Here is a 127,914-nt window from a genome sequence, read left to right as displayed (position 1 = left end):
TTCTCCCCTAGCATGTCGGCGGCGCTGCAGGCCCCTGCCCCGGGCCGTCCCGCAGCCGGGCCGGGGGCGCCGGCACCCCGCCTCGCCCAGCTCCGCCGGGCCGGGCCTCCGGGGCTCTTGGACTAGTCCGAGTGAGGTTTGCAAGTGCCCCCGCGGAGTTCTCCGGCCGCCTCTTACATCCGCCTCCCGCAGTGGCAGTTTCAGCACCAGGCGGAAGTATTTCATGAGGCGGCAGGTACAGCTTTTCTGGGCGAGGAATGCGCTATTTTTTAAAAGGTTTATATAATAAAATACTACTTCCCTGAATTATTACCCCAAAGGGCCCGCCAGGTCTTTTCGCTCTGCTGGCAGGTAACACCTCCCGGACTGTCGGCGGCTTCGTGCCGCGCCGAGACAGCTTGAGTCAAACCGTGACAAACTAACTTCGTTCCTCGCCTCCAAACGAAAACGCGCCTTTCCCCGGCGTCGCCGTTTTTCGGTAACACTGTCCTTGCACCGGCCGGCCGCGAAATACGATCCCGCTGTCGCTCTTCAGTCTGTCCCCGAGTGAACAGCATACATTCGATTAAAAATGCCTCGTGGAAAGCAAAAAGTAACTAACTACTCAGCTCCGCTCACAACACAACGCGACATGCCCGCGATTTGCTAAACAAGCAAACAAAGCCTCCGCAGAAACCAAAACTAAAGCAAAGGCACATTACGGACAAACCGGGCTGGAAACCCCGCGGGACACGGGGTCACTGAAGTTACCGGCCATCACGCACTCCCCACTCCGATTCTGCCACCCCGCTGCCGCCGGGGATCCCCGCAGGACGCGGGGTGCGTGTGTCCGGGCGGGGAACGGACGACGCGCCCCGCGGGAGGCCGCCCCCCCACCGGCGGAGCCCCCCCCACCCTCCTCGCCCCGCGGGCTCTGCGCGGAGGGCGGCCCGGCCGTGCGGGGGTCCCGCGCTGCGGCAGGGCGGCAGGGCACGGCACGGGAGTTACACGCGTTTCAGCTGGAACCCGGCACATTGCACCCCCAAAAAAGGCAAAGTCCACGCTGGTTATTTTCTTCCCCTTCAAGTCGCGAATCCTGCCTGGATTGCAGCAGCCCGTGTGGCCGACGCTGCCTGAACTGCAGGCTCCAGGCCCCGACACACGCAGGAGCGGGTCACGTATCCCACGTTTGTGCTCCTTGAATCCAGCAGTACCTACCCGCCAGTGCACAACATTAAGCACAGGTCTCCTCCGCTGGAGTTATTCCCTGACAGCTCCGTCGAGAGCCAAGCAATACTTTTACATCAGATAAATTCATGTGCGGTGAGATACAGATTGTCAAAGGACTTCATTTGATTTAGGTACACACTTCACATTAAAGTGTGGTTATAATTAATAAGATGCAATTCTGAATCTTATTAATCCCTTAATGCTTATCTGAAAAACCAGTCAGGCATGGTAAGCTAAGAGCAGCTATAATAATCAGCAAGGGATACAAGATTAATTCAACTGCAAAATGTCAATGTTATGAAATTTGGATACATTAGGAAACATTATTGCTGCGTTGTTGTACTGTTCACACATTTTTGTCATGTAAAAGCCAAGATGTGCCAAAATCCTTTGATTTTTCTTGGATTTTTCCCCCTCTTTCTTGTTTACATGTACATGCATGCACACGGTCCTGTGCCAGAATCAAGTATTTGTAGACCCTGAACATCTAGCCTTTTTACCAAGTGTAATGCTGCCACGTTGACAAGTCGAGGGCTGACAGGGATATCTTCTGGCTGTAGCTGAAGTTGGTCATTACAGCTCCATTCTTCTCCTTTTGAGAGTTCGGCATTATGAGTTAGGCAGATCTGCATCAGAAAAAGCCACCTTAGAGAGTTAGAGATGTGTCTTAGAAAGCTAAGTCCCCAGCCCCACTTGCAGAGTGATGTTCACAGAGTTGTAAATACTTCTATTCCACAGGCATCAAAAAGTCATGTCTTCCTCAGGAGGGCATCCACTGCCCTTTGTTGGCAAATCAGGTTTTTTGACGGACGGTGTGCTTGTTACCTTGAAGCATGATGTGGTTTTCACACCTAGCATTTGCGTTAGCAGTCAGATGCATTACTTTTCCACGTGAAGGTAAAACACCAGGAGAAACAAGCCCCAGGAATAGTGATTTAATTTATTTTTATTTACTGGTGCTATTTTACTTCATGTTTGTCCCTGACTTTTGTGGGAAGCGTGGTGATGATGAAGGTGTGTGATAGAGATTGTGATTGCTTAGGTTAGAAACTCTTTCCCCATGCATACAGGTTGCACCCAGCAATAGTCTCTGTATCATTATACTGGAACGAGTTTGTAACCTAAGCAGTCACAATCTCTATCACACGCTTTCATCATCACCAAGGAAGGGCAAATTCCTGCCTAGCCCACAGGCGCTCTGCCAGAGCTTTCTCATTCCCCTTAGGGGTACCAAAGCTGAGTGGAGAGATGCTGGGCTGCAACTGCAGTAACTCCCAAGCTAAGCCATGAACTTGCCAATAAAGAGGCAAAGCAGTTCTCAATGCATACTCTCCTGCACAAGGACCACCCAGAGGAATAGTGAACCGCAGCAGGACCAGACATTGAACCTTCACCAGCACTTCTTTCGACCAATCCACAGCTCCCCAAACAAAGCTATCACGTAGCACGTACAATAGAATACTGTTGCAGAGGTCACAAATAAAGGCATGAAGGTGTGAAAGAAGGCAATTTGCAATGTCACCTGCACCTTTGGACATGCACAAAGTTTGTTTACTGTGCTGTGTATCACAGGCATGAAAGGCGTCACCACATTTTAATTAAAAATCCTACATCATTCAATTATATATGAGCTATCCCTCTGCCATGTAAAGCTCTGTTTATCCTTACGCTGTAGAAACTTTTATTTTCCCTTCTAAAATTAATTCTATATTGTCTTATTTCCCATTATAGAATCTCATTTTCAAGACTTTTGAGTCCTGCATATCTGTTGCTTACACCTGCCTCCATGGTACATATTAATAGAGTTCAGTAGACTAAAAGAGGAGATTATCATGCTGGCAGAATGATTTTAAGATTTGTTTTAGAGGATGAGAATAATTGGTAAGTGTCAGTAAAGCCCGGACAGCTTGTTACACACCAATGCATTTTTTTTGACAGCAGAGTTTACAGATGAACAGCTTCACACTTTTTTAGGGCAGAGAGTTTTAAACATTTTGGTTTTGGATTCTTCCTTTCGCAGAGGCAGTCCACGTCGGTGCCAAGAGCTGAATTGCAAAGGCCCCAGCAAGAGAAAGGGAAGAGGGGAAGAGTATTCTTTACATCAGTGAGAAACTGAAAAATAGTATTTTTAATACCTCGCAGTCTGATTTGTAGAGCTGATGTCTCACGATCTAGTAAAACAATAATTGAAGCCCTGTCTACAGAAGGAAGTTTTCTGACGACGTTGGTATGGTTATACAACCCCTTTCGCCAAGGGGCAGGCAGTATTTGTACAGGGATGACACCCAGTGCTAGCACACCTTGCCAGGACTGCTTGAGAGGTGGCTAACCCCACCTGCCCTTCCTACCCCTCTGCCGCAGGTTTCGACCTCTCCTCCACAGGGCTGACACAAGGGTACATCTGGTTTTGCCTCAGCCACTTCAAAAGTGCGACGTCCGGAGCCTTAAGGCCACCTTCGCTGGGGGCTTAGTTTTACACAGAAGCAGCTGAGGCGTCGGTCGGTACCTGTGCCGTTTCTCTGCCTGCTGTGCAGGTAGCAGCTCCTGGCAGAGCAGCCATGTTTTGGTGTGGTGTCTCCTCTGACTACAACAGTGAGACTTGCCGGAGCTCCTTTGTCAGCACCCTTAATATTATGTCATACTGAAAGCAGGTGTGAAGGAAAAGGTACATGTCACGGCTTGAGCCGATCTAGAAACTCGTTCAGCGCCTTTTCCCCCACACCCCTCTTTGCACTTGCTTTGGCACCCTTTGGACTCCTCCACGGCTGATCCCATTTGCTAAGGTGGCAGAAAAGCAATCCTGAGCAAAACAATAAAGAAAGAGTCATTGTCTGCCAGGTCGGGGAGTTGAATTATCTCGGGTCATGTCCTGTGAGATGGGAACCATCGGCACTGACCCCTTTGGGCAGGGGTGAACTCTTTGATAGCTCAGCCCTCACTGGCATCTTTCCTTCACTGCCACAGTCATGTGGCCTGCACTAGGGTTCAGAGTTAGTTAACGTGCGATAAAACTTCAGGATAGTCTTTGACTCAGCTTAACATCTGCTAAAGATTGCTTTGTTTGTAGTAGGCTGTGAACACGGGTAACTGATGCACCAGTAAGTATCTTCCAAATCCTAGTCTTGGGAAAAACCAATGCTATAAATGTCATTAGCACTAAAGGAGCTCAGCTAGCATCACCGTCAACTGAGTGTTTTCTCAAAGTTTTTCTAAAGCTTTCTAGGTGTAAAAATGGCCCTTTGGGAAGTAAGATTCCCAGCTTCCTGATGGGATTAAGTGCCTGTATCTTGTTTCAGCAGTCCCTGAGATATGCCAAACCTTAAACTTGCAGCTTTTAGTGGCCTGTCCTGCATGTCTTCTGGAGGACTGTTTGTGGCATGCTGTCAGCTGTTTGAAGAGCCATGGGTTGTTCAAAACTGTCCTGCTGGGCGTTAGCAAGGGAGCAGAATGCAAGTGGAGCAAAGTTGCATAGTAAATGCAATTAATGCACGGTCTGACAATATAGCACTTGTCACTTAATGTTATGGCTATCAACTATCATACTATCAAGAACTTGGAAGTAAGTATGGCTATGAGGAAAAAAAGGCAACCATTGAGACTTTCATTATGCAAACAGAGAAGTTCCATGTTGTAAGAAAGAAGCACAAACAACGGAAAGCAGTAAACTTTGCTAGTATAATTTTGTAAAACAAAGATTCAATGACTTTTAAAGGAATCTGACTGTACAGACATCCATATATGTATTTCCATGTTTTAAAGAGGTCTTACCTTTTTGATTTGGAGTGATAAGTTAAGAACTACGTCTAGGGCAAGTAGTTACATTTGAAATTAAATAGAAAATTACCATAGATAACATTATGATTACCTTAAAACTGATTTCCTCCCCAGAAACCATATCCTTTGCTACCTGGTGTATCTCAGTGCTACTGCGATTAAACAGTAAATCCTGATGACAGAGAAATAAGTCTGCCCCAAATGGTGCATTGTAATAAAATAGAGAATCTGTCCAGGAAAGCAATAATCCACCGATCAGAAGACTGGAGCCATAGCTGAGTTAGCTTCATTGCCAAGGATTTCAAGTCAAAGAGCGCTCAGAAACATAATTTTTGACAGACTAGAAATCAAAGTTCTCAACATTAAAGAGATTTCATTACTGAAAGGAACTGGCTTTGAAATCTTTCCTATGTCTTGTCTTTCTCAAAGACATTAACTGGTCATTTAACATCAATATAGGCGAAGAAGAAGAAAGCCAGAAATGTTTAAAGCGTTTAAAATATCTTCACTGCTCGTTTGCAGTTGTTGAGTTTTCACATTTCTAGTTCTTCCGCAGCTTCCAAGGAAAACAAGAAATAAGTATATGATGTAAACAAAAATCCTCTTTCTCAAAAAAAAAAAAAGTAAAAAAAAAAGAAAGAATCTTTGGGGATGCACAATTTTAGGGATTAGACTTTCCACTTTTCCATTTCTATTAGTCAATCAACGAGCAGTAGTTTCTTATCTGGATTTTATTACTAAAGCCTCCACTGTGCAATTGTCAGTACAGGCAAACTTCATTTCTGGGAAATCTCTAGCTGGCAATGAAAACTACAGTTGGCTTTCAGCAGTTACTGTTCTGATGAAATGCCAGTAAGATAGTCTGGGTTGGTTTGTTGTTGGTTTTTTTCTTTGTTGTTTTGGGTTTTTTTTACATTGCTGAAACAGAGAACAGTGAAAGACCTTATAAGGGAAGAAAATCAGAATTCTGGTTCTTCTTACATCTTTCTGATCGATATAGCTACAAAAACATTGTCTTCAGTATGGGTGAGTGGTGATACTGCTTTCTCTTATTTCATCTCCTTGCCATTTTATTTAGGAAGTCCCTATCTACTACTGGAAATTTTTTGAGCAGCTCAGTGTGTATACAGTTTAACTCTTATGCCTTATCTCTCAAGAATTATGGTCCTCTACTTTGTCTTTAGAATGCAGTATGATCCAAGTTAAACAAAAAAACAAACAGAAAACAAGATTTTTTTAAAACTGCCTAGGTGAGAGGTCAAAATATCTTCCTCTAGATTACTTAAGATAATTAAAGCAGTGTATTTCTGCCCTTTCTTTTCTATCCTACAAGTATTGGTGCATTTATATACCTGCAAAGGTGCTTTATACTAGTATATAAACTTTTTTTGGATCAGAAAGGGAATAAATCCTATAAAATATAAGGCACATTCATATTGCTGTGATTATATCCATACCAGTACTTGTACCAATACAATTATTCTGTCAAAAAAAAAAAATTAACAAATACTGATTATACATGTCATGTATAGCCAGGCCATGAATAATGTGGTACCTCTGCCTACCTAAATGCTTATCTGTATCATAAAGAATTTTTTGGTTATGTTAATGAAAATATGGTATATATTTTGCTGGTTTTTTTTTTTTATTTTATTAAGAATGGAGTTGATATTTTTTGCATAAAGATCACAATAAAATATTTTGGATTTGGGTTTCTGTGATACAAAATGAACACAAATGTAAGCTTTTTCTATGTTCTGAGTCTGATGATTAGGAACAGATGTTCATGGACTTGGACATCTTATTGTATATATAATTACTAGAGCTGTCCTCCTAATCATAGCGTGCAGAATTCATCACTTACCATATCTAGTTAAAGTAATTTTTCCTCCTAATGCAGAACCATGAAAGTACTGTTCTCTAAATTCTCTTCTGAATGGCTTGCTAATAAAACTTATACCGAAGATTTGTTTTCCTCTCTTAAATTAATGTTTCTAACAAAATTCATCTATTTTGTAGGATGTTTGCCAGATGTTATTCTGAGCAAATACTGCCTAAGTATTACTTTGGCTGCATAAAATGTAAAATACATGTTCATATCAAGTCATAAAATTAATAATTTACACACATAAATAGTTGTAGTGCCAGCCTTAAAACAAAACTGGAGTCAGTTTGTCCTGTACAGTTCCAAACACCCTCATGGCAGGACATATGCTTTGTTCGATTTAAAATATTACTTGGTTTTTTTTGTAATTAAAGTTTAATTAAGATCTTGACACTCATGCACTTCTGAGGATCTTGTTGGTGGCTACCGCTTGTCCACCCATTTGATTTACTGATAAGCAATTTTTTTCTTCTTTTAATTTTTTTCTGCCTCAAGAGCTGATAGCAAGCTATCCAGCCACATACTAGCAATAAATATCAATGTCATTAGGTGATTATTGTAAGTTAAAAGTTAACACCAGAATTCACAGTAGCTATCAATCACACTTGCACATCTTTCAGTTCATGTTGGGCAAATGCTACACTATTCCTCTTAAACCTCAAAGTCCTTGTCCTGGTGTTTGAATAGGGTGGACACAGCTTTACCATCTCCGACACAGGGCTCCCAATCTCTTTGCTGGCCAAATGACATCACTTTTCACAAACAACATGCAGCTCAGCAAAAAAACACTATTGTAATTAAAACCTACCTTTTCAAACATACTTTACTGTTTCCAACTAGCCAGTAGTATCTTTCCCCAGCGAACCTTTCAGAAGGCAATACAGAAAAGAAAATCCCAAACTCCATGTAGTGTGTAGAAAAAGCAGACGCTTAAAGTATTGTGGAAAAAAAGATACTGGTGATATCTTTTCACATAAGTGTTGAAATTATTTTTTTTTTTACAATGTCCTATGGGAAAACTGAAGAAGAATCTGTGTGTTGCAGGTACAATATGGTGACTTAACTGATAGATAAGGGGGTTTAATGGAGAAAGACCTTGTGGAACGACTGTCTTGCCTGATTAGTTATAAAAGCAAAAGGAGTGAAAAACATTATAACTAAAGGAGGTCACCATTTATTTAAAATGCTGATTTTTTTTTGTATGATTTAATTCATATACATTTAAAGCATTAATTCGGTAGACAAACCAATGTTCCTACAACTCATCTTGTGGCCAAAGCAAGGTTCCAGTTACTCCTAATTCATTGTCACAATGGATTAATTGACCTTAATTCATGTTTTTCATCATCTGTCCATAGAGGCTGATGTTAAATTCTTTCTTTCACTGTCTGTTTGACTATGAAATGTTAGCATGTCAGGATGCTGGTATGTCCAAATAAAACCCCTAGACTTGGTGACCATAATCTGCTTTTGAAGAGGGACACTTTTGTCCCACAACATAAATTTTTTTCCATAAGGGACCTTTTGAGCTGCCTTTCTTGCACAGAAATTGCAGTAATTAGGCTCAGTTCAAAATGTCATTCTTACTAAATAAACAGATCAATCTCACTTTGCAGTTCCTCCATTGCCTTTCTGGGGATTTACGAGTCAGAGGGTAAGTAGCTATGTACTGCCAAAAAGCCAGTGGAGGTTCAATGGCAACCTCAAGGGAGGTCAAGCCTGGAGATCACAGAGCAACACCACTTCTGGGAATGTGGGTGCCCAAACCAGAATGGAGCAGCTAATATCTTCAGTGAAGACTTACCTTGACTTAAGATAATTTGAGCAGGTACCAGGTAATTGCCATATCCAGAGATTGGAGCAGCTAGGCACATGTTCAAGGCTTTATGACTATGGTAAGTGAGCCTCTACATGATTAATTCTTTAGCAATTTTCAGAGAAAAATATCTATTTTTTTTTTCCTGGGTGTATGGAAGGAATAGAAAAACCCTCTGAGAACACCCATGACTAAGCTTGTCTCTCCATTGTGTGGTGGTGAATGGAAACTTCATCTGGGCTCTTATCTGCACTGCTGTGCTCTAAATGGTCTGACGTTGTGATATGAATAAGAAAAAAAACAGCCTTAAAATTGTTCCTTTTCTCTCTTCCCTGAGGAAGAAAAACTTGTTTATGTTTTGCAAACAAAGATTTTAGCAAATGACCGCACCCTCACTTAACTAGGAATTATTACATGATTATGCCTTCTGGCTTGAGGATGGGGAATCATCTGAAGAGATCTGTGCCACATTGAAAGGTTGATTACACTGGGGTTTTTAGGCTTGCTTTAGGTACGAGTCTATCCTGGGGGCCCAGGAGTCTATCCTTAAGGCCATGTTATATTCCAGGAGCTACTATGCCTTTTAAATGTAAGAACTGCCTGATGAAAAGCCCATTGAAATCTTGCATGTGACCTCAGTAAAGTCTCAGGAAAAACATGTATATTTCTTCTGGCAGTTATTGCTTTTCTAGAGGCCAGAATCTCAATAGATTATAATACATTGAACATAGAGTGGATTGATTCGTGTTGATTTTTTTTCTTGACATTTCTATTAAAAAATCCTATGCCTTTTCCATGAAATATAGAAAAGATAAATCGACATTTTAAAAATCATCTTATAAGTAAGGTGCTGTTTCAGCAACAAGCTGTCTGAGGGTATGTGTATTATTAAATATGTGAAGAGGAGTACCTACAGCATCAATGATGAGGATAGGCTGATTTTACAGAGAAAAGTGGATCATCCCATTAATCTGTCTCGTATCAACAACACACATTTTAGTGCAGATGAAAGTAAACTTATGCACTAAGAAGCAAAGAACATAGATAAGATCGGGGTCTCTGTGTGCATGTATATTTAGATGTATAATATCTAAACTACATATTATTTTGTGCTTTGGGATCCACAGTGATTTTCTAAAGGCCTTAAACATCAGGGAAAATAAGTTTGCTTTGCAGGGTCACTGCTGAGAAAGCGGTGCAATCACAACAGACTTGTTGATCTAAGCACAGGAATTACGCCCTGAGAATTTACTTTGCTCTAGTTGAGACGTGTGCCCTATGCCCATATCTACCTGGCACTGACACATCCAGCTGATAATTTGGTATCCTCCTTTCTAGTAGTGCAAATCCTTCCAAGTGGGCCACATCAAAGCAGTGGAAATGGTGAATTTCACTGATACAGCTATCTGAATGCAGGTCTCACATTCAACAGTCAAGTAAGTGTCTGGTAAACTTTTTCAATGCTGCTGTCCATAATTCTAAGTCCCAATGACATTAAAAGGCTTTTTATACTGTGAGCTGCTAGACTCCCACTTTTTTCCCTGTCAATGAACACGAACTATATGGTCAGTAAGGTGCAGAGAGGAAGCCATGGATTGTCTTGGATGGAGACGCAAAGAAGAAGTACAATGAATTGTCTGAAAGCCCAGCATTGGTTCAGGTCCAGCCCTAACACAGAGATGGAGCCCAAAATCTCACTCAGATGCCTGAACTTTTATTACTCCACAAGAAACAAAACTCAGCTAAACATTTGATACTCATACTAATATCTGTCAAATTCCTGAACAATAACCTTGAATTCAAAGTAATGCTTACTGTACTTAAATTTTGAGTGAGCATCTCTGGCCCCTACCTTCCCAGCTGATGAAAACAGCTATGAGTGAAAATGTGGGGATCCTGTCCTTCCTCCAGCTCATTCACATACTTCCAAATCATCTTCCATTTCCTCTCTGGCAAGCTTTTTTTCTGATTCTCCACTACCTAAAAAAACAAAACAAAACAAAACAAAAAAAACAAACAAACAACCAAAAAAAACCCCAAAAACCCAAACCAACCGAAACAGTTTCCTGAAAATGGATCATAAGGTTCCTCAAACTCACTAAAATCCTCTTTTAAAGCTGTTCAGTAATTTCCAGCGAGTGGCCTCCTCTAGCCTCACATAATCCCAAAAGGCACCTTTATTATTGCCAAAAGCATAGGATGAATGCAAGAGGAAAAGACAGTGCTTGGGGATGGCAGCATTTTCACGTCAGTGATATAGTACAAGGTAATTTGTTGATCTTTCTAAAGCATGGGATTCAATCCATTAATGAAACATATTTAAACCATATGAAGTGTATTATGCAGTATTTGTGTGACAAAACTAATTTACTGTAATGACATTATAAGAAAAGTAGAGAAGTAAATTATATGATAGGTACACAGAAAACACACTTATTGATTATGTTACATGAATGAATGTGTGGTATGAAATGTGATATACACATATAAGCAACTAAGGGAAAAGACACCTAAGATAGCTTACAGATATTAAATTACATTATTTCCCAGCTAATTTATGTGGTTTTCAACTAGAAGAGGATTTTTTTTTCTGCTACGAACTCAGTCACAGATCCATAAACTTGCCTTGTATATGTATCAGAAACTCACCTTTTTTGTTCAGACACAGACTTGAGCAGTGGATTGTGCCATGCAGATTTTGGGTTATGCTCTGCCTAGCTTGCCATGTGATAGAAGAAGACTTATAAAGGCAGTATTTATTTAGGGCATGGGAAGCAGCAGCAACATCTACACTGTAATGTTACGGTGCTCTGAGGAGCTTGCCATGGCCACTGAGGGTCTCGTCTGATCTCCCAGTGCAGACTCACGGTGATGAGCCACCACTGGAGAGGCAGAGGAGGGGAGGGAGCCAGACAGGTCACTTGGCAGAAGCCTATAAAAACTCACTGGAGGTAGCCACACTGAGTCCTGTGGCTTATAGCCATAGAAACCTGTTAGCATTCATGTATTTAAAAGCAGTATTTTACAGGATACTTAACACTTTGCCAGCACAGCACAGAGGAAGAAACTGAATGTGGCAAGAAAGGAAAACACTCCTCTTATTATTCCACCAGCCCTTCTCAGAAGGCTGTAAAAGATATTGGCTGCATATTTTCCCAGCTTGTCTCCTGCCACTTAGGGATTCCTCTTGAAAGATATTCCCTCAAGGATTCTGCCTGGAATGGTTTAACATCCTTCATTAAATACTTCCTCTGCTTACTATCCCTTTACTTCAGTATTCCCAGGAGAAGTTTTACAGGATGCTGATCTTGCACAGTAGGGAAAAAAATACTCAGCACCCAAGGCCTTAAATGGAGTGTTTGCTTCAAGACTCTAATTAAGGTTTAAATATATGTTTTTAAGTGGGGAAATAAAAGGACTAGGAACAATTAGCTCTTCTTTGTTTTTTCAGTTCACCTGTGACCTCAGGGAGTAAATTTCTGCAATATCTTTCTACACCCCTGCAAAATTTCTGGGGAATGTTTGAACCATAGGAAAAAAAAAGTGGTGAGTGTGTATTTTGCGAGCTTATGTCCAGAGGCCAACAATAAACGAACAGAAGCAGGAAATCCTATGGTGTTGGTGTTGACTGTGGCAAGTTAGGATGGTATACCCAGGAAAACATACCTCTAGAAGTGTCTTATTATTATGGACTTTCCTGAAGCATCTACTGCTGCCACAAGGAGGATGGTAAGTAACTGGACTTCTGCTCAAACCTAGTATGGCCATCCTTCTGGGAATGGCAAAGAAGTACTGAAAGACATGCAGCTGGGTGCAATCCAGACAATGAAACACAAGACAGAACTATTGGAAACAATAGTAGGGAATACGGTAGCAACCACAGGAAATATAACCCCAGAACTACAGAGGCATGCAAGCCATTGCCAGCGGCCCATATGTACATCACACTCCATCAAGTCGCCTCTTCCTCCTATGGAGCTCTCAATTGACTTCATCATCCCACAACAATACCTTGTTAATAAAGTTCAAGTGTTTTGTAAATCAATGTCCTTTTATTGTAAGTGATAGCCATAACAATAGACAGGAGATGAAAAATAGAGACAGTAGAGATAAGCACCAGGGTGCAGCCTTACAATCACCTGGACAAGGAAATACTGTATCACGACCACCTACTCTCAAAATAAGTTAGTACTGCATTCCCCACCCCTACCCAAAATGGCAGTACACCCACATGCTAGAAGTGAACTTCACAAATTTTGTGTACCAAAAACCAAATAGGAGAGGTAGTCTAGTGCATTTTTCTTGTTGAGCTTAAGCCATGTTATGAGACACCTCGACTTGCCTGTCAGCTTCCACAGACCTACTCCACACCCTCTGTGACTACCTGTCACTTGTTGCCTCCTTTAGCAGGAAGAAAGCACTGCATTTCATCAGCCTAGAAAAGACAAGACAGTCAGGTACAGCTAATATCTTGATTAGCATCATGAATATCAACTAGGTGATTGGGGAAGGGAGAATTCCTTACTAACAGCTTTGCCAAAAGTTTCCTGAATTGCCTAATGTTCTTCTCCAGCCCAAGCTGATGGCACTTAGGCGTTCCCAGTGACCTGCTACAACATGGGAGTTACTAACTCCCAGTTGTCTCCCTGGCAGGTGGGTGCAGATGACAAAAATAGCACCCACGATCAATTAAGAACTTGGAATGAGTGCATATGGGGACTATAGCCTCCCTGTACATTTTCTCACTGAAAATCCACAGCTCCAAGGGCATGACGTGCCCTGAGGTTTTAGTTTCATTGCTGGCCAATATAACAACCAGATTCACCAAATTGTACGTCTGCCCTGCAAACACAGCATTCACAAGCTTAATTCCTCTCACGCATGTTCTCGACCCTTGGGCACAGGGATTTCCAGCGTCCTTCCCATTGCAGCGGGGTATATCCTGACCTAACAATGGGAAAAGGCATAATTACTCAGTCCTCACCCAGGCAGGTGACGATAGGCTCAGGAATGAGACAGCCAAACAAATTAATAGATTAAACAAAGCAAAAGTCAGTGTTTGAACCTCAGCTCCCACTATTATGATGATAGCTGGTATGCTGCCAGGGCCCCGAGAGCATCCCTGCTCCTGGAGACCTGGCTGGGAGTTCAGGGGTCTCTTTGGTGGCTGCGGGAAGAGGCTGCCAGGCAGCACTGCTGGGGGCCTCAGCAAGGGCTGACCCCTCTTCCCGTGGGAGCTGCTTTGAGCCAAGGCTCTACCATTTGCCTCCCACCTGAACTTGACCATCCCAGGGCTGTCTAAGCCCGGTTCCCCTCACTAGGCCTGATGCTGGCCCCCACCCGCAGGCTGACATCTCAGCCTGGCCATATCCCTGTCCCAGTGCTCCCCAGCCTGCCCCGGTCCCGGGCTGGGGGCGGTGGGCTGGTCCTGTCTGGGGCGCCCTGCCCGGCCTACTCTGGGGGAACCCCGGCCGCTCGCAGCACCCTGATGCACGGCGTGGTCACACTGCTGACGTTTGTAATGAGGCACAGCTGCAGGGAGTAAGATGGAGGACATCGGTTATCCATGTGCGGTGTGCTTCCACACTGACACGCAGAGAGCTGGGACACGACAAGGGGGCTCAGAGTCAGCCAGCCCACCAACAACATTTTTGGGGTGAGCAAAACCTTGTGCCTCAGCAGTTGTATTTTAGCTAACTTCTGGGTAGATTGGGAAAGACAGAAGCGTTGGGTTGTGGCTCGTGCTAGTACAGGTATATTTGATGCTACCACACGCAACAGCAGACAGACCATGACTGGAATAGTACAGCCCAGTGTCCATATTTCAAAGGAATAAAACTGAAAGGTTCCTAAAGAGAATGATAGGAATGGCAGAAAACCTGCTTTACAGGGAGCCTGAGGAGACTGTGTTACTTCACAGGGAGAGAAGTCTTTAATTTGGTATACAAACATAAACAACAATACAATGGCTAGAAGCCAAAGCTTCAATTTCAGATTACCAATAAGGGGCACAGCAAAAGAAATAACTTACCAAATGCAGAAACAAATTTTCCACCATTGGAAGTACATAAATGAGCATTAGACAGTTTCCAATGTCCCCTGTCTTGACCCAAGCTAGGAACTAAACTACGAAGTGCCACTGTGAAAGTTCAATGGTTTCTGCTACACCTGTGGGCAGAGAAGATACTTCCAATGGGCTGCTCCAGATGTCAATCTACAGGTATTAAATCATTTTTTCCCCAGGAGTTTGACAATAAAATGTTATTTTATTTTTATATAAGAGTAAATATCTTTTACCAAATTTGGGTAAAGATGTCAGAAAGTACAATGCCCTTGATCCTAGTTTAAGGAAGAAAACAGAAGAGAAAGGCAATGGGAGGGGATCCTTCCCCTCTACTCAGCGCTGATGAGGCCACACCTGGAGTACTGCCTCCAGTTTTGGGGTTCCCAGTACAAGAGAGGCATGGACATACTGAAGACAGTCCAATGAAGGGCCATGAAGATGATGAAGGGACAGGAGCATCTCTCCTATGAGGAAAGGCTGAGAGAGCTGGGGCTGTTTAGCCTGAAGGAGATAAGGCTCAGGGGGGATCTCATCAATGTGCACAAATACCTGAAGGGAGGGTGCAGAGAGGACAGGGCCAGGCTGTTTTCAGCGGTGCCCAGTGACAGGACCAGAGGCAGTGGGCACAAACTGAAACACAGGAGGGTTCATCTGAACATCAGGAAACACTTTTTTACTGTGAGGGTGACTGAGCACTGGCACAGGTTGTCCATAGATGTTGTGGAGTCTCCATCCTTGGAGATATTCAAGACCCGTCTGGACACGGTCCTGGGCAACCAGCTCTAGGTGGCCCTGCTTGAGCAGGGGGTTGGACCAGATTACCTCCAGAGGTCCCTTCCAACCTCAACCATTCTGTGGTTCTGTGATTCTGAGAACAGACAAGACTGAGTGGGTCATGGAGCGGTGAAACAAACTTGTGGTAGCCACCAGGACTTCTTGCATATATTTTTGAAAATGATATTGCATGACTATTTTTTACTTGTATCACAGATTTTTTTTTTCCCTCAGGTCTGTGGAGCTAGACTTTGCTCTGAGTTTTATCAGTAGACTCTGAAGCCAGATAACTCCAAAGAACCTGTGATCTGGTGTCCTTCTGCTAATCAAAGATCCACCTTTTGATACAGCCTCATTTGGCCCTGGGGACAGAATGAAATGGAGCCTATGTGAAATGTCCAGCCAGTCTCTGCCAAACCTCTTTCCAGGGGAAAAGTACTAACGCCTTGAAATGGGTGAAAACATTTAGCATAAAACATCAGACCCTGTTGTAACACTAAAAGGGTTAAGCCTTCTATTCTGTTAAATTAACAAATGTGCTGTTACTATTTCCTCCTTGTTTGCCAGTGTGGTTTCCTCTGCAGTAACATCTGTGACACCACAGTATTTTTCAAGACCTAATTAGTGATGTTAGAAGAGAATGTTAGTTCACCAGGCAGTTTGGGGAATAATGCAATTTTTGTATATGTATGTTTGTTAAGCATCTTGAATCTTCCTCACATCCCCATGAATCTTGTGTGGTAGCATCCCTGGAATGCAAAAATCATCTAGGGAATTCCTCATCGCTAAGTTTAGCACTAAAGAGCTAATGGCTTCAGTATGTTGTATTGTATAGATGTGAGGTTAAATTCAGAGATCAGACGCGGTTTCTTTTCTGGAAAACCAGTCTAAATACAGTTAGGGTGTGCAAGTTCCACTTTTGACTACCCTGCATTGGACCCTGGTGGCAGGACGGTGGAAAGTGCAGAACAATCTGTTTAGCAGAGCAGTAGCTTTCTTAAAAGAAAAAGGCATTAACTCAGTTTTTAATTTCTAATTCTCCAATCACTAAAATAATATCTGTCACCAGAAGAAGGAGCAGTGTTAAAAAGTACCACTTGCTTTAAGGAAAAGTACATTCACTGAATTCTTCAGAAAAACAGAGCTTACATGTAAGTTTAATTCCCACATCTTCAAAGGAGCCAGTTTATGTAAACTGGCTTATATAAATCAAAAGGTGCAAAGGATCTAGATCATTGTAGTTCCCTAAAATCAAATATGTCCCACTTTAGTTTAGTTTTATAAATTGTTATATCTAGAATTTACTTTCCAACCCATGTTAATGGCTCTCTGCCTTTCTTCGAAACTTTTTAATCTCCTGTCCTATTTTCAATGGATAAGAAATTGCCTTTTGGTCATATTCCCACATCACTGAAGTGACTGATGAGTTTGGCCAGAATTCTGGCCTTTAGAATACAAGAGCTGAAATCTGCTGCTAATGGCTACAGCTATGCCTAGAAAGACTATGAAGTAAAGCCAGAGTTGTGCAATCTACTAGACTTAAAAAAGAATTAAGTACTGTCACTGGAAATAGCTGGCTACCACTGGGAAACAGAATGTAAAAATAATTATTTTAGCTGTATTTATGCAACCAGGGAAAAAGACAGTTAAATCAATAATAAAGAAAAAAGATTACTCAAATACAGTCTTCTATGACCTGTGCCAGATTCCAGTAATGAAAACAGTTCATCAACAAATATTGTAAAATCAGCAAAAGACACAAACCCATATCTCCATCTGCTTTCTTTTATCTAGCCTTGGTAAATTCACCAAAATAGTCTAATATGATGATGTGAAGATAATCTGGGAGTTATAGAAAGCGGTTCCCATAATAAACCAGCACCAATTACTCCACACGTTTGCCAGACCAGCTGATATTTTAGATGTCTTCTCTTGGGTAATCTGAGAAGGTTCACTAAACCTATAGTACAGAATACCGTTTTCTGATCTCTCTTGCAAGGCCTTGCGATGCCTTATATGTACTTAGCATAACCTTTGAATATGCTAATAAACACTGATGCGAGGGGGTAGCACTTTCAAAAATAGCATTGTGTCCTCTGAACCCCAGACAGATTGCTAACCATAACATCCTCCTCCCTCCTGCTGGCTGCTACCTGGCAATAGTCTCCTCTGTACAAAATACAGACAACAGTGTCAGCCAAACCACTTAAATATTGGAGCCACTGAGGCCAATGCAGATCTTGCCTTCTTGCTTTACCCCAGCTCCTTAGAGGAGGAGGGAGGGAGTTACTGCATCCTCTGGTTTGAGATAACTGTAGTGCAGTGCTCCAGCACACACAGCACCTGGCTTCCCACTGCTGCTCACAACTGGCAGCAATCTGTTCACAGGCCTTTCAAAGGTGCATGTCCTCAGTGTTTTGTAACATGAAAATTTAGGCAGACTTTGTGATTCCCATAGGTTATCTGTGATTTTGCTTTTGTGAGTCACCCAACATTGTTTTGGGCAATGGAAGGCATGCTCCTTATGCATCTGCTCCGTCACTATCCTCAGCTCCTGCCATAGCCCCTGCAGTCAAAGGCAGCCCCTGCAGGTCCCAGGGCTGGGATCCAGATTGACTCGCCATCCATCTGCACTGGGCAGTAAATGGACAAGGGATTTTTCTCCCATATCCGAAGTCCTGCACTGAGCACGCAGCTAGGGCTAAGAATTGGGCTAACAGATACCATTAACAGCTGCGGATTTTGAAAGAGTTGAAGCAAAACATCAATTGATTAAAAAATTCTTACATAACATTTCTCCGTGCTAAACAAAAGGGACTGTATGGTAGAGAGAATTTTCAAGACAATTCGATAGTAGATCATGAGCTTTCCACAAGCTATGTTTTTGAAGCTGGTGGTATGTTTGTAAAAGTTGTATAGCATGGATTTAATAATATACATAGAATGAAAAATCAGTATATATGAGAAAGACAAGTTTTCCTACCTATGCTATTTAATTTATGCTGAGAATGGTTACAGTTAAGTAAGGAAGATGAGAAGAAAATAATGTAGGTCTTCCAATGTAATACACCTGCCTTATCATTCCTTTCTCTAAGTAGATTTAGATAGACATAGTACAGAACGTGAACCCCTCTTGACAGATAAGCAGAAGTATAATATGTCAGTGAAACTGGGAACTTAAGCATTTCTAAAGAGATTACCTACTGTTTAATGCAGGATACTTTTAACAATCACAGAAAAATCTATGCAAATTCATTTTGCTAAAGATACTGTCATTTTCTACTAGCAAGACATACTGCATTTTGCTATTTTATGGCCACTGGTGCTATTCTATCGTTCTGTAGAAAAAAATAATCTACGGAATTGTCCATTTCTTTTTGTGGTAAGGACAAAATAAGCTTTCCACACTAAATTAAGCTAGATTAAGATTGTATATTTTAAAAAATCATTCCCTTCTGATGTTATCTGAAAACAGCAGCAGGCTGCACCAACCATTACCATTTTCTTTACATTTAAAATATCATATGTATAGCAAAGGTAGCTGACAATAGCAGTTTAAATCAGTTATGTTACATACTGAAATGGGAAGTCAGAAGTACATAAAGGAATAGAAAACCAAAAAAAAAAAAAAAAAATCCATAAACTGCATTCTAATGTGACAAGAAAAGATTAGGCTTTGTGATGACAAAGACCAAGCAGAATATGAATACTAACAAATTTTTTAGTAAATGTGCACTATGAATGCAGAGCTTTGGGCATAACACAAAAGTTGCTTTGTAATGACAAAATTTCTTTCACCCCAAGGTGAATTTGATGCTGAAATACATTTCTGTGAAGAATACTGTGGTTCTTGTAAAAACTGAGATAATCATACTGACTCTTTAATTATTAGCTGAGACTTACGACAAAACATGTCGGCACCCAATGTTGCTAATAGCACCCAGTTGATGTAGGTCTTTGTTCCTTCCACACAGCTCAAGTCACATGAGGATAACATTGACCTTATTTCAACGAAGAATTATTCATGTCACTTCTTTTAGTTATAGAGGTTGTTCACCCAGTCATGCCTGACTGAAAGGATGGATTTACAAATTCAGTGCCAGACACACCAAGTCGACAAAGTACTTTATTTAATCTGTAAAATTAGTTCCAGAGCTACAAATGGCAGAGGAGGAGACAGATCCAGCTCGCCTGCTGGAAGAACCCTAATATCATTTAGGACCTCAAGCAGTCACCTGTCAACTTCTATAGTCTCTTCTCCTCTGCAGACTTTTTCTTTCTATCCCTAATACAGTCCAAACACTTGTTGAGCCACACTGCTCCATTAGCAATTTTTTTTCTTTCCACTATCATCTCTGCACTACCATCTCTCATACAGCCTGGCCTTTCAGCTCTCTCAGGTCCTTATTTTAATAGTCCAACAGAACCTCTGAAAACCTGACATTCTTGAAGATGCCTTCATAGGATTGCTCTCTGAAAACTACACTTAATCCCTACCTCCCAGTCACCAATCCTTCTCTTCACTTTAAACTCCAAGGAAAAGAGACGGAAACTCTGATGTGTCAAGGTGACGAAGGAAAGCTATGTTTAAGCAGAGAATTAAATTCAGGATATCTACAGTCTTCAAAAGAGGACATCCTTCATGTTTTTCAAGTCTCCTTCCCCTCTTCCTTAAATCCATTTGTAACTGCTACTTGGAATTTAGCCAGGGCAAGTACTTGTAAAAAAAATGGTCCAAATTATAAGGAGTCCAAATCTTTTCAGTCCTAAGTGTTAAATGAAAGATATCCCTGTCTAGCAGGTAATGGTCCTTACACTTGGGACACAGGCCTTGGTGATAACTCGAGCTATACACTCCTAAATCCCTGCTTGAATCTAGCCCTAAGAGAAGAAATTATATTAACCTACTTTCATTCTGAGTAAGAGTATCCATGCAGGAGGATAAATAATGTTCAACCACTGCACTTTGGAGCATCATTCAGATTAGTCAAATATTCCTATATACAGGAGCTTTAATGGATTTTCCATGCAGGTACTAGTCCAGTCAAGCCCTCTTCAGCATTAGAGGTGTCCCTTATATCATAAGATACCTTATTTTGCAGATATATTTTCTGTGCTGTCCACTTTCGGTAAGGTATGCTATGGGACATAGCACTGGGTGCCGGTCGTCTTAATGTTTATTAAGTGACTCATAAAGGTTAGCAAATTACAAGAATTGCTTGTTATGTCATACACCATTACTTGTATGGACATTACAGTAGCCAGTGCTTCTGCTCACATTTTAGTCCAATGAGTGCAGTTTTCTGCAATGATACATAAGCAGTAATAGGTAATAACAACCTCATGACAAGCTTATTTTGTAGAGCCTGAGAAACCAAGCAATGAGGGAAATAGCAGTGCTGCTTTTATAGTACATGTTCATATTGGTATGGTAAGTAGCTAAACTGACAAAACAGCAGTATTTCACTTAAGTACCTTTCTATTTTTCCTCTTTTACGTAAGTGCATCCATTTCCATGTTTATTCCATTATCATTCACTAATACAGGAAATAATTGTGAGACTGAGATTTTCTTTCAAATAGAGCTCTGCATCATTGACTTTATTTTAGCTTTGCTGTAGTTATGCTAACAAAAACCAGTATGTGAGGTATGAATGGTCTTGTCACAGCCATTATCTTTCTCCTGATGGCTTTTTGAGTTCAGCACAGACTATTTACATGCAGCTTTTGGAATCACAGACATAAGGGCAGGAAAGGACCTCAGGAGGTCACCCATTGCCTCTCCCTGCCGCAGGGCAGAGACAAACAGCTAAACCACAGCTAAACAGACCTGAATTTTCCCTAGCTGTTAACATCTGACCTATGTTGACACGATAGCCACTGGTGACTGTCTACCTCAGCTTCAAGATCTGATCTATTTATAGATGCTGTGACTTTTAATAGATGATGTGATCCATACTGTGCATTGCATGTATAGCTCTTTTCATTCCATGCTCTTACTGTCTCATTTCACAATGCTTTATGTCCTCTGCAGGTCTGAAAATTTACATGTTGCAGTATAGAGAAGGACATTTCCACTGTCCCTCTACCAAATGCTATGATCTGCAAATAGTTTCCATCAGCCTCTGTGTTCTCTGATAAATCCTCTGCTTTCACAACCCTGAGCAGTTATAAATAGCAACACATGATATTGCATCTTGAAAAAGCCACAAAACTTCCCAAGAAACAGATTGCCCAACTGAAAATGCAGGAAAAAGGGCAAAACTAACCATAATGTACCAGGTAAGCAAAACATCTGAGACTTTGTTCCCTGCTTTCTTTCATTTGCAAAGCACTCAGACGCAAGTGTCATTTCTAAAATGATGAAGTTTGCTGAGGCTGCACAGAGCTTTCCATGAAAATCCTTTTGGAACTCCACTGGGAGAATGTGGCTTGGATAATGAAGTGGTCTCAAAGCTGGTGGTCCGTGTTCTAGCAATATATTACTTATCCACATGTTGGGTTTTTTTTTTTCCTGAGGCATTCATCATCTTCATATTGCCAGATATTGTTAAAATTGCTATGGAAAGGCATGTATGTAATTGTAGGAACTTGGGTGCAAATATACATAATTTATCCACAGCAAAACGTGCAGCACAGGTGCAAAATTCTACTCACTGAGCAGGAATTTTGCCAGCAAGTCTGGGATTTCATCCTCAAGACTGCTCTTCCCTTCAGAGTTACGGATGAGGTAAAAAAGTATTACTAGCTTCGCTTCAGAAGGGGAACATCAGACAATGAGCAAATTGCTCTATTGCTGTTGCTGAGTGAGTCTCAGTAATAACCCCAGCTCATTGCCCTAGAAACCTTGTCCTTGTCCCTTTTCTGATAGGATAGCATTAGCAAATTCTACACTTTAAAATCTTGTGTGGGTTTGGGGCTTTTTTTTCCCTCTGGGTGGGAGTTACCTGGTGCAATGTGCTTACACGATATAATCAACAGTGAACCCTAACTAGGGTAATCCCAGGGAGAAGAGCCTGATGGTGTAGAACAGATTTAGAACAACCAGAAAGGGCACAGATCTGAAGTGTAATGACATATTTCAAGTGCTCCAAATGCACAGGGTCTTTTAACCTATTAGAAATTATGAGCTTCAACCCACTGTGCAGTAAGAAAAATTAAACCATAGAATCATAGAATCATTTAGGTTGGAAAAGACCTTTAAGATCATCAAGTCCAACTGTAAACCTAACACTGTCAAGTCCACCACTAAACCATACTAACCCTACTGCCTGCTCATAAAGAAAAGCCTCATAGCCACCTTGACAGAACTTGCACCCAAGTGCCCTCAAACTTGTACAACCTTGCTCTGTATAGAACATGCCTCACAACAAATGTCAGGGGTTAAGAATGAGCAGTAGGATTTGATTTACACTATAGAAATAGAAACTTAGAAAGATTCAATGACCAAGATATTCATTTCTAAATGTAAGTCCCAACCAAAAATTCCATAACTAGAGTCCATTCCCACCTCAGGACGGTGCCCTATGACATGCTGTATTGTAATATTGCCCGGGGTAGGACAGCATAGTAGATTCACTGGAGAAAAACAGTTTCATTTCCATCTGGGTCTGAAAAACCTATGGCCTGATCTCAGGAACAGTCACTGAAATACCTGACTTGCACATGTATGAACGAAGTTGCTCCTATGAGCAAAGTTGCTCCATGTTTTTAGCACCAAGTCTAAAACTTGATGTGTCAAAGACAAATGCACTGGATGATATACTGGAAACAGTTGATTCTCAGCACCCCAACTCTAAACAGTTAAGTCATGCTAAAAATATTTCCAGGGATACTCACAGATGGCAGACACAAATCTAATTGCCTGTTACTGTAAGGACATGTAGAGGAGCATGTTTCCAGCTCTTCATCATCAGAAAGTGATTGAGACAATGTCCTAAATTCCAGTGATACAACTGCAAATGTAGGACCCAATGCATACGAATCATCCCACCAGCCAAATCCTGACTCTTCACTTGTTTTTTTCAGTTCCTTTTCAGGCAAAGTTTCCACTTATATTAATGTGACTACTTTCACAAGGGAAGGTCATAAGCACAAGAGTCATTGCACTGCTCCTAAAGATAGATCATGGCCCTTAAGTACACATTTATCAGAAAGCTGATAGGTAACAGATGATGTAACACAGCTGATTGAATAAGACATTTTTTTGCAAAAGAAATTAAATAGAGTGAATTAACTTCATGGATCAAAACCCAGTAAAACACAAGAGGCCTACTGAAGAATGGATGTTTTCATTATTGAATGCTTCTGCTAACAAGAATGTAACATACAACCTGCACAAGAATAAGCTAAATTCTCTGTTACTCAGAGAAGATCAATTAACTTCATTGGGATTGCTTCCAAGAATGGCAATTTTAGATTATTTAGAAAAGTTTAGCTGAAACCAAAAAACTCTCCTTAGATTTTAAGGACCCAGAAGAGTTATGTAGAGCAATCCTGAGGAGGAGTACCTAAAATAGCTAGGTAAACCATCTATAACAAATGCATACTGTCAAAGTAAAAGCAACCAGGAAATCTGGCCACATCATGGATATCCAAGTCTCAAGCTTGGGAAGATGGAGACACCAAGGAGCTATTTGCCTAGCTAAGCATATGTAGTGTGGCTTCCAGAAGAGGCTAACACCAAAAGGGAATGGAACTTGCTGGAATTATGTTTAACAAGAACTGTGATTTTAACTGCTGTCAGTGGAAGTCTTAATTGGTGCTGTTCTTCCTTGTTCTGCAGCTATTTACCTACGTGCAGATATGTATATACCTGTCACAGCAGTACTGCTTTTAGGAAGGGAGACTAAAGCAGTGGTTCCAGAGTTTCAGAGTCTGGTAAAAACTAAGATTTGTGCAGAAAGGGATTTGTGATTTTTCAGAAAGAAAGGAGGTGACAGCACAATATTTGCAGAGGATGCTCAGCTTTGGAATTATATGGGCAGAAGGGGCTATGAGTATGCAATTTGGCTGAGGGTATACAGTATGATGGACCAAGATTATACTTCTTTCCTTGGCTGTACCTGTCTTCCAGGTTGCAAACATCTCCAACACCAGGGCTTCTAACCTTGCTCTGAGCAGGTCTCATCAATAACGATTTGAAACTGCCTACGGCATCCAGTGACTCATTTTGTATAATGACTCGGTGTTGCAAGCTGATGGAGTTTAGCCAGACTTAGCAACAGTGGAAAGTTTTCAAGATTTTTTTTTTTTTTTTTTACAGACAAGATTTTTGAGACTACCATCTACCCCTCTGCTCACAGATCCCTGTTCAGAGCCCACTGACCAACCCTTTCACAGATCTCACTGCAGGCTGCTTAAGTTTTGAAAACTGCTGTTCCCACAGTGATTCTGTTCCTAGCATGTGAACGACATAGTTACAGCATTCTTCCTGGGGGACATCCCTCAGAGAATATAGTGTTTTAAAGCAAAGTTGGAGACCTGAGAACCACAATCAAATGATCAGGTGTGAACTTACAAGATTGTCCTTAGGGGGAAGTATGATGCAGGAAAGCAAGTTGCTGATTTTAGAAGCCTAACATTTATTATATTTGCGTTGCAAGGCAAAACTCTGCATAACCAGACATTGGGTAATGTAGGTTCAGTAGAAGCTGTGCTATCCATGTCTAACTATTTACCTCTGTATTACACTGCAACAATCGTGTCACCCAGGGACAGGCCTCCTGGAAGTACAGGCAGGCTTTGTGTGATAGATTGCTAATATTCGTGCAGAAAAGCAAGACCACCAAACCTTTGCACTTGTCAATATTTGTACTCCAGCAGTTGGTGACTAATGGCTTAACACGCTGCTTCTTGTTGCCACCCTCCCCCTGTCTTCCAGGAAAAATAAGATTCAGTTTCCCAACTCAGGGGACTAGAAAAAAATCAAAAAATGCAGCCCAGCCCCAGCCTCCAAAATAAATATTCTTTATTCCCTAAAAGTCCTTTACATCCAAATACACCCCCAGCTTTTATTAAAAACAAAACCAAAAAAACCCCAACCACTACCAGCAACAAAACCAGCAAGGACAGTGATGTCTATTTTGGAGGCAAAGCCTTAGTGTTTTGCCTGATTTCACCCAGGAGGTTTCTACTTGACCTGGAACCAGAGCCCAAGACTTCCAGACTCGCATCTCAGTACACTGTCAGCTGGGTCAGTACAACCTACCTAGTACTTCCCCACCCAACTCTTGCCTGCAGGTGTTTGCATCCAACCTGCAGCCATTTCTTGGCAGAGGTGGGGAGGGGAGGGGAGGTTCAAGCAGCGTGCTTAGTAGCAAAGTATCCCCTCCTGCATCTCTGAATAACATTGCATCAACTTAGAGGAGCTGCCTCTCACCACTTCCACTTAAGGATAAAGTAAACACAAACCAAAGCCATCCTGTGTATGATCATGGTCAGCACAGGCATACTTCTGCAAAACAGCCTGCAAAGGGTCAAAGACCTGGAGTTCAACTCCTTTGACTGCCAAGATCAGGCCTGCTGGTCTTCTCACCCACTGAGATTAGCATATATCACTACAGATCATTTTACTCCTCCTGTTTATGAAAATGGCTGGTTTTATTAAGTAGGAACTCTCATCATGGCAAAACCAAACAGACCTGTATTGCATTAAGCAGGCAATCACATTTCATGCTATGCCAGGGTGGAACTCACCAATAATTAAATTCTGATTTCTTTAACGAATCTCTGAAAGTATGCAGTTTCAGTTTCACATTTTATAGCGCTCTGTTTGAAAAGCAAAAAATAGAGATGGGAAGGGGAAAACAAACAAGGCCCAAGGAATCATTAAATTCTCTTGTGCTGTGAGTTTTCTGCCAAGGCTCTCCACAGAAATAGAAGCAAAGGAAGGACGTTGATAGCAAAGTGGTGCTTCTGCCGATGCTCCATTTAAAAAATTGGCTTTGCCAAGAAGTCTTAGCACAATTCTTAGTTTATGGCAAGATTACAGCAAGAATACTCTGTGTCCCTTCAGCTCAAGGCTCCCATTTCTTAGGCCTGGTACTGCCAAGAGATTCTGGGTGAAACCTCTTCCCCCAGCCCCCACACAGTCCCAGAGGTGGCTGATGCATTTCACATAACAAGAGTCCAGGTAAAATCCACAGATGTTAGAAGCCAGAACTGGAACTCAGAACAACCATCTTCCCCAAGAGTATCTTCAGCTTTGGTCTGCAGCAGGACAGATTTTCAGCCTACTTTTATTTGTTTATATGCAATCACTTGCTTACTGAATTGTCTTTACAATTTACCTTTACAAATGCGCTTACACAAGCATAAACTAAAAAGCCTACTTACTTTTTTTAATGAAAACTTTTCTACAATAAAAAATTGATATTGCAATATTGTGTTGTTCTTTTCTTTCTTTCTTTGTGGAAAACAAAGAATTTCTCGAAGAAAAGATTTGCCATTTCTTGCTGGAAATAATTTTTTCCAAGTTCAGGTGAAATAAATTTACAAATCAGCATTTTGGCTCAAAACTTACCCAAATCTGAGGGTTTGGGGAGGATCATTTTACAGAAAACTACCTGAATAGATAGTATTGTGGCTTCTTTCCTTTTCCTATTATTTTTAAAAGGTTTTCCACAGAAATCACTTCCGGATTTGCCAGAAAGTTAATGCCTGTGAGCATATCAGCCACATCCCTCAGTGGACCACAAAGACATTACTCTTCCTAACACTGGGGGCTGGAACTAGATGATCTTTAACGTCCCTTCCAACTCAAACCATTCTATGATTCCAATGCTAGATTTATGGCTTTTAAGACAGACATCTTAAACTAGAAACAGCAACATTTAGCTAAAAGTCCTCTGCATGAATTGCAAAAATCTGGTCAGGTAGCAGAGTGAAACAACTAAGTTATGTGAAGTGGCAGAAAGCCGTTGGTCAGGCTCCAAGATGATAGGGTGCTTCAGTTAAAAAACAAAATACCTGACCACTTGAGCTGTTACAAGATATTGCCAAAATAAACCACAATTATTTATTCAGATGATGTTCCTTGGCTTTCCTTTCAGGAAAACTGCCAGAAAATAAATTAAGTATTCACTGAATCAACAACCCAGAAAAGACACTTAAAGAAAGGTCTGAAGTCAGAATATGTAGCATGCTTCATTTAACTAAGCAATATAGTTAGATAAAGACTTGTTTTTCTTTAGCTTACTGGGATTGCTTTTTACCATTTAAAATTTAACAGGTTTATTTAGAATGAAAACAATTAAATAGTGCAGTGAATTATGCCACCAACAAGAAAAGGCACCCAAAATAATCTTTTTATTTCCATTTATGAGAACTATTTTCCTCTTCAGTTTCTCTCTTTCTTATCAGTGCTACTCAGCCAGTTTATCCTTTAGTGATTTTGCCACATGATTTATTATACACAGGGGACAATGAAGTCGCTCGTTATCTTTTAACTGTCTGGGTTTTTTTCATTAAACACCTACCTAAGGGTCTGGGTTATGGGCACAATAAATATGAATAGGGGACAGTGGTTTGGAGTTCATCAGCCACCATTGGTGTGGAAACACACAATGTCAAAAGCCAGGCAGCTCAAGGTATGAGCTCTGGGTGCTAACAACCACTGCCTTGCACGGGAAATGTATGGGAATACTCTAAGACTGACTTGCCTTGGGCCACCTTCGGGGAGATTGGCACCAGTGGAAACCAGTTCTCTCTTCCTTTGCTGTCAGGATCCATTGGCTTTGTCGGAATTCAGGCAAGAAGTCCAGAGGTGGCTGTAGGAAGGGTGGAATGGTGACAGTGACAACCATGAGGAGCCGAGTGGGGAGGGTCACTTAAAGAAAGGCACACAGTATCTCAGGATATAAGACCTGAGAGCCCATGGCATGCCTGCTTTTAACTGCCATGTGTGTGTTGCTGTATGCTTGAAGCAAAACAGTCACTGAAACAGAAACGTAATATGCCCAGCTGCTGTAACTGCTGTAGTGTTAAAATACTTTCTGGCTAAAATCATTTAACTGATACATCTGACAGGACAACCTGTTTCTTAATGCCTAAAGCCTGACTAATGCAAACCGTATGAAGACAAGTTAAATTACAGTGTACCCTGCTCACAGTTTATGTGTTAGTTGAGTAGATTAGCTCATACCTACGAAAAAAGTGACATAACTCTCACCCCCTACCTTTTTCCTGAGGAGATATATACCTTTGGCACAATTGATATAACCCTGTACATGATTTTCAGTAACTGTCTGGTGTCAAATGAAACTCACAAAATTGTCTCATTAAACCTGACTAACATTTGGGTCTAAAGCACTCCAAATGAAGTGTGAGCCAATTTCTCTGTAAAAGACCTATTAACAATGAAAGAAAACATGAATAGAGAAGTTTTGAAGAACCCTAACTTGCTTTCTGTTGCTAAGGGATACACTTCCTTGGTAGACCCCTATGTTCTCAGCAAGTCTGACTCACAAGAAGTCTGGCTGTCTGTAAATAATGAAAGCCCTACACTGCTGAAAACAATGTAAGAAGGGTTAAAAATAAAATCAAATCAATAACATGCAAATGAAATATTACTTTATACACTCAGTTCCAGACACTAGGTAGGGTGCTTTATTATGGAAGTGCTCTCTACAGGCTACATAATGCACCTGGAAAATGGATGCTGAGACAGACTGGACGCTGTTCCATTTGGAAAGTGATGTTTTTACCGCTCTGCTCCCCATTCTATTGAGCCCAAACAGCTCCTTGCTATTTGTGTCCCTTTTTTTCTTATTTTCTTTTTCTCTGCAGCAAATGCCACTGCCAAATATCTTTCTCCCACGATATCTCCCTGTCCCTCTCACTTTTCATAACCTCTACTTGTTACATGGAACAATTTCAGAGACACAGAGGTTAAGGCCAGAACTTACCCAAGTGACTTCCACTTTTGGATGTCTCCATACGTGCCTGAAACTACTGACATCTTGGGGATGGAGTTTTTAGTTCCCATGAAGTTCAGAGAAAGCTATTGGTGGTCATAACTTCTAAAATTAGGAATTACTTCTGAAAATTTTCACTAATCCGCTTTACCCTAAAGGTCACTGTGGGAGGCAAATCCGAAGTCCTCATGCTGGTTTTGGCATTTGCTGGATAGATTACAGAGGAAAGCCATAACCTCCTTCTTCCTCCAGATATGTTTACATATATGCTTACCTATTTTGTGCCCACAATTGCAACATCCTCTCCCTCACTCTATTATGCTCCCACCAGCATGACCACTGGAATGACTGGCTCTGGATTTCCTGTGGTATTTCACTGAAACTATTCACAAGTTCAGAGACTGACCTTAACCAACCTGTTCAAAATAACTTCAATTACGGAGGCTATGTCCTCCAAAATGCACAAAATGTCTGCATTTTAAAACCAATATAGAACATATGACTGTATTATTACCTATATTATTATCTGTATAACTCTATAGATTAGTAATCGAAATATACAACTTGAAAATCTGAGACAATTATAGAAGAGAAGCAATCAATTGTAATAAATGAGGAAAAAATACCGAGTAAGATTTTCACCATTTGTTCACCTGAAAAGCAGGTTAAGGGAAATTTTTCCACTATTTTCAGAAGGTTGTATGCAGAGCTATTAATTCTCTGACTCACAAGTCAGTAAAAGGTCAGTGGTCTTTTCATGTATACACACTAACAATTATATTATAACAAAGTTAAAAGAAAATCCCCATTGGGGCAGGATAATAAAAAACGGAAAAGAAATGTGAGTAATAAGGGAAGAAGAAAAAATTTAAAGGAGCTAACTTTAAAATGCAACATTGTTTTTTATTTTGATTATTACAACACAGGTGTTACAAGAGGAAAAAAAGGTAAAAAATAACTGGGATAATTTTTTATGCAAACACAGGAACTTTCTGACAAATCCCCTATCAGAACTTATTTCCCCTTTGTTTGCCATTACACTTACTATTAAACTTCCCACTAAAATAAATAATTGCTATGAAATCCTGTGTACTAAATCCTGTAGTTCTTGTCCAAGCAAAAATTCCCACTGACTTAAGTGGAAATTGCATTTGAGCTTGGCTTTAATCTAACTTATTTTATATTCCAGCTTGCTGTAAGTGGAGCAGCAGGAAACTATATCAAGCAGATGGAAATTTGAGTTTAAAAGCGGTCCTTCTATAATCTGCTCCTCCTAATGCCCTTCACATCTGGAGGGATACCCATGCTAACCAGCACTTTGTTCGTCCAAGTTAAAATATCTCTGAAGTTAGGAGTCTTCATACATCTCCTTCTTTGCTGCTGTATGCAGTCGAGTAGAAAGGGATATGGGTTTAGAGAACATTTTACATTAGGTATACTTATCAAGTTTACAGATGCTAAACACTGGAGTCTTTAATGTAAAAAGAGTGCCAGTGGCTTTAGGAAAATTATGTGTGACGTGTTTCTCTCTACTTTGAATTCTATCCGAAACTACAGCAATGTATCAGTATTGTTGGACTGGATCCTGCTTCAGCTTTCAGAACAGAATGAAGCGCTCTTCTTTTTAAAGCCCCCCGGTCTAATGTTGTCTTACATTTCCTACCTAGACAAGCCACATTGGTGCCTTCCATCCTAAACCAAGAAAAGCAGTATTATAAGAAACAGAGATGACTCTTAATAGTTTACATGAAAAAACTGACCCCTGGATTAAAAAGACTAAGGTTAATCGATATTTTGCTTTTGGCTCTAAATAGGGTCATCAGTTGACCTAGAAGCATTTGCTCCAGTTTCAGAAAGCTGAATCTAATGGTTCCTTATCTGTACATGGAGCTTGTACAGTGCTGTTGCATTAGTGGGTGGACACCAGAGATGGTCATCAATAATAGCAATAATCTGTTCCCTATTTTGAGGTAAACGATTCCCACATTCAAAAGCTGTTGTTACAGTAGCACATAAAGGCAGGGAAAATTTAAGAAATTCACATCTTCTCAGTAAGCTGTGCTACTAAATTTAAAAACTCTGCTTTGTGCCAAAGAAATATGCTGAACTATATGCACACTACTAGGAAAAAGGCTGAGACATATATAAACTGTGTAAGACTTTGCCCTTTCTGAGTGACTTCCATGTATGTGAAGGTCTATCTTTAGATCTCAGATGTTTCATAAATCAGAAAGAGGGTGATTAATCACTGGCATTATCTTTTTCAAGAAAGATCATGAGCAGCTCCTTCCATCCTAAAACAGAGTGTAACTAATCATTGTCCCATTTAACTCTAAAGTTATGGGGGCTCTCTGCTGCTTAAAGTAAGGTTTAAGGCCACGTGGTTGTGAAAACTCTTATGTATCCTTCTTCCAACCAATGCGCTTTTGTTAGCCCTTGTAGTCTGAGCAATTTCCTGTGCACTTCATTATACTTTGTACACCCACAGTTCAATGTGTGCTGTTTCTCACTACCTACTGCTTCTATCACCTACCATGAAATTACAGCAGTACTGTCCTTCCCAAATCCTGAAGCATACTATCCTACACTGAACCTCAGTGGCTCACATTATAGCTTGAAGATTTCGCTTGCAACTCAGTGGGACAAAAGGCTTCATATAGTAGCACAATGACATCTTATTACCATGACATTCAACTGGGAAAAGGTGCACACAGAGAAAACGTTCACCTGGACACTTGATACAACTAGCAAAGAACCCAAGAGGGTATACAATTTCTAAATACTTAAAATTAGGAGATTTACTACCATTCAGAGAGCGCTGCAGCTCTGTTGTCACAGTAACAAGTAGCAGCAATACCATTGCTGAACCAAATCACATTTGCAGTCTCTCAGCATTGTATTCAACAGAATATATCTGAATGCTTTCCATTTGCTAGCACATGAAAGAAAGATGTTAACTTAAATGAGAAGTAGGGACACAGGATTATGCTCTCATCTCTTATTTAATATGAAAGCAACATAGTGGGGAAATAATGAATGCACTTTTTGAAATATAATACACAGAATATTCTCTAATGTTGTTCTGCAATTCAAGGCAATTCAGCCTTAATCAAACTTCAGAACCCTGGTCATTCCTTTGCAAATGTTAAGGTTGTTGTTTGTTTTTTTTTAAAGCAACAAACAAGAAAAAAGAAATTAGATATAATTGATATAATAATGACTATTGATATAATTAAGAACTATTCAGAAGGTTCCTATGGGAAACTTTTTTTCAGCTAACCCAATAGCTCTACAGAGATTTCCATTACTTAATGCTTCATTGGAAGTAGAAGATAAGTCTTATATTTAAGAATCTGCATGGGTGGCCTTTTTAAGATAGACAAAATATTTGTCCTCATTAAAAAAAACCAAACAAAAAACCCACAAAGAAACCTTTAAACTGTCTTCTATCTTGGCTTTACAGAAAGAAAAAAAAGTTAACTTCCTTTACATTTATCAGGTACTTGCAGGGAAAAGAAAAGTAATAAGAATACTAAAGGAGGAAGAATCCCAGTCCATACAGAGTGAGGGGCTGATTCATTTCTTCTCTTTGCTTGTGTCATTTCATTTTGATTGCTTGTTAGAAACACTCATCTCAGAGGAGGAGTGTTCCCTGCCTGTGACTGGTTTTCATGCTGAGTCATTGCACCATCTAATTTGGAGATCTAAAACCAAGTGTGTTCACTTTGTAGCCTGATCTACAGGAAGCAATGGAACTGAGTTTGAAAATATGTTTCCTCAAACAGGTACTGAAAGTGGCTCAAGGATGCAGAAAACCCCCTAAAATGTTTTCCATGCAGTTTCAGAAAGAGCTTAGGGAACTTTCATTACTTTAGAGAAATTTATCTTTTTAACAACCATTCCTTCTAGCATGCTCGTAAAATACCTTGCAGCAGCACACAACAGTGCTCTGAACCGTGTACGTGCTTGTGAAATACTGTTTAGATAAGACTTGCTCCAGCCAACCGCACTGTTTTAATGTAAATGTGGATGAATGTCACTGACAGAGCACCACCTAGCCCTGCCCCAACTGTTCCTAGCTGCTGAAATCTCCCCAAATCCTGTCCGTCCAAAGTGAAAACTATGTCCCAAGGCAACAGAAATCTCTAGAGCAGCCTCAGGTAGGCAAGGATTCAGCAGTCCAGACAAGAAAGCAGAGAGCTAGTGTGGCCACAGCTACTGGGCCAGACCAATACAGCCTAAATACCACTTCAGTTCCCATATCTGAAGTTCCCTGTTGGCTGGAGCGAAGTTTACAGGCACTTTCTAGGCTATTCACACTTAGATCAATTCTTCTTAGTGGTCAAAAATGAAAGGAGAAAATACCACACTGATTACTCCCCATGTGAACTGCCTGCTTGTTTTCACCAACTGTATTTCAGTCAGTTCCTTTCAATGTTAATTAATCACAATAACCCAGAACACGTTACAGAGCATATTTAAGATTAATTGTCATGTTTGGGGCCATGCAGATCTGATGATTTTTATTATTACCCTGCTTAAGCACTCACCTTTCTAGGGTATTTCACCTCTTTGGTTTCTCCATAGTCTAGCACTGGGCTTCAGCAAGATGTAATTCCCTTTTCTGTCACCTTCCCCTCCCAAGTCACCTATTTGGTGTTAAAAACACCCCATATCAGTTGGTAAGGAGGAATATGCACCACTGTACGGCCATCTCAGCAATACTGAAGCTGTATTCAGTGCTGCTGCAACACTGCCATGGTTTAAGCCCAGCAGCAACTAGGCACCATGCAGCCGCTTGCTCACTCCCCCCCACCCAGTGGGATGGGGAGGAGAATCAGAAAAAAAAAAAAGTAAAACTCGTGGGTTGAGATAAGAACGATTTAATAACTAAAGTAAAATAAAATGTAATACTAACAACAATAATACTGAAATATAATAATTAAAATATTTTAATTCCTTTTAATTAAAAGGAATATAGTAAAATAAAATAATAATTTAAAAAACAAACAAAAAAAAACCAACAAAAAAAAAAAAAACAAGATGATGGCAAGTGATGCACAATGCAATTGCTCACTACCCACTGACCTATGCCCAAGCAGCAAACTGCCCCTTCCGGCCAGGCTCCCCCAGTTTATATACTGAGCATGACAATCTATGGTATGGAATATCCCCTTGGCTAGTTCAGGTCAGCTGTCCTGGCTATGCTCCCTCCCAGCCTCTTGTACACCTGCTTGCTAGCAGAGTATGGGAAGCTGAAAAATCCTTAACTTAGGATAAGCGCTACTTAGCAACAACTAAAACATCAGTTTGTTATCAACATTATTCTCACACTAAATCCAAAACACACTATACCAGCTACTAAGAAGAAAATTTACCCTATCCCAGCCGAAACCAGGCCACAACAGCAGTTCCAGCTGCAAACAAGTTTGTCGTGATTTGGGTAAGGAATAGTCAACCAATTTACCATTTTCATGGATATAAAGGACAGAAAAGTTTTGCACAGTGTGGTTTCATATCACACACAATTAGCCTGAGATTTCAATCTTGCCTATAATCTCAAGGTCAATCTTAGCTGATGCTTTCAAACAGGACTCTCGAAGAGGTTACTTGCAAAGAACTGTTGTTCAAATATCACATTCAGTGCTTGCTAAGTAGTTCAGCCCAACTATGCAAGAGTTAAAAACAAAGTCCTAATCATACAGAAAAAAAAAAAAAAAAAGAATCCAAAGTCCATTGTTAGCAGGGAGAGGCAAGCACAAACAGCAGTTAGCAAATGCTAAATAGGACATGTAAAAAGACTTCCATCACGTAAACACAGATAATTATAGGGTTACAGAAAATTCCCACAGAGTAGCAGACAAATCTGAAAAGTCGTATTGCTAATAAGGACAACTACTGACAGAAGACCTGGTGCAAGAACAGAAAGGTGGACAAGAACAGAAATGACATGTCAACTGACTTTTTAAAAGAGTGCAACAAACATGCAGTAGTATTGCAAGGATGACGAGAGATGGAGCTAAACAAATTCTAGTCTGTGTTTAAAATTAGGATATCATCAGAACCAGTAAAAGCAATATTTCTGGCCTTGTTTTCCAAGACCCCATGAGGGCAGTAACCATGAGGACTGACTTTTGGACACTCCAGTATTAACTCTAACACACCTACCAGGCTTATCAGGTAGTCTTTCCTATTGTGTCTGTCCACCCCTTTCTTCTGCTTCTTTTTTTATTACAAGGGACTTTTTAACTCTCCACCATTAATTGTTAGACTCACAACAAGACAGAGAAGAGTTCAAAGTCAAGTGCCAGCACGCAAACAGACAGGGCAAAGGCATAACTGTAAAGATAGAAGAAGATGCTATAAAGATGATTTTAAAAAGAGTAAAGAAAAGAGAAGTAGGAAGAAATGCTGGAGCTTCGAAACAAGGATAAGTGGGAAAGGAAATGCTGTGTATTGGTAAGTATTTTGATAGGCTTATTCTCTCTATAGCTATGTAATGTTGTAACTCTTAATAGAGCAACATAGAAAAGGGAAGTATGGGATGTAATTGCTCGGGAAGAGTTATGAGGTATGCAGGCATACGTGAGCTCTTGCACACAGACCAGAACAAACACGAACACTTATTGTTGATTTGATAAAGAAATACAGCATATTTTGTGGTGTGCGCCAGCCAGCTGCCAACTCACTGCTAAATTGAATGCGCCTACAGTCTCTACTGAGTGGTCTTGCTGCCCCACACAGCGTCTGAATTGCTCATTACTGGCTTTCCCAGAGAATAAAGGAGATCAGGGTGACTAGTGAACAGTAAATGATCTTGCTAATCTGTTTAAGCATTCCTAGTTCACCCCTAATGAGAACATCTAGGTGCCCAGGGTATGATTAAGGGTCACATACCAATAAGCTGTTTGAGCCTCTGCCTTCTCTCCCTTGACTTTAGGAACCCTCACTTGATTATTAGTGCCTCTTTGTAATTCTCACAAAGAACTCACAATTTTGGAAGAAGGCCAGCAATACTGATCATGACACTTGCATGGGCAATTTCATAGATCTTTCTTTGCAACTCCACTCCTTTACCATGGAATCTTCCTTGGAAATGGGTTTTAGGAAAACAGGATCACTAGTGCAGCTGGTATAAAGTGGCAGTGTTTATTTCCAGCAGACCTACACAGACATATACCAATTATTTAATGCCAATATTAAGCATGGAATATTGTGAGTTGTCTATTCTTCTTGGAAAACATGGGCATATCCACATATAAGCAAGTAACAGCAAGGTCCCAGAAGCAGCCAACCTTGTAGCTACAGGCCTGTGTTGCTGAGGAGGCTCCTAGGCCAATTCAGGGGTGGTCTGATAGCTCCAACTGTGTTTGTACTCTGAAAACTGTGGTTTGTTCTCACAGGCAGTGTTGGACTGAAATTCAGAACTGGGTGTCTGCCCTTGCTGAGAGAAAGTAGGAGGGAGAATCCCGAAGGGAACGTTTGCAAGCAAAGCCCCTGCATTTCCCAGTGCTGTGCAAGCACGTGCCTTCTCTGGCTTCTGGCATCACACCATTTCAATTTCCTGCTGCATTCAGGCAAGAATATTTCTGTTGATCACTTTTCAATGAGCAGTCTCGTTAGCTTTAGTGCTTAAGGTCTTTGAAACTGCAAAGAAGAAAAGGCAGGTGGGTCAATATGGAAGGCATTATGAAAGAGCAGCAAGTTTAAAGTATTTCTGTTTAAAGCTGACCTGCTTTAAGGAGGAGATTAGACCAGATGACTGACCCAAATTTTCTGTGGTTCTATGAATTGTGTTTTCAAACCAGATTCTCTCAAGTTTACTCTCAACCATTCAGGTTTGTTGGAGTAAAAAGGAAGGAAATGGTATTAAACAGCAGAGTGATCCTATATATATGTTTGCTTTAGTCTCTTCTTCTAAGTAAGAGGACATTTAATTCATTAGCTGAGTTCTACTCTTTTTGCCTCATCAGAATAAGGGGTTTAGGATAAATTAAAAGCATTTCTCCATTGACCAGGATATAGTTAGTAACTTACATTCTAAAAGTAATCTGTAAAAACCTTTCATGCTGCCTCTCAAAATTGTGCCAACCCTTTTCACAGCCAGAATAAAAAGATTATGTGAGGTCACTGGCAACTAAGAGTAAAATATATGCACATTAAGCATGTTTCACCTAGATATATAAGAAAATATAAGAGAGAAAGAATGGAAAACCCTATAGTGGGATAAATTCAGTTAATGAAAAACAGTCTAAAGCCCCCAGAAGACTGCTGTCATTTGGCCACCAGACCAAAATGTATCTCCTTCTGCAGCAAGCCCCCAGAACAATTAGCTGCTTTTGTCCTTTGTGAGCCACCTTTAAATTTTTTTCAGGTATTCATAATCATCTTTAAAAAAACTGTGTAAATTGTGAGATTTTTTTGTTGTTGTTTTAGCTAAGTTTCTGGACAGAGTCCAGAACTTGTCTCTGCCTCTAAACTATGAGTCTCATCACATAGCACAGTAAAAATAAATCATGATTTGCATTTCTCAATACCCTTCAAATAACTACATGGAGTAAAGCCAAACCCAGCCTCTTCATTGAAACAAACAGCTTGCATTTTCACATACCAAGATTGCTTCTCCTTCATGTAAAGAGTAATTTCTGCCTCCCGATTTCCACATGGCCCACTGTGCAACTTACTACAGCCACATTTTCTCTCCGGTAGCTCACGTAGTAAGTGCTTTGAGTCAGCACGTTCAACCACAACAGCAAACTTTGATAGGATTTCCTTCAACTACTGAAACGTTTAGGCACGTATTCAGCTCATGACTCAGGGTGCTTATCTGTCAAGTGAAACTCCCTCTGGATGGGAAGCACCATCATCTCAATCACTTCTCTTTTTCCTCTGAAAAAACAAACAAACATTCAGCACACTTCTGAGTCTAGGTCCTTCCTTCTTTCCCATCCCTCACCCATCCCTGGCCAGAGGCAAGCTCTGGAAAACACGAAGAACACAGACACAATTGTTCTCGGCTTCTACCTTGTGCTCATTTTATTGGCAAAGTTTGAAACCATTTGCTTCTGCCATTGTACTTTTAAACACTGTAGTTCCAGAATATCAGCAAAATCGCACCACCATCCTTCACAATAGGTTCCTGCCTCCCATTTTGGCATGCTATCATTCACCAAACTTATCACCATGTTCTTATATTTATCTGGCAGATTATTGGACATTCAGCCCTTCAGTCTTCAGCCCTACAGTCTTCAAAAAGGAAAGATCTTTTTTTTCCCCAGCTTTCTTTTTTTACTGTATGCTCGATTTTTTTGAATGTAGAGGAGTCTCTCCAAACTAGTGTGAAGTAGACAGAAAGGAAACACATGCTAGAGACACTTGAAAAGAGCTGCCCATGGTTAAGCTACAGAATTTAACAGGGAAAAAGAACCAAAGAAGGGATGGATTTCTGTCTGAAGAATGACATATGCTCCTTTACTTTGCGGGGGGGGGGGGGGGGTTCTGACAAACAACCCAGATAAAGGACACACAAATGTTAAATTGTGCTACCTGTTCTGGGACAGTTGAAACAACACCCCAGCGTAGCTACTCCCATGCAGGCAGCAGAACAAAACAAGAGTGGTGTAGGGCATATAAATGCACAGTCAGTTTTACTGGCTTAGATGTTTTGATGGAAACCTCAATGTTTCAGCTGAAATAGTTACTCTAGTACCAAGACATGCAGTCCATAACTTTAGTAAGAGATTTGGAGGGAGTAGGAATCCTGAACCATTGTAGTTCTCTGAATGTATTATCTTCAACAACCTCTTCCACCTGTATTCTTTCCTTTATAAAAAGCTACCCACCAAATGTAATTCCAGAGGAATTCCAGATTTTGCGGCCATGGCTGTATTTGTTAAAACACAGATTAAAGACTTCCTTGTAAAGGCTTAGCTTTGCTAGTCAACAGAGTAGCTTAGCTATTTTTTCTAAGACTGCTGGCCAAAGAAAAGAAATGAGAGAAGCTGTCGGGAAGAAAGCCTGGGCAGAAAGCAGGGACAGGCAGGGGCAGAGACAGAGATGAAGAGAGATGCAGTGTGGATAAGGAAGTAGAGAAGTTTGAACTTCAGAGGAAGCTGAGGATAAACCTTGTGAGAGCAGTAAGAAAGGAAGTTTCTATACGTGCCTAGGATTGCACCTGCTAATCTACACAATGCAAACCCGCAGGAAGTGACTCAGTGGTCAGAGCTTGACACACAAAAGGAAGCATCCTATATTCCAGGAAAAGGTATTTGGCTTATGTGTGGACATAATGTTTTTGTTCAGGTCTTGAACCGCAGCAGCATTTGGTCATGTTTCTCATATGCAGCAGTTGCCCGCTTCTAACTTACTATTTTTACTCAAGCCCATCAAAGTAGGAAGAGCAATTTTTGAGAAGGATTGCAGTACTTCATCTGCATTTATATGAAAGAAGGACTGGAGCCATAGTGCTCTGAGCACCTAACCTAGCCCAGTTTCTCTGTGTGTCTTCATCTATAACGTGGCAGTAAATAAAAACAAATACAAATGAAGAAAAACTCACTTATTTGATGTTCCAGACCAGGCATAAAGTGGGAAGACTATACTGCTCACACTAAAAGTAGTTTGTGTCTTTTTTTTTTTTTTTTTTACACTGATTAATGCAACATCACAGTATAGTACTGTCATACCAGATTTACAAATCCCAAGGACAAAGAAGCAGTTGGGCATCATGGCTACTGAATCGCACTAACTCACACAGCAAACCAAAGGGATTTCAGTGCCTAATTCTCTTCAGTTCCTCTATCTACAATGGCTTTAAAGGAGAAGAGACAGGACGAATTAGCTGAAGTAGCTCCTGGTTATCAATGTTAATGCAAAGTTGTACAGGCTGCCATCGTCATTTGCAGACAGGACACGCATAACTGGAATTTTCCTCCAGCCCACTGCTCCCCTATTACCTTAGAGCCCCTGAATGCACCACCTGGAAGTCCTTGTCCTGGGGTCTGGCTAGACCAATGTCCCATGGACCCGAGGCATGGGAGAGGCAGCAGTTAGCAGAAGGCCACCTGGATGTTGCCCTGCAGACTTGCTCCAAATGCCACTTGGCAGAGCCATAGCATGTGACCCTCAAGGTTTTGTAGTAAAAGGCAGAAAGTTTCCAGCTCCCTTTTGACTGATATGGCAGAAGCTTAAGGTGAAAACATACCAATCATGTCTTATCCAATTGCATTTTCTCTCTGGAAAGAGTAAATACAGCCTCTGAGAAGCCTAGCATACTGTACAAAGACAATTAAAGGCTCTTGTAAAGGCTCACTGAACTGTATTTTGAGCTGGTGTTAGCCCTGAGGATGATAACTAGTCACTGTTCTTGTGAGACGTGCAAAATGTCAGGGGAATATAAAGAAGTGTTGTGTTCAGGAAGTGTGTGATGTGACTAATAGAGGATGACAAGGGGTGTGGTTATCATGAGATATTCACCTCCCTTCAGCGCCGTCATGAGACGTGAGAAAATAAGTATCTCCCTCCTCTGCCTCTCTCTCATGGGCATGTTTATCCACTTAGATAATCCAAAAGTTATCATACTGCTCTTATTAAAAGCCCTTTTGGGGCAGTTACTCAGGAAGGAAGTTTATTAGAGAGATTCTGAATTGCTGTTCCAGCTGAATAATGCTGGACACAGAACTCAGTTGACTTCACAGCAAATGGTTTATGAAAAAGCTAAGTAATTTCTTGACCAGAACAATGTGTTTCAAGCAAGCCTAAAATTTCTTTGGTGTTTGAATACGAGGTTCACAAGTAGGATGGGCTACTCCCATCTCTGATTCTCTCAGGGGACCACCTAGGGCCCCGTCTCTCAGCCTTGGTGTGAAATGTCAAGGCAGGTAGGAAGAAGTGTATAACCAAGAAAGCAACCGACATCTGCATGTAAAAAAATTTTTTCTGGATGCAAAGGCGAGGGAAGGAACATAATGCTGTGAAGAAAACAGAGATGAAAGAAAGAATGGGGGAAGTGGTGTTGCAAATATTCTGATAAAGAAATCAAAATTTAATCACATAAAAGAGTTAGGTTTGATTAAGAAGTAAAACTGTGAAGCATAATGTATAGGATTGTTAAGTTTTAAATGTAGCCATAGAAACTTTAGGAACTGTGTTATGTGTGACTATAGGAACCTTAATATTGTTGAAGTTTGAAATAGCTAACCGTGGAAACCTCACCAGGAAGTTACTGGTTTTTCTATGTTTTGTTTCAAGAAACTAAGGAAACCATCACGGACACCAGTTATGCTGCTTGGAAACCCCTTACCCTTCCCATCTTGATTTGAGTATCGAAGATTCCAATCAGTGGAGCTAAGTGAAATTGACCAATGATTGTTTTTAAATAAGAATATTGATAAAGTTATATAATCAAAGGACCAATCATTATAAAGGTTAAATTTAAGAGCGAGCATAGTATGCATTTTTATGTAAAGAGTTTATGTAACAATGACCTGACAGAAAAAGTCTATAAAAACTGATGGATTTTGATACTAAGTTGGACACACCTTTGGAGGAGCAATCCCCTGTGTCCCCAGTGCTGCAATAAACGAAGTGCCTGCTTCTTAACTTCACATTGGTGTTAAGGAGTTTTATTCTGGATTTCGGTAACAATGGGGAGAAGAGCACTGGAGGGGGTGTTAGAGCAAGGGCATGAAAGATAAGTGTTGGCTAGAACAGGAAATTTAATTGAAAGACAGAGCAGTAGTAAAGGAGAGAGCAAGATAGAGAGAGAAAAGAAGAATGAGATGGACTTCGGGAATGGAAGAATGGGACCCCAGAGCCTGGAAGAGGAAGTTCTACTGTGAGAGAATTGATGAATAACTTCAGTAAGAAAGAGAAAACCAATGAAAGGAAATGAATGGAAATTGACAAACTGGGACTGACAAAAAAAGATAATCAACAGTTGGAAGAAAAAAGGAACAAGAGGTAGACAAAGCATTTTATCCTTTTTTTTTTTTTTTTTTTGGTCTTGTATGTCTCCTAGAATATCTCACGGCGAAATGAATGGAATTTTATTTCCCAAGGAAAACAGCTATTTAAAAAAGAAAAAGTGTTGTGTACAGAACCCAGATGCTACTCTTCACCCCCATCCGCCATCCCCATGAGTGACCCTTCATTTCCACTAAATATTCACCATGCAGACTCTGCTCTAGACAGATTTACACCTGTAGGTATCTCAAACCACAAAGTACAGCTCAGCTCTTCAGAACAATAAAGCCAGCAAATTCATTCACTCCCAGCATTCCCTGTAGATTTCGCATAATGATTCTGCAGAACTGAAAACCAATTTGTGTTTTTTTTCTCATTGCAACATCAGGAGACACTTACAACATGTGACAAAACCAGGAAGCAGTTGGTGGTAACAGGCAATCCCATCTGAATCTCTCTCCCCCTCACACCTCGTGACAGAATAATTCTCACCACTATCATCACCACCCGTATTTTCACATCCATGTTAAAAAAACCCAGATGCATCTATATAACATACCCAACTGTTGTTAAAAACTCAGTCACAACAGCCAAAGGGTCGGGCTTCAGGGCCTCAGGCTTATGAAGGTGAGAACCACCTGCAAGATTAAAACATAAATTGTCCTCAGGTGTATAACCATGACTTCAAAACTCTGATAATTGTCACCTTCTTCAGGTTAGAGACTGCACTTGTGGGAGAGATCATAGGAAGTTCCAGACTGATGGAGGACCCAGAGACAGGCAGCCTCACAATTACAAAGGCAGAGCCTCTCTGCTTTGTTCCTGCAGGGAGCATGGCCAGAAGCAGACCAGGCTTTTGGGATGCCTCTACTTAGCTGCAGCAAGAACATCCCATAACAACAGGGTATGTATTTTGAGCATGCCCAGGTGATAGCATTAAGGTAAAAGAAAAGCCAATTTTGTGTCAGAATATTGTGCTAAAACCTGCACCAGCAAGACTGCTTACACAGTCAGTAGCATCCCAGCACTTTCTTCCATACAATATTAGCAAAGCACTCCAGGAAAGTTTAAATAACCACAAACTGAGGCTAACTACTTCCCACCTGAATAGTTTCTTGAAATAAAGACTGGTCTGCCTTCACTGGAGCAGAAACCAGATGGGAACAATGTTGGAACCATATCCACCACAGGAGATGAACCGCTAGTGTAAGGCATGATGAGATTTCTAAATGTTCCTCAGTATGGGAACAGACCAAAACTGGTCAGAGAGTAGAAGCCAATACAAGGAAATCAGATGAGCAAGAAGCCATGAACAAACACATGTTAAACACTTACAAGCCATCCACATTCACACAGAAAGCACAAAGAACTTAACTTGTAATAGCAAAGTAAAAAAGGAAAGATGCACTTGTTAAAAAAATCAAATGAGAAATCTTCTTTCCCTGTTTTTTTATGAAATACCTACAACAAGCCATTTCTATCAGACTTATTCTTGGGATCTGTATTTAGAGCACTGAGAAATAAATCACTAAAACATTGGCTGTTAAGGAGAATTTACTCAATGCCAGGGCAGATGCAAACAGTAATGGTTTAGTGATAGAAACCCTTCTTACAGAACTGCCCTGCACAAGACTGATTAATCACATATTCAGCTAAATACAATGTGGCATTATCATATTATCTGGAAACTCTCACTGGCTCAATAGACTCATGGGACAGGGCCTAGTTACCTGGTTAGATTGTAATCCTTCAATGAAATATGGTGAGGCAGAGTTATGCATGTGTGTAGAGACCCATAGACTTCAGAAAGAGTCCATGCAATGAATTTTTTTATGGGATTGGACCTGAGTGATGATTTAATGATTGTGATGTGTGCTTCAGCTTGAAAGACAGGGGGGTTTAACTCCTCTTTAACCAGGCAGTTGACTTATCAGGAAATGAAATGCCATGGTAGTGAGGGAACATAACACATAGGTAATACACAGGCTTCCTATCATATTTCTACATGTGTAATGACATGGAGCTCTACAAGCAGCACAATAGGTTGAGTTTGGCTCCCAGTGGTGCAGATGCTTCTGGCTGGAGTTTCTCGTGTCTAATATTGTGCAGCCTTGGCCTTCAGTTTTTGCCTTAGCTAAGTACTCATCAAATCCTCCATATAGAAGGATTCTTTGGTGTATGTCCTGGTTTCAGCTGGGATAGAGTGAATTTTCTTTCTAGTAGCTGGTATAGTGTTATGAGTTCAGTATGAGAAGAATGTTGATAACACACTGATGTTTTCAGTTGTTGCTAAGTAGTGTTTATACTGAGTCAAGGATTTTTCACCTTCTCATGCCCAGCCAGCAAGAAGGCTGGAGGGGCACAAGTTGGGAGGGGACACAGCCAGGGCAGCTGACCCAAACTGGCCAACGGGGTATTCCATACCATGTGACATCACATCTAGTATATAAACTGGGGGGAGTGGGGGCAGGGGGATCCCTGCTCGGGGACTAACTGGGCATTGATCGCCGGGTGGTGAGCAATTGCATTGTGCATCACTTGTATATTCCAATCCTTTTATTATTACTATTGTCATTTTATTAGTATTATCATTATTAGTTTCTTCTCTTCTGTTCTATTAAACCATTCTAATCTCAACCCATGAGTTTTACTTTTTTTCCCAATTCTCTCCCCTATCCCACTGGGTGCAGGGGGAAGTGAGTGAGCAGCTACATGGTGCTTAGTTGCTGGCTGGGGTTAAACCATGACAGTGTATAATACTGTTAAGCTCACACTGCAATCCTTTCTTCTGAAGGGTTAACAATAGACTCACTTGGACTCTAATAATCTTAAAGTTCTGCACTCCTCCATTCAAACCAGCTAGCCAGTTCAAAACCTACTGTGAGTACTCTCCTGTTAGAAAACTAGGCTAATTCTATTTTAAAAATTGTCAAATTAAGCTGTTAATTCCTGAAGGGATTCCACTCTGTAGATTCTAAGGCACTATGAGAGAGAGCTATTTCCTTACACATGATATATTGTAGAGTTAGGGCCCTGGTAATCCATATTATCAATATCCCCATCTAAATAATCCAGTCTTCTTGAGAAATATTTTGTAAAGAGGATCTAATTTTCAACAGTGCCAGGATGGCTTCTACTGGCTAGAGACAAGGCATCATGTATTTTTAAAAAGCACTGCCAAAACCTGCTCTCAGAAACATTAGGCATGGATAGAAATGAAAGTTATGTGCCTTGTTCACAGCTTAGAGTTGACAGAGAAGTGAAACAGAATGGTTTAGAGAGAGCAAGCAAGAGAGCACACAAGCTGTGGTTTCAAATAGTAGACACTGAGGGTGGAAACTCGGCTCCACTGAAGCTGACAGGATTTTCTGACCCTATGTATCTCCAGTTCCTGGAAAGTCCCACCAACAAACAGTAAGAACACATTCCCTCTGATAAGATTCTGTAACGTAGCAAATATTTATCTTTGTGACCAACAGTTTCTGCTGTTTGTTTTATGATGTTATAGAATACTTGGCTCTGCACCTGAACTGGGGCAAGGTGAGCAGCCCTACTACCTGAGCACTAACACGCTCTCATTGCAACACATACCCACCAGTTCTCCTCCATTTGAGTTGAGATCCCACTGAAGCTACTGCCAAAGCACATGGAGGGGTTGGCAGCAGTGCTGAGGGTAAAGGTTGAAGATATCTTTCACAATATCACCAGTTTGTTCGTCAAGAATAATGCAGGGAAAAGGCTGTTTCTTAAGGTACCTTTTGTAACAGCTTCACTTATTACAGCATTCATTAGGACTGTAATCTGAACTTCAGTACCATCGTGGGAAGCTCTGGAAGGAATCTACTATAAGAAGGATTGAAACAAATAGTCAAAACTGGATTTTTTTTTTTTTTTTTTTTTCTCTCCACCAGAAAGGGCTTTTGACTAATTGAATGAACTGGAGATACATATTTTGATGTCAAAATCTCTTGAGAAATGGACTCAGTTTGTAGCAGCTCTTCCCTACATATACTACAGGAAAGTCTGACTGCACTCCCCATTGCAAGACACAGCAGTTGTCTACTCTCAGGGTGAGGAGGTATTCACACAATTTGCGACACTGCCATCTCTACAGAGTCAGTGAAACAGTTCAGTAACACAGAGAACAAACTACATAACTATTAACTGATTGCTTTTAGAAATGTTCTTCCATGCGTGCCTTTTCTTTACCTAGGTAAAGGTGCAAGAAGCAGAAGCCTGAGGTAAGGTCATGTTTTAACAGGCTAAATTCCCACCACAAAGTCACAGCCATGATTCTCATTTAAGGTATGCAGTTCCATGCATACCTTAAAGCTTTGGCTTAGCTTGTGTTAAAAGATTAGATTTCTTCAGGCTGCATTGTGCAGAGAAAAACAGCTTCAATCAATAGTTACATTGCTTTGATTGGGTCAATAAAACAAAGGGTTGATGGATTGACCCACCTTCCCTTTATTCATGTAACATGAATGAAATGAAGAACATCCCTTAAAATAAGTGAGAACTGGTCACTCTATTCCCCTCAGTCTCAGTACTTCTCATTTCTGGGCTAGAAGAAACAAAATGGTTTGGTTTATTTCCCAGTTTAAGCTCTGAAAACTTGTAAAATCTATTGCCTTCACAGTAACTGTATCAGGACTTTCCAGAATTTCAAAGACTCGGGCACCTCTGGTGTTCTAGATTTAGCCGCTGTGAAGAATAAATCATTCCACTCTGGAAAGAAGCCAGCTGGAAGGCATTCCCCCATAACAGCATCTCTGCCACTTCCTCAAGGACTCTTCTCTGGGTCACTCATTGGTTAGGCTTTCTGGCTGGGTTTCTCTGACAAAATCTTTGATGTAATAATACCCAATCAGGCAAGAGAACATCATAACATTAACATGAAGAGCATATGATCTTTACAAAAGAACACAACAAAACTGTCTCCTTTTTCACTTTTCAAAATGATCACCATTTCACTTTCATCCTAACAATTCTCATGATTTTTTTTAGGTTAGACAAAGTTACAGTGTAATTCAGTCCATTACAAAATATCAGAGACTGAAAGAGAAATAGTTCACTGGTCCACTATGCTTTCCTAGTACAGTTATCATTCCAAATTATTTAAAAACTCCTTTTCTACCACACCTGCAGATAAACATAGGGGAGATTAGTATTTAAAATGACATTAAATTATAACAAAGAAATCCCAAATTATGCAAAACTAATCTGACTGCTACAAATGTAGGAGTGAAGATCAAATTTGCCCTAAAACCTGAGGGTCCAGTTTTCCTTTGAATCCTAAAATTTTTGTATGACCTTGTATAATAGTAGAAGTAACAGAAAGTGAGGGAGGGATGGATGCACACTTTGGACTCAGAAATCACCTAATTATTTGGGTATTTCTACAATTTTTCCACTTCTTTGTCATCCCCAGTTCCCTCATTGGAGAGCATTTGAGGTCAGTCATGTCTCGTGGTTGAATAAACACCTTTTCTGTCAGCTATTTTGCCCAGGTTAATGTTTGGCATCAGAATGAGCCCCATTCCAAGTTGTTTATCACAATGACTGTGATAACATTACTTTGGCAGTACCTATGGGTTATCATTTGCTTTTCCAATGCACACAACAGTCTGCATATAGTTTGTTGAAGGGGAGGCATGTGGGTTCAGTTTTAAAATTCAACACAGGAGCTTTGTTTTAGCAAAAAGTAATAAAAAGTTCAGTGTGGGTAGTGAGCACAAGTAGGTCTGAGTCTATCTGCCTAACTGATTATGCACAAAAAAATTTCTCTTTCAAATACTCTCCTGCATGCTCTGTAATCAAACCAGTCCACAAATAAGTCAGTGTTGTCCTTGATTGTTTTTGTCCTCTCTGCTGCCAGATATGTACCCTTCACAGGGACGGGAGAGTGATATGGCCACTGATTTCAGTGGGGCCCAGATTTCAATCTTGATCTTCTCTAGTCCAAAGGAAAGAGCTGAGAGTGTCTTCAGGGACCCAGGTACTCACAGAGAAATTCAAAACACTTAAAGACACTGTGGCAGTGCACAGGGTTGTCAAAGTAGCAGAGAGCCTTCCATATTGATTAGTTCCATGTTTAATGTATACGATACTCTTGCAGTGTTTGCAAATAACCTTTTTTGTATGAAAACAGCAATGGCTTAGTCAAAGCCAGATCAAAGAGGCACGCATGATTCACATCCACTAAATAAACACTGATGCCTGATGGCAGTAATACAGCTATTTATATTCATTGCTTGATTTAACCAGTGGCATTCCTTTAATATGATAATAAGCACAGGCTGTTTGCTATGGAAAAAAAGAGACTTGAGTGCTAAACTTGCTCTTAACACCAAATGAAAGTGATATTGGTGGGCAAGTTGAGATGTGCTAATTAACTTCCACTACAGACAAAATCAGAAGTTTAATTTTAGATTATACTTTGGAATTTCATACGAACAAATAAGCAGGCAACTTCAGTGGCAGTTAAGCACCTGAATACATTGGAGGGTCTGGTAGCCAGGTCCCATCAGTGACCTCTGTGTTTCATTGGAATCGCAATCCTGCAAATCAATTTCTTCATCTCCTTTGTAGTAACTAATGTTGCAAAAATGAGGCCAGAGCATTCTTAAATAGCGTTATCATCAGTGACTACAGCTCTAACACCACAAAAACCAGCACTAAACTGGTCTGCAACCAGCAAGTAGCTCTCAGGAGCAACAAGTTATCAGGAAGGCAGAAGACAGACAGCCCCCTCTGCTGAAAGGGAACCTGAGCTGGCCTTGTGCCACAGACACTCTCGGAATACCTGCACTCAGCAAAACTGCAAAAGCCTTCCAGATCCTACTGTTCCACAGCCACTGCTGGTTACTGTCATTTTGCAGGCAATCCTTTGCTTTTGTTCATCATCCATATTACTTGACCAAAAGAAGAAAGAATGTATCAGTATGGAAACACTTCACAACTGTCATGGTTTAACCCCAGCCAGCAACTAAGCACCACGCAGCCACTCATTCACTCCCGCACCCCCCCCCCCCCCACCTGCAGTGGGATGGGGGAAAAAATCAGGAAAAGAAGTAAAACTCGTGGGTTGAGATAAGAACAGTTTAATAGAACAGAAAAGAAGAAACTAATAATGATAATGATAACACTAATAAAATGACAGCAGTAATAATAAAAGGATGGGAAGGTACAAATGATGCGCAGTGCAATTGCTCACCACCCGCCGACCGGCACCCAGTTAGTCCCCGAGCAGCGATTCCCCGCCCTCACTCCCCCCAGTTTATATACTAGACATGACGTCCCATGGTATGGAATACCCCGTTGGCCAGTTTGGGTCAGCTGCCCTGGCTGTGTCCTCTGCCAACTTCTTGTGCCCCTCCAGCTTTCTCGCTGGCTGGGCTTGAGAAGCTGAAAAATCCTTGACTTTAGACTAAACACTACTTAGCAACAACTGAAAACATCAGTGTGTTATCAACATTCTTCGCATACTGAACTCAAAACATAGCACTGTACCAGCTACTAGGAAGACAATTAACTCTATCCCAGCTGAAACCAGACAACAATCCACAAAATAATCTGAAAGAACATGCTGAAAAACTGTCATTGTATTCTTTCCCTGTTCTTCTACTTTTCCCTTGACATAACTATCAGGTCACTGCTGGGAACAGAATACTTTGTTAGAAGGACCTTTGATGTGGCCCACTATGACTTTCCCCCCACTTCATCTCTTACGGTATTCACATGGCACAATACCGACCACTGTAAAGCAGTTTCAGTTTTATCCAAAATCATCCATGCTGCAAGAGTATGCATTCTTCACCCTGTTTATAGTAATAACTATCTGATTTGCAGTGGTCAGTTGTGTCCTTAGGCAACATGAAAATGGTGGTGAAATCAGTATCAGAGGAATCACGGGATCTTTTGAATTTGACCACAAGACTGATAAATACAGCAGGTTCTAGTAGAAAACCAACAATGAAAAAAATCCCAGAATGCAAAATCTGATGGACACTGCACCCACAATGGTATGCAATTATTTTGAGAAAGTCCAGAACTCTATGGATCTATCTTTTCCTCACTGAGATCTAACCCAGTGTAAACAGAGTGGACACACTCTCTAAATCTACTAGCATCATCACAGGAATAAATGGGCTGAAATTAAACAAAATACAAAAAACACCATTCCATGTAGACAAGGCTTCAGACTTTTCTTGAAGAACATCACTTATCACTGTTTTCTTTCATTATGCCACTTTAATAAGAATACTTTCTCTCCTATGAATACCTGAGGATTTGTAAACATTGTTTCCATTTGAGTTATAGAGGAATGTTGTAGATTTGTTTTCATTCAGTTCCTTTGGCAAATTTCTTTTTGAAACTGTGACATGTCATTGCAGAGGCGCGTTAGATTTGAAATCTGGGACTTTTTCCTCCACCTTCATGTACGTTTACCTTTCTCCATAATTTACTATTAGTTGAACTATTGGTAAAACTTATCTGATTTGGATAAAGACTGTTCTTTGATGGTCCCGTGTGCCATAAAATAGCAGTAGAATTCTATTTCCTGTATTGCAGATAAGGCTGCTTCAGTTTTAGAGTTGTGCTTTGACTTATTTGCTGATTTGCTTGATAAACAGAATGGCTTAAAGCCTTGAAGGAAGATGAATACATGTTGTGTCAGAATAACAGAGGAATAACTGGGCTGCTGGTACTTTAAAGACAGCTTGTACTTCCTTGTTAAAGAGCTGCAAGAGAAGTGAATTCATTATTTCCCCAATAATTAATAAAGAAAGTAGCTATTACTGTAACCAGCAATTTTGAAAGTGATTTCAAATCCTTATGTGTGTCCAACATGCTGATAAAAAACATCATTAATTGCAACTTGAAGGAAACACCAATCTCTTAAGAGATTTTTGCTTGGATAATTGAGAGTGCTTGAACTAAGATGCTCCTTATAACTCTTATATCCTCAGCCACATCTAATGACTCAGACCTGCTTCTTCAGAGGTGGATTTGACACTGTCCCACAACCCCAAACACACAGGTGTAACAGTGCACTTGCAGACCACAAACTGTTGCCTTGACTCATAGCCACATTATCTCTTGCACAGATACCTTGAAAATACATCTGTTTCTCGGGCTTCTGTCACCTGGTTGGCACCAGGGAGATCCCCCATTGTCTCAGACAGCTGCATCCCTCATTCATTAGGGAACCATTATTAGTTTCAGGTAATTACTTTCATTTCCTCCGATCCCTTCTGTGAGGTTTAGGATCAATCACACATTCTTTACAGACCTAATGTTGAGCTGGACTGCAAATTAATTTTAGGGTACTTAACATTTAGAGTTTGGAAGGTAGGTAGTCATATAAATGAATTTTATTTAGTTATTCCCCCAATCTTTGAAGGGATTGCATACTGGTGTTTCTCTATAAATGCCTGAAGACTGTTCTCATGGCCTTTATGAAGTTGTTCAAATTGAAAAATGTCTGTAGGCAGTACATGCCCTTCAGTGTAACTTTGAAAATACATTATATTCTCCAGGAGTCTGGCTTTTATTTGTCTTTTGTAGTGTTTGTGTGCTGTTTTCCAGCTTCTATCTATCACTACTTTAAGATGGATGATTATTTTACTGAAAATGGTTTACTTGCCTCTTCCAACAAACCTTTGTAAAAGTGATCCTAATTTTGTTAATGTAAACTTGAGCTGCCCCCCTGATACAAGAAGACTCAGGCTGAGTGCTGGCTGAATTGTTTGCTTTGATGGGAATACAGCATTTCTCAGAAGTGGTTGAAAATGCAAAGCTCTCCATGAGTATGAGGACTGCCCGGGAGTCTGCAGCAGGTTCTCTATATCTATGAAAAAGTGTTGCATCACAACTGCTGCCAGCGCAGGCTGTATTCAGTTCCCACAAAAGAAACCTCACGATCAACTGCCTTAAACTGTTGTGAGAGAGATAAAAAGTGGAAGCCTGATTTTACTCGCAACACTCAGCCTTACCATGCTCAAGTAAGAAAAGAGACCAAGTAACACTTAGAGTGGTTAGAAAGTTTAGAGCTAAGCCAAAGTGAATATTGCAAACCTACTTCTTCTAGAAGAAAAGATGTAACACGTGGAGATGAATAAAAAGCAATCCATTACAGGCTGCAGCTGTTCAGCATGCTGGGAAAAAACACTGCCCACCTACGGGAAGGCAGTCCTAGACTAGTCTCATGGATAATACTCAGTTTCTATTGCTTAACTTCTCAAAAGGACTTTGCAAAGACACAGATATGACTATTCAGAGTTTACAGCTTAAGAAATTTAGGAATAAGGAAACTGAGGCAATTGGCCCAAGGCAAATCAACGACAGAGTTGTGAAGAGGCCTTCATTACCCCACTCTTATTCTAACCACTAATCAGCACAGCCTCCAGTCCTAAAGGAGGAGGGTATTTTGGCACCGACAGCCTAGTACTCCCTCATACAGCTAGAGAATACAGAACATGGGTGAGGGCCTTATCTCTGTTCTGGCACTCTTCCATCTGCTAAAAATGTCCTACAAGCCCTAGTTCCTGCCAAGGCAGGTCTCCTTGCTTTAAGCAGCACTGGAGAAAGCCCTAAGGCTCCTTGCTGAGGACCCCCCTACCTCTCCAGTTTTGGCTCCCAACAGAAATACAGTCTTCTCCTTTCCAACAGGACTGTCTGGAGGAGAGTCCAGCTGGAACAACAGAGCCAAATCATGGAAATCACCAGGAAAATGCAGGCTACATTTCCGAATGTATTACCTAAGAGTGACCTCCTGTGTCTGTACCAAGTGTTCTCATCTCTTTATGGACAACAGCTATGAGAATATGAAGCTGCAAAAATATATATTAAAAAAAAAAAAATAAAAGGAGAATTCTAAGGAAATTAACACTTTTCTTAATGAAATCCCAACACACACAAGTCTTAGTGCCTTAAAATTTTATCTGTACTGCACAACATATTCAACAGTAAACAGGCAAGTAAGAAGTTCTAATAATGGCTCCTGCTATAAATTTCTCTCCTGCAATCTTGTAGCACTATGTGAAGGCAGGAAAAAAGTCTATGACATGCACGAATACTGAGGACTCACTGCACACCTGCACTGGACTAAGAACTCCATTTTTTAACTTGGCTTCAGCTGTTTCTCTGCTGCATTTTACCTCCCTCCGAGATAAAACACAGAAGAGGAGTGGTAAGAATTCTTGCAGATGTCACATGCAAAATAATAACTCAAAAGAAACAACACTGAAATGCCTTGTGTGTGTGCTCCCTCTGAACGGATAATCATCAACACTATGCTACTTTCTAGATCAAAACAGTTTTCTACCTGCAGGCCAGAAATGGGGATCATTTGGATTCTGCTGGCATCCAAATACAGCAGCCAGATGAATGCCCACCTGCAAAGGCCCTCCAAGGGCAGAGCGGCACTCTGTTCTATACTGGGTCTCTCTCCTGTCAAGGCACTATTACCATAACACAAGTTCTTATAACAGCAAATTTCCTTGCTGTAAGATACAAGACTTCTTAAGTCTGCTGGACTCAAAGAAAAGCACTGGAAAGCTTTGATAACTGAGGGCATATGTTATCTGTCAAACAGAACTTGGGACTGGTGCACATTCACAACAGCTATAAACAGCTGCTTCCTAGACAGACTTCTCCGATTTGACAGTTTTTCCCATCATGAACTTGAGCCAAAAACTCAGTGTTCTGCTCTTCAGTAAATTCACACAAGAATGGGATTGTGGTTTAGACATTCCTACCAGTTTCAGAGGTTGTGCATGTAGTAAAATTGACCACGCAGGCAATTCTATAGACCAGTGGGGACTGGCAGCTCCCAGCTCCCAGTTCTAGAGTTACATTGGTGAGCTGGGGTCAGCACTTTCTCGGATTCCCAGCTCACCATGACAGACATCCCTCTCTTTCACAACTCTCCCTTTGATTCACCCAAAGCACAGCAAACCAGAAGGCTCTAAACCAAATGCTTCCTGCTCAGTTCTTTGTTTCTTGGGAAAACTTTTGGCCCAATCTCCTCTCCTGCTGCTTGTACCTCTGTACTTGGCACCTTCCATTCCAACTCCGCCTTGGGATGCAGTGTTAGGACCTAGAAATAACAGTGCAGATGGCAGCCTATGTCCTTAGCCATGTGACAGCTCATGCTATTGCTTTTCTTCAGCTTATTGGCAAAGCAGGGAGGGGGCGGAGGGGCCAAAAGGCCTTTGTTATTGCTCTGTGCAGCCTGGGAGCCAGAACTGAATCAAGTTGGGTTCCTCCAATGCCACCATGGCTGGATCATGCCCCAGGGACTCCAGGCAGAAGCTGCAGTGGGGACAGTGAGGGCTTAGCCTTCCAACACTGGGTTGGTTAATGAAGCAGAGGAACCTGCAAAGCTTGTAAGAGTGGGACCCAGAGGAGTCACGCCAGATAACTTTTTATTTTCTGATTTTCCTTTTTCAATTAAATTTGACATTTTCAAGAGTGAGCTTGGTTACAGACTATTAATCTGTGGCTGAGAGCCAAGGAAGGAAAACACTTCAGTGAGAAGAACTGAACACTGAAAAGCTTTGTCTGTAGTACAGCATGCTAAGATGATTTTAGTGAGTTCTGAGAAACTCAGACAGTGGCAGTTCACTCCTGTGTAACAAAGACATGTTCATACAGTGCTTTCAGAAAAGAAAATGGCGACATGTTCAAGCCCATTTTCTTCCTTTCTTTTACATTCAAAAGGCACATCAGCTAGTGAAAGTTGAGCACTAAGTGATATTTGCCACCAGCTGGGCAAAACTGTTGCGATCAGCCTAAAGTGAAAGGCTCGCAACACTTACAACAGACTGAGAACATCTAACTGGACCTTTGGAAGGAGCTGCATTTCCAATTTCAAGCATACCAGGATCAGATTACAGATTCAGAGAATAAACGTGAGAAGTGCCATGATTTTTATCTGAAACCTGATTATCTACAGCAGCTAGAAAAGATTTGCATTTGAGAACCAGTTCATACCTGATTCTTTGAGGCATAAAGCTAAAAAGAGGAAGCAAACAAAAAAATTTTATTATGAAGTGAAACTACCACTTAGTTGTACTGCATACTTCTGAAGCTATGGTTTTGACACCTATTCCTTAGGGTCCTTATTCACTTGTTACTCAGGAATATAAAATTCCATTTCAGCAATGGAATAAAGCAAAACATTGAGTTGCAAGTTCTGGAAAGATCCAAGATCTGGATTTGAACATTATGTCTTGGATACAGCCCTTAAAACAAATAAACAAAAGGAAACTAAAACCACATGTGGTGTAAATTAAACAGGCACCTGTAATCCCAGAATGAACAAGTGTCAAATGAATGTTTCCCCTGGAAGTTTTGGGAGCAGTTTTTCTATCATGTGTCTCTCACATGCAGGAAGAAGCCCTGGAAAAGATTTCCAGTCAAATAGGAAATGGAAACTATTCAGCACCAGATGGAGGGAATCTTTGCAAAAAAATTTTCATTGCGTGTTAAGGCTTTGATCATGACCAGGCAGTAATGGAGTACAAATTGCTATTAAAACAACTTATCAGTGCGAGAACTATAGAGCAAAATGAAGGCAAAAAAGTGACCTCACTGGTAAAGATTATAATCCCCCTTCAATGCCAGTCCATTAATGATAGTAGTTGTTACAGCTTTTGATCACAGTGTCTTAACCCTTTAGCTTAAACTATAATTGCTCATTCTTGCTGGAAGTCATTCATGTGCCAAGTGAGGAAGGGCTGAAGGAGTCCTTTTACATCACTGAGCCAGTTTGTAGAAGGCTTCTGTTTAATTGCTGCTCAGTGAATCATGGTTATGTGTGTTAAGATAATTATGAATGGTTTGTTTAACAAAACAAGAAATAGGGGGGTTTTAAGCATTTAACCACTGCTGAAAGCTCTAAAATCAGAAGTCCACCAAGCTTGTTTCCCCTATGCCTATTTTCCGTCCCTGTCTGTCCTGCATTTTGGCAAGCAAAAAGAAAGCTTGCAGTGAAAGTCACTTTTGTTTCTGTGCAAGACTCATAAGCGCAAGCTCATAATGCATTGCAAATACGATCAAAGAGTACAGATGTAGCACATAACAACCAATGGGGAAATTATATCCAGCTGATGTATTCAAGCACTGCCATTGAAGAAAACCTCCTGAACTTTAATGCATTACAGGAGTGAAAGCACTGCCAGTGCAATAGGCCTGTTTACTGTGGAAAGCACTACTCACCTGAAGACCTGTTCCTTAAGCAGGTGCATTTATCTGCTCCAAGAATAATTGCGAAACAGTTTTAAAGAGCGGTCTCATCTACAAAGAGAATTACAGCAGTGCAGTTCCAAGGGCACAGGCTCCAATCCACGCTGTTCACCAGTTGGGTATTTTCATAAATGTTCTAGATTCGGTTTTACAACAGTGAGTGAAGGGGAAGCAGGGTGAGCCTCATCTCACATATGGCAAATGAGGGCATGGAGATTCTGAAAAGAATCTAATGAATTTTGTGCCCAGGTAGACATCGTGGCAGCAATGCTTTCCAGAGAGCTTACTGTCATACAGGACTTCACCTGTTCAGAAAGCACTGGTCCCACTGTCTTGAAATACAGTTGTAAGTGTCAGCACACATGTACATTAGGACAAAAGCGTAACAGAAGGCACAAAGAAAATTAGGAAAAGAGAGGGAGTGGTCATTTATGGAAAGTCTTGTTCATGCCAGTTTCTATGACATCATATGTATCTCTGTGGCAGTAGCAGGAAGAAAAGACTCACTTCTCCTGGACATCCTCCAGTTATCTTAACCATGAAACTACACTGTAACTCTGCATCCCAACACCCAATTCAGTACAAAGTTCCAATTCACCCACAGAGCAACTCCACACTGTACAGTATGCAAGCAGCATTTCACAGGAGAAAGAAAAAAAAGGTATGGACCACATAGCTAAAGACTAAGCCACATGCATATACAGAAAAGGAACAATTTCAATCCAATAAACAACCTGATTTCAGACTTCTCTAACTTTCAATTCTATATCCTTTCATGAGTTTTTCTACCCAGACTCAGGAAGCTGGAGGAAAAAGGAACATGATGAGCACATCATAAGATTGTATAGGTGTAGCAATTTGAAGATTCAGAATGCTACAATAGTCAGAAAAGACACACACACTCTGAATTACTCTGAAGCTTGTAATTTTAAGTAAAATTTTGGTCAAATATTATATTTAGCTGCATGCAGGGAGAGCAGTTAAAGCCTCAAAGAGGAATCAACAGCTGCAGTGACTAATCGTCAGGTATAGATGAGATAATTTTCAGGATGTGAAGAGAACTCTCTGTCTGCAGTCTTCAAAGCAGAGTAAACTGACTTAGATGACCACAACCCTCCCACGGATTGCTTTCCCACATGGGCCAATACAAACATTACCTCCATTGCACCTCTATCCCTTGAGTAGCACCCGTTGCCAGGCTCCCCATCGCGACTTGCTGCCATATAAAGTAGGCAACAGGAGTTGTGATTGGGACAGGCCGGGAAGAAGGAAAAGGGCAGAAAGGAAGACAAATGAACAGGAGAAGGAGAGCAAAGCTGAGCTAAGAAGGAACAGTGCTGCTCTGCTGTGACAAGGGAAGGAGAGACGTCCAGTTCTGAGGGCAGAAAGAGTTTTTTGGAAGTTTGGGCAGCATTTGCAGTACCAGCTGCGAGTATTTCATGGGCTGGATTTCATGGAGGCATTGCACTGAGTCACTGAAAAAGATACTACAATAAACGTGCCTAGTTGGAGGGCTTTTTCACTGAAAGCCATAGGAATCAACAAAGGCCTCTGCTTGCTTGCTTTCTTCTTTAATTGAAAAGTTTCTCACTTTGTTCTAATTCCCAACAGGTTTTCATTGCATTCATAGGACAATTAGAGGCTCCCTCCTCTGGCTATGTTTAATACCTATAAATTCCCATCAAAATTTTGCAGGATAGTAACAAAAAAAAAATCTGCTTTATATTATTAAGTAGGGACTTGAATCCTGCAGGAATTGTATTTTTATGACAAATTATTCGTATTTTTTTTCTTTCGGTGTCAAATCAACTAGTACATTTTCAGCACCTAATTGAATGTCACAGTTGTAACTCAAAGCCAAGCAAGATAAAGGGTATCAAGAAAAGAATAGGAAGCAAAAGAATTCTCATTCTCTTCACTTTTTTCTTGAAAGATCAAAAACTATAATAAGATAAGCCTGAATTTCATGAAATTTGGGATGTCTATAAGCTAGGGAAATCATTTTGTTTGGACTTCATGGTTCTTATGTTCAGTTTTAGAATAACATACTTCTAAGTCCCTTACAACATTAAATACAGGCTTCTGTAATTGGAGCTTCTGTCTCACTGATATTTCCATGACATCATGTCCAAATCCTGATTATACTTCATTTAATTTGTTAATAGCTTTTACCACAGATCGGAGTTTTTGCATGTGAGTTTCTGAACCTAGATGAGTCTTATTGCTGTATCACTCTGAGCTCAGGAAAATACACCAAATTCTGACGGCTAAACAACACAAATCGCATTTGTAGGACTGCATTGGCCCAATTTCACTTTATATTTCAAACATGCAGTATCCATCTGAATGCCGTATTCAAGTAAGCGTCCCTAGGAAGATCACACAAGCAGACTCAATGTCCGTCACGGAGCTGAGGGCACAAACCAGCCTGACTGTCCCTGCCCGGCCCCTGGGCTCCCCCCACCCACGGCCCAGGACCCCACGTTGCCGCCCGGCACCCTCAGCCCCTGCCCCAGCAATGCCACAGCAGGGCCGGCCTCCGGCTCCCCACAGCCCGTCCCTGCCCAGCCATGGGCCCTGCTGAGCCAGGCCCAGCCCACGTCCCGGCCTGGCCTCGGCCCGTCCCCGGGCAGGTGCCCAGTGCCTGGGACCGGGGCTGCCCTGCTCCCAGCTGGGGCAGCAGGACAGGCCCTGCCTGCCAGGCCCTGCACTGCCACCCCACCATGGTGAGCCCCCACCACTCCTGGCCCCACAGCACCCTGACATTTTTATATCATTTCGGGCCCACTCAGCTCAAAAAACCTTGACATTTATTTCACTGGGTATTGGACTGAGTCTTTATTTATGTAAGATAAAAACCTGCCCTTTTGCAGAAAGAAGGCCTTTGTGAAAATTTATGCACCACAGCAACATATGTATCAAAACTGCATTTCAGCACGTTACTCAAGAAACCTTCCTCCAGTCATTCCCAAGCTCTTTGGGTAGGGATTGCTTCTTTTTCCTCCTGTGTCTTCACATGTCCTCCTGGACTGTGCCAAGTGCTCTGTCGCAGTTTAACCCCAGCCGGCAACCAAGCACCACACTGCCACTCGCTCACCAGCAGGATGGGGGGAGGAGAATTGGAAGGGTAAAAGTGAGAAAACTCATGGGTTGAGATAAGAACAGTTTCATAATAGTTTAGCTTTGATTCTAGCAGCCTAGTCCACCTGCTCATTGTTTCAATGTTCTTCAATGGCACAACTCTACATGAGCACCTATGTGACGTACTTTTACAAGCGGGTTATCTACCTGAGCAGCAATATCTTGCCATAATTCAACAGCCCAGATGAGTTTACCTCTGCACTGCCAGCTGGTCTGCTTCCATTGCTGTAGCCACCCCCACAGAGCATTTGCCACCATCCACGAGTCAGTATAAAGTATTGGCCATTTTTCTCATTCAGCAATATCTAAAGCCAGCTGGATGGCTTTCACCTCTGCAAACTGACTCAATTCACCTTGTCCTTCAGCAGTTTCTGCCACTTGTCATGTAGGACTCTACACAGGAGCTTTCCACCTTCAATGTTTTCCCACAATATGACAGGATCCACCTGTAAACAGGGCATATTGCTTTTCATTTTCTGGTAATTTATTATACAGAGGGGCCTCTTCAGCACTAGTCACCTCCTTTGGTAACACTCTGAAGTTTCGGCCCTCTGGCCAGACCATGATCGCTTCCACGTTTCCCAGGCGGTCAGGGTTTCCCATTTGAGCCCATTGCATTATCATTGCGACCCACTTACTCCATGTAGCATCAGTTGCACAATGCATAGAGGGGACCCTCCCTTTAAACATCCAGCCCAGCACAGACAATCGAGGTGCCACAAGGAGCTGTGCTTCAGTACCAACTACTTCTGAAGCAGCTCAAATTCCTTCATATGCTGCTAATATTTCTTTTTCAGTTGGAGTGTAATGGGCTTCAGATCCCCTATATCCCTGACTCCAAAACCCTCAAGGTCAACTTTGAGTCTCTCCAGGCACTTTCTGCCAGAGGCTCCAGGTTGGGCCATTATCCCTGGCTGAGGTGTAAAGCACATTTTTCACATCTTGTCTTGTCCGGGCTTGCTCAAGTGCTACTGCATAAATTACCTCCGGTTTAATTTGTTCAAAGGCTTGCTGCTGCTCAGGGCCCCATTCAAAGTCATTCTTCTTCCGGGTCACTTGACAGAAAGGGTTTACCATCAGACTATAACCTGGAATACGCATTCTCCAAGAAAGCCTGTTTCTTTTTTGTTAGTTGGTAGAGACATAGCTGTTATTTTATTGATCACATCCTTTGGGATATGATGATGCTCATCTTGCCATTTTATTCCTAAAAACTGGATTTCCTGTGCAGGTCCTTTGACCTTACTTTGTTTTATAGCAAAACCAGCTTTCAAAAGAATCCAGATTATTTTTCTCCCCTTCTCAAACAGTTCCTCTGCTGTGTTGCCCCACACAATGATGTCATCAATGTATTGCAGGTGTTCAGGAGCTTCAGCTTGTTCCAGTACAGTCTGGATCAGTCTATGACAAATGGTAGAACTGTGTTTCCACCCCTGGGGCAGTTGATTCCAGGTGTACTGGATACCCCTTCATGTGAAAGCAAACAGTGGCCTGCACTCTGCTGCCAGAGGGATCAAGAAAAACACGTTGGCAATATCAATTGTTGCATACCATTTGGCAGCCTTTGACTCCAGTTCATATTGGAGTCCTAGCATGTCTGGTACGGCAGCGCTCAGCGGTGGTATGACTTCATTCAGGCCTCAATAGTCCACTGTTAGCCTCCACTCTCCGTTAGATTTTTGCACTGGGCATATGGGACTATTAAAGGGTGAATGAATATTACTGATCACTCCTTGACTTTCCAGTAGCCAGATCAACTTATGGATGGGAACCAGGGATCTCGACTGGTGTGATATTGTCACTGGTGCACTGCCATGGTAGCAATTGGCACCTGCTGTTCTTTAATTCACAGCAACCCCACCACAGACAGATCCTCTGAGAGATGAGGCAAGCTAGATAGCTGTTTAAACTTATCCGTACTCAAGGCAGCTATACTAAAAGCCCACCGGTACCCTTTTGGGTCTTAGAAGTACCCTCTCCTGAGGGTACTTAAACATTCTATCACTTCAACAGGATCCTACAGTTGCTCAGGAATGAAGTTCCAGACCATTGGAGGTGAGAAGTTCTCTAGATACCTGCCCATATTTTCCCACATGCCGTGCCACCCATGACTATACTCTCACAGAGCCTGGGTCAGATTCCTAAATTGCTTGTTAACCTTAGACAAAACTGAAGCAATATTCCTAAGAAATACCAATAGAAGTATTTTAACTACCCAAGGATGTGCAAGATACTGAGAAGTTATTGTAACAAGGCAGAAAACATCACAGAAGAAAGTGGCGAAGGTGCCATTCTGTATTTCCTCCACAAAAAAACATCTCAGAGGAAGAAGTATAGTTAACTGTCTCCATGAGATGGTACCCGAAGTACAGTAATGGCTTCAGTACAGAGCCCAAATACTAGATTAAGCTCAAGGTCAGTGTTTTAATAACAAAACTCTGAGGCAAAACATCACTAATCACTACAGAGCACAGAAAACTGAAAAAGCCAACACCAATCTTTAACATGTACAGCAAAAAAAAAAAAGAGCATGGCGTAGATCAGATAAACTAATATCAAGAACAGATGAATCAATATCATGACCCGCAACTGTTAACAGATATAAATCCCTTCTAATACACTCTGGTCAACCTGTTATTATATCAAACCCTTTGAGCCCCACGTCGGGTGCCAAAGAGGACTGTTGTGCTTTAACCCCAGGTGGCAACTAAGCACCACATAGCTGCTTGCTCACTCCCCACTCCCAGCAGGACTGGGGGAAGAGAACTGGAAGGGTAAAAGTGAGAAAACTCGTGTGTTGAAATAAGAACAGCTTAATAATTGGAAATTATTATTATTATTATTATTATTATTATTATTATTATTATTAAATTGTAATTAAAAGGAAAATAACAGAGAAATAAAACCCAAGAAAGATAAGTGATGCAAATGAAAACAATTGCTTACCAGCAACTGATCGATGCCTAGCCAGTCCCCAAGCAGTGGCTCCCCAGCCAACTTTCGCCATAGTTTTATTGCTGTGCATGACGTCATATGGTATGGAATATCCCTTTGGTCAGCTGGGGTCAGCTGTCCCAGCTGTGTCTCCTCCCAACTTTTTGTGCACTCCCAGCCTACCCGATGGCAGGGTGAGGAGCAGAAAAGGACTTGACTGTGTAAGCACTGCTCAGCAATAACTAAAACATCCCTGAATTATCAAGACTGTTTCCAGCACAAATCCAAAATATAGCTCCATACTAACTACTATGAAGAAAATTAACTCTACCCCAGCCAAAACCAGCACATGCTCTTAGGCAACAGACATAATAAACAAGGACCTTACACTCAAAATTAACTTATTGTTAATTATGAGGCTTGGATAGGGGTGCAAATAAGCTAATTGGAACTGAGCAGGAAACTGTCTTATCCTGGGAAAACGTCACCAGTTCATAAAGTCTTCAAAGTCCCAAGCTGGAGCAAGACAGATCAAGGCCAGTTAAAATCTTTTGTACCTAAACTTGATCAGATAGCCCTAGGATTGTCCTGTCTTTCTTCCTCCTGTTGCGTCCATTCCCACAATGACTAGTCCATCAAGCTTGCTTTAGCTGAGATTTAAGAAAAAATCCTGCCTTTTATTTTTCTCCTTTTCTTGGCTGGTTTTATATTAAAATTCAGGATTCAGCTACCTGGGAAGTTTTTTGAATGTATGGTGAACTAGCACATAAATAGTAACAAATCTACCAAGGAAGTCAAGTTGATTAAGAACAAAAACTTTCTTTTTCCTTATTGTTTAAGAGTTGAGGATTTGGGGCTACATTTGATACTAGGCAAAAAAAAAAAAAAAAAAATCCTGTTTATTATGCTTTCCTCCTCTCTATCTCTTCAACAACATGCTGGAGAACACTCTCAAAATATCTATAAGCCATGCAAAGAATCCTCCAAAAACTCAGGAAAGGGAAGGCAAACCCTCAACAGGTTACCACTTCCAAAACAACATCCAAGCAGATAAAACCCAGTAATCTGATGCGGCATCTTTTTAACCAGAAACAAACAACAGCTGCTTTGATACCATGGTCTTTCTTTTGCCAAGCATTTTAAAAGGTAAAACCTGAAAGTTAAAGAAGTCAAAACCTTACAGGAATAATTCTGTTAGCAATTTTGTAAGAAGTCAAACAGAATTAGACTGTGCATGGACATTCTAAAAGGTAGCAATGTAATGCTCAGGCATATAAATAAAAAGAAAGTACAGGCAGGCATTGAAATCATGGTGGAGAGATTAAAGATAACCACAGTTTAGACCAAAACCCAACTGCTTTTATGTCAGTTATATCAAGTATGATGGAAACACTGAGTGGGGATGTAAAGGAAGAGTGACTAAACAGATAAAAAATAGGAACTTAAAGTACTATGTTAGAGCAGAAAGAGGCTGAAGACCTCCATGCATTCCAACTTGCAGGAGGCTGGGTTACCTCCAAGCCCCCAAAAGAAATGGCTTCTGAAGTTGCAGGTCCACTCCATAGAATTCATTATCAAATATTCCAAGAGGTCATACAGCCAGAGGACAGCAAAGGAGGAAAAAACATAATGTGGTTAAATAGAAGATCATTAGTATGACCACAATTGTACACAACTTAGAGCAACTTTGATGGAAAGCATAATTAAAGACATGGAAGGAAGCGGAAAGAAACACTGCACAGATTTACTAAAAGTAGAACATGCAAGACTAAACAAGTAAGTAATTATTAAGGCTGAGGAGAGACATCTGATTCAATCTACCTGGACACTGGTACAATACTTACTATTATGGGGTATGAGAGAGGAATCATTAAGTCAGAAACTAGAGATTAATATAATATTAGATTACAAATTAGGAGAAGAACTGGCTAAAGGGGAGATTACAGGGAAATCAGAAGCCTAGAGGTAAAGGATAATTAATAGGCTGCTTCTCAGGACTATGTCTTAGAATAAGTTTGATTCATATTTTCTTTAATGAATCTGTTAAAAAAATTGTGATTGCACCATAAAAATTTGTTGTTGTCTCAGAACATAAAGGCATCAATATAGAGGAATATTGTTACTGAAAATGAGTTGAATGACCTTGAAAACTGGAGTGAGACATATGGGATGAAAGTCATTTGTACCAAGCGCAAGGTCATGCACGCAAGTCAAGCGTTCTTGCTATAAATACATCTATTGGATTTAAGCAAAGAGGGAGGAAACCTGAGGAGAGTGGAGATTCCTTGATGATGATGAACTACCAATATAATTCAGATGTGAGAGAGTCAGATTGTACACCAGGACTTTATCAGGCAAGATATTTTGAGAAGATGCAAAAAACTATTAAAATTACTTACAAAGCACTAGTAAGATCTAGCCGATCCGTCCCATGTCTGAAGAACATGAACTCCAGACAGAGCAGGTGCTATTTATTAGTCTCCCCATCCCCTTATCATTTAATCTGTTGAAAGAAACTTAAGTTATATCTGTTTGCAGGATCTTAAAGCATGCACCATATCTTTAGATTGTGACCTGTTCCCCGTCATGTACCAGTTCCACATCAGGACAAGGCCATGTTATGCCTTGCTTCCCTCTTTTTCCCTTACATCCTAGTTTCCATGGGAAGGCAACTTAGATGTCTGGGACAGAAGGAAGCCATGACATACTGCAACAGGTTCCCCAATTTGAACAGGAGAGGGAAATGCACAGCAGATATCCCATGGAGCAGTGTACATATTACCTAGAGATACAAGGGTTTTTTTGCCTAACAGCTTGATGACTGAGAGATATGCTGTCTATAAAAACATAGTCAGTGAGCAGTAGGAAAAGAAAAAAGATAAAGGAAAAGGAGCCATCAAAAAAGAAAATATTAGCACAAGAACAAGCTGCATAAGCTAACAATAAATTTCAAAAGAACACATAAGAGAGGGCAGCTAGGATAGAGGATCATCCCTCTAGCCTTGAAAGCAGTAAGGCCCTGGCGTAGCCTTCCAGTAGGAATAAAAACTATAAAGGAAAGCTGAATTCAAACAAAGCTTGATCAGCTGTTGGAGGAGTTTATGTGATCTGGTTGTCTGGCTGTAGCACTCCCAGTGACCCAGCAGTTCCCCTCCAGAGATACATTCCTAATTATAAGGTTAGTATTTGTCTGATTTTATCACACTGTAAATTCTTTTTAAACAGAGCTGGACTTCCAGAAGTAGGTAGTCCACAGGCAGGATGTCTTCTACAGCTCTTGCTCTGTAGTGTTGCAGAAGAAATTCTTGTAGTGCAAGTGAATTCTTTCTACCTCTAACGCACAAAAAGTGTTTCCCATGAAGTAAAATGGAGACCATTCTCTTGATCCTAAAGAAAAGTACATCTGCTACACAGTGCAAAACTGTAGAGGGAAGATGGAAACACTGAAAGCAGTTTGGAAAAGAGTCAAGGACTCTCTCATTTCAAATTGTCACCTTTGACTTTGTTTTAGTAATTTTTCAAATATTATCCCTGTTCCTCCTTTTACAGCATCTCCAAAGCAATCAAAGAACACAATACAACTATAACAGTGCTCAGGAGTCCTTTCAGAGGCTATATTGAATTTTGTCAGCTACAGATTTTGTAGTAAGGGACAGAAAGCCTGGAATGATAAAATATGGAGTAGGAATGAAGACTTCTGACCCTGCTGCCAGAGAGCAGCAGACTATTTTAATAATTCAATGAAGGCTGCAATTTTGTGTGTGGTTCATGTTCCACTTTCTTTGAAGAGGAACCCCATAGAGGGTCAGGGGCTTTTTCCACTGTAAGAAGTAAGCAAGGCAGACAGCACAACTGTATTTCAAAATAACTGTTTTACTATTTGTCTTTGAAGAAGCTGTAAGTTTCTGTAAGCTGCAGCCCTACCAACTTCCCAGGAAACTCCATACTATTTAAAAGGCTGTTATGAAAATTGGCAATTAGCTTCAAATGTATTAGAAGGGGAAGGCAATGAGAAAATAATAGGTACGTTGTTATAACTTAGCATACCATACATCCCAGCATTATCAATATTGTGCTCCTTTAGAGGAAGAAAAAAATTGAAAGTAGTGGTAAAACTGTCCATTCACAAATTAGTATTTGTCAAACATGCACACTTCAGGAAACCATAACGTAGCCTGTGATGACATGTCAAACATTTTCTGAGATAACTGAAACTTGGTGCCCTGCTATTTAGCTTGAAATCATTCTGCCCTGTGCCAGCTGGACAGATGTTTGGATGTCAGGAACTCTTCTGAAATTGATAAGAGAGGAAGGAAGAACAGTACTCTTCAGCTTTACAGCAACAGGCAAGCATGATGTAGTTTCTCAGGGTAAGATTTCTATATAACAAAATGCACCAGTTTTCATTCCCATGCAAGTGGTCAAGGTAAACTTCAGTAGGGATTGCCCACAGCCAAATAAAACAAGGAAAACTGAGTATTTTTGTGTCCTGTGAGATTTTATGTCAAGATTATTATCTCAATGTAAAAAAAAAAAAAAAAAAAAAGGTACAGTTTTTCTGCAGGAAAACTGAAGTCTAAGATGCTTATTTACTGCAGCAAAAAATAGATTGCAATAGATCAGATAAAATAATAGAGATCTTAACAGAAGCTAAAGGATTGCAACTGCTAACGAGGTACTTGTGAGGCCAGTAACCTTTTCTGTCTTAGATCTGAGGTACAGAATACTCTTTTTTCCTTATGTGGGCTCTGCTGCTCTGTTAATGAGTGAAGGAGACCCATTATCTGGCTTCCCTCAGGCCTGCTGTTATAATCCTGCTTGAAATGATCTGATCTGTCTCAGGCTGGGCAGTTGTAATGTCTGGTCAGAAGCCCTGTGTAAGCGAGCGAGCTGCTGAGCTGCAGACAGTGTGGGACAGTTCTGTAACAGGTTGCCCTTATTCTAGAAGACCAACTTCACTTCTAGACTTACACCCAATATTTCTTCTGAGTCTGAATCCTCTGCCATTTCAAGAGCAGTAGCCAAGAACTTGGCTATAAGCTACCCAGGTGTGTAGTAGCCTGTGGGAGCTTCCATTACTGCTTCTAAGGCAGGAGGCAGCTCAGGGACACGAGCACATATAACTGAAGTGAACTTCAGTAGTTGCGTTGGACAAGTGGACTGTTGTTACCTCTTTGCAGAGAGATGAAGGCTTACACGCAGGCACACGTAATGTTCTTGTCAGAATACACATGAACACAGATGTGAGGTTTGTCTCATGGAATAGATGCTACAAAATATCTAACAAAATGAGACAAATTTTAGAGTGAGTGGGATTAGAATAGAGAATTCAAATCTCAACAGAAAAGGAATCTGTAATGCAAGGGTCTTTTCTTACTGACCATGCTGTTGGGCTGGAAGATACTTGGAGGTAACTTGCCAGTTGCCAGTAATTGATCTACCGTTCCCCAGCCTTCTTTCCCCAGACTTCAGAAAGGACTCGTTATATCAAGTTTTAATATGTCATTCCAAGTTAATTCACCTTGCTGCTTTAACTGCAGTCTTAATATGAATTTAGATGACTAATTTATGCTGGAATACACCATAGTTGTTTTCTTAATTACCTATACCATCAATACAACATTAGACAACCTTTTCCCTTTGACCACAGTGCCAGGTAAAAGGATCATGGCTGAAGTGTTCCTGGTGTAGCCTCACTTTCTTCTTTCTGAGCTGCAATTGCAGTCACTGTTCCCACAGGATGGTAGCAATTGCAAGAAGAGGTGTGCGCTCCTCAGAATAAGGGCTAACAAAAAACAAAATATGCGAGTAGTAGGTTGGTGTCCGACTATTTTGGGATACTTTTTCCACTTAGGGAACTGAAGGAAAAATAAACATGATCAAAAGCACGATAAGTCTGAGTGAGGAGCAGTTCTGACTACAAGTGAGAACAAGATGGCTGCAGAGTCACCTGTCATGTCAGATTAGATAAAATATGGTCTGATTGCAGCACATGAAACGTGCTTCACTCTGATGAGTAAGTAAGATCACCCAAGTGTCATTGTTATCTGAGTTTAAGGGAAACCTTAAGTCAAACAAGGAATATTATCCGAAACATGTGAACCAGCCAGGGACTGAGAGGATTGTCCTGTCCCACCTCAGGATGTTGCACAATGTTATAGAATCATAGAATCGTTTAGGTTGGAAAAGACCTTTAAGATCATCAAGTCCAACCATAAACCTAACACTACTAAGTCCACTACTAAACCATGTCCCTGAGCGCCACATCTACACATCCTTTAAATACCTCCAGAGATGGTGACTCAATCACTTCCCTGGGGAGCCTGTTCCAATGCTTGACAACCCTTTCGGTGAAGAAATTTTTCCTAATACCCAATCTAAACCTCCCCTGGTGCAACTTGAGGCCATTTCCTCTTGTCCTATCACATGTTACTTGGGAAAAGAAGCTGACCCCCACATCGCTACAACCTCCTTTCAGGTAGTTCTAGAGACCGATAAGGTCTCCCCTCAGCCTCCTTTTCTCCAGACTAAACAACCCCAGTTCCCTCAGCCACTCCTCATAAGGCTTGTTCTCTAGATTCTTCAGCAGCTTTGCTGCCCTTCTTTGGACACACTCCAGCACCTCAATGTCTTTCTCGTAGTGAGGGGGCCAAAACTGGACACAGTATTCAAGGTGCAGCCTCAACAGTGCCGAGTACAGGGGGAAAATTACTTGCCCGCTCCTGCTGGCCACACTAGTTCTGATACAAGCCAGGATGGGTCACCTGGGCACACTGCCAGCTTATATTCAGCCAGCCATCGACCAACACCCCCAGGTCCTTTTCCGCCAGGCAGTTTTCCAGCCGCTTTTCCCCAAGCCTGTAGCACTGCATGGGGTTGTTGTGACCCAAGTGCAGGACCCAGCACTTGGCCTTGTTGAACCTTATACAATTGGCCTCGGCCCATTGATCCAGCCTGTACAGATCCCTCTGTAGAGCCTTCCTACCCTCAAGCAGATCAACACTCCCACCCAGCTTGGTGTCATCTGCAAGCTTACTGAGGGTGCATTTGATCCCCTCATCCAGATAGATTGTTGATAAACAGAACTGGCCCCAAAACTGAGCCCTGGGGAACACCACTCGTGACTGGCCACCAACTGGATTTAACTCCATTCACCAAAACTCTTTGGGCCCGGTCACCCAGCCAGTTTTTTACCCAGTGAAGTACACACCTGTCCAAGCCATGAGCAGCCAGTTTCTCCAGGAGAATGCTGTGTCAAAGGCTTTACTAAAGTCCAGGCAGACAAAATCCACAGCCTTTCCCTCATCCACTAAGTGGGTCATCTTGTCACAGAAGGAGATCCTGTTAGTCAATCAGGACCTGCATTTCATAAACCCATGCTGACTGGGCCTGATCACCAGGTTGTCCTGTACATGCCATGTGATGGCACAAGATGATCTCCTCCATAACCTTCCCTGCCACTGAGGTCAGACTTGACAGGCCTGTAGTTCCCCAGATCCTCCTTCCAGCTCTTCTTGTAGGTGGGCGTCACATTTGCTAACCTCCAGTCAACTGGGATCTCCCCGGTTAGCCCGGACTGCTGATAAACAATGGAAAGTGGCTTGGTAAGCACTTCCACCAGCTCCATCAAGTACCCTTGGGTGGATCCCATCCAGCCCCACAGACTTGTGTGCATCTAAGTGGTGTAGCAGGTCACTAACCATTTCCCCTTCGATTATGGGGGCTTCATTCTGCTCCCTATGTCTGTCTTCCAGCTCAGGGGGCTGGGTACCCAGAGAACAACTGGTCTTATAATTAAAGGCTGAGCCAAAGAAGGCATCAAGTACTTCAAGCCTTTTCTTCATCCTTTGTCACTATGTTTCTCCCTGCATTCACTAAAGAATGGAGATTCTCCTTAGCGCTCCTTTTGTTGCTAATGTATTTACAGAAATAGTTTTTATTATCTTTTATGGCAGTAGCCAGATTAAGTTCTAACTGGGCTTTGGCCCTTCTAATTTTCTCCCTGCATAACCTCACAACATCCTTGTCATCCTCCTGAGTTTCCTGCCCCTTTTTCCAAAGGTCATAAAACTCTCCTTTTTTTTCCTGAGTTTCAGCCAAAGCTCTATGTTCAGCCAGGCCAGCCTTCTTCCCTACCGGCTCATCTTTCAGCACATGGGGATGGCCTGCTCCTTTAAGATTTCCTTCCTGAAGAATGTCCAAGCCTTCCTGGACTCCTTTGCCCTTCAGGACTTCCTCCCAAAGGACCCTGTCAACCAGTCTCCTAAGCAGGCCAGAGTCTGCCCTCTGGAAGTCCAAGGTGGCAGTTCTGCTGACCCATCTCCTTACTTCTCCAAGAATTGAAAACGCTATCATTTTGTGATCGCTATGCCCAAGACGGCCCCCAGACATCACATCACCCACAAGTCCTTCTCTGTTAGTGAACAACAGGTCCAGCGGGTGCCTTCCCTGGTTGGCTCAACTTCCTGACACAGCTGGTGAGTATCTTCCGCACACTAAAGGAACCTCCTAGACCGTTTCCTCTCTGCGGTATTGTATTTCCAGAAGACATCTGGTAAGTATTTTGTGTCCCACGTTCAGCCAGGTCCACCATGATGCTTAACAAACAGGAAGGTATGTGACTTCTATTGAGGCAAGAGACATACAACTGCTCCCATTGCTATATTAAAACTATGGGCATAGACAGTGGAAGTACCACCCTCCTTCCTGTCTCTGCATTGCACTCCAGACTGAACCTGTATCACCAAGGAGTGGTTTCACTTGATCAAATGCAGCTCTTTCTTTACAGTATAGACACCCACATCTGAGCTTCTTAAGTAAATTCATCTTATGGCTAATGGAAAACACATACATTTCTAGTGTACAAATCATCCTAAAGTAGATTTCTCAAGTAGAACAAACAAATTATGAGGGGAGCCTGGACAAGTTTAGATACTGTAGTTTGTGATGCTGCATATGCCTACAGTGACATGAAATTACTTCAACAATTAAAATTGGCCTTTTATTCACTCATTCTTCCAGCAGAAATATAAAAATCAAACTCCATCTATGTCTACAAGATTAGACATAGGCTAGGCTAATGGTGCACCACACTCAGAAGAACCAAGTTCCCCTATGTTGAGAGCAAATTTTAAAAAGGTGAAGTGAACCACTTTTTCTTGTGTACTATTGTGTAGCCAGTCAGAAACTCACGTAGGCAGAAGCTCATCGAAAATATATGTTGCCTTCTACTACCCTTGATCATTGCCCTTGTCACAGGTCTCCTCCCCCTTGTCTACAAGGCTAAGAACACCCTGTCATACAATGGCTGTGAGCTGTGATTGACAATCACCACAAGAGAGGTTTTCAACAAAAAATTTGGGGCATGAAAAAATAGTGGCAAAGCTTGCCTCTCTTCTGTCCTCTCTTGTGGGTGGTCACAGTCACTAGCTCCAGCACTCACTTCCCCTCTTCCCAGATCAACTCATCTTCTGGAAAAAAACATCTAGAGCTGTTAGAAGAATTGCTCTTCCCAAGTGTCTCAGCTTTCTCCAGGAGGGAGCCATTTAACAGCAGCAAGAGGCAGCCACTTTTATTTATTTTAACTTAAGGGAAAAATCAACAGGAAAAAATGAAGGTCACATCACCGTGAGTGACTTATCTGTAGCAGTTTCAGCAGTCCAAAGCAGACCAAACCCCATTTGTAGAGGTGTTTTCTCTGTCAGACAGGGAAGAGCTATACAGACTGCAGTGCCTGGCCATCTGCCTGCCTGGCAGCCCAGCTCAGACAAGCATATCGTACAGAGCGTTTACAGCTTACTGAAGTCTAAGTCTTTAGAGAACAATTAGACTGTCTAATCTGGCCTCTTGTCCCCCACGCAGCTTAATATTTCATACACATACCCTGTAGTAACCCCCAAAACCTTAGTTAAACCTAATCATTTTACTCCTCTCCAGCTTAGCTCTCACGTGCTACAAGTAAAGGAAAAAAAAACCAAACCTGGCTCCAAAAACATGTGGCAACTTGCAAGGAACTGCTTAGGTAACGTAGTCAATGATCCGACAGGTAAATCATCCAACATGTAGCAGAATAGGGAGAAAATCCAAAGCCACGCATAATCCAGCTTGTGCAAAAATTCCCTAAGTCTGACACTTGACATGACCCTGAACATGTGAACAAGACAAGGCAGGCAGCCGTGAGGCCCCACTGCCACCATCTACTGCATAAGAGCTCACCAGAGTCCAGGAAATCTCTAATAATTCAAACAAAGAAAGAAACTTCGCTCCAGAGTACATCCAAGCCAATTGCACATAAGGAGGAAGAGCAAGAGCGAGCTGATCTCCTTTCCCTTTCCCCGGACCTAGGCAGGCAATGTGTGAAAGTCTGAATGATGAGATTTGATGATAGTTGTACTGTAAAACTACAAGCATTGATGGATGTTGTGAGAAGTGTAGATGGTTCTTCCTCCTCATTTCCTTCTCAGAGTGCCAGAAACAATTTCAGAGACCCTCAGGCCAGAGAGGACAACTTTGCCTGTGCAGGTATTCAGCTCACATCCATGCAGGGAGGCTGTAGGATGTCTGCCAGAACCTGAATTAAAGCCTGTGTAGTCCAATTTAAAAATAGTAAAGCTTGGTGACTCCAGACTTCCTTTGGACAGCAGTTCAACTATTTCGTTACCTTCCCAGCTAAAGAACTACTTCTAATTTAAATGCTGAATCTGTTTAACTTCAACTTCCAGCCACTGGATCTTGTTACTTGCATCAGCAAAGTTGAAAAGCTCCAGACATCTTTTCCTAGCAAAAATATGTATACACAATCATTGAGTTACCTTCTTTTTGATTATTTTAATAGTGCCTAGATCAAGCCATGATTTTTTAGTAGTAGTAGTAGTTCCACTTCTCCCTTATTCCTTTCTTTATTGAAAGCTGGCTGACTGATAGGGAAGGGAAAATGTGAGCAAAAATAAACAAATTTTAAAAATTAATCTGCACAATAAGCCCTTCTGTTTTCAGACTGGTTAGATTATTTATGCATTTTTATTACCTCTGTACTAGTCTGGGAGATTTTTCTGGTATTAGAATCCTTCAACTGAGATACTTTTTTTTATTACTATTGTTTACTGATAAACTCATTGTTCAACCAGAGTGAAGTGGACATTTTCCCTGATAAAGGAGTGAATATAACCTATTAGTATGGCTTGAAAAGTTACTTGTGAATTCTACAAGTTTTCAGGCTTGTGTAGCAGCCCTGCACAGATAAATTCAGAAAGATTTTCAAAGGCTGACCAGTTGCAATTTTATTATAAGGATTCAAGAATACACATTATCCATACAGTCTGTCCTCCTCTGTGCCTAAAGAAAGATCTTGTCTTGTGCTAGAAAGAGAATCATATTTCCCTTAGCACAAAATCTCCAAGTATGTTAGACGACTACCTTATTTATTGAGTCTATTTACTGCTGTTGATGGATTGTATACTAACACAATAAACAGTGTCTTGAGGGAATGAAAAGTATTTCTGCTTTCATTAGGGCTCTAACTTTTCTTTTTCTGGAAACATTTTCCTTCTAGGGTCCTCAAGGTGAAAGGAGACACCATTTGGTGCCTTGCTTTAATAAAGTAAATATTTTCTTTTCCTAATCATATTGACCTTGTGATCTATCACCACTGGAATTTATATTCCTGGGAAACTCTGAGAAGTTATAGTTTCCCTCTCCAGGAATACAGATATCTTTCTGAGCTCTACCTGATTCAGAGCTAGTGTAAAATGAATGGAGGATTTTCCTGGTATCAGATTCTGTTTCAAGAATGAAAAAGGTGAAATTAATAAAATGTCAGGGATAATTGATATTATATCCCAGAAGTGTTATTAAACTGTCAAGCTTCTGACGAATTCATATAAACAGACTTAAAACCAGGCTGAACATTCCTCATTTAAGTTAGAGGCCAGCTTTATTTATTATTGGGGCGCAGAAGAAACTACTGGGAGAAGCTACAAGACATTCCTATGCTGTCCAGCAAGAGGTCTCACACCAGTCATGGAGGGACAGACTCTCAGTCAGGTGAGAGAACAAAGTCCACTGGGGAACAGCTCAGTAGGGAAAACATTGCTTTCAAGAGGTTAGTGTTAAAAGAAGAAAATTAGCTAGCTATGAAGTCAGATAGAGCTGTGCTCCAGTATGTACCCAGAGAGTCTCAGGACCCCAGGGTCATCTGTTCAGTCTTCCCACAGGCACTCTCCCCATCTGTTTTCCCATGCCATTCTTACACCCCTTCCTGTCAGCCTCTGCGCAGGAGGAGATGAAAGCAGATCAGATTTTAACCTCTCATTCACTGGGAAGTAGGTCTTACACTGTGTCCTGCACAGGGGTTGGAGGAAAGCTAATGAGGTGTTGAAAACATGAGGCAGTTTAAGTAAATGTCAGGTACTGGATGATCAAGATTCATAAACTCTCTGTGGAGACTGGAGTACAGTGAGCCAGCTTATCAACAAGGGCCCCTAATGCCTGATAGTCAGTCATTAGTATCTATAATAATGGGTCATCAGTGTCAATGTGAATTTCCTGTACAGGAGCCTCCAACATCGCTGCAAGGCATTTCATTCATAGAACAAAGAAACATAACAACAGTGGGAAGTCATTACTTCAGAGGTTTTCTAAACTCTTTGGATTGCCTAAAATAAATATGCAAAAGAAATCATAGATGCAGTTTGATCTGTACTGAAGTTGCAGAGAAGTCCATCAAGTATCCCTCACAGGCACGAGGAAGGACAGCATTACCTTTATATCCAGAGTTGTAAACACACTTGTTCCTGTTTCAGAGCCTAACCTTATGTTTTCTGAAGCCTGCAACACTTGGTGGCAGACAAATCCCTATTATTGCCTGTAGGCATTCCTCAAAATATATCAATTATCCTATCCAGTTGCATTTCAAATGGATTATTCTCTGGTTACCAAGGCAACCAAATATGTATAACGAGAAAGAACTGTATTTTTTTTGTTCATGCGTACCTGGGCTGCCAGAGCAACCTTAGAAAATGGATCACCCAAGCAATGTGCATGCAGTCTCAAGGGGACATGGTTCTTACCAGGTGGGGGATGTCTGCCTCCACAGCCAGAAACATCACCTCCCACCCCCAGCCTGCATAGTGGTGTTTGCAGCACTGGAAAGACCCAAGGGCTTTGGAGACCATTACACTTCCCAAACAGCATGAGAGGAGGTAGAAGGCAAGCACTCATGGGAAAAGCAGACTATCCTCAAATGTCTGCAGTGAGAAAACAAAGCTTGTAAAGTCTGTACTAAGAAATCTCTGGTTTTAACTGTATTTCAGCCACAATTCCTGTAAGGAGTAGAAGATGATTCATCCCAGTTGACACTTGCAGACAAGTTATGTTCATTATCAGCTCAACTGCATACATTGCTCACAGGCCATCAGCAGTAATTTTCTTTGTATAGGCAAGACTTCAAAGCTAAGAGGAAAGATCAATCTATAAGCAGACTTAACACCAAAATACTTTTAATGCTCTTGGTATCAGCTTGTGTGTAGACTAGTCTTACGTGATAAGAGAAAGAAATGAAGAAAATGAATTTAAAAGCTTCTTGAAATAATCTTTTATTCCTCAAGTCAGGAAAAAACTAACATTAAAATGGTGACCTGAATGGTGACCTGCAGGCAATACATTTATTGTGAACATCACTTGCCTATCTCTACGGTAATACTTCCTTTGCTGTTTTTTAATGTTTATTCAGTAAGAAAGAAATTCAATAAATAATAAAACCCTTCCTGTGACAGTAGACTACAACACAGTGTGGAACACCAGCTCTCTAGACCCATAAATGAAGGAATATTATTCAGGATCCCAAGTTACAACACTGTTGAATAGTTTTACACAAAAAAACTATAATATATAATGGCTGGGCATTCTACATTTCAAAGAGGTTTCTGTTTTCCAAAACAGCCACAGCTTAGAAACAAAATCAGCAGGGAATAAAGGTAAGAAGCAGATACATTTCTGCTTGATATAGGCAGAAGGGTAGGGCTCTAAACTCTCGCTTAGGAGGGAGTTTAAAACCTCCAGTTTCAGGTATACTGTTGAGCTGTGGCAGGCGCCACAACGACATCCCAACCATACAGCCACTGAGTATCTCTTAAAGACAGAAGAAGCTGTATTAAAATATATATCTGAATTAAACATGAGTCTATGATGTGTTAATAAAAGTATGTCGTGGAGTATGTAGTCCAGACTACAATTCAGTTCAGCCACACAAGCATTAGAAATAGGTACTCTGACAGCCTGCTACATGTCACATGCAGGATGGGAGGCGAGGGCAGACAAGGAGCCCTGTCCTTTTCCCATCCCCACAAGCTTTGAGCCAAGTTGCAATATAGAAGTTGATATAATCATGCTGCAAACCAGTGGGTCATCACACCTACTGCATAAACAAGAGAACCCTAAAGATTTTATAATCCAAGAACAGTAATAGAAAAGCAGGGGCTAGAGTGTAGAAATGGGAGAGTCTAGAAAAGGGTTAAGATTTGGGTTTAAGATGGGCCAACGGTCTAATATGAATTACTAGAGGAATAAAAAGCATGATCAGCTTCTCCTTACAGCAAAATGCTAATTTACGTTACCTATAGTTATCAGCCAGGAGAGTCTACCTGACCTGCAAACTGTGAAGAGAGTAACAGTAACTTTATATGCCTTGCACAACCCTGAAGGTTAAAACACCATCTCTATCCAGTCGTGGGTAAAGGAAAAGGACAAAGAAACACACTAACAAAGCATAGGGAACAATGCAATACAGTATCATGGGAAAGTAGCAAGTGCCTCAGGTACTTCACAAATTGCTAAGCAGAAAATGTCCCTCTCTTTTGCAATAATTTTCAAGCTTTTTTTTTCCCCCACCCCCTCCTCAATGGAAAAAATTAAAACCTAACAGTCTTTTGCAGAAACAGAAAGTATTTTGATGTGCTTTTTCAGACAGAGGAAAACCCCAGAGAAAGATACTTGCTTAGGGCACCGGCTTGTAAGGTTGCTAAGCCAAGTTCATGTCTCTAAGCAGCTCATTCCCCATAAATGGTCTCTCACATCTCAGGCCAGTGGCTTCATTACACAATAGTAAAACACTAGAAAAAAGTAAAAGTTTTCCTTTCTCCAACCTTCTTAAAACTAAAACACTTCTGAATATACTGCATTTGACAAAATAGCACACTGCTTTGAAAATATCCTCGTAAGGTCTACCTGGTCATATCACAAACAACAGGAAAACTCTTAAACAGCATCAGCTGAAGCCAGAATCAGCCACAAAAATGAGTAGCTAGCTAGAGAAGTGCTGTATTTTTGCTATTACTGTGAATTTAGCTAGGCACCAGAAGGTTTCTTAAAAAGATGCCCACCTGCTGGATGAAAACACTTCTAAAAGGTGACCCCCTGAATATGTACATTTTCCACGTCACTAACATTTACGAGCAATTGATTTGTTTGCAATTCTTAAAGCCCCTCCAGTAAAGACATAGATTGATCTTTGCTGCAGTCACCTCTTGAAACCAACCATCTGCCACAGGCTGTCATTTTGAGCAGCATTTGTTATTCTTCTGAAGGAAAGTGTTAAAGATGCTCTTTGACTTGGAAACACATCTATGGTACAATCAGGAAAGCCGATTGACTCTGTTCCTTTTGCTGTAGTAGCAACAGCAGTGGCAATCACATGAACACCAGGTATAAATTACAGCCCCATTCCCAGCCAGGAGCTTCTTAAGAGGACACTTAGTCCAGACCCTTTCCTCTGTTCCAGCATGATTAGTTCACTTCTCTATGGGACTCTAAAGCTGTTCTTAAAACCTCCAGTGACAGGGACCGCACAGAATCCATTCCAATACTTGATTATCTCATCGCTTGAAAAATAGCTTTAATGTCTAGTACAAAAAACCCTTGCTGTGCTTTAGCCATGCTGCTGCAGCAGACACAGACATGTGCTGGTCCTTCCCCTCCACACTTATACCATGTTAAACCTACCTGAAACCTGTTACTCATTTTTTCTAGATTAGACAGCCTCATTTCTTCCAGGCTTTCCACATAGATCACAGTTTATAAACCTCTGAAAGTTCTTGCTATCCTTCTCTAGTCACTGTTGATCATTGTGGTAGGTTGACCCTGGCTGGATGCCAGGTGCCCACCAAAGCCACTCTATCACTCTCCTCCTCAACTGGACAGGGGAGAGAGAATATAACAAAAGGCTCATGGGTCAAGATAAGGAGAGGGAGATCACTCGCCAATTACCATCATGGGCAAAACAGACTCAACTTGGGGAAATCAGTTTCATTTATTACCAATCAAATCAGAGTAGGATAATGAGAAGTAAAACCAAATTGTAAAAACACCTTCCCACCACCCCTCCCTTCTTCCCAGGCACAGCTTCACTCCCAATGTTTCTCTACCTACCCCCCCACAGCAGCACAGGGGGACAGGGAACGGTGGTGGTTACGATCAGTTCATCGCGCATTGTCTCTGTCAATCCTTCCTCCTCAACGGGGCAGGACTCCTCATGCTCTTCCCCTGCTCCAGTGTGGGGTCCCTCCCACAGGAGACAGTCCTCCACGAACTTCTCCAATGTGAGCCCTTCCCAAAGGGTACAGTTCTTCACGAGCTGCTCCAGCATGGGTCCCTTCCACGGTGTGCAGTCCTTCAGGAACAGACTGCTCCAGCATGGGTCCCCCACGGGGTCACAAGTCCTGCCAGAAAACCTGCTCCAGCTTGGGTTCCTCTATCCATGGATCCACAGGTCCTGCCAGGAGCCTGCTCCAGCACGGGTTTCCCATGGGGTCACAGCCTCCTTCAGGCATCCCCCTGCTCCGGCATGGGGTCCTCCCTGGGCTGCAGGTGGATATCTGCTCCACCGTGGACCTCCATGGGCTGCAGGGGGACAGCTTGCCCCACCATGGTCTTCATCACGGGCTGCAGGGGAATCTCTGCTCCGGCACCTGGAGCACCTCCTCCCCCTCCTTCTTCACTGACCTGGGTGTCTGCAGGGTTGTTTCTCTCACATATTCTCACTCCTCTCTCTGGCTGCAGTTGCGCAGTTTTTTTTCCCCCTTCTTAAAAATGTTATCATAGACGTTCTACCACCGTCGCTGATGGGCTCAGCCTTGGCCAGCGGCGGGTCCGTCTTGGAGCCAGCTGGCATTGGCTCTATCAGACATGGGGGGAAGCTTTTAGCAGCTTCTCACAGAAGCCACCACTGTAGCCCCCCTGCTACTAAAACCTTGCCACACAAACCCAATGCAATCATCCCCCAAATGTCAGTTGTTCACCACATATAGGGACAGACTCTGCTTACAAGATCTTCTGTTATCAGCTACTGTTCATGCATGCTTACTTCTTATCTACTTCCCCATGTAGAATTTTCAGGGTTTAGAAATGAGTTGTCTGAGCCTGGAGGCCGCAGAGAGATCTGATCATGCCTTTTCTATGATATCTGATATACTCCACAGTTAAATGAGAATCTTGTTAATTGAAGTGATTCTTATCTACTGTATTAAGCATAAGAGTCTTGGTCTACAACAGGTCTCTTTGCAGGGAGCTGTACATTATGGTAGCATAAAGTGCCACCATCTCATTTGCATTTAGGCAACATAAAAATTCCAACACTGATCTACTGTGCTCATCCTATACTATTCAGGAATCTTAAGACAGTAAGCTCATACACATAGATTTATGTCTATGTGTGCAAAGAACTGTTTTTAAGATAATAATGCAGGCTACTTAGGAGGACACAATGCTTCTTTTCAGATTTCTCCCTTCCCAAGAAATTAGCATTTCTGTAACCACAAATTAGACAGAAATCAGCACATCTTATCTGTAGGATAGAACAGTTACTTCCCCACACTTAAACTATACATAAAGTTGCTGGGAAAGCATCTAATGCCATTGTTTAACGCGTGAGGAGGAGGAGGCAGCAGCGGCAGCAGTGCAGAGGGAACAGTGCAAATGAAAGGGGTCCAGTTGCATTTACTTCCTAAAGCACGCACTAGACAAGCAAGCACAGCATGTTTCATTAGAAACAATGAAATCTCCTTTTCAGCTAGCTGGCATTTTGGCAAGGCTGCTGATAGATCAGAAACTCAGAGCACAATTTGTTTGCCATGCTGTAGCCTACTTTTGTTTAATCAGACAGCCACTGTTGAATGTGTTCCTGCTGTCAACAACAAACCTCCAGACCCGCATTCACACGTCAGAGTGTGTGTGTGTGTTGTGTGCGTGTGTATATGTGTGTACGTGAGCTCTTGCTCATTCTGTGATTAAAAATGTAAGCACCTACTTTTTTCAGCCTGAAAGGCAGCCAAAACCTTTTTGTTCAAGTTGGCACAGGGAAGTCTCCCCGTGCCCATTCCATCGTATTAGCAGTGCTCCGTAAAATGGCAAAAAGGATGGATAATTTTTAAACTTTTTGTGCCTGGAATTTGATGGTCTCACTTGCAGCTTTGAAGTAAAGGCAAAGCTCGCCTTTGTGCGGGATGCATTTGTGACGTAATTGCAAGCTCTTTACAGGCAACTGGTCTCCTTAGCACTGAAAAGGCTCAAAGATTTTAATTAAGGGCCTGATCTACCTCCTGCTAAATAAACTGAATCAGACCCTACCAAACGTGCTTCTCAGTAAGGTCCAAAGGTTCCACCACAGCTCTGGTAGGAGCATAAATGAGTCTATCATTGAGCATTTAAACAATCAGTTTCCATCTTTCAGAAAATATTCTCAGTGGTAGGCTGAAAATTAACACTTGCAAACTTAAAAGAGGTGGTGTGGAAACATTGCCTCAGTGATCAATTCAAATACTTCCTTGTCCCCTTAATCTTTTGTGTACTGGAGTCCCCGATAAGTCTGTTTTCTGTGGTCTTCCCTGTTAACTGAGCTGACAGCACATTCCACTTGGAGACTCTCACACCACAGTACATCAAGAGCTGCAGACAAGAGAGGAGGCACTCACTTACAGAGGAGGACAACACAGAAGCTCAGGTACCTCATAAGACAACACAGCAATATTTCTAGTTTTTTGGAGAAAAAAAGTTCTCAGTCTGCTGAATTTTAAAAAAGCCAACGCTTTTCCACAGAAAACAGTGTTGGTTTTTTTTAACCAGACCTTTAGGAAACCACTCTTTTCATTTAAAAGAACACTTGACCAACCCTACTCAATTCTTACATATCTCAAGAAATTTCAGCTGAAGAAAAGATGATCTATCTATCCACTAATTTTTCTATAGGAACTACATAACAGTGCCTTTTTTCCCCCATTTTTGCCCTTAGAAAGACCTGTGGGACTGTCTAGATACTACATTCTGCATCAGAACTACTTCAGCAAATGTTGACATGTCTTAATAAATATGAAGTTCATGCAAAAATATGCATACATTCAAGTATCTTCTGTGCACTGTATTCAGTAAATGCATATAAAAATACTTGTACTTATGAAAGCAACTTAAATATCACAATATAAAAATGGCAGCATCACAGCAGAAACACATCCTGTGTAACTAGGAATTGAAAAAGACTCTTGAAGACAGTTTATAGACTCCTCCCTTGATGTTACTCTCAGTTTCTTCTACTCCACTAACACATAAAAAAAAAAAAAGCATTAAAGTAATATAAATTATCAAAACAAACCCGAACTAATACCACGTTTAAGAGAGATGTGAACTGGCTTTGTTGCCAGAGGTTTCTTAGATCACAGTTCATACATTTTGCAGATGCCTGTGCCTCAATTGCAGGAATTTGTACCATTTGAACTTCAGTTTCTGCATGTTCAACCACTTCCCAATAACTATAACCTATGGGTTATAATAACTATAACCAGTTCCCCATAACTATATCCTGTTAAGAAAATAATTGCAGAGATTTGGGGTTATGTTCTGTGCATGTGTGTAACTGAGGCAGGGGACTGGGAGAAGAGGGGGAAGGAGGCAAAAAAGCAAAACTTTTTGGAGAGGAAGGGAACAATAAATATATTAAAACATTAGTGTTTCCTCTTAATTACTGTTGTCAGCTGTGATAGGGTTAATTTTCACAAGAAGCTGGGAGGGGGCACAGCCAGGATAGTTGACCCAAACTAGCCAAGGAGCTATTCCATAACCTACTGATGTCATGCTCAGTATATAAACTGGGGGAGCTGGCCAGAGGAGGAGGGATTTTGGCTGGGCAACAGGCTGAGTATCGAGTTCCGGGTGGTGAGCAATTGCATTGTGCATCACTCGCTTTATATATTCTTTTATTAGTATTGTTGGTATTATTATTTCTTCTCTCCTTGTGTTGTCCTATTAAGCTGTTCTTATCTCAATCCATGAGGTTTTACCTTTTTCTTCCGACTCTCTTCCCCATCCCAGCAGGGGTGGGAGGAGTGAGCGAGCAGCTGCATGGTGCTTTGTTGCTGGCTGGGCTTAAACCACAACACCTATAAATAATATGACTGCAATAATAATACCCAGAGATGTGAAGACATCCAACCTCACTAATTACAGAGGCCTGTAACAGGTTGCAGAAACCTCTGCAGGAAGTGACTTTGGTTATTTCATTGGTCCAAGCAAGCCCAGCATCCCAATGGATACCGCCCAGTGCAGATGAAAGCCTCAAATTTCACACAAACCATTTGAAACTAAATGAAACAAAAAGATGCAGAACAAAAGCTATGAACTTCCAAGTACTTATAGCCAGGTCCCAGTAACTCTATTGGATTTTTTTTTTTTTTCCCCCCATGCACTCATGGTATAATCCCTTATAATTTAGGCGTGTTCTGTTTGGAGTAATAGGTATTATTTTCTCCCTCTCTAAATTGCCCTTGAACTTCAGCCGAGTAGCATGTTCTGCTTCCCCTCCTGATTAGGACTGTTTAGAATTGCCGTGTCCTGTCAAGCAGCTGGCCTGTTTCCCCTCATAGCAAGCAAATTGTTCTCCTTCCAATACTAGTTATTTTTAGAAACAAGAGCTTTTGGATTAAAAAAGAAATGTTGCATATCACAAGACATCACCCTTTGCTCTCAAGGTTTATTTTTTTTAACCCTTGTGGTGAATCTGAATCATTTACCTTTTCACTACCTTCACCTCTCCCTTTCACCTCCCACCACTACCTCAGTCACACTAGGCCTGTCTTAAAAACAGCTCTAACCTTGTGTAAGGAGGAAGACTAGAAAATAGACAAAGGTGGGTCTGTCAACTGTATTAAAGTCAGGGGTGTTTGGATGTACTGTTACAACTCAGCATATTATATCAATCAGTTTTCATCCTGAGAACACCAGAGAATGGTGTTTTAAATCTTAAGGTTACATAAGGTCCTAGTATTTAACTTTACAGGAGATCAGACTCTTAACGTGATTTGTGGAGAACTTGAGGTCTGTGGAGTACTACTAAGGAATTTGCACGATAGGTAAGAAAAATAACATTCTTCTTCTTTTAAGTTGAAATGCGCACTGCTACTAGAGAGCAGTGAGGCACCCACAAGCTGGAAAAGACCACCAATGGGACTGTGACTGCAGCTTACCCACTGGGGAATCACTGCCACGTGGCAAGATCAGATTTACAAAAGTGTTTTTGCACCAGCACCTCCCTAAAGGTTACATTTCAATCATATGCTCTCAGACAATTTTTTCAGTTCTCCTTCCGTTAACACTAGAGCAAAAGCAGCCTTGAATGGAAGGAGACAGAAACAAAAAGACAAAGCATTAACAGGAGAAAAGTGTAGTCCAGTTGCTCCCAGCTCTTTCCGTTGACTGGAAGTGAGGAAGCGCTATTAAGAGCTGCAGTTTAAAGTGGGCTGCGCATATGTTAGGATGAAGTTCTGGTGTGCATTTTGCATCCTGTATTACAGATTTGAATCCAGGAATGGAGCCAGAGCTGGGCAATCTTCGCACTCTGTGGAGCATGTATTAAAATGGTCCCAAAAGTAATTAGATAAATTGAATGAAATCTGACTTGACAAGCAGGGGTCATCCTACTCTGTGAAGGCTCAGGATGGAGACCAAGGGGCCAAACAACTAGTGATTGAAGGGCACAGCTAATTAAAGTGCCTGCTATATTAATATTTATGTTAAAGTTTCCAGTAGCTCTGGCCTTGACCTGGCAGTTGGGTATACAATGTGTGTCCTTCATTTCAATAGTTTTCAACATTATTTCTCATAAGGTTATGAAAGTACTTTAAGGAGGATGTTATACTTGCTTCCTCCATGCTCAGAATAAAATGGTTGAGAAGTGTAAAAAAGGCTGGAAAAAAAGTTAGGTAACAGTAAGTTTGAAAACAAGCCCATCTGATTTAGTTAGGCCGAAAAATAAAGGTAGGAAACACTGCCATTTTTCAGTGCTTTCTAACCAAAGCTGTCAAAAATGCTTTTCCATCTTTATGAGACTTTATCTTAATTTTATGGCTAGGGAAACTGAGGAACAGCTGTGAAGGCTCACTGTGCGATGCATTCACTGATCATTTGAGAATCACTACAGCCTGGGATACGTACACGCCAGTACTCCAGAGGTGTGGACCACTCCAGCTGAAAGCAAGCAGAGCTGCAAATGCTTCGTATTTACGTACAGAGGATTACATTGTAAGTTCATCAAGTAAGTGTGTGAAAGATGGAGAGCAGGGGAGAAATTGCTATGTATCAAGCCACAAAAATAAACACAATGGAAAAAAAAAACACCACTCTCTTTTCTTGCTGAAATAACAAAAAAAAAAAAATTGGGGGGGTGAATTTAGCTTTTCATTCACTCCAAAATGGAGAATACTAGATGCACTTGAAATAACACAACAGAAACAGATAGCCACATTCAGACAGGAAGGGAAGAAAGGAGGCCAGTGGGGCTGTGAAGAAATGAGGCTACTCCACCCTCCACTAACCACCCCATGCGCCTGGACTGACACGGGTGGACAAGACCCCTTCCTGACCATGGCCTCCTGTCTTCTTGCTCCTCAGAGCTCTCCTCTCCTGCAGACACCCAACTTTGTCCGCCAGCCCCTGTACACACTCGGCCACATGCAGAGGGATCTTGTCACCCTCTGGTCAAACACGCAGACGTATACTTAAGTGGCCACATATTCAAGTGGCCCAGAGGAGCAACAGTCCAGAGGGCCAGGGCTGCCCGTTACTGAAGCCACTGCCATAACGCTGCCAGCCATGACATCTGCCAGCTTTTTCTGCTGGAAAGCAGGCCTCGTGCCCGCCTGGTGCGAAAGCCCCACCACAGTGCATCCTCCTCCCATCGCTCCCGAACAAAAACAGAGATTTAGAGGCTGGGCCAGGAATGGAGCCCGGGGCTTCCCTTCCCACCCAAGGCTGAAACTGCTGAACGGCTGCAAGTGAAAACTCATTTCTCCCACCTCGCATCCTCCCCTTCCAGAAAAATTTAATTAAATTGGAATTAAAATTTGGCAACTTCAACCTGGATCTATAATGACCAAGACATTATCTTTCAGAGAATAAGCTTTCACAAAAAAAAAAAAAAAAAAATCAATTAATTTAAGTCACCTCAAACTTTTCTTTGCAGAGGGGGAAAAAAAGACTAGAGAACCTCACAAAGTGCTGCTTGTTCCACAACCCTACTGCTGTCAGCAAGACTGTAGACACCCCTGGCTGGACAATTAACTTTGAAATATCCACATCTATCAGGAACATTGACTTAAACAATTTGCCTATATTAAGACAGGCTTGGGAATTGTGTCCTAATCCTCCTTACCTTGATTTGTTTCTAATGTTGAGGTTTTGCAGCACAAAGGGCTAACCAAGAAGGAGGATGACATTTCCAAGATTCACATGAGAAGTGTGGCTCAATCCAGATTCCATTTAAAATTATGCATATAAAGGTTTTCCAACCTGGATGATTTCACTGCCAAATTTCAATAATCCTTTTAATTACATTACTGTACTTCTATTTTAGATAACAAGAGGGTATCTGGTATTTTATGTACAGTCTGTAGAACTAGGTGCAACCACTGGCTTTCTGGCACCTTGCCTCTGTGCCAGAGAGAGTTATAAAGCTTGGGTAGACATGCCAGCACGCACCATTGTTTGTACCTGCTGCAATTCAGTTGTTACAGCAGCAGTTGTAGCAATTTAGCAAGTAGAATACCCATTTTACTGTCTGCTTTATTACCAAGACAGATAAAATTTGTACAAGTAGTGCTCAGGGAACTAGCATATAACAGTATATCTGAATTAAAACCTGAAGTATTATCTAGCTGAACTCATTGGCATTTACAGGAATGGCTAAACAGATTTGTTTCCCCCATCCATTGTGTTGCTCCCTGCACAACAGCCATTTGTTCTGAGCCTCTTTTAGCAACTTACCAGAAGAAAACAAACAGACAAAATGGCAGTGCTGACTGGATGAACAGCTCATGGTAAACAACACTAATATCCCTACAGAACGTGCAAGAATACTATAAGATTTGTCTACCATATACCTTCCAACAGTTAGCTCAGCAGATTTGATGCTTCATGCACCACAGTGCTTCCAAGGCTTTGCAAACAGAACACAGGAAAATGGCTTTTCAGTCTGAGACCCAAAATGAGACTTTGGCATCCCTAACTCCCACCCTCGGGTGCCACGCATGTCCTACATGTCTCAGTTTCCAACATACCTTTTTTTTTTTTCCCCTGAAGATCTGCCTCAGGAAGTCGTGAAAGTTTTCAGCACCTCAAGCATATTTCTTCCAAGATCAGAGACATAGCAGTTGTGTCCGCCTCCTGCTTGGGGTGCTGTTCTCATCCTGCACCTCTAGCTTCTTGCAAGGCATAGTCCTTCTACAGACACACATAGGACTACAGCAGGCAGTACCACAGCATGAGGAAAGCATCACTTACAATGCAAACTTCAGAAATCTTTCCCAAATCTCCTCAGGTGACAACTCAGCATGAACAGCACTCCAGCCAAAAAGGGGGCTCAGCAGCTTAGGGATGCCTAGAAATCTAGAGCCAAGGAAGGGACCCAAACAAGTCTAGTTAAGCATAGACTACGGAGGAGTTCAGGTCAGTTCAGAAACAGTGGAGGAGGAACTGAGAGTTGATTAATAGACTTTACATAACTGGATATTGAATAATATTCTCTGTAAATATTACCACTTCTTCATGTGCCTCCCGGCTGCAATGCAGGCCAAAGTTCTGGCTTTCAAGAACCACTTGGGGTGTTTTCCCTCAAGTTAGAATTCAAAACTGTTGCATATAACACACAGGTAAGGAAGTGTTTCTGCTTCTCAGTACACTTTAAAGCCCCCTGCTTCTTATTAAGCACTGTACAACATAGCGAGTAGTATTTGGAATACTATGGGCAACTTTTAAACTGAAATTTTTTGTCAATAGGAATTCCTCATATTGACTCTTTTGTTAGTACTATATCCTCACATAAACGTTTAAATTTTTTTTGTGCTAAAACAGAGGTACATTATTGTTACAAGCTCATTAGAGATGTCTCCCTCTTTTTAGTCATGATCCAATATGTAAACCATGCCATTGTGCTGCTTGGCACCCGAGGAAAATGGCATCTCAGCCATTTCAACTAATTTGCAAACTTTTCCAGCAAAAGCCCTTCAATATGAAAGTCCTTGGGACAGCAACTGGCAGTTCCCAGTGACTACAGAGACAGACCTGCAGTCTGTACCTACACACAATGGCGCCAGCACTGGGATACAGCAAGGACATCTCAGTTCTGCATAAATCAGTAGCAAAGTCAGGTTTGGTTTTCAAAATCTTTCCCTACCCCAAGCCTGGCTCCAGCCCATTCCCAGTCCTGTTGAGGGGGCTGAGTTTGGTCTTCCAGGGTGTTTCTTCATAAATAAATAAATATTCCTAGCCAGCTCCGGAACAGATCCATACATCCCATAGGCAATAAGATAACACCCCAATTCTGTCTGAGCTCCCCCCTCCGCATGTGCACGGAGGCACTCACACAACTACGCTCTTCCCACCTCCTCACTCCTGCTCTCCAGCTCTTTGTGGTCAATGAAACCATACATTACAATATTAAGAGCAGGACATTACACGTGTAAAATCAAGTATAGTGGTTTGATTTTAGATAAGAACTAATGAGTTATCATGACAAAGATTCCCCTCAAGTGAGAGCCCTATGTACAAAGTACTTCTCTTCCAGGAAAAAAGCAGAACTGCAAAATAAACAGCCACTCCCTTTGCTCTAAAGGAGTAGAAATACTTTGCTAAAAACCAATCTTTTCCCCCAATCTCTAATTTAATTTCCTTCCCATATATTAAAATACCTAGACCTGACTGACTGAGGAGCTTCAGATGCTTGTCTTCCAGCTCCTAAATACCTGCTTTCATTCTGAGCTCCTGCAGACAAGCACAGAAGGGGTATGTATGTTGGATTCCTTCAGGAGCTCAGCATGCTGTCGAGACTCTGCAGACAATGCAAAATACATGCTGCCACAGATAGCAACATCAAGCCACTGGCCTATTAACACCACTCAAGCACAATAGCTCTTCTTGTAAGAAGCCCAAGAAGAAATGCAGGGGACCTTAAAGCAAGCAATTAATTCCTTGGTTGAAAACAAGTCTTCACACGTGCTGAGACAGAAATAAAATAGGTCTCTAACTTCTCCCACTTCAATGTTTCCTTGTCTTGTTTTTATTTGTTTTAGGCATTCTAAAATGACAGGCTGAAAACTTAAAGGCCAATACTGATGCTTTAATTTGTGATATAAATCATGTAAGCATCTACAGATATCTAAAAGAACCAAGCCCTCACCACATGCTGGTGAGTATTAATAATGCTTTCCACAGACTGCTTTTTAGAAAAACATCTCTTGGTTATATAAAGAGTAAAGATTTAAATCCGCTGTTGAAGAGAACAAATAGGATTCTTTAAAGGTTAAAGAATCCAATCATCTGCTCAAGTACTTGAAGCTAAATACTCCTGGCTATCAAACAACCTAATTAGAACCAAACTGGAAGAAAGTCAATAGGTTGTATATCAAGGAAAAAAAACCCACATCACTAAGGAATGCACATCTTGTGGAAATTGGGAACAGAATATGCGTAGGTCGATAATTTTAAGGTATTAAGTGCTAGGGTTTAGACACTGCCTGTAGAAGCACGTGGTACAGTGTTGCGGATTCAGAGACCTGCATATCGCAGGGGGAAGGTGGAGCTGAAACAAAGGGGAAGATATCTGCCCCTATACACAAACAAGTCAGACTTGTTTGACAGACAACTATATTTGAATATCAAATTCATTTGACATTTCCTAATTTCCTCACACAAATAAAAATTTGCACTTCCACATCATCTGTCCTTATCGTCTTTCCTGGTCTACTGCAAAGGCCAGTTGTTTGAAAGACAACAGGGAGGGTAACAGTGGGATGTGACTAGAGCTACAATCTCTCTGCTGGACTTTTCTGCAGCTCTGCTGGTCATCCAATTGCAGAAGAGAAAAGGAAAACTAGCTTTTCCAATGTGTTACGTTTTGAAGCTTAGGACTGCGTTTCAAGTATTTGTCAAGAGTTCTGCCTCAGCACTGTGATGTTTCTTGCCTCCTAAAATACAGAAATATACCTGAGTTCTGACGGGCTGAAAGCAAACAGTAAACAACCAGCATACAAAAGCACTGCCTGTGATCTTAAGTGAGAAAGCGCTGTAACAGAATTGAAGATTATGTGAGAATTTGGCCTTATTTCTTTCCTCTGCTAAATGCAAGAAGATAACATGTCAAACCCCTACTAAGTTACTAATTAGTTCACTTATGTATCAATCACTTATCAAGCAATTTTTCCTCTTTAGACACCCATTTATTTAAAACTGGCTATTTAATTCACTGGCAAAATTAATAAGGTCTTGGATCATGTCATCAGTGCCAGCTGTAGTCCAATTCACAAAATCTCTTGGAACAAATCAAATACTCTTTTTACTGCCCATCTGACTCAAGCTGATCTCAAGGGTTCATGTTTCCATTCATGCTTTCATTCCGAAGTTAACATAACAGCACTGAGTTCACTCCTACATAAATTAACAGGACATTTAGGATCTCCAGTGGAATCCCAAATTATGCAGCACTGCAGCAGTTAAAATTTTTAACAAGTGAACATTGAACATTTGTGAAGCAGCTACATGAGCAATCCCCTGGAAGGGGGGAATTGAACTTCCACCCTCACATGGCCGTGGCCTCCCAGCTGAAGCCATGTTCAGATTTCGGGGCCAGGCTGATCAAAGGGAACTCGTCTCTCCCTCTCCACACAGAACTTGCTCTCTGCATGGCTGACGTGCCTTTAGTAGCATCTCACAGTGATTTACAGCCATGCTGCAGGAGCAAAGAGTCAGTCAAACCTGTGCTGCAGCTCAACAAAATTGCCTGAAGCTGAATAAACTGGCGCATTGACGGCAAAAAGAGAACAAAATCTCTTCGCAGGCAAAACCACAGTGCTTAGACAGAAACACAAATGTAAATGTCCTCTGAAGATCCTCCCCTAACCAGAGCGAAGCGTTCAGTGCAGAAATAAGTGTTATTGCTTTGAAAGTGGTCATATTTTCACTTTTCTGTGTCATGCAGACAACACCTCTCAATATTACTTTTTAGATCTGTAGTTTACAATGAACAGCCAGCTGTTTATTCAGAAAGCCGAAAGGCCTTCCTGAAGTTCACTGAAAACACCAGTAAAACTCACATCAATGTCTGCCTGAGCAAGACCAATTTCTCAGGTAAAGATTTTACATTTTCCCCCTCTCTCCCTTCTCCTACAACTTCTGTTCTGGGCTCGGACCCCCCGCCTCCTTCCTTCAGAGCCAGCCACTCGCGGAGAGCCCCGACGCCCCTTGCGCAGCAGCCCAAGGCTTTCATGTCAGCGTGTTTCCTCACGCATCTCTCTGATGTGAGGAGCAGAGGAGCAGTGTGTGTCTCCTGCTGGTGGAGAGATGAGAAGAGGAATGAGGCCCAGCCACCAGCCAGGAAAGAAAAGGCAATTCCTGGCTCTGGGACAGGAATTTGGGAGGGAAAGCACCCTCTCCTAGAGCACTGCTAGAGAGCCTCAGTCCTGCTGTGCTCTGCAGGAGCATCAGTCTCTTTCTCCAAAAAGCCGAATCCCTGGGTAGGACACACATAGCTTCCAACAGAGCTTCAGGTGTCCCCATTTCACAAACACTTCTGCTCCCTATGAACAGGCCATGTGCACCCCCAAGCATGCTGCCATGCAGCGTTACTGGCCCAGCTGCCAGAAACACTACAGCCACATTACCAGGGGGCTGGATCCAGCTAATTAGCCCTGACTGATAACTGGAATCATTAGCCTTGCCTCAAAGGAGGAGTACTTTGGCCAAGCACTGCTCTGTTGGGGCATAGCCATCCTGCTCTGGTCCCAGGGCTATCGCTGGTCTAGTTCTGTGGCATAGCTGCAGACATCCTTGGTAAGGAGGTGAAGAAGAATAAAAAAAAGGCACAATAAGATGTTCTGCACTCATTTACCACCCTTAACAGAAAAATAGCATGCACCTAACCTGAAAAAAACAAAACAAAACAACAAAAAAAACCCCAAAAAAACCCAAGCAGTCTTTTTCAGACATACAAATGAGAAGTTTCAAAAAATGTTTAAATTCTTATTTTTAGTCCAGGGAAAGCTTCAGAAATGCTGAGACTTAATTTCATGATTTTTTTTTAAAATACAATTTAAAAACAAAGATCATTTTGGAAATTGAAAATCTCATTCAAAATGTTACCCGAGGGAAGCCCTCCTGTTTGTTGCACTTCAGGAGTACCAGTTGACCTTTCTCCCCGGCATGTTAAAGCGGCACTCCAGCTGCTTCCGTCACCTACAGCAGCTCGAGAAGCCAGAGCCAGATGCTCCACAGCGGTGCACAGTGACAGACCTGACGCAAAGGTCACAAGCTGCAACAAGAGAAATGCCAGTTGGGTACAAGGGTGGAAAAGACGTCAGTAGGAGTAGTAACACACTGGAAGAGGCTGCCTGGAGAGGCTGTGGGATCTCCTTCTGCAGAAACGTTCCTGCTTGATTGGCGCAGGCTGAGCAACCTGAGCTACCTGTGATGTTAGCTCTGCTTCGGGCAGCGTGTTGGACTTAAGTGACATCCACAGGTTTCCTCCAGCTTACTCTGTGTCTAAAATATGGCCCATTATAACAATTTCAGTGCTGTCAGCTGTACTTTATTCTTCAAATCATTCTGGGCAGCTTTTTCTTTATATTAACTAAAGCACCTTATCACTTCTGTACAGCAAGTGTCTCCTGGTGGCTGAAATGAAGGCTGATGTTTTCTCAAATGGATTATGTAAACTATAAAACTGAAATGACAAGAACAATTGCCAGTACATTCATGAAATTTCAAACAAAAGTTTTCTGACATTTAAATAGATTTGCAATTTCATAGGAAGTTTCTGAAATACTGGTTTTACATAACATAACAATAAATTTCAAAATGTTAATGCTTTCCAAATTTAAACACCTCTAATTTTAATTCCCATCATGTAACTAAAAACTATGACAAAGCATGTAAAGGACTGATGAGGTGCATATACATATAAGAAATCAACAGGTTCATGAAACAGCTTTCAAGTTATTAGAATGTTTTCATTACGACTATTGTCATATAATCATATATTGTTGTATAGTAGCTCAGGTTAGCACTTAATTAGTGAAAAAATCCCTATCTACTGTCTAAATATACTTCGGGTATTACATACTAGAAATTTCTCCTTGCTTTAAGTGTCTTGCAGACATACCTTTCCTCACTCCTAGAAAATACCCAATTGGTATTCACTGTTTGCCCATGCTCAGACTGACTCACTGCCTCTCCCCGCCTTGCGGGTTGTACTCCAGAGACAGGCAGATGCTCAGCTGGAATGAGCCCAGCTTCATACCCCTGAATTCCTTCACATATACCAACTGACAGTCCCACATGTCTCATTAAGTTGTGCCATTTCCACGAAGCTAAATGGCCCTTTCCATCACCAGGACCTTGCCCTCCTGTTTATAGCTCGTCACTGAGATTTGGTTTTGGTCTTATTTCCATAAAAATGTTTTATAGTTCTCTCCTTAAATCAATATTTCACGCAGTTGGCAGCCCTAAAACTCCTTTTGGCACACACAAAAGATTGGGAGTTTTGAGTGTAGTCTTCCTCATCTACTGGTTCTACGAAGTAATCTATGTTAGGCAATATTAATGCAAAAAGTTGCCACAGAAAAAATAAATACGCACTGTTTAGGACCTTTCACGCTTTATTAAGAAGAGGTTTGAGTACAGGCAAGGATGTCCCCAGGGATTTTATTCCTTTCTAGCAGACCCCCACATCCATGCTCACACTGAACTGCATCCTGCATTATCATTTCACCCAGCAGATTTCCGAGCAGCAAAGAACAAACATTTCCAGGCTTCTGAAGTAGCCAGGAACACACTCTGTGAACTCAACAGGCTGTACATTTCTCAGGGACTTGATGTTGTAGCATTTTTTTTCCAGGAAGAAAAATTTTAAAAACGGTCCTTACTACGTGATTTCCATAAGAGTAGAAATGGAAGAGACATCCTCAGGATGGCTACGATCTGTCTCATTAGGACAGGATAGGGGCCACAGCTTGGTCTTTGAGTGTTTATTTGCAGAGCGTACTCAGCCTCCAGAAGAGGCTACATGCTCTAGAGGCTGTTTTAAAAAGTGATCATAGTTGAATACGGATAGATATAAAACCCTAGTACCTTTTTTCTTTGGGGGGGGGGGGGGGGGTGGAAAATGAATGGAAAAATGTAGTAGGTCACTTCTAAAAAGCGTCCTGAAATTGCTTCTTTTCTGGGTTTGGTTTTGTTTTTTTTTTTTTATCAAAGCCACATTCTTGCATCTTAATACAAGGGCAGCGTCTGTTATGTAATTACACGTTTCAGGAATATCTGGACTTTCATCTCCAGAATCAAAGGTAAAGAGTTTTTTCACTACAAATCTATTAATTACATTAAGGCTCATTAAAGACTTGAAACAAAAAAGGCTTTACACTCAAAATTCCCCGAGAGATTTGCTTACTAGACCTTTACAGAGACTTGTCACTAGAATCAATCTGCAACTTCCCAGTGAAAGGGAGGTTCATTGCAAAATGCTGAATCACTGCAACAGCAACAGAAGTCATGCTGAAACCCTGACAGAGCCTGAAAGGCTGCAGCCCATCACCTGCCAGGCTGCTCCCATGCCCCGCACCGCCCTGAGCACAGAGACCCCCACCATTTTACACGCTTGCTCCAGCCACGCCAGGGGGTTAGGAAGCCCTGAGAGCCTCAGGTGACTCCAACTCTGACATCTCCTCCTCCTAATCATGCTTTCTGTCTGCACATTTGGCTACCTAGGATTAAAAGGCAACGCAAAAGGCCTCTGAAAAAAAAAATATTAAAAGTAGCTTGTCATTTTCTTAATCTGAGCATTGATGTACTTGATGAGCAGGCAGAGGACATGAGAGGCTGCTTTTTGCCATCACCACAGTTTGCAGAGGGGGCCTGACTAAAATATCAAACTCCCCGGAGAGGGCAAACCTGCATTTGACTGAACAAACTCTGCTTTACCACTGGGGCTCATTGTCCAACAAACAATTAGGGAAAAGGTGTTTCTTCAACATACCACTGAAAGCGGACACACTTATTTTATAATGCCTGTGTCAGCAGCATGCTAGATGCTGTGGAATTATCACAAATTGTTGACAGTGCTTTTTGTTCAAGGAAATCAGGAAGTGGGAGAATCATATCATACAGACACCTAGAAGCAGAAGGCCATAATTCTGATTTATGGTGAATATCTCCAGTTAATCTGTGTTAGAAGATGATCTGTGTGAGAAGACAAGAAGATAACTGTGCTGTTCCTTACTTGGCTGTGACAGCACAGGAAATGTGTTCAGAAGAATACCCAGGGCTGTATCATCTGCTGGGGGCAAAAAATGAATGCATGTCTTTTTAAGTTGAATTCTGCATGGATTTAGACCAAGAAGCCCCAAGGAAGTCAGCAGACTACATCACTCCGTGATGGAAGACCATGGATTTTCCACTGATTTCATCAGTAGGTGCAAATTTTGTCTATGCCTGCAAAGGTCTCTGTACTTTTTGAAGCTCCTGTAGTGCTGACCTCCCAAGTCAGTTCCACAGAGTGCAACTCAGCACAGACTACAACACCAGGGACAGAAGTCAGGAGAAAAATGGGGGGGGGGGGGAATTACTGAGTATCCTTTGAAAATAGACTGTAATTATATTTAGATGTTTGAAAGATCTCTCATGGTTTTGTCTGAAATTTAATCTTAGAGGTAATCAAATCTGCTACAGTGTGGTTGCTTCATTCGCCCTTCCTTGACCCTTTAGGTTTTTCCTTGGGCCATTGGGAGCCACCTCCCTGGTGCTGCCTTGCAAGCACCTGGTTTGTTGCAGTTCAGCCAACAACCTCACCTTTGGAAAATAAAGGAGGAGAGGGGAAGAGCTGTGAAAGATAAAGCTACACGTGATTAATTGTCACTAACATTTGCAGCTGCATTTGCAAAGCCAGATAATATTATAGTTCTGAGGGTGGATACAAAAAATAATGTGGAATGCATCCGTTTTTATAGCTGGTTCAAAACTGCTGCTAATACTGAGCTTTAAACATAAAGGAGAGAGACTCACTGTACTTACTCATAAGTACAGGAGCTGGCAAAATGCCGTATTATATTTTAAAAAGGAGAAGTCAGTAACTCTTAAAAAAGCATGCAGTCAACACCTCAGAAAATAAGGAGGTGACTGTAATAGAATTCCAAGTTAGCACACTCTTCCTGAAAAAATCCCCCTGCCCTGTTACAAGCAGCTTCATTCCAGGGTGAACGTGCCATCTTCTCGTACGAGAACAGAAGGAAAAAGCACAGCACAGCAAAGCAAAATAAGAATGCACATTACTTCTAGTCCATGAGAACAAATGTTAAAAGGCGAGGATTGTGCCAAAAATCCCTCTTACTGTCACGTAAAGACTTATTGAACAAAGACTGTTTGTCTCCACTAAACTTTTTTCCTATACCTTGTACTTGGCATGTCAAAAGTTGGAAAAAAAACAAAGCAAAATCACATTCAAAGCTTTGGTTTCTTCCTGCTTCCTTTTCATCCTTAAGATGTTGAAAACTCAGGTACTATCTTTGCATACACCACTATTCATCTTTAATTTAATAAATGATCTCTTCAATGTATTAATGGTTAGTAGTGCATATAAATTAGCATTTATAAAAATCAATTACATTGTCTCATAAGACAGAGGAGAAACCAAGACCTTCATCACTGGATCATTTGTATTTATCTGTTAATTATAAACCTTAATTGTCTCTTCTTATCAGATTAATTTGCATAAATTGCATAAGTTTAACGTTTAACAGGTTTTAATACCAGAATACAATTATTCTTTAAACATTCTTTCTTGAAATATTCATTATTAATTATAGCATTAAAATTAGAAGTTCTGATAATTGACCTTGGCTTCTCCTTGGCTCATCATCATCTGTCCATTGAGGTCATTTATCTCATGATTATGCATGCTTTGTGGCTTCTTATTACTGATGTGCTCAGTTTTAATTGTACTTTATAGCCTGTCAGATTTCTCTGAATTTTGACTTAAAGCAGAATATTATGCAGGGTTCCACAAAAGTGGACTTTTTATAGTATATTCATCCTCTTCGCATACCTACACATAACGATACAGTGGGTGACAGCACTTTTTCTATATCTGGAGTATCTGGACTATTAGGTACAACTATTTCTATTCTGGTGAGGAAAACTTTGTTTTCATCGGATGACTTATGAAGTGAGACATGTAAGCTCCGAGGTAGCCTTGGGGCTGGGGCGGGGGGGGGGGGGTGGGGGGTGGCAGGAATTAACCAGGTACTGTATTTGGCAGGTTGTCTAATAACCTCTTGTTCTTCATAACTGACCAGACATCTCTAACTGCCCTTTTCACTAACTTTTTCTTTAGAGGTTGTGGTTTATTGAGCCCAGGAGGTAATGAAATAAGAGAAGAGATGGCCAAGAGCAAATACTGACAGATATATTCAGCTGAATTTGGCTGACTTGAATGTAAAGATTTTTTGAAAACTCATGCAGTGTGGAGGTGAAAGCAAGCAGGTTTTCTCCTCTGTGAGATCATTCACTAAGTCTCACATACAGGGATTTACTGTACTGGATTTTTCTTCCAGTTAAAATTATTCATATTATTCAGTCAAGAAAATATTTTAGATATCATCAGATATGCTTCCAATGAGAGAGACTAATATTTAAAAAACATTAAACAAGGCTTTCTTATATTGTCTACAGCTGCTATTATTAAAATGCTAGAGGTGCCTCAGGTCAATAGCTTCTGAGTTCAGTGCATATTCCTTTTAATGAGCGAGCCTAGCAAGGCAACACTGAATCCAGTATCTACTTGAAATTACCAATATCTCCTTTGACTTGCGTGTGCTCCCTCAGGAGATTCAAAGCTACTGCACACTTGACTGAGAAGCATTCCTGACATATTTCCAACCAGTTGCTGGCACCGGAGTTTCCTGGGAACTTCAATTTCCAAATTCAAGTAAAACCTGAGAGTGATTCTGTGCAAATCATTTTTCTGCACCAAGGGCTTTCTTCTGCTGGGATTTCCCATGCAAAAGTGTATGCGCGAATCAGTGGGAAAAAAATTCAGTAATGGGTATTATCGTCACTACACCTGATTTGGTATATCTCCATCATAACCTATCTGTCCAAGAGCACACAGGTTATGACTCCTATATACATATCTAATGAGAGCCTAAGGAGAACTGGTCAGATTACTATTAGGTTACACAAAGTGGAAGTAATAGCAAATAGCAGCAAATTGCCGGTGCTTCCTCACAGAGTCTTACAGATGCCTCTAATTGAAGGAATGCATCGATCAATCATTAGTCAAGTCCATCATCTTCGTAATAACTTGAGGCTGCTTCTTGATCCATAAAAGGAGACCAATACCTGCCACTGACCTGGAGAGCATTGCCATTTTTTTTCCTGCATGCAGGTCTAGCTACAATTATCCATTTCACCTTAAAGCCAGATTGCTACAAAACATGTCACTTCAACAACACCTTGATGCCTGATTTACTAGATGGACATCTTTTATGCAGTAACATTAACCACCTCGATCTACATTTAAAAGAAGGATGGCAGAATCTTGGGCATGTTATTCTTTCATCGCCTCATCGCAGGAGAAGAGCCTGAAGCAAGAAGCATTCCCCTCTGCCACCTAAGATGCTTTGCAGAAATATTAAAGGTGCCTGATACAGGCAAAACTCTGCAGGAGAGAGTGCTCAGCGTACAGCGACCAGAAACACCACAGGGAAGCAGTGCCTTGCACGTGTGCTGGACCCTCTCCAGTGAGGGATTCCAGTTGGGCTCTTGCCATACTTGAGAGTTCCTGTTCCTCCGCCACTCGCATCCCCTGGGCCCAGCTCTCCCCAGGAGCACACATTAGCAGCGCTTCCCCACGCCAGAGAAGCAGGAACAAACAACATTATACAGATACCTGCAGCTTAAGCATCCGCTGCGTCACGGAGCAAGAGTTAAAACCCTTAACAATAGTTCCACCCACATTAATAGTTATAATCTACTCCCTTTATTGTGCAATGCGAACATTAAGATGTCACAGAAATCTGCAGACTGTCAGAGGTTATTTTTAAAGGCGGTTTTCTGTTACTCTCACCCTCTATTTGGTTTCCTTCTGAGGAAGCCGATCTAACCACAACACGGTCGTATTCCAAGCGGATCCATTATCGCCGTCCAGCAGCACCAAGCTCGTGGCAGCACGCCATTGTAACACCCGCGTACTACAGAATTGTGGTCAGCTTACCGGCTGCTTATCTACGGCAGATCTAATCCTACCCTGAATCACGCACTGCAAGATGATAGCCACTCTCTTAAGCTGCAGGCAGCATAAGCGGTTTCAGGTAATCAAGTGTGACATTTCTGGGCTTTTCTATACAAAGTTCACCTAGCAGAAAGTGTTTATACGGTTATATTTTTTTTGTGATTCTGAGTACTGGCTGGATAAAAATGAAGCAGTTAGTGGTAGCAAAATGAAGGTGGGCAGACAGGATAACCCAAGTACTATATTCTGTTCATGTTCCCCGTGATTTCATGAGCCCGCTGTCAAAGCTGTCACACATAATGTTTTTCTCAGACTACAGATTTTCCCTTCTATCTACCGAGAAACTCATTCAGCAGGCTTTCAGCTGCTGGGCTCAATGCCTGTAATTTCATTTAAAAAAAAAAAAAAAGAGAGAGAGAGAGAGAGAGAAAGAGAGAGAGAATCTGCAACACTGGAATGTTTGGCTCTTTTTGTGGCTCAGATCATTCAAATCCAGGTTGTCCAGACTGCTTCTTCTGGCTATGCCATCAGCCTCCAGCCTCTCCCCCTCTGCAAAATACCTCACTCTGAGTCTGAGTCCCTCTGCTGCCCTTGTGCCCTGCGTGCCAATGAGTTACAAGTGTACCTCACTTCTACTGAGCTATTTATTATCTCTCTCCATCTATTCCCACTTCTTCATCTGTCTTTTCTGACATCTCTACATGGATGTCCAGGGACAGCTGAAATTGAAAGGATCCTTCTAGTCAAACTGCAAATATTTTTTGTCCCCCTTTTCTTTTCCACTTGGAATGACCCTTTTCTGCATGTCCTTTTGGGCTAGGCTACCAGAGCTGTTGCCAAGATATTAAACCACATCATCAGTGTAACTTTGCACTCACTTGTCAATGTTGCTGGAAACACCAGCTGCCAAAATCGTTTCCCTTCATCATTGTATCAATTATGTCACCCCCAAACTCATTTCTTTAAGTCCTTCTCTTGGTTCTCTTCCTTAATGCATTTTCAGTCGTGAGCATGTCATATTCCTACCCAAAGCAGCCAGGAAAATGGAAGGCTACTTTATGCATACAGTTACCACAGAAGAAAACATGCTCATATAATCACACAACTTTCTCCCTGCCTCAACCTGTGCATCGATGTCATTAGCCAGAACTGTAACCTCTTTGAAGCAAGAGCTGCACCACCACTATGTACAGCGGTCAGGGTCCAGCCACCTGGACATTTCTGAGAACAATCACTGACACAGTGATGATCATGCTGATAATGAAGGATAATTGCTCCTGATTTTGTAAGGTTACCATTCACAAATAATCCATTTAAGGTACACACCTGTTAGATCTGCTGTGAAGAAATCTGGCAATTTTTTTCCAGCTGTTACTTTCCATGAAAAGGCCAGGCTTTCATCATGACAATTAAAACTTTTGAGAAGCCTGTTTCAAGAGGTAGAGTGGGTTAAGTCTCTGGACAAACTAGACCCAGGTGACTTTGCCTCTAGACTGTAGAAGACCGAGGTCTTACTCCATTGCCAAAGCTGTAACACTAGTTCTCAAATTCCTTTGCAGTCAACTGGATTGCATTCATCCAAGTATAACACAGGATGAACAGGTTTAACCCTGAAAGCATATTTTACTAGTCTCAATTCTAAGAGTTTTTCCCTGTTTGCCTCTAGAACACACTGACAAATACTAAATCCTTTTTTGCGACTGTGTAGAGCCCCATCCATTACATTTATGGAGAAAAAAAAATCCTGCGCTGACTTCTAAGAAAACTGAGGCCAAGTTTGTTTTCCTAGTCTTACATCTATATGACAGAATCCCTTTCTTTTCCTGGAATACAAGCAGGTTTCATGTTTCCTCTGTGTACAATAAAAGTAGTTACCCTCTGGCCAACTCAGATTGTTGTTTCTGAAAATTGTTTTTCTCTCTGGTTTTATTGGGCAATGTAATTATTTGAATTGCAAGAGCACTGTCTGAACAAAACCTGGGATATCAAACCCATCAACTCACAGATTTCCTAGACAGTCAGGGGTTGTAACAAAGCTTGCTATCTTTTTCTTTGCATAACAAGCCAATAAAACTGCAGTCACTGAAAGAACCAGTTTGTGCTGTTGAGACACGTGCATTTTAAAATCCAGTAACCCAGTTGTTATGAGGAACTTTAATATTTAACATACAGATTAAGTGCATATTTAAAAACTCGTGCATGCACGCAACTCATGCAAGCAGCGAAATATGCTTTGCTTTAACACAAGGTCCCTGTCATGTCAGAGGGATGAAGCAGGGAAAACAGCATTTCTTGGTGACAGTGTAATCCTTGCAACTGAGAGGGATATCAGATCCTTGCTACATCACAAGGAACGTTTACATTCATCTCCTAAAATACGCTTACCTCTCACTCAGACCCCTAACAAAGAAAACCATCAGCAAGAGAATTATGGGCAACACGCTTACCAACAAGTGAGAATTGCAGCACTGCCTTCTGCAGTGTGTAAAACAGAAAGCCAGTCTGTATCCTGCTCTAGAAAGGCAGGCAAAGAAAGTGAGAAACAGACAAAAAAAATCCAGAAAAGTAGCTAGATCTTGTTTAGAAGCAGGTAATAAATATATCAACAAAACAGAGGCAATGAAGTCACCCTCTGCCACTTCTCCTATCACTCTGCAGCAGGGACTGACATGAGATTTGCTTTGCAAGGGTCATGGCAAGATATTCTGATGCATGGGACACTTCTGAGTTTTTTTTTTTTTTTTTTAAGCTTCTCCGGGTCCCCTTCAGCTGCCCCCATGCAGAGCCCCTCTACTTAGCAGCAGGCAAAAAAGACACCTTGTTCCTCTACTCTCAGTGATTACACATCTAACTAAAACTTTAATCACTGCGCTCCAGAATACATCTAACTTGTGCTGGTTCTCTACGCTCATGCTCTTAGTTGAGGTCTTGCATAAAACTTCTGAATGGAAAAGACCAAGAGCTAAATGCTGCTGCATGTGGCTCCTTTTCTTAAGCCATTTAAAAATAATTGGTCTAACATTTCCAAGAATCGCACCCCAGGCTTCAGAGAAAGGCAGATGAATCTCGTACGTTGTATTTTTAAATTTAAAGAAACATGTTTTGATTGAGATGGCTCTGCTTTTTGATTAAAGTAAAAAAACAAGTGGAGCAGAGCCTCTCAATAATACTGAACTTGTCACTTTACAATGCATGCAATAATTTAACATTGTGTGCTCAGCACGCATGAAGTAACAAGCATTTCATATTAATGCTGTATTTATAACGGTATATCTGAACTGCACAAACAATAGATAATTGAGTCAAAAATGAAACAAAATAAACACACTTCTCAAGAGTACAGAGTTTGAATAGAAGGATTAAAAGGGGTCTGAAGTTGGTTGTCATAACCCTCGCTTTGCAAAAATATTGGGTGATAAGCCAGATACACCCCATGAAAGTTAGCATCGCACTGTTGGCTTCAAAGAGCTTACGCTGATTCAAAGCATCCCACAGCATTCACGTTTTGACACCTTAGAATAAATTTTTGGACTTTATTGTCCTTCATAACGCATGAACACTTAGGGCCAGATTAAAAGTATTAAGGTTCCTAACTCTACTGAAGTTTTATTGATTTCAGTGGACCCTTAGACACAAGGGTGGAAATCACATGTGAACCTAAGCCTTAGCCAGTCACTACTCCATGGCACCTACAACTCCATTTATGATCAACTGGAACATAAGGAAATGTTACATATAATGCAGGATGAGAAGTATAGAAAAGGAAATAAGTTGTGTGGGTTTTGTTTGGCCTTTTTGTTTGTTTAAATTAAAAAAAAAAAATCTAGGGTCTCATAATGAAGATTACTTTTGCCAAGGATGTGGACAGAAGGAAAATACATTAGATTACATGATGGAATTGTTTACAGTCAAGATAGAAGCCAGGTTAACCACAGGCAACCTTTCAAGCAACTATCAGTAATATGGTCTCAGCAGCAAGGGCCAGTAATTTTGGATTTAACACCCAAGAAAATAAAAGAGACCATGAAAGAATATTTGCACATCCCATTTAGGTGTGAGTCTTAACTGAAGACATTGAAGTCTCTGTCAAAATTAGTGACATCCTAGAAGCTGCATTTTCCATTAGCTGCAGGAAAAACCTTTCAGCCGTATTGAATGGCAATAGCTATTATACATGCTTGGATGAGGCAGCTTCATTTCTCATTTATCAAGCTGGTTTCCTCTTTACAAACATCCCTCTATCCAAGTGTTCAGAAAGCTACTTTTAAATACTCTTTTATATTTTCAGAGGTGCATGCTAGGTTTGTCATTTTCATCCAAGACAGTAATTTTAAACTCATGAACCTTTAGCTATGAGGATCTAAAGGTCATTTAGGGAGCACTGCTTTCCACGCTGATTCTCACCATATACTCAAGTTCTATGCAGTTGATTTACTTCTGCACATAACCAATCCGTTCCTTTCCTGTCAGAAAACATTTTTATTTTACTTCAGTCATTCTCACACCTCACTGGCTGCTTGGGCTAAAAATGATTTTCTTAGATGTATTCAGTCTTTCCTTTCTCTGCTGTCACTACTTCAAGTGGAAAAGGATTCCAGTATCTGGGTAATTTAGCACGTTCCCAGGGATTCCTCCAGCCCACCACCATCTAGTAAAAACACCAAGGAGGGTGGTAATACAAGCGCCACAGACCTTCAGAATTTATCACCCCTCTTCTTGATTCACTAGCGATGTTTTTGCCCTTCCTGCTAGTCTTGAGAATCACTGAGAATTTATTGCCTTAGTGCTGTTTTGCAGCTTCAAAGATCTGAAGAGCAACTTTGTGTTTCAGAAAAATCTGTTCCCCTGTTTTCTGAAGCTTGAATGATCTAAGTTCAGTTTTTTCATTATTTGTGTCACTGAAATATAATTCTAACTCCATAAAAGGGTCTAGTAATCACATTCAAGGTGGGGGGGGGGGGGGTGGAACCAGTTTCAAAGGTCCAGATCTATTTCTAACCCCACATCTTATTCAGCAGGATTTTTAACTAAACATTTCAACATATAGTCATTTACATCTAACTTAAACAAAACCCACAAAATCAGAATGGTATTGCAGCATTTTCTTATGATCTAAGGTATATGAGCAAGTCTGACTCTTTTGGGAAGAAACTTCCCCATGCAACCTGAGCTGTCTCTTGTGGCAGACAGGTACGTACATTGTTCTCCTCTGCCCCAACAGATCAAAAAGAAGTCGCAGGCTTCTCTACTTCTAAACCTCTTATCAGCTTCAATCCATAACTTGCGTTTGACCTTCATTTTGCAGACTAAAGCTTGCCAAGCACAGTGTTGCTCACACCATTCCCATGTTCTCATCACATTTATTAACACTTTAAACAAAGAAAAAAATGGGTTTGTTACTGCTGTGTTTTGGAAAAAGAATGAGCTCTTGTGCTTTCAAAAGAAGGAGTTCTCGGACTCTCACTTCATTCAGCTGCCAGCCGGCCCTTGGAGCCTCTGCTCACGCACACATAGCGATCACCTTGCTTGGTTTTGGAAACCTGTTCTGACCCTGCTGCAAACTCTGCTGCTTCTAGTGACATCCAGCAATGGGAACTCTGTCAGGAAAGCTGGTAATGCTCCCAGTCATAGAGCAGCAGGGGTAAAGGCTGTTCTACCCCAACTGACTAAATACCTTAAGACTTGGGAAAATGAGGGAGGGTGGGAAGAGAATCAGATTATCTACTCCACTCCTGACCGAAGCACATCCTCAAGTTCCAGCCATTAGAAAACCTCTGTCCATTCTTCTTCTGTGTCTTTCATGGGCACAGGCATCAGTCCCAGATGCAAGCTCCTCTTCTCTCACTACAGAGCCTAAAGCAACTTGAACCCTGAGTCTCAGGCTTTTCAGGAAACCATCTGTATCAAATGGTGGTACAAGAGCCTTCAATTTGCCCAACTTGCTATTTTCCACACACAGAACAGCCTGTGCCAATTAAAATTAAATGAAGTCTCACAGAATATCCTACTAGCTGCTTTTCAGGTCCAAACAGCTTGGCTCCCTGCACACAGTATCAAACCACTCCATACATACAGAGCACAATTTTGATATGTTGACTGAACGCAGTATGGTGCTTTTTGCTCTGCCTCCCCAGCTTAAAAATAAATCCTATAGAAGATGCAGTGAGTTTGGTGGGCTTCATTTCTATCACTCTTTACATTCAAATCTCCACAGTGTGATAAAATAATCACTCCTTTTCCCAGTGCTGCACGGGGGCTTGGGCTGAGAAGCAGTTTCTGTTAACCTCATTTATACTGTTCTCTCTCCTTTTGCTCAGAGGAGTTCTTGGTAGTATGTAGCTATTTGGAGGTCAAATCAATTATTGTAGTCTAGGATGCCATTTCTGGACTGGAAGCAAGAGCACTTTCAGTTTAACAAGATTTAATAGAGGTTGTTAAGGGTGTCTGACATTTTTTGACCTTTGCTCTTCTATTTCAGAGTTTGAATAGGTCTGATTTAATTAGACAAAAACAGTATAAGAATGAATGCAAGCGCAAAGGCTCAGAAGAATACACATATAGGAAAAATTACCAGTTCGATAACTTCAAACTGCAGCCAAACACTTCGTGGTTCACACTGATGAGGACAGAGTCAACGGGAGAGCTTTAACTGGTTGGAAATTACAAAATCATGCCAGAACCATAGTTTTGAGCGCATAGACAATGCCCACCTCCACTTTACTTTCTCAAATTATGGTTAAGGAAAGTCTAAATGTGGATCCGGTCTGATTTTTTTTTAATATTTTTTTTCAAACATAGCCTTTGGAAATGTCCACACAGAAGCACAACAGTTTTTTCTCTGCCTGGCCATCTCCTCTCTCCATGCTGGGGATTGTTTTCCCTCTCAAGGAGGGAGTCTTTCCTCTGAGCAGGAGAAAGGGCAGATAGATAAATTCAAATCATCAGAAATTCCCAGACTAGCAGAAAGCCTTGGGGTCCCACATGTAATCTCTCTCCAGTTTAGCCTGGAGCCTGCAAAACAGGCACTGACATCAAGTTAATATGCATTTTCTGAAGCTGATGATTTGTGTAATTCAGCTAAGAGCCAGCTGGGGGTAAGGGGTTCAGAAAACATGTCCCTTTCTCATTGGGTTCATTGTTCCTTACTGGAGTTTTAAGTGGGTAGTTTACTCCCAAATGTTGCATTTAGCTCCCACTTTGAACTGGTGCACTCTGTCATGACCCTGGCTTTTATTATTTTCACCTGGCCTTCTTCCACCCATTATTACTACTTCTATTGTCTCACCTCCTAAAAATAAAAGGACACCGACATAAAAAAATTCCTGCTCTGTGCCTATGGAAATACGTACCACACAGAGAGCCCCTGAAGTTTCATAATATGAAAGCTTTGATAGGAAAATTATACTGTATCCTAGGTCTAGGTTATTCCAAACATAAACAAAACATTACAACTTGTAAAGTCAACTGACCTGTAGCCCACATCCCACCATCAAATGGTTTATTTACCTGTATTACAGACAATACATCCTTTATCAGAACAATGTTCATCCTGTAATATTAGGTTCAATATCTTGGGAAAGAAAAATAAATGATAGAGGACAGTTGTAGTAGTATTTTTCAACAGCTTTCTGGAAATCATTACGTTACTTAGGCTGTAGGATTGAATTTCTAACCTAATGACACTCCGGTCTCACAGACCTAAGATGTAGGTGTGCTGATTTACAGCACAAATCATGCAAAATACATTGCAGCAAACTTGTGCAGGTGGGGAGACATGCACATACAGGTGTATGTATAGGTGATGCTGGAGTTGATGTAATCAATGGTGGTAGGAATAAAACTCCTCAAGAGATCAGTTAATTTAAAAAAAAAAATAGTTGTTAATGGTTTAGAATGTTATCTTAAAAGGGAAACAAAAGTATATTTAGACAATGGATAGGGAAAAGTTTACCAAACAAGTAAAGCTAAAAAATATTTAAATCAAGATACATTGGGGGGAGGGGAGGGGTAGAATAGGAAGTTAGTTATCTCAAAACCCCAGGAGAGAACAGTGTGGAACCGAAGGATAAAAACTTAGATAAATATAATTAAAATATTTTCTACAGTACATTAGATTTGGACTTCATTATAGTTGGTATTTTGGAGTCCACACTGATACAATCTAAAACATACTAGAGATATCCAAAGCAATCGGGAGAATTACATTCAAAACTGAAAAAACAAGTAGTTTAGCTAACAGCCAGGTTCTGAGGTTATTGCTCTTTTCCACCCTCAACCAGATAGGGGTGAGCAGAGAATAAACTGAGAAAAGCAGCCAAGCAAATTGCATACTTGGGAAACGAAGGACTTGTATGGTGAAATGAAAATGTGTATTAGAAAATGTGGGTTTCGGTCAGATGAAAAGGTGAGCTTTTTGGAATGATTAAACCCCAGCACACAACATGGATAATGCACCAGGCATTAGACACTACATAAAATATTTGTCTAAGAGTCTTCCTCATAGATACGCAGGACAAAAGTCAAGCTGCAAACTTTCCATGACAGTTGTAATGAGATGTTTACTGCATAGCTGAAGGAAACAAAAGACTGAAAGATAAATAGAGGAGCTTGGCAACAAATCGTATATTTGAAAACTAAATGATAGGCTTTGGGCCAATAGCAAAAAAATGGGGAGTTCATCTTAGGCAAGTGCACTGGAATGAGTGTAGTTAAACTAAAAGATTCAGGCACCTTTTGCATGGCCTTGTGCCAATAACCAAAAATTCCTGCAGCTCTTTTTATAAGGCCATATACAGACCTGATTTATTCCAGGGGGATGACAATTCAGCCCACATTTTTTGACAGAAGGTAAAATACTCAGAAAGATTTGCATTGATGTCTGCCAGGAACAAAACTCAGTTTTAGGCAGACTTTTCCTCACCTCCTGTGAAGAAACATCAAGGTTTTGCTGCCAGCAAATTACAGCTTGGGGACCTGGGACTTCGTTTGGCCCACACAGAAGAAAGTGCACTAAAGCTACTGAAACCAAATATTTGGTTTTTTCCAACAGTCATGGGAAGCCTAGACTCTTCAAAGGAAGTGTTGGTCTCAGATGTATCTTCAGCATTATTTGAAAACTCACAATTGTTCAAGACCAACAATTGCCGAGTATTCAGTTTGATATGCTAAAGAATATATTATCATCCATGACTAACTCCTGAAACCCCATGCCTGGGACCAAGTTTCTCCTGTGGTTTTTTTTGATGCTTTGTCTGAATATTTTCACTGTTTTTCTATTGTAGCAATGAATACAATACTAATACTTTCCATTTCCCGAGATACTGCATCAGAGCCATGCAGTAAATACAGACCTTAATTCACATTTCTCCTCACGGGCCTCCAGAGAGAGGGTTTTCAGTTCAGGGGGATTTGATGATCCAGCAGGAATACTCAATAGAAATTTTGGATTAATAGCTTCCATAGCTTTAAGGCATCTTGCAATAGTTTATTTCTGTTTACCACAAGCTCAGTTATTAGCCAAACCCTTTGGCCATCGGCCAAATTATCTTGCGCTCTTGGGAAACATGGACATTCACTTCCATTTAATATTCAGATGGAAATTAATGAACTAATTTCAGCAACTGAACTCTTGCACCACTGCTTATTGCTTCCAAAGGTGACAAAATACAAATATTGAAATGAAATAATCTGAAATTTTTTGATGTCATATCACAAAGGAGGAAAGTAGAGCTTGCTCTACTGGTGAGTTCTGGGATTCTGAAGCATCCTGAGAATCAGAGTCACACAGGATATGGGTGGAAGACCAAAACAGCAAGCTTTAAAAAGAAAACCAAGCACCACCTTCAGGCCATAATCTGCTGCCTTTTACCCATGTAGATAGCATCCACTACTGATAACTACTTCATTACTTCATTTAATTCCAGGCCAAAAAGGCCCCTCTCAGACTTCCCACAACACTTTATACTCCAAAGGAACTATAGAAGTGGAACTCAGTATTTCAAAAATATTATTTCATGGCTTGACCAGAGAGTCATCAAGGATGCATAGCTCTGCAAGTCAGTTATTTTGACAACTGTGAAATGCTTTTCTGTCCCCTTGAGATAGGCAATATCTCCACATGGAGATTTACTCTTTGGCCTTTTGGTTTACACATGGGACTGCCAAAATACTGGCTGGCAGGACCTCCAGGCACAACTTTGGAGGGAAAAAGTGATGAAAACCCATTCTGTATCCTGACAGATATCACAAAATGGCTTTTAGGCCACTTAATGCCATTTGTGGTTGCCTCAGAAATGTGTATAACACTGAACTATGCCATCCTTTCTGCTACCACAGGATTTAGCCCTTTGGCATATTTATACATATAAATTGTGTCCAGGACAGTCAGCAAGCAACTAGCAGACAAATAATTAGGCTCATTGTGTGCTTACACAGAACTCTGACATAAACCACCTTAATGATGTCACTGCTTTTCCTCTGTGTCTGGACTTAATCTAGATGAACGTTTTGTACTAGTGTTCCCCTTACCAAAAGCTATTCCATTCACCTGGAGTCACACCTCAACTGATTTCATTCTCACCCTTCCTGAGGAACAAGATTTCCTCCCCCAGGCTTCACAAACAGCAACCGTAAGCCAACTTTGCAACACCCGCCAACACAGCATCAAAGAAGATAAGTGTCTGTTGAAATATTTACAAGCTCAACTTCCACGCCACAACACAAGACCAATCTTTAAGAAACCTCCTATTTCTATCTGAGTAAGATAAACACCTATTCAAAGAGCAAAATATCTAAGCTATTCTGTGAGGTATGAAGCAGGAGAGCGAATGATTCAGGTTCAACTCAGTCACTCTGAGGCTGTTATGAAGGCCATGACAAGAACACAGACATGACAATTCCAGTTAGCAAACTCCATATCTTGATGGAAACTTCACCAACAGGCTGATGGCTGATTCATCTAGAAGGCTGAATTTGCTAGCACCTCTAAAACAAGGGCATCCCTGCAGAGAAAGCAAAGTTGGTACTGACACTGTTCACACTATAGACAAAATGCACCAGTTTCCAGGGGTGTCACTCTGGGACCTTTCGGTAATCCTTAGGTAAAAATCTGGTTTTTATTTATTAAACTACTGCAGGAAAGTTTTGCATTTTGGTGCAGGCAGTAATCAAAGAACTGAGTCTGTCAGAACTCGCTGGCACTGTTATGAGATAGACCAGCATGAAAGACCTAATCAGGAGACCGATACAGGCATTCAGCTGGAGGAATTTCAAAGGCAGATTTAGTGAGGTGAATAGTATATAACAACTACCATATTACACAAAGAGAGCCTGTATTCATCTTGGCAGTACCCCGTTATCCCTCACATCCCAATCAACATTGCAGCTACATCCAGCGTCACCTGGCACTGAGTTCCAGAAGACCATCTCCACTGACAGAATTTGGCTTAGTGTCAGCTCAAGGCCATGATCACACCCCTTTTACCCTACAACCCTCTGCTCAGATGATGTGGATATTGCACCTTCAAAAAGCCAAGGATGAGCTTAAGAAGCAGCCTTAGTATGGCAGAGCAGCATCCCTGTCACCTTCCATTGGCAGAACGCACAGAATCCTTTGCTGTGTCGTACCAGCTTCAGAACCAGTTTTATCATGTAAAACTGGGACTAACAGCATGAATAATTCCTATTTCCAGTTACTTTTCACTTCCCTGTGCTGAGTGTATCTAGCACAACTAGTACATTCACTTCTCCAGGAGCAAAACAGAACAATTTTCACTTACTGGAATGACTGAAAACGGTAAGATGAAAACCAAGACTGTCTGAAACCTACGCAGTTAGAATCAAAAATTGCCTGAAGGCATGTACTAGTTTTCACACCCTTATGTTTCTTTTGCCTCTCCCCCTTCGGCAAACTCACAGGCACAGACACACACCATTTAAACAATTAGGCTTACTCCATTTTCTTTACTGCTACATAAGCTTTACTTAAGAAAAGGTAATTTACGGGCCTTTCTAGACTTACAAATCCACTCTGGAAAAAAATAGCTTGATATCAAAATAAATCAAATTCCCTAATGAGATCAGAGCTACCTACCTGGGATGGGAATCCAGTTTTTAAACACAGTACTTTTATCATTGATGGAAGAAATCAGAGTGTGACAGACACCAAGATATATGAAAAGAGAAATCTGAGTGAGTATTAGCCATTCTGTTGGTCAGACTAAACTGGAGCTCTAGTATAGCTTTCAGAAGAGCCTCAGGCAAATTTCAGTGTGCTTTAGAGACGGGTAGTTTTAAATTTAGCTTAGGTATCAAAGAAAAGGGTACCTGCCTAGTGACAAGGAATCACTCCACAGTAGACAGCAACCCCTATTCTTAGCACTCAGAAAATATCTGACTACTGATTGCAGAATGGATATCCAAATACTTGCATCGGGCAAAGCAGTGGTGGTCATATAATATTTATCACATAGCATTTAACGAACATAACATTTACAAAATAGCATGGTCATATATCATCTTATTAATCTGTATAGAAAAATATGTTGCCACTCTACAGGCATCTGATACACCTCAAGAAAGCCATGGAAGTGGTAAAGGATGTAGTGGGATGAGATGACAGCCTGAGAGAAGAAAAGATAGTACTGATGCATACATGAGATTTCCAAAGTCTCCATATGGAAGCTTTCATCATTCTGTCCAGCTGCTGGAAAGGTTTTTGCACATCTAGTTAGAAAGGGGCCTGGGCAATATCTGAGGAATAGATCTGCTCCTTGATTTTATGAGAGTAAATGTATAGACGAAGGCAGGAGAACGGCGGTGGTGGCAGGAGGGAGGGAAAAAAACAAACCAAACCAAAAAAACCCAGCCAAAAAAACACCAACAAGGAAATGGCAACTCAGATCACCTTAGATAAAAAAATTTGGGGTGGTGATACCACTGGAACCTTGTCCTACAAAGCATCTCAAAACTGGCCTTAAAGATGCCTTCTCGTATGGAGCAGCTGTCATTTTAGACCTTTCCAGAGCAGGACCTCAAGGCAGAAAACAAAGAACCAGATAAGTAAAGAGGGACTCTATATCCATAAGGAAGGTGATCAGAGCAAGAGAAGCACTTTCAGAGGTAGCAAAATGCAATTGCCATCTCAGGAGATTAATTTGCTTAGGGACACCCTTCCTGAAGGATCCTCTTGAGCCCACTGAGTTCTCTTGTGGAAGGATTCGCAGATAATTTTTCTTTTATTTTGCTCACAAAAGCGTCAGTTGAGAGGTTTTTTATTGAGGCAACACAGTGTGGGTAAGCTTACTAGTAGCCATGATGATTTTACATGAATGACAATGTTTGAAGCCCAGTTTCAATACTTCTGCACTGTAAAAGCTGGTATAGAGCTTTTATAGGCCCCAAATAAAAACAAAAGCAAAATATCCCTTCAGGGATAAGGAAAAAAGATAATGAGTGCTTATTATCCAGAGAATTATTTACACTACACTGTTTATGCTACAAAGGTTGATTAAGTGATGTGAGCAAAAGCAGTAAAGGGAATTCATTCTCAGCCATGGACTGCATGAGGGTTTAGGGCAGTCCCCCTCCTTCCCCAGGTGAGAACGGAGATTGGAGGAGACATGGTGCAGACACCGTGTAAACAAGTACTTTGGATCTGTGCAATCACTCAAAGTGATTTATTTGCTGAGAAACACAGGAGGTGCAAGAGTTCAAATCCCTTAAGCACAGGTGATACATGCACACAGGCTTTTAGAAGTTTTACTTCTCGTGCCTTAAAATTCTTCTGAGCACTTGCTGCCCTGCAGAGAGAATGCTACCAGGTTTCTAGAATAGAGCTATGATTACAGAGCAAGTGGGAGTCATTTCTTCATTAAGAGTAGTTCATACAATTCCCTCTTACATAATTTAAGAATAGCACAAAGGATCCAAAATAACTTTTTATGCAATATTCCTTAAGTAGATTGTTCAGTGCTTTTGCCACAGCTGTGCTTTGGGTCCTCTTCTTCACAGTCCTGATTGGCTTTATTTTCTGATGTATAGTACATCCACAACTTAAGTGGGAGGTGTAAGTTTAAATAACACTTTCAAAAGTTAATAAAAGTGTTTTAAGGGGCAAGAATCTAGTAAAATGCATTTCCCAGAGGTAGACGATTCTAAATATTTCTTTCCTTAAAGTTACATCAATCACCTTTGTGTGACTTGTGACAGTGGTACATACAGGAAATGTAATTTTAAGTAAATACTGCAAGGCTCATATAGGAAATTTTATAGATAGCCATCTCAACAGAGGAGGAGGAAGACTTGACTGAAGGAAGCCAGAAAAGCCCGTTCTCCACATGGAAGAGCCTCCAATCCAGCTGATTATTACGGAAAAAAAAGAAACCAAAAGCCCAGATGTTAACATGGAGTTAGATCTTCCAGTGAAGCAGCTACATCAGGGGCTGCCCAGTGTAAGGGTCCCACACTGCACAGCAGAATCTCTCCCTGCTGACCTCAGGTAAGCCCTGAGGAGGAGAAGGCATGTCAGTCCCTCTTTTGAGTTAATCCTTGGCTTTTTTTCCAAAGACCTCTCCAGAAAGGATAATTAATGCTAATTAAAGGGTTTGATTTTTTTAAATTAAGTACACAAGCCTCCATCTCTATAAAACTGGGCTCTGTTAAATGCTGAAATAAAGAAAGTAAACACTTAAGATTTTTTTTACTCATGCTCTGAGCCATTCAGTACATCTTGCATCAAAAATAAGTAGTATTAAATTTAAATTGCTTTTAAAGCAACAGTGCTCTCATGCTTGTGAGCCAACCTACAGCTTTGAACTTCTGTCAGGGTTCTTAAAGACAGGCAGGAAAAAAAAAAATTGCAAGAGAAATACATTTTTCACTTAAAAAAAATAAAATGCATTTGTGGATTGCCTGTTGAATTCCTCTAAACCAGTGATTAAAACAACATAAAATATATGATCATTCTCTCTTTAAAAAAGACCTAAATTCTCCAAGTAGAATTGATAACTTTTATTTGCACAATATTTACAAATATGGTATTGTATTTACTTATTCTAATCCTATACCACACCTTCATTTTTTTTTTTCTTTTTATTTACACAACATTCATAAACATTTCAACTCATTCTCTGGCAACAGATTTTCCATTCCTTCCCCTCTGACAGATGCCTCATGTATTAAGCTTTCCTATGCACTGTGCAACACTTCTGGCACCAGCAATGGTATCCTGGGGTTGCCCAAGGCTAGGATTTGGTACACTCTGGCTGTATTTTTGAAGTGTTCCTTCAGGTAGCAATGGTGGGTAGATGAGTATTGCTGCTCCTGCTACTACTTATTATTTGCGTTGCGGCAGCTTCCAGATACCTCAGTCAGGTGGAAGCATCCTATTGTGGCAGACACTGAGGACACATGATGAAAAGATGTTCCTTACTCAAGAAGTCTGCAATCCAAGCAAGATTGTGATGGGAGTAAGAGTCAGGTTTAAAGAAGCCAGAATCCACAACAGAGTTGTCTTCAGTCAAAGAGATAAGTACAATACAGTAAAGAGTTGGCAAAGTCAGGGGAAAAAGATCTACTCAACAATATGTGCCCCTTTATAAATTTTTCAAGTCCACTACAGAAGAGAATGAGAGAGTCCTGCTCTGAGTTTATAGTAATACTTTTGTTTCAGTTTCTTGTCCTGGAAATGCTGTCCACAGGAAAGTCAAAGCAGCAGGGTTCAACTAAGCAGATTTGGGTAACAAAACAATTTGAATATAAAGCTCAAATCTGTTCTTGCATAAGTTGCGTATGAGGAAAAACAGCAGCTGATGCCAGCGGAAGTAAACTGAAGCAGTGCCAGGTTAAGTGGTATCAAAAGTGGACCCGTGTATTGTATTGCACTGCTGAGCTTTTTTGCCAGACCTTCCGCAAATTATCCTGTCCAATGGCTTCCCGTGCCAAACCTGGCATCTGAATCCTAGAGAACCAACAGAGATAAATCAAACTAGTCCCCAGGCTGCCTGTAGCAGGAGTAGGTCAGGTCCTGATGTTCATCTTCGACATAGAGACTAAGACATCCTTTCACAAATGGCAGCTCTTCTCTTGGAAAATGATCAGGGAAAAGAAACAAAACATTTATTTTGACTTTTTTCTCCTCCCATCACAGCCATTTTAGATGGCACCTGAGCAAAGAGCTCTTTGTCTTTCTTAACAGAGAAAGTTCACCCTAAAAAAACATAAACATGCAGTTTTGATGACCGACACCTGAGCACTCATTTAAATGTTCATACTACGCATTTTCCTAAGTCACTTCCAAATACTGTGAGAGCAAACTCAGAACAGCCAGAAATGCACTACACAACACTGATTCAGTGGTTTTAAAAAGCCTTTTAGCTTCAGCTGAATGCCATTCATTTCTGAAAGCACTACTCTTTGGAACCTACATTATTTTATCTTTGAGGAAACCTTGTAAATGAGATTATCATGCAATATTACTAACTTCCTGGACTGCCCAAAAGCAAACAACTTATTCTGTTCTTAATATAGTCCTTATTTTTCTCTTTTCCACAAGCTCTTGAACATCCCTAAATATCTACATTTATTCCCAGTTCCTCAGCTGGCCTTTCACAGCTGTTTGCACTTACACCAAGTGAAGGTGATGCAGGTGGAAAACTTGACCACTGTGATTGAAGAACATGTTCGCTTTGGTATCTTTATGTGACTAGAGGTACAAAGGCAAATACTGGAGGAAAAAAAAAAAAAAAAAAAAATCACTGCTCCTCCCCACCACATCTCTGTATACTTCCACAGCCTCTTGACCATCTCCTGTGCTTCCCTGTGGATGAGATCGGCTCCTCTTTCTAACCCTGGCAACTGCCTTGCCTCCTTCAGCTTGAGCAAGCTTAGATCTCCTTGAGCTGCTTTTCTTTTGCAGCTCTTTCCTGCCAGAGTTCACATAAATCACAGAGACAGCAAGGGTCAGATTTGTACCTTTTCTTCTACAAAAATGGTTTGCTTTTCACATTTTTTACTTACAACTGCAAGAGGCCAACCTAATCCTGCTTTTCATCTTGGTTCTCCAAATGCGTACAAAAATAAAATAATCTACTATGGCATTTTAGCATAGAGTATTTTTCTGCATGACACCCGCTACCGCTTGCATTCGTACACTTTCCTTTCTGTTCCCCACACTGTACACCTGACCCTTGACCAGATGGTTTCCCCAACATTATGAAACCTTTTTATGATGTACCTAGTCCCTTCAAATCAGTCTTTACTCACATCCAAAGGTCCACTAATGTTGTAATTTTAAATGTTATTTCTTCTCTGCTATTTATTATTATCCACTTTAGGAAGCCAGTCCGTGAACTTAGATAACTTTGTTACTCCCCAAGATGATTAATGAGGTGATCTTAAATATCAATAGCTCAACACCAGCATTTTGAAAAACTGTTTATATTACACAGCAACAAAGCAATTTGTAACTTCCACAGAAAACAACTCCAAAATGGAGAGGTTTCCTCCAGTTAGATCTTTGTTTATCTTAACCATGACAAAAGCAGACCCCTTTACTCAAAGTTGCATGCTGTAGGTTTCCGACATGGAGTGTTTTATGTCCACTGGTTTCAGCAGATAAACACAGAATATTTTCCTATGAAGATGCAGCTCTGTGGAATTAATTTCTGTATTTCTATGTTAAGCTTGTAAATGAAGCAATTTTCCTGGAAAAGATCAAGACACTGGAGTGTTCCTTTTCTAAGCATAGTGAGATACTGTACAAGTCAAAGCTGGTATATTAATGGGTTGTATATGAAGCCAAAGACAAACTGATTACATTGAAGTCTGCTTTTGACAGCTACCATCCTAACACTGACAACACACTGTACACCACCATAAGGTTTCCTTCTCCAGCAATTTACTTTTCTACTAAACACAGAGGCAAATTTCTTTGTTTAAAGAGGGAATTAAGCTGGCGCTTCACTTGTCCAAAACTTTAAAAGAATAAAGTTGGCAGATCTAAAAATCTAGGGTAAGAGGGGTTTCTAACATCACCTGTTTGTTTGTTTGTTTTGCAGTTGTTCTGCAAGGCTATGGTCAGAAATAGAAAATGAAATACCACAAAGAATGGCTATCCTCAGAAATCCCAGCTATGCTGAAAGTAGCAAGTACCAAAACCACAGCAAGAGCCTCTCTTGTGAGGTGTCTCAGCTTAAACACCTTCAGCAGTTCAGATAAGGTTTACCAAACCCTCTGGATATGATTTCCCAAGCCTCCACAGCTGTCCATTGTCAAATATGTGCATTACAGTAGCTTGTTCAGCAGACATTTCCCATCCTTTCTGCTGGGAGCTGACGGTTACATGGACATTCAACTTCCATAAAGCCAACTCTCAGCTTCCAAGGAGTAACCACGCCTCCTAAATCTGGCACCCTGGCCAGCCTCACCTTGCTTCTTGCCCAAGTTGGGGAGGGCAGTAGCAGGAGGCCTGAACAGCCATGGATCTGGGCAAAAGAAAGCAAGCAAGAGCACCAGGGAGCATGCCGAACAGACAGACAGTAATGCGCAGGAGTCCTGCGAGCCCAGCTACTGCTGAGCTGCTGGCAAAGCTGCCCTCATACTCCCACATGCTCGCAGTACTGCCAACCACCTACGAGCAGGGCCACCCCAGACCTTCTTCTATCATATCTCAAAACAGAAACTTGATGGTAGAGACTATTTAGGATGCACCAGGATACAAATCTTGCAAACTGAAGAGCTCTTCAGCGGTCATTGCTTCCCTTTCATGAACAGCTATGGTATTTGCACGTCTTCTTTTACCCTCTCCAGTGTGGATACTGCAGGAAAGTCCCAGCAATCAAAGAAAGGAAATACAATATATACACACTGGTCTTTAGTGTCCAGACCATGTTTTGGAAAAAAATTCCTTCCTAGAACATGCACATCTATTCCACTAATAGCAATAGCAATTTCCAAATTTGAAATGTCTATTTATGAAAGACTGTACAAGTTCACCAGAGGGGGAACGGATGAGAGGTGGAGTGAATGGGATTTTCGTGATGTTCATTGTCCTAATTACAGTGAATAATATTTTGGCAGAGTGACTAGAGTCCTGATTGTTCCAGGAACTTCTAACAATCAACAGACTATTACCTCACTTAGTCACACGAGAGACCTGATCTTCCAGTCCAACGAAGCACGTAGGGTCAACTTAACTTTAAACACATGAACAGTCTAAATGACTTGTTTGGCATGACTGAGGTGCTGAGGAACGAACCAGAGACTGAAGTGCAGGTTCTCCTGCTAAAGGCTTTCCCGGTCTTTTACATACTGAAAACACTCCAGCCTCCATTTCTTTTCCCCCTAAACCTCTGTGATATACTCCCTGCTGTGGGTCTAGCTGAACTATGGGACTGTGGGAATGATTAGTGTCGTGGTTCATCTGAAGAAGAGTGAGGCAGCTCCCATTGGCAGCAGCTTGTAAGAGAATGTTATGGAGATCAGCCCTGCAGCACTTTGGTTCCAGGGGACTGCCTGAGATTTGTTAATACATTTCACCACCTAGGATTTCTATTTATATCTTGGCTGTTTAGCACTTAGTTATCTTTTCAGGTCTATAATTTGGATGGAGGGATGTGACTCTGCACCCAGGGGTATGTCTCATCACAAGTGTCACCTCCAGGTGGGAATAATGCAGCTCACTCAATGCAAGTCCCCGGCTGAAAGTCACCAGGAAACACCAGCCATTGCAGACAGGGCCATCTTTGAATGTTCCCCCTGAGCACTGCAGTCTGCCACAACAACCTCCTTGAACAGAGCTAGTGGGATACTCTGCCACCCACTGGACTGGCATGTTTTAATTTGAAAATTCACGGTTTACTGATGGTTTACTTGTGCAAGAGCCCAGTGGAGCTAAAAAGGCACAAGTGGGTACCCCAGTCACTGAGGAATGGTTGGAGAAGGTTGAGAGGTTTGGCTTTGTTTGCTGTAATTATAAAGCTGGTAGCTAGATGAAAGCAGACTCATGAAGTTCACCCCCCACTTTTGCTTGCACTGAGAACCTGTAGCCAAACACAAGCTTTACGAAAGGGTAGAAAAATAAAAAAAAATCCAGGTCTCCACTAAAAAAAAAAAAAAAACAACCCCCCCAAAAAAACTTCCTTTCCCCCTCTTGTGAACTCCTTGGATTCATGGGTCTTTTAGGGCAGAGAAAGCTAACAAGGAATAAACTGAGAATTGGAAATAAAATAATCCTATTTAATTTTATAGTTGTTGACACAACTTGTTACATGTGTTTCCTACCAGAATAAATGAAATCACAGTCATCTGATTTCCAAATTACCATATCTATTGTTTCAGAAATACAGGGTGTAAATAATTGCAGTGCAATCGCCTATGTCTGGACCTCTCTCAACCGGAACCGTTATCAGGATTAGCATAAATTACGGTGCCATCTAATAATGAAATCACTGAACACTGATTGTGCCAGCTATTTAAACCTGTAATTATTGCTCATTAGAAACGTGTTTCACGTTATTTGCCCCTTACAGACCCAAAGTTGTTGTCAAAAGGCTCCTGCAAAGAATTCTACAGAGAACAGTGTGGAGAAATTTCAAACGAAACAATGGGCATGAATTTCATCTGCAAAGACTGTCTGTGTGAAAGAAACATGCTGTGAGCACTATTCATCCACCCTGAAAGACATTTCTATCTGTTACCAGAAAGAGAAGTTGCAATGGGTGAGAACAGGAAACCTCCAATATAATTCAGATAGGTAGAAAACCACATATTGTTCATACCTAGGTGGACAGTGATTAGCTCACAGTGTTCATTATCATAGGACATAATTAGGCATCATGCAGTTGACAGATTCTAAATGGAACAAGCTCCTGACCTAGCCAGAGGGAAGACTTTCAGCAGATCTTATCATGGCTGGGTAAGGCTCAGGTGGTACAGGCAGCTACCTTGGACACCACACCAAAGGCATAAAGGACAGATGCCAGAAGAAAAGTGAAAATCACTATAACCTTTGCATGCTCCTCCGTAAAGGGTTTGCAGAAGACAGTTGATTAAGATTTGACAGCTTCCCTGCAGATCAAGTTCTTTACAAGATGAACTGGCTAAGGGGCTCAGATAAGTGCTCTTCAGTCCTAATAGATTTTTTTTTTAATCAGTTTTCCTTAACAGAGGGAAACTGATTCATTTTTTGCCATCTTCCTCCTACTGCACATACAAAAACTTCTGCTACAGAGGGAAAAATAATAGTTTCTACCAGAGGGGAAAGACAATTATATATCATTTGGAAAGGCTCACCTTAGTTTGAAGATCTCAGCTGACAGCAAGCCTATCCATCTTCCCTGATGACTCCTTCCAACACTTGATTCAAGTCACAGTTTAGAATTTCATTCCCGTGGTGAGTGGGTTCAGTGGACACACAAACAACCCAGCTGCCAAGGTAGACATCCCCCATATAGACTGTAGATCCTCACTGCAACTGGAGGCATGCCTGTTAAGGCTAGAGTACTCTTGAAAGTTTAGCTTATATTCAGCCAGGACACAGAAGGCTCAGAGCCTGTCTTTTCTCTGACCAGAAGGCACTTATGTTACTTACTCCAGGCCCTGAGGCAGGGAGACTCTCCAGCCTCCCGATAATTGAGTCATCCTGCCCAGCTTCCAGCCATTTGTACTGCTATAACGCCCTGATGCAAGGTCAACAAACCTAATCATTGGATGGGACATTTAATTAATTGGTTCTGTATCCTTTAATTTCTGACTATCAGCTGGCAGGCATTACAAGCCTTACCAGAGGTTGTTATTTGATAGGAGTTGGCTCTAAAGCAATTGCTGACACTAGGTTCAGATGCAGAATGCAGGAGAAACTATGTCCCCTAGGTGATGTGAGTGCAGCTCTTCTTTTTTGTATCCCAGCAACTAGCAGCTTCTAAAATAAAAACAAAAAAACTTTTTCTTGAATGGGTGGGACACAACATGTTCAGAAAGCGAGCCACAACTGTCCTCTTGGCAGATGTTTGCAAATAAAATGAAATAATCCAGGCAAAGCCAATCTAAGCCGTTTTGTCCCAATATGAAGCTACCTGCAGGCATTTACCCTCTGACAAAGCTTTGCACACCTGAACATTGCCTTACTTGTGTCTGTAGTCTATGGTGTTACTACTACAAATATTTGAAATTCAATGTCTGATGGAAATAATGAGCTGACTTGGACTAAAGTATTAGGAAGTTCTGATGTACGACCATTAGCTCTAGTTGTCTGCATCAGTATTCACTATGGTGAATATCTTTACAGAACTGTTAGGTAATAAACTACCCACCCCAAAAAGCCATACTTGGCTGTTCCACTCTGTATCTTTGAATGATGTAGAGCCCAAGTGTTTCCTTTTTTATTACCAAATAATCTTCTTCAATAATTTGCTGGGCACTAAGCCAGATTCTGTTATTTGGTCTTTCTCTGCAACTGTTTGGCTTTGCCAGATCTTGCAGGTTTGTTATTTATGTTTCTGGAAAGAAAAAACTCCAGGAGATTGTTTATTAAAAAGAAAAAGTAAATCAGCACTTTGATCATTTGTCAGTGTCTGTAACCTTCAACCTAGACTACTCTGCTGTGTGGACAACCCTGGTTTCTATTGCATAGGTTGATGGATACGCCAAATGAAGAAAACAATTTCCATCTTACACGGAATCGTTAAACTTCATTAAAACTGTTGAAACCTTTAAATGACTCACAGTTTATGAAATAAATTGGTTTTCTTTAACACCTAACGAGATAAACTGCAATTCTATTCAAGTCATTGTTCTGCCTTTTCTCTGTGACAGTAGAAACCAGGAATTTTCTTTCCATTTGACTGCAATATTATATTTGGTGTTTTTATTCTGTTTTGTACAAATAGAAGTGGTGACGTGTTGTGACAAGAAGACAGACCTCATATTACCATATATTTATACTCTGCAGAAGAAATGATGGTACATGAATAGGTTTATTAAAGAAGGTTGCTGTCCTTTATGCACATGAGAGGATAAGGCATCAACCAGCTTCACAATTATCTACCCACTACTTATTTGTTTACCCAATTTACCATACAGAGAACTAATCAGAGAGGAGAGATTGGGGAAAGAGGAGAGTTAAAAATAGAAGCAGTTTGCAAATACATCACTGGAGAGCTGAGAGGTTTGTACATCTTGGACAAGAAACCATGGCTCTGCCATTTTAATATGAATTAATTGCCTTGCTTATATTTAATTGCAAGGTTTTGTTAAACCTTTGATTAAGAATCATCTTAGTATACCACTGACCAAGGGAGAAAAAGAGCACTGTTATTGCTGTTGGTACAAGAGCAAACCAACAGTCATTCAAAGCAACTGCATTAATGATACAAAACACAGGACTTGTACTGTTTTGTGTGTGTTTTATACCTGCTTTCATCTCCTTAGCATCTTATACAGGTTAATAGCTAAAGAAAATTCAAGAGAAAAATTAGGTAAAAATTCCCCTGTTCCCTAGTCACACGGTTACAGATAGAAAAAAGGCTACTAGCAAATACTGCTTTATTATAAATATGAAGGGAAAACCAGTAAGTCTTAAACCAGCCTGAGACACCAGACCTTAAATACATCACTTCTCAATGGTCTGAAATAGCAGAAAAAGCCTCAGTTGAGGTAGCATAGGGAGCTAAATGCATCTGTGTAGTTAGTAGTATAAACTGAACACAGTTTAGCACAGGTAAGATAAAAATGCTATTATCACATCTAATATGTGTGAGTATATAATGGGTTTGTTTAGAGATGTATAAATATTTCTCTATTACAATGTGTGTGTGTTCACATGCAGGTATATTTAAATATGATATAATGTACTGGTATAAAAAAAATTGGGAGCTGAAATCTTAGAGCAGTTATGTCTCCATAAAAGCCTGCCTAAAAACTCCAGGCCAGCAAGCCTTCAGCAATAGATGGCCTAGTTCCAAGCTGTTAGCAAAGCAATATGGTTCTAGCCTAAAAAAAATACAAAAAAATTACACCATGAAAATTGTTTTTATAAATAAAGGAGATGATAGCTCTGTTGCTTAGCAGTCATTTCTCTCCACACAAGAGGGTAAGATCTTTTTGGTATTTCCACATGTAAATTCTGAGTCTTAACCTCTCTGGGAGAGATAAATGTGATATCAGATTCTAGAGCATTACATATTCTCTCTGTCTCTGTCCCTTTCTCTCTGTATATATTAATTTTATAGATCTTTTTATTGTCTCAACTATACTGGTTGCGTGAGAAGCAGAACAATAGGCCAAGCACTTCCATTTCACACATGCCACCTCTATAATTCAACAAAGAATAGTAAAAAAGATCTATAAACTTGTTATAAATCAGTGCCCTAAACTAAATTAACCATTGAAATAGATTATCGTAAAAATAATGTCATAAAAATATTCTTCACCTTTGCAGTCCATGTGCGTGCATGTGTGCGTGTGTGTGCGTGCGCATGCTTGTGTGTGCCCACACACGGGATGCTATGTGTGTGCCAAGGCCAGTGGCAGGGCTAACAGTGTGGCAGGCTGGGCTTCTGCAGCCCTGGGGGAGATGGCAGGCAGGCAGGGCTGTGAGGATGAGCTTTAATATCTCTGTGTCCAGGAAAGTAACTCATAAACAGATCCACTAAAATCTAATTACTCCATATAACTCACCTTTAGTAGTAGTGACTCATCTCCGCTTTCCTATTAGCAGTGAAGCACTAGTCTTTTTGGTTATATTTCTGAGGCGCTGTTGGAAAAAAGATAAAACCCAATCAAGCTGCAGGCTAAAGGATAGGGCAATTTAAGCAATACACAGCCTTGGCCAAGGTTGGGTCGTACTCTGAAGTCCCTACGCACCAACTCCCCCAGCATTTGATCTTTATACATTAAGCTCCATGAGAAAGGCATGTGTAAATACAAGGAGAGTATACAGAGATGACTGCACGAATATCAGCACTGGACTGATAGGGCAGTGGTTCAAGAGCTGATAGGTTTTCTTCCATCCGGCTGATACTCACTTTAGAAGAAGACACGAGAACAGCAGAGCCCAAGGTGGCTCTCCTGGAGGTGCCGCTTTCCTTGCCCACCTCCAGCAGCGTCTTCTCCCTGACCTCACATGTTGCCGTCACTTGCTTCATAGCCATCACGTGGGAACGCACCTGCATTACTCAGTTGCTGTCTAACTTTACCCATCAAAATGAAGCCTTTGTAAATGTGGAAGTGCTGCACTTCCAGCCATAGCAACAGCCACCTCGGAGCACCAGCGGCACCGAGGTAAGAGTAACTCAGGTCCAACACCGGCCTCCCTCTGCAGCCTGCCGTTGCCATTAGACCTTATATCTCACTTTCTCAATCTGTATTTTGACAAGGAGATTCTCTCAACAAAAGTGAACTGTGAAATCTTCCAGAAAGGCAATTCAGCTGCTGAAATGATAGAGCTGGGCAGCAGCCACCTGGCACGAACAGGATCTCATCAGCGCTGGGAAGCATCGCCTTTGGTAAAAAATGGAAACAGAGTGCAGCAAGCAACCATGCCCAGGCAATAAAACGGGTTAAAACCCTAGAAAACTGCTTTCATTCCTGCTAGCGGAAAAGAGAGGGGAATGTGAAGAGCGACAACCACCTCATGAATAAGAAAGAGAGAGCCTGGAGAAAACATGTAAGGGCTGAACTGAAGGAGAGGGAGTTGTCATACATGAGAACAGAAAACAGCCATTTAGGAGGCATGGGTGGTTGTCTCTCCCCAGTTTAAAGGGCTGGTCACTACTCCAGGAAGAGCCTGTGACTTATTTCCTAACTGGGGATTTTAGAGCTGGCTGGGAAACACGGATCACGCTGAGGACACTGAATTATTTATCTCTGCTCACTGAGTTCACATGTATATGAGCAGCCTGTTTTTTCCGCAACCAAATGCTGGTGTGCTGCGTGTACAAGTCTATTTCATTCTGATGTAGGACATAGTGTCGCTGTAAGAGTCATCACTGTCAACTAAAGTTCCCTTTGTTTGAAATTAGCTATATCTTTATCTCAAAATAGCAAAGCGTAGTCTATCACTGTTGGGGCTAGGAGTGAGAGAGTAGGTGCCGAACTAGGATGGAGGTAAATCAAAGCAGTTCTAGTGTTGTAACGTGAATTTGCTAATGTAATTGGCACTGAAGTTAATCCAACCTGTGCAGCAGTTCCCTTTTCCATACATTGTGGGAAACAATGGGGTTCAAAGCATCATTGCCCATGAAGAGGAAGGATGGTGCATTTCACTTTTAAATGTCTCAGTCCAGTAGATAAGATAAACTCATCCTTGAAGATAGGACAGTCATCGCATCATTCCAAATAACCATTGTTAGAAATGTACTGAACTGCTAGGCTAGTTAATAACACTACCACATTTTATTTATATGGCCCCCATCTGCTGAAGCCTTCTAGGCAGCTCACAATGGGTTTGATTTTCAGCCAGACCTTAGCGTAGCTTCTGTTTATATGGATGCAAATAACAGTGGTTGGATGGCTGTGTGCATAAACAGGTCTAACTACTAATCTTTGTGGCCACAACGCATGGTTTTATTCCTTCATGCAACAACAAACTCTCTGTCTGAAAAATCCCTCTGACAAAGTACACAAAGTGTGAAAAAGAACTAAGTTTTTCTGAGTTTTTAATGGTTTCAAACAATTCAGCATTGGGCTTGGCAGCGGAGGGGGTCCATGAAAGGGGCATCACCACTGTGCCCCCCACTTAGCGAGGACCCCTGAGTCCACGCTACCCAGGATGGGGCACAGCCGCGCCAGGGTGAAAGAACTGGACGTTCTTTTCCTTCTCCCATCACGTCCTCTCTCACTCGCCACAACGCCCCCCTCCTTTGGCCAGCTCTAACACCCTTTCTCACCTGACTCTGCAGGCATCTCCCCACCAATCTCCTTTCTCTCTTCCTTGCCTTCTTCCTGAGCTTTGTTTCAGCTATTTGCATGTTCCTCACAACCTGTTTTCTGACGCAGGGCACTGACTTCTCCCATGGCCCCTTCCTACACCACCCACCACTGCTGCCACCACGCTGCACCAAAGTCCACGCCCCAGCAGCAACTCCATGCCCTTGCTTGATGCTGCCTTCCACCCACTTGTCCTTCACCAACGCGTTTCAGCAGTGGATGACTGGCCTCTCTCTTAGGTGTCTGCATAGGACAGATTTCATGTTTTTGTCTTTCCTGCCGAAGAAAGACGGAATTATGAATACCCTGTTGAGCGCAGTGCTTATTGTTTGGAGTACTTCTATCAACTTGATGGCAGCGAGCGCGCTGCCTGGCAGTGCTCGCAGAGCTGGGCCTTCGGATAATGGGTATATTTATAGTATATGCATTGCTTATGTACCAATAGCTGCCAAAGTAGTAAACAAACAAATGCTCTCCATAAAACAATGAGAAAGTAGGATCATAATCTTTGATCGATGAATGAGGATGACAGGTTTAAAAAGGCTTCCTCGCTCTTTTATGCAGATTGCTTTTCTGACTGCCTGAATCTCAGCCAGCGTGAGGAGGCTGAAAGTCTGGAAAGGGAGCGGGAAGAGTAGTGCCCACCCTGCAACCCGCCCACCCTCGGAGAGAGATGTGAACCTCTGTCTCTGCCTAGTGCCAACCCCACGGGGCAGGAGGTGCGAGAGGAGGGTCTCCCCGGGCACCAAGAGAGGGACGGCTCAGAGCCACGGCCCAAGCCGTGCGCAGGCCAAGCTTCACCTGCAGGAGCAGGATCATTGCTCAGGACATGGCGTAAAGTCTGCTAGGCCCTTTGAGAGAGGTCTGCTGCCCAGCAGGGACTTCCCAGGTTGGTGGAGACCTCAGTGGGTGTGAGAACAGTCTTCCAACAGAAGCTGTTTTGAAGACCATGTTTCATTGAGGTTCCCAACCTGAACCTACTCCCTGAGGACAAGTCTAGGCATGGTTCATCCAACGAGTCCCCCAGTGGGATGCATTGGAGAGACACGTTAAAACTAAGATCCATATATTGGTCTGTAATTTGGACCGAAGTTTTAAACCAGCATCAAATCTACCTGCAAACTCTAAATGCGCATTTGCGTTTCCCTCCATACAGCTGCATCAAAATGAAGATATGCTCAGTGCAACCTCTGGGGTTTTTTTTGAAATCTAACTAACCAATCTGTGAGTCTGATCTTGGCTCCATACACCTTCCTGGAAGTCCAGAGATTCAAAATCAGTAGTCTTGATCAAGACATTAAATAACTGATTAAGTTTCATTTAGGTCTTCGTTTAAGTGCTACTTTCTCGGTAAATTGAAATATATGTGGTTTAAGAAGCAGCTTAACTAAAAATGTGGGACAGTTGTAACACACTAATCCAAGACAGTTCATGATGTTTTTGAACTACTAGATCT

At 41.3% G+C, this 127,914-nt stretch overlaps 1 long non-coding RNA gene across 1 annotated transcript; it reads right to left on the bottom strand.

The window, feature by feature from the left end:
* Positions 1-36,771: 36,771 nt before the first annotated feature.
* Positions 36,772-99,478, bottom strand: LOC115334802. The gene is made up of 4 exons (XR_003921266.1): positions 99,369-99,478; positions 42,960-43,038; positions 38,049-38,326; positions 36,772-37,084 (listed from the first exon to the last, which is right to left on the bottom strand). It is a non-coding gene; the product is annotated as an uncharacterized LOC115334802 (long non-coding RNA).
* Positions 99,479-127,914: the final 28,436 nt, after the last annotated feature.

Source organism: Aquila chrysaetos, chromosome 2, assembly GCF_900496995.4.
Source record: "Aquila chrysaetos chrysaetos chromosome 2, bAquChr1.4, whole genome shotgun sequence".
NCBI lineage: Eukaryota > Metazoa > Chordata > Aves > Accipitriformes > Accipitridae > Aquila > Aquila chrysaetos.
This window is presented reverse-complemented; position numbering and strand designations above follow the sequence as displayed.